This window comes from Tenrec ecaudatus, chromosome 4 (assembly GCF_050624435.1).
Source record: "Tenrec ecaudatus isolate mTenEca1 chromosome 4, mTenEca1.hap1, whole genome shotgun sequence".
NCBI classification, from domain to species: domain Eukaryota; kingdom Metazoa; phylum Chordata; class Mammalia; order Afrosoricida; family Tenrecidae; genus Tenrec; species Tenrec ecaudatus.
Genome location: NC_134533.1, coordinates 118,855,060 through 118,996,642, shown reverse-complemented (window position 1 = coordinate 118,996,642; position 141,583 = coordinate 118,855,060). Strand labels below are relative to the sequence as shown.

At 56.0% G+C, this 141,583-nt stretch overlaps 1 protein-coding gene across 1 annotated transcript; it reads left to right on the top strand.

Annotated features, from left to right (window-relative positions):
- The first annotated feature begins 53,557 nt into the window (after positions 1 to 53,557).
- NECTIN1 (nectin cell adhesion molecule 1) lies at positions 53,558 to 122,172 on the top strand. The gene is made up of 6 exons (XM_075546715.1): positions 53,558 to 54,029; positions 104,952 to 105,302; positions 105,766 to 106,068; positions 106,372 to 106,489; positions 107,846 to 107,997; positions 117,837 to 122,172. The coding sequence occupies exons 1-6, from the start codon at positions 53,951 to 53,953 to the stop codon at positions 118,382 to 118,384; spliced, it is 1,551 nt and encodes a 516-aa protein (XP_075402830.1). The 5' UTR covers positions 53,558 to 53,950; the 3' UTR covers positions 118,385 to 122,172.
- The last annotated feature ends 19,411 nt before the right edge of the window (positions 122,173 to 141,583 follow it).

Below are 141,583 nucleotides of genomic sequence, written 5' to 3'. Positions count from 1 at the left end.
TGCTCACGCATGCCCTTGCCCCCCTCATTAAATGCATGAATGCACAAATGAATGAAATTGAATACCAAGTATCCTGCCCCCTCGTGTACACACCTGTATTATCTGTTCTCTTAAGTGTGGGAGGGACTCGTACAAATAATGGGGTAAGATCAATGAGGCTTCAAATCCTTTGATTTTGAGTTAGTTGAGACAGATGATCGGGGCAGGGTGTGGAAGGGGTACTTGACAACGCTGCTAGCCAAAAGGTTGATGGTTTGAAGCCTCCACGGGAGAAAGGTACAGCAGTCTGCAGCCACCACGCTTTCCCAGCCAAACTTACTGCCATCCAGTGAACTCCAGCTCACAGCGACCCTACAGGACAGGGCAGAACTGCCCCGGTGGGCTTCTGAGACTGGAACCCTCTTCCTGCCACAGAGTGGCTGCTGGTTATGAACTGCGGACCTTGTGGTGAGCAGCCTAATGTGCACCCACCACACCACCACGGCTCTCTTGAGGCGTACCACCTTAGACGCCCCGCTGGACAGCTCTGCTCTTCCCACAGATCCCCGTATGCGAGAATCCACTCCGCGGCATTGTTCAGGGTGGGCCTGACCTCATCAGGTAAAGTCCTTAACAGATGAACGGGGCTCCTTCCCCAGAAAGGAGACACTCTCCTAATAATGGTCTCACAGAAGCAAGCTGCTCAGTGATGACGATGCAAGGGTTCAGTGATGAGACACATGAGCCGCGTCCAGGAGCTGAAGGCAACGAGAGTGAGGAGGCCGGCCGTGCCACCACGGGCGAGCCGATTCTGCCGGCGACTTCGTGGGTTTGGGAGGCCCTACGCTCCAGGAAGGAAGGCCCACCCAATACCTAGGTAGTAGCTGTGGGAGACTCTGAGTGGAGAACCCAGCTAAACTACGTCTGCACCGCTGACCCACAGAGACTGTGAGGTATGAAGTGGGGGCTGTTTTAACACACACACACACGCACAGTGGTCATTTGTTACTCAACAATAAACAATAGGAATCTGTGTGCAAATATCTAACCACCGCCAATAAATGAAGCACCACATAGGCAGCTGCTTCCAGCTAGGGTTCATCCATCACCCTCTTCCCCTCCCTCGTTGTTTGGGGACTGGCCAAGAGCAACCCTCAGACCTCACCACTGAGACTAGGTCATAAGACAAGCAGCCCCGCTCCCAGGAGCTCTGTCTTTTCCCCACATGTAACACCGACATCTGTCCAGCCCAGTGCCAACATAGGAGGGCAGAGCCCACCCCAGGGGCCGAGTGTCCTTCCATTCCTCCCAGCCAATCTGGTAACGCTATGTAAATGTCTCTATTAGCTTCCAGGCCAATTGACAGCCAAAGCCTGCATTATGTCAATTGCCTCCAGGAGGGTGTCTGCTCCCACCTTCCACAGCAAAGCGCCACGGCACCCAGTCCACATGCTTGTCCTCCTGGCCTCCCTTCGGCCTCCCTCTGGGGCACCAGTCCTCACTGCCACTGCCCCAATCCAGCCTGGCTGCAGCCCAAGTCTCACCTGGCATATACCAACGCTAAGAATGCCGCTCGGCCCCCTGATCTGAGTACCTCGCCCATGACCCTCCCTCCCATCCAGCTCTTCCCTCCTGGACCCAGCTTGAGGGTGAGTGAAGGCACACTCACATCAGAGAGCCACCTGGCACCGTGCCCACGGCCTCAGATCTCCATCCGCCCCACCCCCTTCCCCTGAATATGTCAAGAGGGCAGCTACCCACAAGCCCCTGAAAGAGCCTCCGATCATTAACCTTTTCCCCAGTGAGCAGCTCAGACCTCTTCTGCTTCCCTGCGTCCCTTCTCCCCACACCCTGGCCCCCACTTCCCCGTGGAGCCAGGCACAGAGTAAGGAGGAGAGCAATGAGGTTTCTGGGGCCTTATCCAAAGCTGGAAAGGTCTCTACTGTTTACCCTTTTATTAAAAGCAGAGAGACAGCGGGGCCCCCTCTCTGGACACTTGAGGTACACAGGATTAGAGAAGAAAATAATTGGCTCATAAGCCACTGACCCTGCAAAAGGACTTGCTGGGGTTGATTGAGCACTCTCGGGACATGTTTGTATCTGTCTGAAAACGCCTGACCAGCCCAAGCGGGGGCCCTGAGCACTTGGCGTCCGCAGCCATCCCTGCCAGGCTTCACAAACATCCTCTCCTTACCTAAACCAAAACCCTCTCCAACCCACACCTGCTGCCAGGGAGCCGCCTGTGACTCAGAGCAGCGACGGAGGGAGCATTCTTGAGCGGATCAGACAGCCTCATCTTGCTCCCTCAGAGCAGCCGGTGGGCTGGAACCTCAGACTGTGCAGTCAGCAATCCAACATGACCTGACCATGCCACCTGGGCTCCCGCTTCCTAAACAAAGCAGGCTCTTTCACCTCCCTGCCTCTCCACAAGGGGCCCTGGCGGCATAGTGGCTACACACTGGGCGCCAGTGTTAGTCTGGGTTGAGGAGAGAAACAAATCCACACACACTCACATGTGTCCAGGAAAGACCTTTATATACAAGAGCAATTGAATATTGAGAAAACATTCCAGCCCAGTCCAGATCAAGTCCATAAGTCCGATATTAGACCCTATGTCCAATACCTATCTATAAAGTCCTCTCCAGACTCACGAAACACATGCAATGATGATGAATGCAGGAAGATCACAGGACAGTGGGTGGGAAGTCTTGTGGATCCAGTGCATTGTAAACATCTCAGTGCTGGCAGGGGTCTCCACGTGGCTCCTCCAGCTCAGGGCACTAGCGTAGGTCCATGTGTCTTCTCAGCTGCAACGTCTCCCAGGAAGAGAGCCAAGAGAGAGCGTGTCTCTTGCCTCCAAGGAAGACAGGAGTTCCCAGAATCCTCAGGAGAAGGCCATGGCCACACAGAGGCTTCATTGGCTATGACCTACTGACAGGCTAGACTCCACCCCTTCACTGTTAATCATCTCAAATTGACAAATGATGACATAACTACCACAGCTGCTAACTGCAGGGTCACCAGTTTACAACCACCAGCTGCTCCATAGGAGTAAGACGGGATTTTCTATTCCCCTTAAGAGTTACAGTCTCTACCTTTCTCTATAGGGTTGTTGTAAGTCATCATCTCCTAGATGGCGGTGAGAGAGAAAGAGAGCATCCACACAAGGTGGGCCAGAGCGCTCAGTGTGGTCTCTTGATGACGGGCATCAGTACGCCTGAGCATCTGGTGAAAGGTGAAGGTCCCTGGACCATTTAGTCTAGGCTCCGGAGAATCTTAAGGTGCCTTGGTGGCACCTGGTTAAGTTCAAGGCTGCGAACTGAAAAGTCCGTGGTTCAGACTCAACAGTGGTGCTGCGTGGGAGAGACCTGGTGATCTATTCCTGTAAAAGACTAGAGCCTAGGAAACCCTGCGGAGTCGTTCTGCTCTGTCCTGTGGGATCCAGCATTGACCAAGAGGGTCTTGTGTATTCTGCAGCCAGAGACCCACTGCCTAATGCCAGCGGTAGGGAACCTTTTGTCTGCCAAGGGCCACTGGATTTTTATCGCATCGTTCATGGGCTGTACATTCATGGACCAAATATGTCTCACGCATAGCGTGATGGCTGGGCCCGCTTCCCCTGGTGGGGCCCATGATGTGAGTGGGTGCAGATGCTCTCCCGGCCATTTTTGCCTGTTGGGCTGGATGTTGCCCATCCATGGGCTCGTTTCTCTGCAGATACCACTTTTACACGTTAATATTAAATGATATGGCCCTGAGTAATCTGGTTCACCTCCCTAAGCCTCTGTTCTGTTTCTCTCTAGTATAAAATGAGAATGCAAATGCGGCAGCGTCTTTGTGAAAGTGAAAATAACATCTCTTGGTTCCTGGGGAAGTGGTGCTTCAATGATAGGACTCTCATCTGCCACCCAGCCAGTGAGCCAAATACACAACCACTGCCTGCGTGACACTGGAGGCTGCTGCACTCCTGTGATGCCAGACAGGTTTCAGCAGCGCTTCCAGGCTCAGCTAGACTAGAAGAAACATGTGACAACTACAGGCAAAGCTCAGCTAGGAGAGCCCCTGTGGATCACAGTGGGCCGACCCAGGACTGATTATGCAGAGGGCAAAGGAGCAGGCAGGCCGTCCTTCTACTCTTCACGGCGTCACCACGAGCAGGCGCCAACTTTATGAGCGCGAGCAACACCCATCCCACACTTATTCCTGCAGCTCCGTGTCAGGTGCAAAGGTCCGAATGGTCGCCTCTGCCCCCCAGGAGCTCAGTCTTGTGGAGGGTGGGAAAACATACCCGCAATACTGAGAAAATAAATAGGGATTTGTCAGCTAATGTAAAGGACTGTCTAAATAATTCAAAATAAAGTGATGACAAGCTACCAAGGTGCACTCAAGGAGAAATCGATAAGCTGATTTCCTCATGTCTGTCAGAGAATCGGGGATGGGAGTTAAAAATATGTTTCCACCAAGAAGACTCCAGGTTGATATGGCTTCCATGGTGATTTCAACCAAACATTGGATTTTTTTTTCTAATGTCAAATCTGCAGTACCTCTTCCAGAAAATACAAGAGAAAGAAATGCTTCAAAGCTCATCCAGGAGGCCAGCGTGACTCTGGCATTAAAACCAGAAAAGGACATTCCAGGGTCAAATTTTTAGAGACCAAGACCCCTCATAAGCAACCCACTGCCATAGAGTTGATTCTGATTCACAGCAAATGGGCTTCTCAGCATTTCCAAGGCTGTCGGTCTTGACGGCCTCAACTTTCCCCTGTGGCGTGTTGATGGGTTTGGTTGTCCGTGTTGGGTTTACCAGTCTAGCATTTCACCAACATCAAAAAATTCTAAATCAAATCTTAGCTAGAGAACCCAGCAATACATTATAATTATAATGCATGGTGACCAAGTGGGGTATATACAGGACATGAAGTGAGTTAACACTAAAAAAGAAAATCAGCCAGTGTAACTTACCCTATCAGTGGACCACAAAAAGAAACCCCTACTAGATGATAGTAATAGCACTTAACAATAATAACAGAGCTGGTAAATGAAAACAGAAATAGTAAAAGTATCTGACAAGATCCATTTGTGATTTTTAAAAATGATCAGCAAACTAGAGAGAGAAGGAAGCGTCCTCAAGCCGATAAAGCGTGTACAGTTAGCATCACAATGGTGATGGGAGACTTTCTTCCCATGAGACCCAGACTAGGCCAGGAGGCCTGCTCTCACCACCTGGATTCAACACTGCACCAAGCAGAGCAGTGGGAGGCATGGGGGAGAAGGGCATCCAGACTGGAAAAGAGGAAAACAAAATATTTTCTATGGAGTCATTTATGCATTTATGCATTTATGTAGAAAATCAAATAGAATCTTACACAAAAGCTATTAAAATGAATAAGCAAGTTTTTCAAGGTGGCAGGATACAAGCTCAATACATAAAAATCTATTTTATTTCCCAATAAATAACATAACCAATCAATTTAAAGTTAAAATTTTGTTCTAAAATGTAAATTTTAAAATTGTTTACATTGGCATCAAAAATATGCAGTATTCAGGGATGAATTAAATGAAATATTTACAAGGTCTGTATACTGGAAATTATAAAATATTGATGATGTATTAAAGAAACCCTAAATAAATAGAGATATGGCCCATATTGGTAGGATAAAAAGCTTAATATTTGTAAAGATATCATTCTATCTATATGGATTCATATATTTAATTTCTATATTGCATTCCAATCAACATCCCAGCAAGCATTTTTGAAGAATTGGATAAGATGATTTTGTAATCCATGTGGAAATGCAAAGGACCTCAAATAGCCAAAACAACTTTTTAACAGAACAACAAGATCCCCGAGTTGAAGGGCTCACATCCTTCCCTTGAGGACTGGCCGGGCTGCAGCAGTGCAGTACAGTCAGACCACACTGTGGCACTGCCGTCGAGATGGACAAACAGACCATGGCACAGACTGGAGAGACACAGAAACAGACCAATATAAGTCTGGTCAACGGACATTTGACAGAGGTTCAGACAGCTTGTTGGAGAAAGGAGAGTTTTAACAAAAGGTGTTGGAGAAGTCAGAAATCCATCTGACAAGTAAGTGAATAAACATTGATCATATATCAAATGAGGCATAGACCTAAATGTAAAACCTGAAACTACCAGAACTTCTGGGATAAAATATAGGACAACATTGTCATGACCTTGAGCTACAGCATGAGACAGAAAAAAGAAAAATTGACCAATTGGACTTCAGTAAAATTAAGAACTTCTCTTCAAAACACAAGTGGGGGGAGAATATAGATAAAACTTAGAGATAAACATGTGTATTCATAAATAGCTGAGAGTTGGGACCAACTCAACAGCAGTGAGTTTTATAGTATATGTGTACATGTGTACCTTTCTGCAAATGTGCCCGTGAATATGGTAACGCAGATGGGACCACAGTTAGAAAATCTTCTTACCAAGCACCTTTAGAGAAAGAGCCGCTGAGTCAGGGGAGCAGGACCTTAGTCTTGAAGGCCACCAAGGTCAATTAACACAACGTAGTTCAAGAAGACAGCAGTCTATGTCCTACTTTGGTGAGTAGTGACTAAGGTCTTTTTTTTCCAATGGGACTAAGATCTTGAAAGCTCAGGCGTGTCTATCTATGGTACAACTTTTGGTCCCCATCTGGAAGAAAGAAGAGTGGTGACAATCGAAAGGCTCATGGAAACAGATCGTCCCATGGACTCATGGACCAAGCAAACATCAAACTTCGCAAACCTAAAACCCCAAACCAAAAAACCGAGATGGTGCCCAGCTAGCACGAGTGTGGTAGTCGGATGATATGTCAACCAGGCACTCCTGGCTAGCTGTGGGATCAAACCTGTCAATCACGTGGTAGCTTCATGACATCCCTTGGGGGTATGGCCTTGTGTAGGAGAGTGAGGGACTCTGGGAATGGAACCCCTCTCTCTGTCACCTTGCCTTCCTGCTTGCTGGAACTCTGCTGCGGGCCCTGAAAGCTGTCAGTGCTCTGCTGCGCCACCACCTTGAGTCCACAAGACTCGGCACCCATCAGTCAGCCTGTGATCTTCCTGCTTCCCGGTCACCATTTCTTGGCATGGGCATGTGGTAGTTACACAGTTTCATGTCAACTTGAAGATATAAAAGTGTCAGGGTGGAGTCTAGCCGTTCAATCACCTGCCAGAGCTTTATGATGCTTTCACCGCCATTGGATCCACAAGACTCTGCACCCGCTGGCCAGCAATGTTCTTGCATTCTGCATCATTGCATGTGGCTACACGAGTCTAAAGAGGGATTTATGGACTAGCATTGAACTTATGGACTTAATTTGGACATTTTCTTGATATCCATTTACTCCTTGATATAAAGTTCTCTCCTACACAGCGTCAATGCATTTGTTTCTCTCATCAGCCCCTGGCCTTGTTTTAGCAGATGATACACTGCCTTTGTATCTCTCACACAGGGCACATCAGCACTGCATCAGTGAGTTGAAACATTCTTATCATTGCTCTGGCCAGTCCTGAAGCCCTGTTTTCGCTGATGGTGTCAGGACAGCTTGGGCTTCTTTATGAAGTACCATTCATTTGTGATCCTATGCTGCCTCTTGAAACAGTTGAGCGTTGACCAATTATTTTGTGTACAGTGTTTCTGGCATTTCTTCCACCTTCTTCTGATGCTTCCTGTCCCATTCACTATTTTGCCCTTCAAATAGTGCGACTCGGGGCTTACATTTTACCTGTAGTTCTTCCAGCTTGGGATATGTCGGATATGTTCTTCCCTTTGGGTTTTCCAATTCCAGGTCTTTGCATGTTCCTTTATAATGTTTACTTTGCTTTCTCCAGCTGCTTTTTAACAGTTTCTGTTCTGCTCTCTTGCATCATCGTTTCTTTAGCTACTTACTCTACACTTAGCTACATCATCCATTTGCTTTAGCTACTTACACTTCATTTAAGAGCAAGGTTCAAAGTCTCTTCTCGTGTGTTAGTTAGGGTAGACTAGAGAAACAAATTCATAGACACTCTAGTGTGTAAAAGAAAACTTTAGGTCAAAGAGCAATTGTACACTAAGAAAACATCCCATCCCAGTCCAGATCAAATCCATAAGTCCAATTTTAGCCCACGTGTCGATACTAGCCCATAATTCCTCTTTAGACTCATGCGGCCATGCAATGATGCTGAATGCAGGAAGACCACAGGCAAGTGGGTGGAAAGTCTTGTGGATCCAGTGGTGGTGGAAGCATCTTAGAACCGGCGTGGGTCTCCAAGTGGCTCCTCCAGCTCCAGGACTCTGGCTCCATCGGCACAGCTCCATATGGCTGTCAACAGGAAGACAAGAAGAGCATCTGCCTGTATCTGGGCTCCAGTGAGCTATTTATCTCCATGGCGCCTCCAAATGAGGCCATCAAGCTGTGACCTGATTGACAGGCTAGACTCCACCCCTTTGCAAGTTGCTAGGAGATTAAGTAACTGCTACACCTGGCATCCACTTTGATCTTTTTCTTTTTTCCCGTCTTTTCGTAACTTTTTGCTTTCCTCACGCATGATGTCATGTTCCTGCTCTTCGTGTCCTTGATGTCATCCCACATCTTGTCAGCTATAATATGCCAAGTCGGTTCTTGAGATGGTCCCTACATTCAGATAGGATGTGTTCCAGGTGATATTTTGGCAACTGTCGACTTGGTCTACTTTTCTTCAGCTTTAAGCCGAACTTACATATGAACAATTGGTGGTCTAATTCCATAGTTGTCAGCCCCTGGCCTTGTTTTAGCAGATGATACACTGAGCTTCTCCATCACCTCACCCCACCCGTGTAGTCAATTTGATCCTTGTGTATTCCATGGGGCAAAGTCCAAGCGTAGAGTTGCCGTGTGTGTTGCTGAAAGGAGTTATTCGCAATGAAGAAGTCATTGCTCGTGCAGAATTATATCAGATGAGCTCCAGCTTTGTTTCCGTCACCACGGTTTGACTGATCCTGCCTCGCTGGTTCCAACTTCCCCATTCCAATCATCAGTAACTATCCGTACATCTTGATGTCACGTTGGATGCATTTCAGAATGAATAATTCGGAATGAAAGCATGGGTCCTAAAAGACTTACCCAGTAATGTTCACAGCCCTTTATTTCTAATAGCCCAAACATCCCCAACAACCCAAAGGCCCATCAACAGGCTAAGTGAGTGCTGGTGTTGCTATGTAATGGTGTGGATTAATGAGTGAATTACACATCAAATGTAGATAAGTCTCTAAGCAATTACGCAGAGTGGTAAAAAAATTCAAACTAAAGAAGAGAGTACATAATATGGAAATCTATAAAATTAAAATAAATCTACAGTGGCCAAAAGTGGAACCATGAGTGCTGGGGAATGCGGGGCAGGAATTCCAGGTGGAAAGAGGATGCTCTGGGGGTAATGGACCCATTTGCTACCTTGATTGTGTTGTAATGGTCTCACAGTTACATACAGATATCAACACTTAGCAAACTGTCTAATTTTAATACGTGCAGGGCATTGTATGCCAACTACCTTACAGCTTTTCTTATTTTCTAGAAATAAAGTAACAGGAAAAAGAGCACCCAGCAGAGACTGTGGGTTGGCGATCAGAGAAGGCCTCTCTGAGCAGGTGGCATGACACTGAGAGCTGATTGACCGGGCGGTGGAGCAAGCAGCCCTAGGGAGAAGAGTGACCTTGGAAGAGGGGCAGCACATACGAAGGCCTGAGGAGGTGCGAAGGAGACCAGTCCACGGTCAGGGGGGCACATGGAGGAGGGTGCGCTCAGAGAGGCAGGCTGGTCCCAGGGAGCGAGGGCTCCGTAGACCAGGCTGGGAGCTTGGCTTTCATTCTAAGTAGATGAGAAGTCACGGGCTGGGTCTTAAATAAAGGAGTGACATGATCTGACTCCTGGGGGTTGCGTTAGTTTTCCCCCTTCTATTTTGTACCATGGGCATGTACCATCTACTCAGAAGATAAATTCATATTTCAAGCAAGATCATTGTAGGCGCTGTGTGGAGAATAAATTGTAAAGGGAAACACCAAAGCTGGTGGACCTCGTAAAAGTCACCGGTCACAGCGGTCGGTGAGAGGATGGAAAGACAGATCTTGGTGCACACAGGGCGATGCCTTTGGGGTCTGATTTGGAGATAAGGTCTAGGGCACACACTGTAGGGAGGGGCCTGAAGGGGAGTGGCGCTTGATTCTGCAGATGTGCAGGCAGCTGGCACACAGCGTGGCTACCTGGTTCCCACAAGTCACTTCCAACCCAGTTGCCATCGAGCTAATACCAACACATGCAACCCCAAAGACGTCAGAGTAGAGTCAGGGTCCCAGGGTTTTCAAGGCCTGGTTCTTCGGGGAGTAGGCCACCAGACCTTCCGAGATGCCTCAGGGTAATCTCAAACCTCCAACCTTGTTGTCCAAGGCCGAGTAAGTGAACCATCTGTGCCACCCTGACCTCCACCACAGCCAAACCAGACTCACTGTCAGTAAGCCCAGGGGACTTACGGACACCCTATAGGACAGGGCAGATCTTCCCCCAAGGTTTGTGGGAGTGTAAGAAAGCCCCATCCTTCTCCCTCCGTAGACCCTCTCAATTGCCGTTGACTCTGCAGGCCCCGAGCGTCCAGCACGCGCCTTAGGGTCACTCCGTCCCACTTCGCTGCTGTTGGTCATGTTGCCCTCCTTCTCTGGACAAAGAGCTTTTCTTCCTCCCGCAGCACTTCATACATCACCTGGCACCAGGCGAGCGTGCAGTAAGTGCTTGCTGAAGCAAGAAGAGAAAGAACGAACGGGTTCGTTAGCTAATTAATTGGTGGGACTGGAACCAGGGAGACATTTAACCTTGCCTTGGCCTCCGTGTCAGCCCTCCTCCACCCCTGGCCCCAGCTTCACCCCCAGGCACTCCCCCGTCTACCTCAGCAGCTTCCCTGCTGGCACACCCACAAGCTGCAGCCACGTGGCCCAAGTCACTGGGCAGTGCGTGCTGGCCGATTCCCGTTGGCCCTGGCAGCGAGGCCTGACCTAGTTTGGAGCCGGATGGCGTGGATGATGTCACAACGGATGTAGCTCCTCTGGCTGGGGCTTCTCTGTGAGCGCTGGGCAGAGGCAGATCAGGATGAGGGCAGGGGCTGGGGAGTGCATGGGACACCACTCTTCCTAGGGGCCCCTTTGTGGGTGGGCTCCGAGGCCTGTCTCCCCAAGGCCTGCAGGGGCCGCAGAGAAGGAACGGGGGGTGGTAAGGGCTCTTTGAGTGACTCTCCGCTGGCCTCAGCCATTCATTAGTTTATTAACTTCAGACTTCCCAACTTCATTACCTAGCAGCAGGACCAGCCGAACATAGGGCTATTGCGGGGCCTACAGGGGTGAGGAGGCATGAACGGAGATGAGCCTGGTTCAGTGGGGGTGGAGGAACCGGGTAGGGGAGCACAGAGGGGGGCTTCCTAGGGGAGGTGTCACTTGAGTCAAGACGCCATAGGTGAGCAGACTCACTCCAGGAGGAGCGGTGAGCATGCATGATGGAGAAGGCAGGCATGTTCGGGGCTGCCCGCTCTGAGCGCCGACACAGAAACACAAGGGCTGAAGCAGTATGGTCATGCCTGTGTGTCACCTTGAGGACCTGGAGCAGGGAGGGGAGAGACTGTAATTCCGGGTGGCAGCAGCCTGCTGGCAGTCGTGGGGAGAGGAGGATGAGGCTGGAGGCAGGAGGCCGCCGGAAAGTCGAGAGCACACAATGGTTAAGATGCAGTTAGGGAGCTGGAGAGAAAGACTCAGGTGGGGCCCTGCCCAGGTGGTTCGGAGGTTTGTGAAAGGGCTGCCCCCAGGATCTGGGGTTCAGGTTAAGCCCCCTTTCCCCTCCACTCCTCCCTTTTCATGCTATGTACCTCACAGAGTCATGTGCCCCCAACTTCCTCCCATTCGGGGGGCTGTGGACATGTGGCCCTCTGCCACCCTTTGCTGGCGCCCCTAACACCCTCAACCTGATGATGTTCCAGAATACACAGGAGAAGGTGTTCTCAGAGGTGCTGCTGAGGGTGAGCGAGGTGGAAAGGAAGCCTGTGTGATGGGTGGGGCTGCTGGGTCCCCATAACCCCCACGGTCATCTCCTGCAGACCTTCTCAAGTGCAGCCCCCCAGCACCCAGGTTTTCGCTGGGCATCACGGCTGAGCCGAGTCTACAGAGAGGGATGGATGGGTCCTGGGTCTCTGGACTCTCCCATCACCTAAAAGGTGCCTGGCCATGGAATAGGAGCTTTGCCCCTGGGAGGAGGGAGGACAGAGCTGTCCAGAGATCCAGAGATCAAGCCTTCATGCTCCCAATGGTATACTCCAAAACCCAAGCCAAACTCAGGCCATTGGGTCTATGCTAAGCCAGGTACCCAGCAGGACAGGGTGGCACTGCCCCTGTGAGTGTCTGAGACTGTAACTCTCTATGGGAGTAGAAAGCCCTGTCTTTCTCCAAGGAGTGGTTGTTGGTTTAGAACTGCTGACCTTGTGGTTATCAGCTCAACACATAACCATTACAGACCCCTCCCCCAGGGTTCCTGCTAAAGTGGTACCTCCCAAAGGTGGGGTCCTCAGGAGACCCTGACTACATCCACAGGAGCCAGAGATGCCATGGAGGGTGGCATCAGGCAGGGGCTAGGGTGGGAGGGGCAGGCAGGCAGCTGGAGAGAGTGGGCCCAGAAGTGTCCACTTAATGCAGTATGACACCCACACCCCCGGCAGCATCCGGATTCCACCTCACAGTAAACGAGTCTGACATTCCCTCCTTAGTGCCCCTGGGATGTGCCTTCCCAGCAATCTGGGTCCCTGGATCCAGAAGCTCAGGGCCAGACAGGGGCGCGCAGAAAGCCCCCTTGTCGACTGGAATTATACGACAGGAACAGGCTGGCAGCTAGTTCTGCTCAGTGATGGCAGAAGGTGATTCTCCTCAGCCTAGGGGCCAGCGGGGGCAAAGGGACGGGCAAGCCAGAGGGTGGCAATGCCGTGGGGTGGGCAGAGCAGCAGGGAGAACGCCAACACGTTGGTCCAACTAAGGCAGAGGAAGAAAGGCCATGTGTGGAAGGAGCTGGGGAGGGAGGATGGCAGTGGGCTCCCTGCAAGCAAGACGCCCTCAGGAGAGGAGGGGCTGCCTGCCCAGGCTGCCAGCTGCCCCTGCTGCTCTGCAGGGGTGGGGGTGGGGTCTGGGTGCTGCAGACAAGAGGCAGATAAAGCCCGACTCTCAAGAGCCAACCGGGAAGTACAGGTGCAGGGTCATGTGACTTCACACCAAGGAGGCAGCTTTGTGGTGTCTAGCTCAGGACCCTTACTTGACAGGTGAGGAAGCTGAGGTCCAGAGAGGGCTGCTACAGCAGGGACTGGCAGGATGTCTTCTGAAGAAGGACCAGGAGCCTAGCCATCAGGTCGATGCTGATTCACAGCGGCCCCATAGGGCAGACCAGAACTGCCCCTGTGGGTTTCCAAGACTGTTGCTGTTTGTGGGAATCGAAAGCCTAAGCTTTATCCCACAGAGCAGCTGGGGGTTTTGAACTGCCGACCTTGAGGTTAGCAGCCCTGCTCATAACCCACTACACCACCAAGGCTCCTTTGTACGAGGACGGAGAATACTAATTTCAGCTCTGTGGGCCATATATGTCTCGGTCGCATATTCTTCTTTGATTCCTGCCCCACCCCCACCCCCACAATGAGAACTCTTTAAAAAGTGAAAACCATTCTGAGCTTGAGACTCACTGCCTGTGGGTTTGTGAGACTCTGTTGACACAAGTGGAAAACCTCGTCTTTCACCCACACAGAGACTGGTGGTTTTGAACTGCTAACCTTGTCATTAGCAGCTCAATATGAAACCACTACACTCACTGCCATGGAGTCAGTGCTGACTCATAGAGAGCCCTCTGGGTCTCCAGCACGGTAACTGTGAGAATAGAAAGCTCAGCCTTTCTCCCACAGAGCTGCTGGTGGCTTTTGAACTGCCGACCATGTAGATCGCAGCCCAACACTTAACCACTCTACCACTGAGGGCTGGCTGTAGCCAGATCTGATCCACAAGTTGTGGTTTGTCAATCATTGTTCTAAAGGGTCACGTGGCTTCCTGAACTAGGATTCAACCAACAAACCATTTTTTAGCATCTGCCTGCGCCAATCACTCAACTGAGAATAGAATCACAGAATCCCTGCCCTCAGGCTGCCTACAGCTTGGTATCAGGAGACAGACCAGCAAAGAAACAATGGCATAGACATGCATAGAAAAGGCTGGGGGGGGGGCAGGGCACAAGGAGGAGGGAGACTATAATGTTGGACTATGGGCTTGGGCAGCACTGGGTTGGGATGTTTTCTTGATGTGCACTTAACCTTTATATAAAACTCTCTCTTATACATGAGTTTCTGTGGATTTGTTTCTCTACAGCACCCAGACGAACACAGAGTCATTCTTGGCACTTGGGTGGCTGGGCCATGAGAGCAAGCTACTAGAGAACTGACGTGTCTGAGGGACTGTCAGCCTAGCGCCCTCAATTGTTGAATCAAATGGTTTCCTGAGCCTAGGAAATGCAGCCCCCTGTGCCCCAGAGCCTCTGCCCATTCTCTCTCCATCGCCATCCATCCTCTCCCGCCCTCCTGGGCCCTCTCTGCCCACTCACACAGCAGCCGCTAATCACACCCCAGCCAAGCCTGCTTAATGAAGCTCCACTCACCATGGCTTCTGCACAGGAAGGGAGGCCACGCCGGGCAGGGTCTGGTGGGGGACCCATGGGGAGGACAATGAAACCCCCACTGGGCGACCTGTCGTTGGGGTGACAAGGCTCAGGAAGGACTTGCAGAGCTCCAGCTCAAGGCCAGGATGGAAGACTTCTTCGGACCGCGTCCTCTGGACCGGTTTGCAGGAGAGGCCAGTCGGTGGGGAGGGCTTCGTGCTTGGTGAAGAGGGTCAGCATTAACAGAGGAAGGCCCGCAGCAAGATGGGTCAACCCAGGGGCTGCGATGATGAGCTCACTCGGAACCATTGTGGGGACGGAGCAGGTCAGGCCGGGTTCTGTTCTCTTCTCCGCAGGGCGGTTATGGGTTGGGCATGACTCACTCGGTGGGTACCTGAGGACAACAAGCTCCAGGTCAATTCATAGCAACCCTGTGGGACAGAGTAGAACTGCTCCTTTGGGCTTCCCAAGACTGCACATCTTTACAGGAGAGCCAGCCTCATCTTTCCCTCTCAGAGGGGCTGGTGAGTTTGAACAGCCCACCACACGATCTGCAGCCGCCCAGGGTTGCTATGCGTTGGAATCAGTTAATGGCACTGGGTTTCTTCTGGTTTGCTGTTTAGGGATTTTGTTTTGTTTCGTTTCCTCTATGCCAGGCATTGCTCCCCAAGTTGTGTGTGGCGGCTTGAGTATCTTGCATACAGACCTGAGGCACATTGTTAAGCTCTGACTCACGGCGACCCCTGTACAATAGTGTGCAGCCCCGCCTGGTCCTGTGCCGTCCTCACAATCACTGTGTGAGCCCCTTGTGGCAGTCACCGTGTCAGTGTCCCTGTGAGGGGCTTCCTATTGTGCACTGACCCTCCGCTTCGCCAGCCACAATGTCCTTCTCCAAGTCTTCTCTTCATTGGAAGGAGGAGATCCCTGAGGCTCAGAGAGGCTGCCTGGCTTGTTCAAAGCCACACCGCTGGCAAGTGAAAGAGTTGCGAGAGAAGGTTGAGAGAGGGGGAGACAGCCCTCTCCAGAGTCTGACTCCCAATGCCCAGCGACCGGGGCCTTTGCAGACAGCAAAGCTCATCCCAGCTCACTCCCAGGGATGCGATTCCACGTTTCATTAGGTTCACATTTATCACACGCACAGCATGCTGGCCCCAGAGCTCACAGAGCAGTGAGGAGCCAGCGTGGCCCCAAGGATGACAGTGGGCATTCAGGACCCAGTGGTGCCCGGGACTGGGAAAAGGGTCATAGACCAGCCTGCAAGCTGCTCACAGCAAGGTCGGCAATTCAAAACCACCAGCCGCTCCTCTGGAGACAGACAGGGCTTTCTGCCCCCATAAAGACTCACAGTCTCAGAAACTCACAGGGGCCGGCCCTTCCACCCCAGCTTACGGGGTTGCTCTGCGTTGGCATCGACCAGATGGCAGTGAGCTTGGTTTGGGGTTTCCCCAGGGACCTCACACCCTTTACTTTGCCTTCACGCGCTGTCACTGTGTCTTCAGGATGTGACATTTCTTTCCAGCCGCTCTGTCATGCCGCCTGGTATGAAGTTAGTGCTCGGGAGGCACTTTAAGATAAAGGACCGGCACCGTGAGACTCCTGCCATCCAGTTGGTCCCATCTCAAGGCGTCTCTGGTGCTTCGGTGAAGTGAAGTGTTGGGCGGCTGGCTGCGAGGTCTGCGGTTGAAGCCTACCAGAGCTCCTCCGGAGAAGGACGAAGCGCTCTGTCCCCATGCTGGTAGGGAACCAGGGTCAGGTCAGCAGCAGCAGCTGGGGAATCCAGGTGGGCGAGACGAGGCCTACATGGGAGCGAGAATGGACAAAGCGTGCCGGTTTGTCCGGAAGAGAGAAAAGAGGTTACCTGAGCAATTGGAGGCTCGTCATCTCCTGCATAAACGAGGATAAGATGACCGACCCGGCAGGGTCACTGTCACCACTGACCGAGATAAAGGGCAGAAAGGCCCAAATAGTTTCTGGCCGGCAGCAGGTCACTTTTCCACCTGCGCCTTGCTGTGCCTTGACCCCCCCAACCCCCATCTTACACCTTTGCACCAGGCTGCAGAACCAAACGCAGTGGACTGCATGTGCTGGGGGGAAGGGAGACAGCCTCAGGGTGCTAGCAGCACCCACAGACCAGAGGCATGTGCCCTAGCTGAGGGTTAAGATGTGCTGCCAGGCGGTAAGGGAGCTTGGGAAATGGAGTTCCCTGTGACACAAGACAAGGCAGAGAAAGGTAGGAAGTGGAGCTGCCCCCACCCCCAGCCCACCCCAGGTCACACACTCCCTCGTCCAGGAGATCATGACCATGAGAAATCCCAGGCTCTGCCCTCACCAGGCTCAACAATGCCTGCCCCACAGCTCATCGCCCACCCCCAGCTGTTCACAGGCACCTGCTCGCTGAGTCTGGGGGTGCAGAGCTTCTGGGGGCCCCTGGGAAGCTTTCCAGTGTGCAGAGAAGATGAAGCATGGGGTCTGCCCCCTCTCCGACTGAGAGCTCAGCGCTCACAATGAAGCGGCTCCAAAAAGGGAAGAAAGCCCTCAGATCCCACTGTTTGTCTTTGGAGCCTGGGAAGCGAGGATCCAATGGGCATGAAACGTAGGGCCGCTCAGAAGTCTTCTTAGAAATCTCCCAGGCCTGCGTTGTCAAGAAGCGGCTTTCAAAGCTGCTGCTTCCAAAGGCCCCTCTCCTCCCTCCCTGGTAGCAGGCAGCAGCGGCTAATTAGCCCAAGATGTTAAACACTCCCGATTCTGTCAGGAAGTCACCAGGCTTGCCGGGAACTGATGGCAAGGCTGGGGAACTGCCCACTCCCCCTCCTCCCACTCCCCCCATGCCCGTGCCCTCTTCCTGCCAGCGTGGGCCCTCAATACCACATCTCCTCCTCCTCCCAAATTTGCCGTCTCCAGCCTCACCACCCACTGGTCTTGATTCAAACACAGCCTCCAAGCCAGTGGTTCTCAGCCTTCCTAATTGCCGCGACCCTTTAATACAGCTCCTCTTGTTGTGGTGACCCCCAAGCATAAAATTGTTCTCGTTGCTACTTCGTAACTGTAATTTTGCAACTCTTATGAATCTGGCGACCCCTGTGAAAGGGTCGTTAGACCCCCCGAAGGGGTCATGACCCACAGGTTGAGAACCACTGCTGTATGCCTTGCCTGCTCCTGGAAGTCCACTTCTTCCAAGAAGACTTCCGAGATCTCCCAGGGCCCCTTGGACACATGCCTCCTCAGATGTTCAGTCCCCACTCAGCGTAGCCTTCCCAAAGGACAAGGCCTTCAGCCAAGCCTATCCCTGCCCGAGACCCAAACAAGTCAGCCCCGCTGACACTGAGCTGAAGGCAGGCCCCAGCCCCAGCTCCACAGAGGCTTTGGTGGTTGCTGGTGGGATCCTGGCCTTCCACCCAGGAGAGCCAGGTTCGATTCCCAGCCAGCCAACGGTCCCCATGGGCAGCCACCACCAGCCTGTCAGGGGAGGCCTGTGTCATGCTGAACTGGTTTCAGCCGAGCTTCCAGACTGACCGGCTAGGAAGAAAGGCCTGGGGATCTACTTCTGACCATCAGCCATCAAAAACCCCTCTGGAGCACCAAAGTCCACCACCCTTATACTTGGGGTGCCACGAGCCAGGGTCCATTCAAAGGCAGCTGAGAACAGTCTGGCCTGTGGTCACAGTCCGATGTCATGTTGTTATTAGGTGCCATCGAGTCAGTTCCCACGCATACGCCCGTGTGCACAACGGAATGAACCACCGCATGGCCCTGCACCCTCCTCGCCACCGTTCCTGCGCCTGAGCCCTTTGTCACGGCCGCTGTGTCAGCCATCTCCTCGAGGGCCCTCCTCTCCTCCCCTGCCCCTGCCCCTCAGCTTCACCAGGCAGGATGGCCTTCTCCAGGGACTGGTCTCGCCTAGCAACAGATCCAAAGTATGTCAGACGAAGTCTTGCCAAGTTTGCCTCCCAGGAGCAGTCTGGCTGTTCTTCTTCCAAGACAGCGTGGTTTGGCAGCCCTGGATACTTTCAATCTTCTTCACCAGCAGCCACAGTTCAAATGTATCAATTCTGCTTCTGCCTTCCTAAGCCAATGGCCAACTTTCGCATGCTGTGTTAGTTTGCGTAGACCAGAGAAACAAATCCATAGACCCTTAAATGTGTGTAAGAAAGAGCTTTACATACCACATCAATTGAATACTGAGAAAACATCCCAACCCAGTCCAGATCAAGTCCATAGTCACTTTTAGCCCTTATGTCTGATACCAGTCTAAAAATTCCTCCTCAGACTCATGAAACACATGCAATGACGCCGATTACAGGAAGATCACAGGCCACTGGGCAGAAGGTCTTGTGGATCCAGTGGTGATGGAAGCATCTCAGTGCTGGCAGGGGTCTCCACATGGCTCCTCCAGCTCCAGAGCTCTAGCGTAGCTCCATTTGTCTTGTCAACAGTAATGTCTTGCAGGGAGTGAGCATGTGTCCCTCCTCCAGCAAACTGTTTATTTCCATAGCCCCTCCAAATGAGGTCATCAAGCTGCGGCCTGACTGATGAGCTAAACTCTACACCTTCACTCTTAAGTCTCAAATTGACAACAGATTGTGTTGCATATGAGGCAAATGAAAACTCCATGACTTGGGTCAGGTGCACCTTAGTCCTCAAAGTAACATCTTTGCTTTTCAACACATCTTTGCAACAGATGTACCCAATGCAATGTGTCATTTTCTCTCTTGACTTCTGCTTCTATGCATATTGATAGTGGATCCAAGCAAGACAAATACCCTAGACAACTTCAATCTTTCTCCATTCATCATGATGCCACCTCTTGGTCCAGTTGTGAGGATTTGGGTCTTCTTTCCATTGAATTGCAATCCGTGCTGAGCACTTAAATCCTTGATCTTCATCAACAAATGCTCCAAGTCCTCCTCACTTTCAGCAAGCAGGGTGGTGTCATGTGCACACTGCAGGCTGTGGATGAGCCTTCCTCCATCCTGAGGCTGCATTCTTCTCTAATGTCATAGCCTGTTGGTAATGCCACCATCCATGACCCTGAGTAAGACACATCTCTCCCTGGGCTTCATTCTCTTCAGCTGGAAAGCAAAGGGACTGTCCTCAACCAGGGCTCTGACAGAGATCAGCATTACTGTGAGCAGGGCCAGGGAATGTCCTCCCGTACGCTGCATATGGACCACGAGATCATCCCGAGCAGCGCGCATCGCACACCTCACCTCTGGGACAAGTTAATTAAATGTCTGACCAAATACAGCAGGCTAATTTTAAAGTTGATAATCTCGTAGGGCCCACAATTTATAGTATAAATATCCTAATGGCCTTTGGCAGAAGAAAAAAAAATAGACGTTCCCCACTCTCAACCCAGCAGGTCTGTTAACAGTGTGAAGCCTTCCCCAGGATGAGCGGAGTCTGAGCTGCACTTGTCTGGGCTCCCGGGGTTCGGGAAACCCCTCACTAGGGACCATGCTGAGCGGTGCTGAGCGAGGGGCTAGTGCGCAGCAGGCCGACCAGAGCAGCCTGGTGTTCACGTGTCTGGTCTCCTCATTGATGTCCAAGGACGAGGTGGCTAGAACCAAGGTTCTCTGCTTTCACGAAACTGGAAAGCTGTCACTCACTGAATTCCTCAGGATGGTCCCTTGCAGCTCTGACTACCCTCCTCCTAGGGCCACCCCCCCCCCCCAACACACACACGTCTCAGGACTAGGCCTTTGTGCTCAGGCAAGGTGGGGTGGGCACGTGGAACAACCAGCAAGAGTGGATAGGCAGGGCACACCCAGGGACACTTACCCACAGGCAACATGCACCGCCCTGTGCATGTGGCTAGAGATGCCCTGCAAAGGGTCCTGGTGCCCAGCTGAGCTCAGGAAGTTCCTAGAAAACAGAGCAGCTAAGCTGCCCTTGGATGCAGTGAATACACGTGTGTGCATGTGTGGGCTCGTGTGTACACATGTGTCTGCAGTTTGCATGTATGACAGCTCTCTTACAACTAGTCACAGGGAGCGCGACAGAGACTAATCCAGGAACAAACAGATTCCGAATAAAGTAAAGGTTCCCCTAGAGCTAAAACCAGCGTTCCTGGCTCCTGGGTCATGTGCTGCCCACCGAGGAATGTGAAGTCACTCTGGCCCACCCACCACCATGACATCAGCTAAACCCAATGGAGCATCATGGCAAATGGACAAACATTTTCACACAAAGAATTCAAGACAGATGAATCCCTTCCTGGCCCTGCCTGTCCCCACCCACATAGGAAGGGGCCCTCTGCTCAGCACTGAGGGAGGCTGGGGAGCCTGCAGGGAGGCAGAGCTCTGGGGCTTGCATGGGCAGAGAGCTCCTGTCAGGTGTGGCGGAGCCCCCTCCACAGTCCCAGTCCCCAGGTGGAAGAGAAGCAGTGGGTGGTGGAAAGAGAGAAACAAGGGTGGGATTGTCAGGGCCTTTTAAAGATTAATAGGGTTCTCTAGGACCCAGAGAGAAAGAAAGACCAGCAGACCTGAATTTGAGAAGCCAAGGAATAGAGTAAGGTGTGTGTGTGTGTGTGTGTGTGTGTGTGTGTGTGTGTGTACATTCGCATGCACAAACAAGCATGCATGTGCAAGTGTATGCACACACCCCTCTGGGACATACCGCAGAGGCTGTCAGACAGTGAGTATGTGTTTGGACAAGCCCCAAAGCCAAAGAGGCCACAGGCAGCAGAGCAATGCACAGGCCAAGGAGGGACACCACAGCTCACACACACACACATGTGCACGTACACACACACACACACACACACACACAGAAGGTAGGACTGGGAACTGGGGAGCCAGGGTGAGTGCCAGGGGGGTGAAGTGCTATCAGAGAGAGCCAGAGTAGGGTGCAGGCAGTCTGTGTCTGCAGAGAGCAGAGTGCATCTGCGCATGCATGTGTATCTGTGTGTAGGTCTGGTCCCCACAGTCTGGGGAGAGATGCCCAAGACAAGCGCCTTCCTGCAGTGAGCAGTGCACAGAGCTGGACACTCCTGTCACGCCTGCTCTCACTTCACCCCCTGACCCGAGTCCTGCTGAAGCCCCTCCGCTGCTGCTCAGGTTCTCACCTGCCTTGGACGCCCTTGTAGCCGCACTGCCCCTGGACTGTTAACAACCACAGTCGGGGAGACCACAGGGGCAGGTCCACTCTGTCCCATTGGCTCGCCAGAGTCAGAACGGACTGGGTGGCCATGAGGGTCTTTGACCCCTTTGCTCAGGGACAGAGGATGGCATCCCAGTGGAGACAGCAACTGCCTCAACCGGCCCCAGCACCCCCTGCTCCACCATCTGGAACCACACAGCCCTGGGTCAGCCTGCGTCCGCCTCCTCCTCTTGGGTGACCTCCAGTGCATGGCTTCAGGTCCGTCCTTGGTAGAAGGATGAAAGGGGGGAGGGAAGCACGAAGCAGAGGAGGAAGGAGGAAGGAGGAAGGAATCTGGTAGGAATTAAAAGAGATAGCATGTGGCAACACGGGCACTGTACCAGCCGCCTGTGACCTGGGTCCCTTTCCGCTGCCCCTGCCTGCCACATAGAAGGCCCCACAGTCATGTGCTGTGCATGCCCTTAAAGAGAGACTCTGCATCCCGCGGGCCTCTCCGCCTCGTATTTCTGTAGCACGGATGAGAGCCAGGCTCCCAGAGCCTCTGACCTTAAACCCACCCAAACCAACAGCTGTGAAGTCAATTCCGTTTCAGTGCAACCCTATTAAAGGTTTCTCAAACTGTGAATCTTTCCACGACCAGCCAGCCTCCTCTTTCTCCCGAGGAGCTGCTGGTAGATCTGAACCACCAAACTTATGGTTAGCAGTCCGTGCATAATCCACTGTGCCACCAGGATCCTCGGCTCTGCTCTTCTCAGGCCACATCCATCCCCAACCATGCTGACAGCTGGCCCTCCCTGGAGTACAGGCATGGGGGTTACAAGGCAGGCGGGAAGGACAGATGCCTGGAGGACAGGCAGATTGGGAACTGCTTCTGGTCGCCTATGGGATTATAAAGCAGACTTTTCCCCAGCTTTGTCTTCCCCAAAGACATGCCAAATATTAGGGTCTTTTTGCCAGCATATGGTGGGAGGCCAGATGCTTAGAGACATCCTCCCTGAAGCAGTCAGTTGCCAGACAACTGTCTGGTCCCATCAAAGTAGGGCCTGCTCCCTGCTATTAAGGACAATGGGCTACTTCTTCCTAAAGGCTTGAGAACATTAGTCTGGTCCCTGTAGGTGGGGTTTACACCCTACTGATAATGGTTTCTATGGAGATCCAGAGAACAGGTCAAACCTGCTCAGTGACATCCAAAGTTAGGCTGCCATCCTGGATCTAGGATCCGCCCTTCTTGTCACATGTGTGCCCCCAATCCCTCCTCTTCCTATTGCGTGTATGTCCCTAGATTGCCCCCCCTCTCATTGCTGTATAGCCTATAGTACAACCCCTTCCTGTGAGGTATGTCTTTACCTGTAATTAGGGGGCTTGCATGCCCCCTAAAAGGCATATAGGCCTGGGCTAGCAATAAAGAGCTTGCTCAGGCTCCTCCCTTGGCTTCTCATCAGCTCCCTCTCCTCCCCTGTTCCCTTTCCCCTTATCCTCCCGCCCCCCCCCGCCCACCACCCTCTTTCTCCATGTGCACCACCAAGTGAGGCTGAGGTAAGCATGCTACCATAAAATGTGTCTGACTCCATTAGTCCTATCGCTCATGCTCTCTATGACTTTACTATAGTCTTTACTTATTATCGCTGTACAATTGCGCCCACAGGACCCATGAGGATGTGTTAGGGGCTGGATTTCCCTGACAGTCGCCCTTCCTCACACCTGGTGGAAAGGCTTCTGGGAGAGGCCGGTGCAAAACAAGGAATTCACAGGAGCCTGTGCCTGGTCTCCTGACTCCTTCTTAATCTGAGAACCCAGGAAGCAGGAGCCACCCCCAAGCTAGAGACACAGAGTGTGCAATCACCCCCTAGCCATCAGCATCTGAGAGTGGGGTAGACTGCCCCTGTGGGCTTCTGAGATTGCAACTCTTCACAAGAGCAGAAAGCCTCCTCTTCCTCCCAAGGAGGGGCAGGTGGTTTCGAAAAGGTGACCTTGCAGTTTGCAACCAAGCACATACCTGCTGAGCCACGAGGGGCCCCTATCTGATGGGAAGGGGGAGGGAATGGAAAAGAGATGCCTCCCAATGGTTTGTCTTGGTTCCCTGACCTCCAAGCGACCTGTTCATCAACCTAACCTAGAGGAAGCATATCTCTCTCTCTCTCTCTCTCTCTCTCTCTCTCTCTCTCTCTCTCTCTCTCTCTCTCTCTCTCTTTCTCCCTCTCCCAAATCTCCCTTGTCCAAAGACAGTCTACATGATTAATAGCTAATGCGAGTTAGTTACTCCTTTTGAGAGGCCGGGGACCATGGTGGTTAAAAGCATGGCCTGAGAGCCAAACCGCTTGGCTGAGATGTCAGGCCCACCAGCTGATGCCGGTGTGGCCTTGGGCAAGTGACTTAACCCCTCCAGCCCTCCATTTCCTTGTCTGTAAAGCGGTGGCGATATTAAGGGCTACCTCAAAGAGTCTTGTAAGGCTAACGTAGATTCATTTACATCAAGTGTTTATATTCCTGACTGGCACATCATAAAATTAAATGAGCATTAGCTCTGGTTATGACTTATTCGGTCGCTGAAAACGACTGAGCATTGAGCACCTGCCCTATGCTGTCAGAGCCTGGGACCCCACGGTGAGTCACCCAACATGACCCTTCTTTTCTCAGTGTCCACGTCAGTGTGAGAGATGAACAGCCCACGATCACACTGAAAAATACAAATCACACCCTGTCCCGAGGGCCACTAGTTGTTGCTGCTAGGTGAGACTGAGTACCTTCCACCCCGAGGCGACCCTGGGCACAGCAGACGGAAACACTCCCGGGCCTGCCCCACCCCACTATTGTTAGGTTTGAGTCCATCGTTGCAGCCTCGGTGCCCATCCATCTTGTTGGACGGGCTTTCTCTTTTTCGGTGACCCGCTATTTGACCAACCACGATGTCCTTCTCCAGGGACTGAGTGAACTCTTCTGATAAAGTGTCCCAAGTATGAGGGGGTACCCCAAAAGAAACCTATGCTCATTTATTTGTTTGTTTTTTATGTGGAGGATAGTGCATCTAGAGTTTGTTCCACCAGATCAGACTATTAATCAAGCTTTTTACTTAGAGGATCTGAAAAGATTGCTCAACAGTGTGTGACAAGAAAGGCCTGATTTGCGGCAGACAGGGACTGGTTCTGCCACCATGACAATGCACTTGCTCATCCAGCCATCTCAGTGCACCAATTTTTGGCCAAAAACTCCAGCATGCCTCCCTTGCTCCACACACCTGACTCACCTGACCTCATTCTGTGCAGCTTCTTTTTGTTTCTGTGAATGAAGAGGGACATGAAAGGACAGCAATTTGATGATATAGAAGAGGTGAAGAAAAAGCCACGGAGGTGCTGTCAGCCATCCAAACAGATGAGTTTGGAAAATGTTTCCAAGAATGGAATTGCAGATTTGACAAATGCATTTAGTGTAACGGAGAGTACTTTGGAGGTGATAAGGTTGTTTTGTTATAAAAATTAAATACATAGCTTTGAACAAAAATTCCAGTTTTTAGGGGGGGTATACGAGACAAAATCTCCACCCTGGCTTCTAAGAAGCATCCTGGCTGTACTTCTTCTCAGACAGACTTGCTTGTTCTTCGCCCCCCCTCCCCCCCGTTGTGTTGTCATTATTTTTGCCAGCACTGTAATTCAAACGCTGGATCTTTTCCAGTCTTCTTTACTCGATACTCAGCTTTCACGTGCACAGGAGGTGATTGGACATACTGTGGCTCAGGCCAAGTTCACTTTTAGTCCTCAAAGGCACTCTCTGCCCTGCAAGACTGTAAAGGGGTCCTTGTACCGCAGAGTTACCCAGTGCAGTGTGTCATTTGATCTCTCGGCTGCTGCTTACTGAGCATTGATTATGGATCCAAGAGGATGAAATCCTTGACAACGCCCACTTTTCCTCCATTGATCATGATGGTATCTATTGGTCCCGCTGTGAGAACTTCGGGTTTCTTGACATTGAGCTGTAGTCCATCCTGAAGGCTGCCATCCTTGATCTTCATCGGCAAGTACTTCAAGTCCTCCTCACTCCCAGCAAGCAGGGCTGTGTCACCTGCATACTGCAGGTTGTTAATAAGCCTGCCTCCACTCCTGATGCCACGTTCTTCTCGATAAAATCCAGCCTCTTGGATGATGTGCGCAGCAGACAGATTGAATGGATAGGATGAACTGACACAACCCTGACTCACACCTTTCCTGATTTCAAACCAATATCACAGGTGGGTGGCTTTATGGAACAGAAGATTATTTTCTCACAGTCCTGGAGGCTACAAAATCAAATTGGAGTCTCGCCATGTGGATACCATCCCTGTAGAAAGCCCCATGCATTTCCTGGTTCTTGGAAATCCTCACAAGGTGTCTGTCTTTCCCCGTGTGTGTGTGCGCATGCGCGAGTGTGGCGCTGTGTGGGGGTGGTCAGTGTATGTGTGGAGGTATGGGGGTGTTGGAGTATGTGGGGGTATATGTAGGGTGGAGTTGTGCACACTGCTCTTTTTGTAACTTAGAAGTGATTAGGTTTAGAACCCACCCTATATAGATATAATCTAACATAACAAAAATACCCATTGTCTTGTCCACAGGTAGAAGGGTTAATACTTCCACACACACGGTTGGGGGACAGTTTAGTCCAAAGCACTGATGACGCATGAGCAGCTCTGAGAGCATACGATAAGGGGGACCTGCATGGGCAGGCAGGGGAGGCTCTTTGGGGTGTGGTGTTTCTGCACTGGACCCTGAGGGGTACCAGGTCTTACTGGGTCCGTGCCCTGCATGTACGTCCACAGCAGTGTGTCAGCAACACCTTCAGGCAGGGCTGAGTGTGCATCACCTGGCCCACCACCAACACCTCCCCCTTCTGGGTCCTTCTCCCACAGGGGCCTGGAGGCCAAGGACCCAGGCAGTGGCATAGGGCCTGACGGTGCAAACTTGAGAGTTGGGGAAGTGACTTTTGCTTGTGTCCTTCAGCCTTGGGCACCCTCCGGCCACCACCAGCAGGGAGGCATGGTGTCTGCACATCTCTTCCCAGGGGAAAAGCAAGGGGACAGGCTTTGGTCACAAGTAGAAGGAGGGCAGGGAGGGGTACTGATCAAAAGGCCACTGAGCCTCTGCCCGCCCCCTGGGCCTTGAGTCCACCCGACAGAAGGGACTCTCGATGGCCGAGTTGTCAGCAGCTGCGTGCCTGAGCCGTTCACCCCCTCAGGGACGTGGGGTTTCTGTTAAGGGAGATGGAAATATTTGGAAAGAGACACCATGCTGGTTACACAGCAGCGGGGACATAATGAAAGTTACTGACTTGAACGTGTAAAAATGGTCGAAATGGCAACTGTTTAGTTCTACCATGGAAGTGTCAAAAAGTTCCAAGAAAAATGGAATTGAAAGATCAGGGTATGTATCCACAAGCTTTGTGAAGTCCCTGAATACATATTTTACCACATTTGAAAAATCATCAAGAGAGAGCGTTGTCCCTGGTGGGGGCGTGGAAAGCCCCTTTCTACTGACCTGTGGGAGGTGTAGGAGTCGGGGAGGGGAGAGGGTAGCCGAAGCCCAGCTGATGCTCACCGCCTGTCAAGGGCAGGCACCTGAGCTGCTCTCCTCTCCTCTGCCTGGTCTCAGCCCTCCATCCAGGGGAGAGTGCCAGCTTTTACAGGAAAGGGGCAGCCGTGTGAGGCAGAGAAGAAAGGGGACTTGGGGCTGGCTGAGTGGTCACCTGGATGGGAAAGCAGGACCAGACACCGGCTGGGGAGGGGCTGAGGACGCTGTTGAGGAGGTACCCCCATACAAACACCATTGCCCAGGCTGCTGCAAAGCATCTTGCAGGACCTTGTGCTGAGCTTACATGTTCCTGCCTCCCTGCTGGACCGCAGAGAGCGAAGGAGCATCCATAAAGTTGCCAGGACCTGCCGGCTCCCCCTCTAATTGGTCTAATTTCCATGATTTGCAGGTGCAAGACCTGCAGAGGGCCCATTCACCACCATGTTGGACGGGCAGGGGTGGGCAGCCCGTGATGGGATCCAAGGCTGCCAGCTGGCACCTCTTTCCCCAGGGCTAACGCAGCCCGGGGACCTGGAACATCTGCAGAGCACGGTCCACCTCTGGCTTCACGCTGCACGTGAGACACAGCCACACACATCCCTCCCCGACACACACACCACCCGTATCACAATGCAATAGCACCTGGGTTCAGATTCAACTTGTCACATCCTTCTCGGTCTCCCCTCCCAGGGCCTGAGAAGCACTTAGTAGGTGCTCACTAAATACGTGCTGCTCCACTGAGCTAGCAGTACTGAGCCAAACACCAGGTGAAACCTATCATCTGCCTGCCCTACTAAACACCAGGTGAAACCTATCATCTGCCTGCCCTACTAAACACCAGGTAAAACCTGTCATCTGCCTGCCCTGCTCGTTCTGGTTCTGCTTGCGTCGCAGTGGTTCAGGGTTCAACTCCGGCTGCTTCCCTTTGAATCCCAAACAGTGTTCCTACTGGCCTGGAAATCTCAAACAAATTACTGAACTTCTCTGTGCCTCCGCTTCCTTCTCTTTAAGCTGGGGTAATACTAATACCTACCTCATTGGTGCATTCTAAGTATGTATGGGAAGCAGGATCATCATCCCACCCCCACCCCCACTCCCTGGCAAAGATGCGCCTGAGGAATCCGGTGGCCCAGTGGTTAGGAGCTCACCTGCTGGTTAAAAGAAAAGCCCTTTGAACCCACCAGATGTCCCATGGGGGGACAGGTGTCAGGATTACAGCCAAGGAAACCCTATGGGGGCAGTTCTGCTCTGTCCTATAGGATCGCCGTGAGTCGGGATTGATTCAAACAACAACAAAATATGCCCATGCCCGAATTCCCAGAGCCCCTGAATACATTACCTTACCTGGCAAACTTATTGCTGCCGATGTGTTGAATGCACTGCTCTTGTGACGAGGACATGATGCTGGATGATGTGGTTAGAAGACATGGGTCCTTAGGAGTGGAGAGCCTTTGCTGTCTGGGTTAGAGAGAGATACAACAGAAGCTCCAGAGAAATGCAACATTGTGGCTTGGATGACTCGGGAAGGGCCCACAAGCCAACAAGTGCAGGCTGCTTCTAAAAGCAAGCAAGAAACCCTGCTGCTGTGGAGTCAGCTCTGACTCATGGCAACCCACGTGAGCCTGCAGAGGACTGCTCCCCAAGGTTCTCTTGGCTGTGATCTTGATGAAAGCAGACCACCAGGCCTTTCTCCCGTGGTGCTCCGGCGTGCTTTGGAACCGCCCGCTTCAGGTGAGTTGCTGCCGTTGCTTGTTAAGTGCCATCGCATACATTCCAACTCATCGAGACCGCTTGTACGGCCGAAGGAAACACCCCATGGCGGGTCCTGAGCCAGTGACCCCATTGCTGCTTTGTTTGCATCCACGGGGCAGCCCCGAGTCAGTCCACCTCACCGAGGACTTCCCTCTCTTGTTCGCTGACTTTACCAAGCATGAGTCCTTCCTAAGGGTGTGTCCAACACTCATGAGATGAAGTCCCACCATCCTTATTTCTATGAAACGCTCTCACTATACTTCTTTCAACACAACTTTGTCCAGTCCTCTGGCTCTCGAAGACAGCGTAGAACTGCCCTTGCGGGTTTCCGAGACTAGTTGTTTGGGGGAGTAGACAACCTCATCTTTCTCTCAAGGAGCAGGTGGAGGTTTCAAACTGCAGACCTCGTGCTGAACAGCCCAATGTGCAACCACTACATCACCAGAGCACCTGGCGGTCCGCAGGCTGCTCACAGCTCTTCACCAACACCTAATGCCAAGGCGTCACGTTGCTCCAGTCTCCCGTAGTCGCTCTCCAGTTTGCACTGCTGTGGCTGGTGCTGTTGTGAGGGCCCATCGGGTCGGTTCTGACGCACAGCAGCCCTGTGTACCACAGACCAGAACTCCGCCGGGCCCGCACAGCCCCCGCTGTTCTTCTGTTGGAGCCCGTGGTGGCAGCCACTGTGTCCATCCATCGTATCACGGGTCCCCCTCTGCTTGACTGAGCATGATGTCCTTTTTAGGGACTGGTCTCTCCTGACAACACGTCCACAGTACGAGAGACAAAATCTCTCCGTCTTTGCCTCTGAGGAGGGCTCTGGCTGTACTTCTTCCAAGACAGCTCTGCTTGTCCCTTTGGCAGCCCGTGGCGGTTTCAGTGTTCCTTCCCAGCACCATGATTCAAGTGTATTCACTCCCCTTCCGTCTCCCGTATCCACTGTCCAACGTTCACATGCATATGAGGCGATTGAAATGACCGTGGCTTGGGTCAGGCACATCTTAGTCTTCAAAGTAATGGCTTTGCTTTTTAACACTCTAGAGATCTTTTGCAGACTTGCCCAATATGATGCACTGCCCGATTTCTTGGCTGCTGCTTCCATGAGCGTTGATGGCACATTCAAGTCAAGTGAAGTCGTGTTCCATGACTGCGATGTTGCTCACTGTGAGCGCTTTTGTGTTCTTTGTGCTGAGGCGCCAGCCATGGCGAGGGCCTTTGATCGCCACCCCTCGAGCCTCCAAGTCCTCTCTGATTTCATCAGGCAGCCTCGGGCCATCGGAGACCATTGTCGGCCAGTCTTTCTCCAGCGCTGTCCATTGTTCACTGAGTCCAGCTTCTCGGGTCATTTGCTCAGCGCACAGATTGGAAAAGGATGGGGGAAGGATACAACCCTAACACACACCTTCCCTGATTTTAAACCGCACACTATCCTTCCTTGCGGCTCAAGCAATGGCCTCTTGGACAGGTTCTGCATCAGCACAGCGAAGGGCTCTGGAATTCTCCTTCTTCTCCGCCTTTCCCAGAATTTGGCATGATCCACACGGTGAGATGCCTTTGTATCTACAGTCAATGAAACACAAGTAAATATCTTTCCAGTATTCTCCCTTCGGCCAAGAGCTATGTGATGTCAACACTGATAGCTCTCATTCTATGTCCCCTTCTAATCAGGCTTGATTAACAGTCGAGGTGAGTAGGATAGGGTCAGAGTCCAGTGCAAACCAGGGCCACCCAGGGCCCTTGGGAAGGCCCGGGAAGCTGGAAAAAGCAAGAAAAGAATTCCCCCCGGAATCTCCGGCAACATAGCCCTGCCCACACTTGACCTCAGCCCAGGGAGGCCTGGGTTGGGTTTCTTATCTGCAGAATAACTGTAAAATAATTTAGGCATGTTGTTTTTCAATCACTACAGTTGCGTTAACCTGTTACGGTGGCAATAGGAAAGTAATACATCTCATACACATGCTTACAACAAGGCCTGGCATTTGGCTGAAAGTCAATCAATGTGAGTTCTCCTTGCTGTTTCCGCTGTCGTTTTCCAGGGCAGAAGGCACTTAGTGGCCCGCACACTGGGACAGCTGCTTCTCCGGTGTGAACCCACACCTCACTTCAATGGGCAGTGAGCCCAAATGCTAGGCTGCCAGAGACAGGGAGCATCCCTGAAGGACAGCATCATCCACTGAACCCAGAGAGCCTGAGGGGCGGGAGCAGCCACCCCAATACCAACACCACCCCCAGCCCCATTCTTAAAAGGAAACACTACACTAGCTGTGCAGTGATTCATGTTGGGCTGCAACCCATGTGGTGGGAAGTTCAAAACCACCAGTAGCTCCTCAAGAGAAAGACCGGGCTTTCTACTTCTGTCAACATTTTCCGTGTCAGAAACTCACAGGGGGTCGCTGTGAGTCGATGGCAGTGAAGGGGTGACCTGTTCCGTCCAGCCTGGCACTCCCGTAGTCCCTGCAGAGATGGCTGTCCTGGGGCTTCCCCATACCCATCCACCCCCACGTCCCAGGATGGCTGAGGGTCCAAGGCAGGTGTGCCCCTCCCACTGTCTGGCCTCTGCGGTGTGGAGCTGCCGTCATGTGAGGAAAGAGCAGGGCTGGCCGTGGTCAGGGGCACTTCGAGCAGGCCAGAAGGGAAGCTTCCCCATGGGGCTGGTGGTGCAAAGTCAATCAGAAGAGTCCCAGGGACCAGAAGGGCTGCATGTCCTTCCAAACAGCTGTTTGTTGAGGCTTAGAAAGGGTAAAGAGGGCAGAATGGTCCCCAGAGGCCCCTTCCAAGCTCATCAGTTACAAGTTACCCTCCCCAAAGATACCCTCTCTCAATGCCCACTGCACCATGAGCTCCTCATCCTCCACGCCTGCCTGGTCCTCACAGACCCACTGCCTCTGCTCACATGCCCCCTGGACACTTGGGGGAAGGGGCACTCAGACGCTGTGGATCTTCTGCTTGTCGGGAGCCAAGGAGGTCCAAAGCGGTCGGCTCTCCTGGTCCTCAGTGGGACCTGGAGTATGACGCTGGTCCCCACAGTGTCCACAGATCTCCCTGACCAGGGGACAAGGGCATGTCCTCCTAGACCCACGGACAGGAGCAGACCCCCAGAATGACTTGTTGAAGAAGAGATGCCCTCTCAGAGCCAACACCCCCCTGTGAGCGGAAAGTTCAGCCTCTTCCCGACTCTCCAAAGAAGACGTGCGGTAAGAGCAGTCACAGAGACCAGCGTGTTGAGGAAACTGGAGACAGGGCTGGGGGCTCCATGCTCCATGAAGCTCCTTAGCCTCCGTCACAGGACCTCTCCCATGCGGGTCACTAGCTCTAAGCTTGGGTTTGCCTCCCTACTGCCCCCCCCCCCAGCTCCCTTTCTACCCAAAGCTTGACCCCACGCTGGCGTTTTTTGCACAATGCGCTCATCAACGTTCTTGTCTTCTTTGACACCCCCTCTTCTTCTATCCACAGCCTTTTTTTTCTCCACCACCGCCCCAACCTACAGTCTGACCCCTTCTATAGAAACCCCCCTCGCCCTTCAGCAAGACCCCTTCCAAGAAGATATTCCTTCTCCAGGCAGATGCAGGCCACACCAGGTGTCCAGCGAGAGTGAGGCGCCTGGGCTGGGTGCAAGCTGCCCATGTCTGCCCTTCTGGAGGCTGGACCCACTGTAGACACATGACAGACCCCCAGCATTAACATCTCATTCTCAGATGGGCCAACGAAAACCCAGAAAGGGTCGCAGAGCAAGCCAGGGAAGGCCCCAGGCCCAGGTGTCCTGACTCCCAACACAACAGTCTCACTCTCGGATTCCAACGGCAAAGCCGCAGCACAGGGAGCGCTCCCGGAAGCAGTGTCTAGGGAATCCCTGTGCACTAATTACAGGAACAGCAGCCCCAACTCTGTCTAGACATAAAATTGAACATAAAGCTCTCTGAACTGTGTACCACCTAACCCTGGGCTGGCACGGAATATGCATGCAGGTCTTTCCCAGTGACCAGCAGTGCCGATCCCGTGCTGCTTTGCCGGAAGCAGGTCCCCGACACATCTGACCAGGCCAGCATGTCCAGAGGGAGTTTCCTGCCTCCACAGAACCCCTGACCACACCGATGGGAGATGCAGCAGGTGAGGCAACGGTGAGGAAGAAGATGGAGGAGGAAGAGGAGGAGGAGGAGGAGGAGGAGGAGGAGGAGGAGGAGGAGGAGAGGAGGTGGAGAAGAAAGAGGAAGAAAAAATTCCAATTCCAAACGTTTCCATTTCTAGTCCAGGGTTCCTAGTTACTCATAACACACACACACACACACACACACACACACACAAGCACACTCTTTCTATTCTCAGAGTGATGCCTGCTTCCCAATACTCCCTGGGCACCACAGCATGGCTTCATGACCTAGCTCGCCCTAGCCACAGGCTTGCTTGCTTGCTATGCTCTGCCTGTGGGACTTCAGGTAAGAGCCTCCGCTTCCTCTTCACGATCCTGCAGGTAACCACGAACCTGACGTCACAGGGTTGTATGACACTCGGAAGAGAATGCACCTGTGCAGCTTCACTCTGCTGGCCGGACTCATGCAGGGTGTCTCTTGGCTCCATGCCCTGGCCTGTGTTCCTGCCATCACTGTCTCAGGAGAGGCCGTTGTCAGGCCTGCCTGGTACTGTTGTGGGACAGTGGAAATTGGCCAAACACACCCTCTTTGGAAGCCGCCAGCATGCCAGGAACTGGTGATTTGCAGCTGTCTCCCCGCTTCTGCCCTTGTCTCCTTCTGTGTAATTCCCAGCCAGCGGCCAGAGCAAGCCCGCGCAACTCTGCGTCCCGTCCTGTCACTCCACCACGCCGCACCCTGCACTGGCTCCTGCTCAGCTTGGCTGAGCTCACCGAGGTCCTACACAGCCTGTCCGCAGGGGTTCCTGACCCCGACACCGAATGCATGTCCCCACTCATCCCTTCCAGTCACTCCGGCCTCCTGGTGGTGCCACACTTCCAGTCAGGAGGGTCTGCAAAGGCTGTCCTCTCCGGATTGGCTCTTCTTCCCCGCACACAGCTCCCGGGCTCACGTCTACTCGCATGCCTCTCCACCCAGACTTTCCTGGGGATCTAGAATTGCAACGCTGACCTCCTCCACTCGCAAGTCTCCCCTCCCTGGTTTGGGTTCCCTGCTTAGCTCTCGCAGCTCCTGACATTTGCTGATCTTGTCATTTGTCTCCCCTGGCTGGCTTGGAAAGGCCCCGAGTGAGCACGGAGATATCTGTCTGTTTTGTTCCCAGCTGTATCCTTGGTGCCTGGAATAACGCTTGACCCATAGTATGTGCTCAAGACATAGTTGTTGACAGAGTCGGTGCATAAATGAGCAGACTTCTCTTTGTATCTATTGTGGATCAGAGAGAAAGCTAGAGGGAGGGGGGCTCTGGGCGGGGGGCAAATAGAAAATCCAGAGAGATCCAAAAGAGGAAGACTAAAGGAAACGAGACAAGTATGATCAATGAAGACTCGGGGGGCGCTGGGGAGAAAGAACAAGGTGAGTCACTACTATAGAAAGAGAGGCGAACCGATCTTGGGGATCTATGTGTAACCTCCTCTCTGGGAGATGGGCAATGGCAAGGTGGGTGAGGGGAGACGCCGGGCAGTGTAAGATAAGATAAAATAATTATTTATAAATTATTAAGGGTGCAGGGGAAGGGGAGGGAGGGGGAGGGAAAAAAGGAAAACGAGCTGATTCCAGGAACCCAAGTCGAAGGCGAATTTTGAGAATGACGAGGGCAACGAATGTATAAGGGTGCTTTACTCAACTGATGCATGAATGGATTGTGACAAGAGTTGTATGAGTCCCAATAAAAAGATTTACTAAATTTTAAAAAAAGAAAGAAAGAAAGAGAGACTCGGGGGGAGAGCAGAAGCCAAGAATGGACCAAGAAGGTGCTAGACTCAGCTTGTGCCTCGCCCAAGCCTCTGATTCCCCATCTCTCCATTTTAAAGAAAACCAGCCCCTCCACTGCCCAGCAGAGGAGTTCTCAGCACCCACAGAGCAACGCTGGCCTGGACGTGGTGCCACCCGTAACTGGGAGGAATCGAGCGGACCTCCGATGAGCATCTGACGTGGTAGGGCAGGGAGAGGGGGCTCTCTCAAAGGTCTCTTCCACCTGGAGAGAGTCCACACCCCCAGGTACACACAAGGGCACAACCTTGTCCACAAACAGGGACATACAGGTGCATACTCTGCACTGGCTTTGGGGACCAGCAAGGAGCCCTTACAATCAGGCAGCCAGTATCCCCACCCAGCCAAGCCCAGTGCACACACATGCCTCCAGATGGCAAGCAGAAGCAGAGGGCAGCACCAGGCAGGCTTCAAGGAGCCTCTCTGCTGTCACTCCCATTTCTCATTTTACAGGAGGCCAGGCACCAGCTGCCAGCACCCCAGCCCCGCCCCACCCCATCACAGGCCCTGCTCTGAGAAGGTGGGGGCAGGACCAGCCATGGGGTGAGGTATTTGTTCTCTCTTTGATGTCATTGGACTGATAGGGACCCTGAGTCCCTGCTGGCAGTCAGAGCCCCTGGTCAGGATGAGAAGCCAGATGCCACCAGAGGGAAGGGATCCCCTAGCACAGAGGGAATCAAGCAAACATTGTAGAAGGACCAGAAGACCCACCTCCTGCCAAGGCTCAAAGCAAGTTTCCCGACGAGATCCAGGCAGCTGCAGTGGGGGATACCTGCTATTCTTGGTGCCCAAGCTCTTCCTGTCCGGCTTTCCCCAGAGCAGCTCCCCTTCCTCTGGCCGCACCTGTGCGCAGGCACCTGGCCCCGTCCGTGGAGGGCAGAGTGCCCACATCCACAGCAGCAGCGTCTCCCAGTCCACCCCTGGGCCAGAGCAGTGCTGCACATTGTTCATGTGTGCACCCGCCGTCGATCTTCCTCCCAAGGGATACCAGCTTCTCCAGGCATTAAGGGGGGTCCCTCTCTGTGGGGAGGAAGGGGAGCTCACACATCGGGGCCTGGGGAGGCAGACCGCCTAGGGATTCATCCAAAGGTGTAAACATTTGTCCAGAGGGTAAACACAGACCAGAGTGGGGGGTGGGGTACGTGGGAAGAAAAGCAGGAACTGAGAAAAGGGTGAAGAGCCAGCATGGTGCCCAACCCCACTGGCACCCCTCTCCCACCTCTACACCCACCCCACCCCCATCCCCACCCTTACACACACACACACACACACACACACACGCACACACACCCCACCCTACCCTGTCCCACACTGTGGAGAGATATGGCAGGGAGGGGTGTGTGTGTGTGTGTTTCCCGAGCAGCTTCCTGGCTACAACCTGCCTTCTCCTCTCTATCAATGATCCTTTTGTGACCGAGCAGGGGCGGGAACAAGGACATGGAGCACACAGCCAGTGGAAGGTGCCTCCCAGGTCCCCAAGCCCTGATCAGGTTCCCCGGGGCCTGGACACAGTGAGCCTCAGGTGTCTCCACTCTGGACGTATCAGAAGGGCTGACAGGCACAGTGGCATGCACCTCTCAGAATGCACTGTGGATCAGCGTGACGCCCGCCTAGCACTGGGAGGAGCCTTCGGCTGCACGCTCCTCATTGCTCCACAGGTGGCTGTACTGCTCGTCCCACCTGACCTGGGGCCACGGCACTAGGGGCCCAGTGCACCTGGAGGTGGGAGGGCTCAGGTGGGCAGAGGCTCAGTCAGTGACCTAAGGACCAGGACCAGGCATGTGAGAGCAAGGTAGGAACAACATCCACTCCCTCCCACACCTGCTCCCTCATTCCTGGCTGTGCGTTGCTGGAGGTCTCTGACACTCTGAGCATGCTCTTTGTGAAGGGTGGTGGGCCTCAAGAAGCCCAGCACCGCAGACACGGGGCTGCATGCCAGAGAACATGCCCAAGGTTGTCAGCTGGGCAGGCCATGTGTGGGGCACAGCCCCTTCCGGCTCATGGCGACCCCATACCAGGGCAGAAAGCCCCATCTTTCTCCCAAGGAGAGTCTGGTGGTTGAACTGCCGGCCTTGTGAGTCGCAGCCCGTGTGTGACCACTGTGAGCAGGGTACAGTCCCTGCTCTACGTTCAGGAACAAGGGGCTCCGAGAAGGCTGCCTTGGGCCACTGTGATGGGGGAGGGTCACGCACCCACCCTGGCCAGGGCAGATGTGGGCTCGGTCACTGGAGGAGGGGTCACTGTTGACTAGTGAACAAGCAGGGCACAGGGCAGATAACCTCACCTGCAGGGGCGGTGAGCACATTGGCATCTAAAGGTGTCAGAGGAGAATCCTGCAGGTGGAAGTGGGGACCTTTCCGATATGAAGGACACAGGCCACTTCCTCTTGAGTTCAAACAGAAATAAGCGACAGCTGTCGAGGGTCAAATGGAGAAAGACAGGGAGTCCAACTCCTGTAAAGAGCTTCCGTCTTGGAAGCCCACAGGGGCAGTCCTGCCCTGGCCTGCGGTGTCGCTATGCATCAGCCTGGCTCTATGGCAGGAGCTTGGTGAAATACGCCAAGCAAGTCTCAGGACGGAAGGGGGATCCATGATTCCGGGCGCTCACTGCTCCGCGCAGTGGTGGTTGGCGTGGTCTCATTTGCTCTCACTGCATCCTGTGAAGTAGATGGTGACTCCACTCCCCGGGGGAGGAGACCGAGGTTCAGGGAGCTAAGGGACTAGCCTTAGTCAGTTCTGGGACAGAGGTAGGGTTGGGACCCAGAACTGCCAGAATCCAACACCCGCACCTGTCTGATCTAGCACGCTGTCTCTGGGGTCAGGTCTGGATGTCCTGAGGAGGGGGCGGCACAGCAAAGAGCCTAGGGGCCAGAGAGAAAGCTGGAAGAGTGGGGGACATGGCAGGCCAAGAGGATGGCGGATTGAGCGCCCCGCGCCTCCACATCCAGCTCCAGTCCCCACAGCCACCCTTCCTCAGCAGCTCCGGACCAAGCCACCGCCGCTTAACATTCCGCTCAGTTTCTCCCTGCTCCGAATCCAAATGTTTATCAACACGTGCTGTAATGTAATCAGCTCCTGGGGAAACACACACCAGGTAACGGATGCTGACAAGAGTGCCAAACAGATGTCCTCTCCCTGCCTCTCCTCTCCTCCCTCCCAGGCACCCCCCACCCCCGGAGGCCAGGAAGACTTCTTCTCACCATCCCTGTAGCAACACCAGTGGGGGCTGAGTAGAGGAAGCTGCCTGGACAGCGATGTGCATGGGACACCTTGCCTGGGACTCATCAGCCTGGCACACCAGAGACCAGGTGGCCTCTGTCCCCACTTCCAGATGCAAAACCACGGCGCACTGTGGGTAAAACTGGGGGAAGCAGCAGCAGTCTCCTCGGCAGAGCGAGCCCTGGAAGCCCCATGGGCTTCCAGAGGCCATCGGATCCAGCTGCCTCACCTCCTGCGGGCTGGCACTCAGAGGAGGCTGCCCGCATCACCTGCCAAAGCTGACCGCGCTAAAGGACACGCATCCGAAAGACCTAGTCCCTGTGGATTTGAGAGGCCAGGGGTAGGGGGACTTCCAGCCTGCTCCCCACTTTCTGCTCCACCCAGATAAGAGACAAGGTACCGAGTGTATGCGCAAAGGGGGCGCCTTCTTAGACCTCTTATCCCTCTCTTCTTCTCGGTGCCAAGGTCAAGGCATCACGTGCAAGGCTAAGAACAGAGTGACCAAGAGTCAAGATGGGACAGGACTACCACCATGTCCCCATGCCCAGCACCTTCCGAGTTCTCCCAGCATCAGGTCCCCTTCCACGTAGTCAGTTGCTCTTCTGCCGGGCAGCGAGTTGTAAATGAGACTTTGTGGGGTTTCCAATGATGGCAGGTTCCCTTAATCAGGCTCCAATTCCCCCCTCAGCCCATGAGCCTCCTTCGGTCCACAAGTCAAGAACCTGCCCTGGTGGCTGCTTCTCGCAGGCAGCAAGCACTGGGAGCTCTTAACCGAGCATCCCAGAGCCACAGGAGCTCACAGCCCACTTGATGTCGCTTCTCCTGGTATTTTGTGATTATGGTGTATGGGTGCAGGTGGGAACGCTGACTGTGGTCGCCGGTGCGGGTCTGAGCGTGAGCTTGGTTCTGTACATGGGAGCCTATGGGCCGGTTCTGTGGAAGGACGGGCGGTTCACGGGCCTGCCTTTACAAAGGATGGAGAAGCCCTGGTGGCGTAGTGGCTAGGCATTGGGCTGTTAACCACAAGGTCAGCAGTTCAAATCCACCAGCCTCTCTGTGGGAGAAAGAGGAGGCCTTCTACTCCTATAAAGGGTTATAGTGCTAGAAACCCACAGGGGCAGTTCTACCCCGTTCTATAGGGTCACTCTGAGCTGGCATCGATTCGATGGCTGGGAATTTGGTCTGATTTGGAGTTACAAAAGTATACAGGGGCAATGTATGTGGATCTGTTAGTATACAGGGACACAGGTACACATTTGAGTGCCTTAGTATATCACTATGTTAATATCACATTAAACAGTAACAATACAAAAAACCTTCACTGCCATCAGTTCCGAGGCGCAGTGACCCTATAGGACAGTAAAGCTGGCCCTGTGGGTTTCCAAGGCTAGGAATCTTTGGAGGCCAGAAAGCCTCATCTCGCTCCCACAGAGCAGCTGGTGGGGAGAAACCACCGGCCTCGTGCCTGCAGCCTAACTCCGCTAGCCCAGCGGAGCTCCTTAGACAGCAGCAGCATGCCCCGAGCCATAGTAAGCATCACCGTGTGTGGGAGCGAGCATTCTACACTTGACGAGCGTTCTACTCTGTGTTCGTCTTCTGGGCACATAGTAGGACACGAGAAGTGGGGTGGGCCCACGGAGGTGCCTCCATGAGGCTGTGCAGAGAGCAGTGCTGGAGGGCGTGGGTCTCGGGCGCACGCAATGGGGGCCTGCTCCTCACCTCCCAGGAGCAGGAGCCTCTCAGTGTGCAGAAGTGCCGATGGAAGTGTGGGTATAAATGAGCGTGTGTACATGTCTATGTGCTCGTGTGTGCCCACATATGCATATGGGGGTGCTCCCACCTCCTGTGCCCGAGCCCATTAGTCTAATTGTTCGTTATTTATCAGCTGCCTGAGCCGCGGGAACCCTCGGCATGCCCTGAGCGCCACTGCCACGCAGCCATCAAGCCACACAGACACACGGCGGTGACAGCAGCGTGCCTGGGCGGAGAGTACTGCTCACTCTCTGGAGGCCCGTCTGTGTCTGGCGGAAACCCCCTGCCAGAGGAAGGTACAGATTGATGACACCAGGCTTGGAGCCATGGGAGCACACAGCAGATGGGCCCAACTCGGGGCCTTCAGAGCAGGACAGACAGAGCTGGCACCTGCTGGCCAGGGGACCTGAACGGAACTGGCTCTACCGGGGCCTGGCCCAGAAGCCCCATCTTAGCACAATATGGATAGTGGCTACAAAGTGGCCAGGTATGAATCACCCCTGCTCTGCTGACACCTGGTCCCCATGGCACTCAGGATGAGGCTGAACACCACAGAGTCATATTCAAGGCCCCACTCCCGCCCTCCAGCCTCCTCTCCCCCTCCTCCGGCGTCACACAGGCTGAGCTAGTCTCACCCTTCCACATACTCTGCCCACCTCGCGTTCTCACCGCCCTTCCCACCGCCTCACTGCCCACTTCTCTGGTGCCGACTGACAGCTTCCTGACACAGTCTCTGAAACTGCGTCTTTCTTCCTCCAAGTGGTTAGAGCAGTGGTTCCTCGCGCTGTGGTGAACCCCCCCTCCCAACCATAAAATTATTTTTGTTGCTACTTAATAACTGTGATGTTGCTACTGTTATGATTCCAGCGACCCCTGTAAAAGGGTCGTTCAACCCCCAAAGGGTCGCAACCCACAGGTTGAGAACCGCTGGGCTAGCGGAATTGCACCGCGCAGCATCTGGCTCACAGTGCCGCCACTGTGAGAGGCTTGTGGATAGAAACCATCTCTTGGATATCCAGCCTGGGGAATCACCTTTCCTGCCTCCCACATTCTTTCAGCCCACTCTGTGTGCAAAAGTAAATCACCATCCCCGACACGTGTGTACCTGGCTCAGGTACTGTGGGTCAGCACTCTTCTGCACATTAGGAAACGGAGGCTCATTGAGGTCACATGGCTCATTAATGGAGGAGCCTGGTGGCACACACAGTGGTTAAGCACTCAACTGCTAACCACAAGGTTGGTGGTTCTAACCCACCAGCTAAAGAAGGATTTGACAGCTGGCTTCAATAAAAACTGACAGCCTAGGGACAAGGGAACAAGTGACCTAAAATCAATGGTGAAGAGGGTGTAGGAGGCCTGGTAGGGCTTGATCAAGGACAATGTAACCCAGGGGAATTACTGAAACCCAAATGAAGTCTGAACATGATGGTGGGACAAGAAGAAAGTCAAAGGAAATAGAGGAAAGAACTAGGAGGCAAAGGGCATTTATAGAGGTCTAAATAAAGGTGTGTACATATATAAATATATTTATATATGACAATGGGGAAATAGATCCATGTGCAAATATTTGTAAGTTTAGTATTAAGGTAGCAGATGGACATTGGGCCTCTATTTAAGTACTCCCTCAATGCAAGAACACTTTTTTCTATTAACCTGGCATTCCATGATGCTCACCTTCCCGACACAATTGCTGAAGACAAAGTGGGTACATAAGCAAATGTGGTAAGAAAAAAAAAACTGATGATGCCCAGCTATCAAAAGATATAGCAACTGGAGTCTTAAAGGCTTGAAGGTAAACAAGCAGCTATCTAGCTGAAGGTAAACAAAGCCCAATGGAAGAAGCATACCGGCCTGAGTGATCATGAGGTGTTGAAGGGATCAGAGATCAGTCATCAAAGAACAAAACATCATGTCATTGTGAATGAGGGGTCATGCAGGGTGGAGACCCAAAGCCCATCTGTAGCAACTGGACATCCCTTTACCAGAAGGGACACAAGGAAGAGGTGAGCCAGTCAGGGTACACTATATCACCAATGAAACATACAACTTTCCTGTAGCTCTTTAATACCCCCCCCCCCACTATCATGACCCCAATTCTACCTTACAAATCTGGCTAGACTAGAGCATGTGCACAGGTATAGACAAGAGCTGGAAACACAGGGAATCCAGGAAGATAAACCCCTCAGAACCAATATTGAGAGTAGCGATACCAGTAGGGGAAGGGGAAGGTGGAGCAGGGGGAGATAAGGGGAACCAATCACAATGATCTATCTAGAATCCCCTCCCAGGGGGATGGACAACAGAAAAATGAGTGATGGGAGACATCTGTCAGTGTAAGACATGAAAAAATAATAATAATTTATAAATTATCAAGGGGGACGGAGGGATGAAAGGAGGGAGGGAGGGAGAGTGGAGAGGGAAGGGCAGAAATGAGGAGCTGATACCAAGGGCTCAAGTAGAAAGAAAATGTTTTGAAAATGATGATGGCAACAAATGTACAAATGTGCTTGACACAATGGATGGGTGTATGGATTGTGGTAAAGGTTGTATGGGCCCCCAATAAAATGTTGTTTGTTTGTTTTTTAATGGACAGCCTTGGAAATCCTAAGGGGTAGTTCTACTCTGTCCTATCGGGAACTGTGAGTGGGAATCTACCCGATGGCGATGGGTGACGACTTTCTACTCCTGTAAACAGTTACCGTCTCAGAAGCCCAGAGGAGCAGTCCTATCCTGTCCTATAGGGTCACTGTTAGTAGGAATAGATTCAAAGGCAGTGAGTCTGGTTTTTTTGGTCCCAGGCAAGCCAGACAGTGGCCATCCTTCATCCCAGCCCTCCTAGCACATGAAAGCTCGAACCGACTCCAGGTCACAGGCCCTCTTCCTGCTCGGCTGCCTCCTGAACAGCACGTCCCCCTTTTTCACTTACCTACATGGGGTTGTCTACCCTTCATATGTCACCTTCAGGCCACCTGGCACCTGCCTGGTTCATCTCTCTACAGAAGCATGTGCTCAGCGGCAGGCAGGGTGTGTGTGTGTGTGTGTGTGTGTGTGTGTGTGTGTGTGTGTGCGCGTGTGCACAGAACTTTACTATTAACCTAAATCAGACACATATCTGAAGCTCTTTTCTAAAGGAAAAGAACATGATGTAAAATAGAAAACATTGAATCTATTACTAAAGTAACTATCATGATGGTAAAATGGATTTAAATTTTTTTTCAAAAAAAAAAAAAAACAACCCTTCACCCACAAATTGTTTTCATTGTTCCGGGTGAGATCCCATTTCCCTCTTACAGGTGTATCATTTTGCAGAATTGAAATGCAGCGTGTTTATAATCCTAGCTCATCTCTTCACTCTGCATGATAGAAATCTAGGATGCATTTCCCTCACTTGGGATTCTCCATCTTTCTAGCATCCCTCGGTATCTCAGATCACATGTAGGCTCAGGGCTGCTTCTTCCCCAAAGGACTTCCCCAGCAGGGGGTTCCTTACCCAGGGCCCTGGCCAGGCTTCTGTGGGTTGCCACACAAACACTGCCATGGGCCAATGTGTGGTTTTCAGGGCAGAGACATAACTTCCACCAGATGCTCAAAAGGCCTGAGGACCCAGGAGGTTAAGACGTGCAGCTGCACAGCCCCCACAGAGAAGAGAGCCTCTCACCCTATGCTCCCAGGGCAGGTGTCCACCAGGCATTTCCCCGCTGGGTTTGGGCTGAGCGGGGCACTTTGCTCTTATCGTAGTCAATTCCCCTTTTGGGCCTCCATCCAGCTCTCAAAAATCCCCTCACTCCCCCTGATGGGCCATCCACCCTATTGATTATCCTGACCCCACCGCCCACCGCTGAGCTAAGGACACCTTTTAAGGAAAAGGAGTGTGGGCGAGGGGCTGTGTTTCCCCTCTCACCTGAGGCTCCGTTCCCTCTGCCTTTTCTCAGTAGTGCTGCTACGTTTTAAGGACCTCCTCAACAGAGTGTCCGGACTATCTGGACTAGGGAGACAGGCCTGGAAATCCTCTACTGAAAACCAGCCAATGCAAATCCTGTGGGTCCCAGGACTCTGATTCCTGGCCACGGGGATGGCTGGGGGACTAGGCAGTACCCCACTGTGTCGTGTACAGGGTCACCGTGAATTGGGGGCCAACTAGGGTGAGGGATTCCTGGGCCTATGTCAAGGGCCTTTGCGTCAGAGGCGGGGTGTAGAGTAATCTACTTTCCGGGTCCCTTCGGTCTGGAGAGTTGAGTGGTCCCCATCCCTCAGAGCTCCAGTCCCAACATCCCTGGAGACCCCTGGGACCTGATGGCCACGCGGCGGCAGCTGGACGCCTGTCCTCCCTCTGGGTACCACTTTGACACGCAGAGCATTTAGCAGGAGGGGTGGGGGCAGCTGTGTTCAGCCGATCCTTCCCCAAGAGCAATGGCAGCTATGGCAGTCATGAGACTCTGCGGTGGTCTCGGTAAGAATTAGCAATAATTAAGTGTTGCTAAGCACTGTGGGAGACAGGGCCCATCATCATCACCGCAGCTACCAGGGTGACGATCACAGTAATTAGGGACTGTGGTTTCCCAGTTACCCCCCCAGGAGCACTGCCTGGGGCGAGGTTGGTCTGTCAGATGAAGGAAAGGGGCACCCGTGCCAACTGAGTCTTGGCCGATGGGTTCAGGCTTTTACGGTACGACAGCAAGTCTTCCACGCGGTTCTTCTTCACCCCTTCCCGCTCGGGGTCAGCATCAACTGGCTGCAGAGCATGGATTGGATAGACAGGAGGGAGCAAGCCCCTGCCATCGTGCCACTCCTAACAGGGGTTCCAGTCTACCTTCTCCTGTCAACAGATGCCAGGGGACTGGGGCTTCTTGGGGACTTCTTAATGGAGTTCTTCTTACATCCAAGTGAGCTTTGTTAGCTAATTGCTCACTGACACCGAGGGGCCTGGGACATAGCTGGGAGGGGAAGTCATTACTGTATTGACTTTGGGTTTTGTCCAAGCCCATCGGCTGCCTCTCTAAAAGAGCTGCTCAAGCCGAGGGAGGACTTGGGGAGCATTTCCTGGGGAAGGTGCCTCCCCCGGGGTGGAGCTCTGTCTGGGCGCCCTCCTTGCTATCCCCAGCATTGTAGTAAGTGAGGAAAAGAGCCCAAGGGCCTGTCTTGAGAGTGGGCCGCCCTCCCTGCAGCCTCATCTCAGAGCTCTGTGGTCCAATCTCCACGCCAGAGCAAGCAGCCCAGGGACAGCATCAGTGCTTCCTCCCCCTGGCACTCATAAACAACAGCTTCTGGGACGGAACTGTTGAGGAGCTAACGTTTGAAACCTAGGAGGTGGTATCACTATTTGAAAACTCCCAAGGCCATGGTCCCACCCTCTGCGACCCCAGAAGTCATAGGCCTCCTTTGAGACCAAGGCACCTCTGCTTCCTGCCTGCTTGGTCGCTTAGCCCCTTGGGCCTTGTGGGCTGGCCCGGCTAGCAGCTGCAGCTCTGGGGCAAATGTTACAAAACTCTTTGGCTTTACCAATCAGTGCTCAGAGGCCCCACATGCCACCAGGAAGCCTCCTGCCCAAAGGCGCTCGGTTCCATTGCTCTCTGGGCCAGCCTGCACACTGCCTCTTGCCAGCCTCCTGGTTGTGCTGTTTCATATCGCCGCCTCTGCTCTTGACACCTGGGCCATCTCTGGTGTTAAGGCTCTCCTCATTGCTTCTGAGCCCCCCTGCCCAGGTGCTTTTGATGCCTACCATTCTACCCAGTGTCCCTTCAAAGCAACGTGGGCTCTTACTATTAAATTCAAAACCAAGCCCATGGCCATTGAGCCCATTCTGACTCTCAGGACAGAGTAGAACTACTCCCCAGAATCTCATCTTTCTCCCTCAGAGCGTTTGGTGGGTTCGCCCTGCTGGCCTTGCCAACATGGACCCCTCTGTTGTCCCGGGGACCCTGCTTTTCACAATGGGCACCTTCACGTCCTTCCAGCCTCTCTCATGACTGAATTCCAGACTGCTCTGCATCTAGGTCCTTGTCTGAGTGGCACCCACTCTCAGCCCTGAATCTGTCTCAGCTCTCCAGCGCTGCTGTAACACAGAGACCACAGGTGGCCTGTTTGAACAAGCAAATGCGTATCTTCTCACAGTGTAGGAGGCTGGAAGTCTAAAGTCAGGGCAGCAGCTCTATGGGGAGGCTTTTTCTCTGTGGTGACTTGGGAGGGAGATCCTGTGGGCCCACTCTTCCCTGGAAAGCGCCATATATCCTGGCATCCATCTTCCCCTGGGTCAGGAGGCTGTCACCATAGTGACCCTGGGTCCAAAGAACACGCTCCACTCCCCTTCTTTCTGAGCCCTCTTTGTTCATGTCTCTGTCCTTTGATCTCTTGGAAGGTGGAAAGTGATGCCGCCGCACCCCACACCTTGACGCGCGCGAGGTCAGGCCTGTGATCTGAGTAAGGGAATTGAGTTCTATCCTAATCCTGAAATCGGATCCAGGCTGATCACATCAGATCCCATCGTGGGTGATGATCACATTGTTCAATAATTGCTAAATTACATCGTTAGGAGCTGCCCAATCACTGAGCATCGTGGGCCAGGCAAGCTGGCATTTATCTGGGCCGGTGGAGTATAATTCAATCCATGACAACCACCGACATCACTCTTTGAAAGGTCACTGGTGTTTCCACCGCTGCTCTGGAAGACCCTTTCTCATCCTCACCTATTTCTGCAGCTACAGACACTGTTGGCAGCCTCCTTCTCCATTCAGTCCTCTGCTCACTTGGCTTCCATGACAACCCTCTCTCCCAGTTCCCTCCTCCCTCATCGACCAATCCTCATCTCTCCATCCTCCCCACGTTGCTGCCAGATGCATCTCCTGAAAGCGCAGCTCCAAGGGCTCCCAAAAAGTACTTCTCTGTTCAGAAACCTTCAACGATTCCCCACGGCTGGCAAACAGGAATAAATAAGTAAATCGTGACATTATCCAAGCCTGCAACTGTCTGCAGCATCGGCTGTACCATGCAGTCACGCGTCAGGCCCCTTCAAACTTCTCCCTACAACTTTTTTTTAAGCTGTAGAAGACTCTTTCTCAAAAGGCCAATGTTGCAAGAGGGGAAACAAATAAATAAAAATATAACCATGCCCCCCCCCCTGACAGTAGGAGTAGAGACCCCAGGAAATCCTAGGGCTCTCAGAACCCAACTGGAAAAACATAGGCGAGCTAAACTCCTCAGTCCGTCTGCAGACAAGAAAACGGGCACCTGGAGAGGAAGTGAACTGGCAGGAAGTGGTACAGGATGTGAGTTAGCTCAGCAACACATTTTCTTTGGTGCCGTCCATGTGCCAGGCACGTGCCAGGCGCCAAGACTACGGAGAAGAACTAGGTGGGTGAGGCAAGGCTCCTCGAGCTGCCAGTCCAGACTCCAAACAGTTACTGAAGTGGTTGCAAGTGTGCACAGCACGCAAGCACACCAGAGGGGCCTCGTGGGCCTGGAGAGCAGCGTGGGGTGCCTGAGGAAGCGACTGGTGGAACGTGAAGCCTCAAGTGTAAATAACCGGCCAAGGGAAGGAGAAGAGCTTTGGAGCAGATGGGACGGCGTGAGTGAGGAAGTGAGTCTGGTGACTGGGACCCTGAGAAAGCCCCAGAGGCTCCCACTGAACCCTGGGTGAGAGAAGGTGGGGCTGCAGAAGCCAGCAAGGGCCCTGCTAGGCTTGTTGAGGGTTTGACACTGGCCACAGAGCCAGGAAGGCCAAGGAAGGCCGCTCAGGTGTGGGGAACTGATTATTTGCATTATAAAAATACTCAGTGCAATGTAGTGCCCTAGGTAGGATCTTGGAATAGAAAAGGGACATGAGTAGAAACATGGAGAACATCTAAATCAAGTCTGTACTTAAGTTAATAGTACACCAAGGTAAAGTTCATTGCTCAGTGTCTATCAGTTGCGTAAGATGCTGATGTTCAGGGCATAGGGAACACTGCCATCTTCGCAGTTCTTCTGGAAACCCAAAATTACTTCAAAAGGAAACATTTTAAAATTACACCTATCCCCCTGGCACTTTGGTAGAGCAAAACAAAACTAGATGTGGAGCCAAGCAGACAGCAAAATGCTAACGAAGCCTCCAGGCATCTTTCTGCACACCAGGAACAAGTACTTCACCTGCTTAACTCCTCTGGTCCTCACGACTCCATGGGGTGAGCTCTTTCCCCTTCACCCCATTTTATAGATGAGGATCCTGAACACAGAAAGGTTAAGCCACTTGCCCAAGGACACACAGCTACCAAGTGGCAGAGCTGAAATGTAGAGAGTCAAACCTTGGCAGCCTGGCACCCGTGGGCTTGACCTCGGCCTTCTACTCGTCCCCCTCAGTTGTACCGTCTATCCTGCTAGAGAATATTGTAACTGATCACCGGGGAGTATGAAAGCAAACTAGGGAGTAGGCCACTTGGTTTAAGGGGAGGCAGCATGGATTGAGGGTTTGGGGGATCAAGAACCTCATTCACGAAGGAAGCAAACAGTCACCAAAAAGACAAGAAGGCCTAAAGCGGTGTCAGAAGCAACTCTGAAACTTAAATGGAGAGTAGTTAACGCAAAGGGAGGAAATGATGAAGTAAAGGAGCAGAACAGAAAACGTCAAGAGGCAGCTTAAGAAGACACAAGAAAGGATTATAATAAACTACGTAAAGACCCGGAGTCAGAAAACCATAAGGGAAGAGCGTGCTCAACATTTCTCAAGCTGAAAGAACTGAAGAAAAAAAGTCAAGCTTCGAACTGCAATGTTGAAGGATTCTCTAAGCAAAATATTGAATGATGCAAGAAGCAGCTAAAAGTAAATGGACGGAATACAGAGTCACTGTACCAAAAAGAATCAGGCGATGTTCAACTATAGCAAGAGGTGGCATATGATAAAGAGCCAATCGTACTGAAGAAAGGAGGCCAAGGTGCTGTGACGGCATTAGTGAGCAACAAGGCTGCGGGAATCGATGGAATGCCCATCGAAGTGTTTCAACAAATGGATGCAAGGCTGTAAGCACCCATTTGTGTATGCCAAGAAATTTGGAAGAGCCGACCAGCCTACTGGAAGAGATCCGTATGTGTGCTTGTTCCAAAGAAAGGTGACCTAACAGAGTGTGGAAATTGAACAATCTCATTAATGTCACATGCAAGTAAAATTTTGCTGATAATGGTCCCAACAATACACTAACCGGGAACTTCCAGAAATTCAAGCCTGATTCAGAAGAGGATGTGGACAAAAGGGATATCATTACTGAGACCAGACAAAAGAGATACCATTGCTGACATCAGATCGATCTTGATTGGAAGCACAGAATACCTGTGTTTTATTGAGTATGCAAAGCCATTTCACTGTATAGATCATGACGAACTATGGACGGCATTGAGAAGAATGAGGATTTCAGAACCCTTGACTCTATGCCTGGGCCTTCAAACAAAGCAAGGGATACTAGATGGTTTAAAACAAGGAAAGGTATGTGTCAAGGTTGTATCCTTTCACACTATAGTTATTTCATCTATATGTCGAGAAAACAGTCTGAGAAAATGGACGATATGGAGAAGAAGAACTCGGAATTAGGATTGGAGGAAGGCTCATTAACAACCTGAACCATGTAGATGACACACCGTTGCTTGCAAGGACTTGAGCAGGACGTGAAGCACTTGCTGGTATCAATGGAAAACGACAGCCTTCAGCATCGACTGCAACTCAATGTGACCAGTAAACAACCTGATCATAAATGACGAAAAACTTGAAGTTGTCAAGGATTTCTTCTTCCTCGGATCCACAGTCAATGCTGATGGAAGCCGCAGTGGAGAGATCAAAGGACAGGTGGCACCGGGCAAATCTGCAAAAGCTCCTTTTAAAGTCTGAAGAAGCAAAGATGTCACTTTGAAGATTAAGACAGGCCTCCTCTAAGTCCAGGTGTTTTCAATCCCCTCCTATGCGTGTGAAAGCCGGACAGTGAGTGCGTGTGACTGAAGAAGAATCGACACCCGTGAACTAGGATGTCGTTGAAGAATATGGACTATAACATCGACTAGCAGAACAAACGAGTGTGCTCAGGAAGAAAAGTACAGCCAGAATGTGCCATAGAAGGGAGGAAGGCGAGATTTCGTCTCACATAGGTTGAGCGTGTTACCAAGAGAGACTGGTCCCTGGAAAGGGGTACCAGGCTTGGTAAAGTGGAGGATCAGCCAATCAGAGCATGGCCCTCAGGGAGCTGGATTAACACAATGGCAGCAACAATGTAACAGTAACTGAGCCTGGGACCAGACAGTGTTTCATTCTGTTGTACACAGGGTCTCTCACTATGGGCTATGGGTTAGAGCAGGCTTGATGGCACCTGATAACACCGATGAAGGCCTAATCGACAGGATGTGTTTTTGAATCGGAATATGGCTGAAGAAGAGGAAAGTGGCAAGAATTCCACCTGAGTTTTCAGCATAAGAGTACCGGCCAGATTCCAGTTTCCTGGTGCGTAGTCCTGTGCCTTAAAGAAACCTTTAAGATCGTTTGTGACCTGGCTACACCTTCCTGTCACTTTCTTTTAAACATAACCAGAATGCCTTGCAAACTGGTCCACCTGCTGTTCCCACACAGGCTCGAATCTTTCCCACCTCCATGACCTTGCACTAGAGTTTCCTGTGCAAGGTGAAGTTCTCTTTTTCCACCAACTTCGGTCCAAAAGTCATCCGTCCTTCAGGGCCTTGGCCAGCCCCGTACGGCCCCTCCCAGAAGCCGTCCTTGTGCTCCACATTGAGAAAGATGTCTTCGCTCTCCCCTCTGGATGGCGGCTTGTTTGGTAGGGTGCCCTCTTAGCCAGCTCCCTGCTTGTAATATGGTTACTTGAGTGCCCTGGGGGCATCGAGGTTACGTGTCAGGAGTTCAAAACCACCCAGGGCTCCTTGGAAGAAAGACAGGAACGTTGGACTCCGGTAGACAGTGACACTCTCAGAAACCCACGGGGGCAGTCCTGCCCTGTGCTATATGACAGTCGGCATCGACACGATGGCAGTGCATTTGGAGTTTAACATAGTGGGCACTCCAAAAAGCATTTATTGCATGAGCAGGCTCTCAGGAGGCATGAGCTATCTATTTCTCTTGGCTCCCTCCCTTGGTCCCCTGAAAGCCACCTCACAGACACCCCCACAAACACACGTACCATGCTCAGGTGGTTTGCATGCTCTGGGGCCTTGCTTCTAGATGCTGTGTGAAGGACCACACTACCCAGTCTACTTGTTTCCCTGTCCACCTTTTCCGCCTTACCGTGTGGCCATGCCCACCCTCAAGACACCCTTCCTGAAGCCCAATGTAAGAGCAGATCAGAGGCTGCATGACCAAGGGCACCAGAGTGCCTGGGGTTGTCCTCTTAGATCCTGCCAGCTGGCCCCTCCAATGGACCCGGTTCAGACTGGTCTAGGGCCACAGCAATGAACTCAAAGCAGCCTTAGTCTGTACTCCATTCAAGTATTAGCAGCCAGTGGGGGGAGGTGTGGCTGCGCGACTGACCTACAAACTATGTTTGATAGGACGTCCATCCCCTTAGCATGCTCCCAAGGGTCTGCCCTGGACTCAAGCTCAGGTCTGATGCTCCACCCACAGTCATTTTGTATCTCCCGCCTTACCCAGCAAGGTGCTATGGAGCCTGGGGTGAAGCATTCAACTGCTAATGGGAAGGTTGGGGGTTCAACCCCCAGCCAGCCACTACATGGGAGAAAGTGGCAATTTGTCTCCCTAGAGATTGCAGCCTTGGGAACCCAATGGAAGAGTTCTACTCAACTCTATAGGTTCCTATGGGTCGTTACTAGTCCAAACGGACTTGTCAACAATGGGTTTTTGGTTTTTCCGCATACATGCCCACCCTTCTACTTCAAATCCAGTCCCCTAAATGCCTCACCAACAGAAGACTCGCTGCTCCTGTGTCCCCTGCCCCTGACACCTTTACTGACCCCTAAGGCATTCCCAGGCGGAACTTTGCACTTTGCTGGGCACACACTCCAGTCTGTGCGGACATCTCGGGAATCCACCACATGGAAAGCTCATACCACCAGCGCCCCACACACTTCATGCCCTCAGGCCACGGGAGATGCCTGCGTCCCCAGCCGGGCACAGAGTATGGTCGGAGGCCCCGATTGCGTTTGTTAAATGCAGGAGGTGTACGGTGCTGGTCCGTGAGAATGCAGTGGGCCGAACGAGACCGCCAGCTGCAGCGGGAAACCCAGGGACTGGGGGAGGGGAGATCCCAGCTAGTGGGAAAGCGGCGCCTTCTCTGTCTCTGCTCCGGCAGCTCTTGCTCTTCCCGGGAACTTGAATTTACATTTTATCAGAAACAGACCACGCCCCCTCTGCTCCGGGCCGCTCAGAGGGTGGGCAAAGTAGGGGGGGAGGGTGAGAAGGCGCCCTGCCGGGAGAGAGGGAAGGGGGGTGCGAAGCTGGTGAGAACTTCTGGCGCAGCCCTGGTGGTGTGGTCGTCGCCTCGCGGACCCCGGCCAGGGGGCGTGGTGGGAGGGCCGCAGAGGCAGAGGAGAGGGCAGGGTTCCGGCTGCCCAGGGCCTGGCCCCCATCCGCTGGGCAAGAAGCCCGCCCCGCCAAGACGCACGGAGGCCCCGGCGGCGAATGGGCGGGCCGCGGGAGTGGGGGTGCCCCGCAGGGAATGCAGACGCCGGAGGGACGCTTTCTCAGGACTCTAGTCCATCGCGAACAAGCAAAATGCCAGCCAGTCATGCTTCCTGGGGGGCGGGGGCGGGCGATCCTTTGAGCAGGCACTCCTGCAAAAAGGGGGGTGCGGTGTGGGGATGAGACCAGAACCCCTATGTGACGCCCCGTCTTGCTCAGTGCTTTCCCGCAGCGCTGGTCCGGGGGCGTCCACGAGGTGCGGGGCAGCCCACGCAGGCGACGGGGCCCCAGCCTGGGGTGCGCGTGTGCCGGTGGGCTAGCCGCCTCCCTGCCTTTGTTTCCCCGTCTGTAAAATGGGGCCATTGTGGAAAGAGGCCCGGAGAAAGCGCCCGGCCTCGGACACCTCTGCGCGCGGCCATGCTCCGCGCCGCGCGGGCCCCCCGCCTCCCGTAGCCCCACCCCGCCGGCCCGGTCCCCGGGCGCTGGCCGCTAGGGGTCACTGCCTCTCTTTGTCAGCGACGAGCGGGGCTGCCCGCTCCCGCCCTCCCCCCGGCCCAAGGCGGCTGGGGGCGCAGCGCCCACGCGCAGGGGCCCGAGCGTGACCCCCGCGGCCCTCGCTCGGGACCCGAGTCCCGCCTCCGGCCCGGAAGGCGTGCGGAGCCGGCCGGCCGGCGGGCGGCGGGGCCCGGGCGGGCGCGCCGGGCGGGCGGGCGGGCGGGCGGGAGCGGGTTAAGACCAGCCCCTCCCTCGGCCTGACGTCACGGCTCCGGCGGGCCAGAGGCTGAGCGCGGCGAGTGGGAGAAAGAGCGAGCGGAGCGAGCGCGGCGGAGTCGGCGGGCGCCCGAGCTCCACGGTGTGGCGGATCGCGGGCCCAGCCCAGCTAGCGCGGCGGTGCGGGCGCGGACGCGCGGCGCCCCGGGCTCGCTCTCCTCCCGCGGCCGCGCCGGCCGCACCGCGGGCGCAGCTCTCCGCGCGCCCGCCGCCTGGGCCCCGAGCCCACCGCAGCGCCCGCCAGCCAGCGGGCCCCGGAGCCCGGCCGGCCTTGGACGCCTGCAAGTTGGAGCCGGGCGGCAGCGTTTGAGCGCGCCGCGCTGCCCGGCGCGCCGGGGGTGGGTCCCTGCTCCCAGCCCCGCTCTGCGTGGAAGACAGGGCGGGGACCGGCGCGGGGCGGAGGGCCGAGGAGGGGGCCAGGGTATGACTCGCGCAAGTCGCGGCGGGCATCTGCGGAGCCTCTGAGCCGCCGCCGGCCCGGGCCCGAGTGCGGCCGCGCGGAGCCCAGCCCAGCCCACCCGCCTCGGCCGACGGCTGCGGGCTGACCTGGATCCTCGAAGCCGCCGCCGGCCGCCAGTGTTGCGCCCTCGGCTTCCGGGCTGCTTTCTGGAGAGCCCGGAGCGCCCTCCTCGCGGGCCCTCTCGCCGGACCCCCGGACCCCGATGGCTTGGACGGGGCTTGCAGGCGCCGTTGGACGCTGGTGGGGACTCGCGCTCGGCCTGACCGCATTCTTTCTCCCAGGTAAGCGTGTTCCGCCTCTACCTGGTCTTTTCCCTCCAGTGCCTCCTCCGGGGTGGAAGCCGGATGGCGGGGACGATGGGGTTGTCGGGAGTGAAAAGAGCCAGAAAAGTTGGGTCACGGCTTGCGGTGGGGGGGGGGGGAGGGGGGACAGCGGAGAAAGAGAAGTGAACCAGCCTACCCTACTGGGAAGCAGTTGGATGCACGTCTCCGTGTAGAAAGAAACCACTTTATCGGCTCAATTTTCCGCACAAATAATACTATGTAATAGCTTTCTATTTATTTAATAACCGACTCTCAGCTTGGGAAGCAGTTTGGAAACACTGTATGTTACATAAATGCAAAATAATCACCGTAATCACCGTCTCGGGCTATGTAGACAACAGCCCCAGGGGGAGGGCGTCATTCGCAGAGCTGGGGGGCTGTGGGACTGAAGGATGGCAGGGGGCTGCGAGTCCGGCCGAGTCGCTCCCGGGTCCCTGGCTCAGACGATTTGGGCCGCTCGCCCGGCCGCGCCGGCCCCAGCAGCCCGCTCCTGCGGCACCGGCGGCTTCCAGCTCACCTGCGATTCCTTTCCATTCCCGGAGGGTGAGGCCGCGGCCGCGGGCATGGACAACAGCCGGCCCCTGGCCTTCGCGAGGCTGGACTCCGGCTCGGACGCTGTTGGCAGTGCGGGGGGCACCTCTCCCCCCAGGAAAGGACGCGGGCCCCGTGCCGTGCCGGCCAGGTGGTTGCATGACCCACTTGCCCGAGGGGCGCCAAGTGCCCCGCGTGTCCTTCCTTAAGATGCTGCGGCCCGGCAGGTTAACTGGGCGCCAGACGTGGGGCGGCCCCCAAAGGCGGTTCTCTATGGCCCACTTTGACCGGCGGCTGGTGGGGGTGGGGGGAAGGGGGAGAGGCTGTGACCCGCCTGCGCGCATTGTGCTGGGGAATGAACTGGAAAATGCGTTTAGGAGACAAATCCTACTGATTACTCGAGACCGGATTTAACCCTTTGTGTTCCCGGGGAAGCTCTGGGCCTCCTGCATTGGCTAGGAATACCTTGCGGGTTCAGGGTTCAGGATTCAGGATGGGGTGCTTGCCCCATCCAGGCTCCTGGAAAGAAACCCCGAGAAGACCTCCCGCCCTGGAAGATGGGTTTTTTTCCCCCGGAAATGAGGGATTGGCTGGAGCATATGGCCCTTGGGGTGGCAGAATAAGGAGTCGGAACACCTAGACCAGCGAAAACATGGGTATTAGGTTGACAGTGCCGCTGGCAGCGAGCTGCAGGCATACCCACCGAGTCACAGGCTTGCCGGGCAGCGAGAAAGAGAGAGCGAGAGAGTGTGTGTGTGTGACCAGTGGACTGCTGCTGTGTACCCACCGTGGGTCCTGGAAGGCAGGGGCCTCAACTCATTATATATCCCACCCCTTGCCCCCTAGCCCTCTGTGAGGGCTCCCTAAGTGGTGGTGGTAGCATGACATCAGCTTATGGAAACCAGTCAGGGCACAGGGTGCTGTCCTGATTGGTGTGTGTGTGGGGGGTGGGGGGTAGATCCCATGATGGCCAAGAAAACCCCATGGGTGCATGCAGGTGGAACTGCTCGTGTTAAGGGGTTTGGCCCCATGCCCGTGCTGGTGGTGTACAGGATTAGTCCCTTCTTTGGGGTAAGGAGGCTGGCTCTCCTCCTTTTAGGAAGTAGGGGCTGGGAAGTGACATTCTCACCTGGCTCCCCCTCTCTAGGCTCAGATGAGAGGGTGGGGTGCATTGAGGGGAACCATAGCTCGGACAAGCACTTAATGAGTGCTCTTCAATAGATTGTAATTGATGGATGGGTGGCAGTAGCAGCAGCCAGAGTTCCCGGACTTGCCAGTGCCCGTGGTCCTGGCAGCTCCTATGCCTGTTCTCACCCATCTGCTGAGCGGGCAGGTAGGTGGGCATGGCTGTGCCCTGGCCAACACTTAGACAGAGGGTGGTAGGCCCGAAGTTGTCAGCCCACACCCCCCTGGTTACCTCCCCACAGCCTTAGCCATGGCTTCTCTCTGGGAACCTAGCAGCCTGGTGTTCTTTTCTGGGTTCTCTTTGGGCCGTGGCCAGGAGCATGGAGGTGGGGGGAGCATGGAGAGGAGAACCCCCAGCATGCCTGATAGCCTCCCAACTTTGAAATGCTTCCAATCTGGTGCCCAAAGTATGAACACGGCACCATGTTTTCAGCCACACAGACTTTCTCAGGCAGGATGGCAGAGCCCCAGGAACCTCCGTCCGTTTCCTGAGATGACAGGCTGCTGTGCTTCCTTCCCAGGAACTCAGAGGCCAGGGCCAGTGGGGCGCGGGGAGGGAGGCCCACAACCATCCTGAGCGGCAGGTGCACTGCACTGTGTCCCATGTACACCGCACCCTTCCTAATTGGCTTCCCCAAACCTTTTGTCTGGAAAGAGAACACACCCCAGGTGTCAGGCACACCCTCCCAGAATTGGTTTGAAGACCTGTCGGGCCACCACACACCCCTCCTCTACAGCCTGCCCAGAACTCCCTCCCCAGTGCCAGCCTCAGGACTGGGGGCTTATATCCCTAGCTCCCGGTTCACACTGCCTTGCCGGCACCGGGAACAGTGGCTATGCCAATCCTGCTGGCAATGGATTTGCAGTTCAGGCAGCCCAGGAATCTTGGGGCCTGCTGAGAGACCAAATAGTCAAGTGTGTCCCTAGGCCTGAGAGTCAGAGTTGAGGGGGAAAGGGGCGATGGCAGGGCCCAGGCCCAGCGGCCTACCAGTGGAGGTGGGGGAGGGGGAGCGCCTAAATGAGGTCTCAGAGCCAGAACCACTGGCTGTATATGTGGGACAGGTGGCCCCCTGGAGCCCAGTGCTGGCTGAAACCAAGTCCTTGCCAGCCATTGCCTCTCAAACCACTCAGGGTTGCCCAGTGCCTCCCCTCCCAGACCACTGCTGACTCCTACGCCCGGACCTCTAGCAGAGGGCTGTGCTGGTGGGCCAGGCAGCCATTGTTCAGCAGCTGACTAATGTTCATTGTTCAGCACAAACAGAAAACACCCAAGGGAGGTGTGAATTGTACCTTTTGATTGGATCTTCCCTCTTAACCTGGTAATGGAATGGCTCCTCCATGAAGGAGGGGAGGGGAGCTTTACCTTTACCTTTTGGATGCTGTTTTGTTTGTTTGTTTTTAAACTTTCTTTGACTGTCAGCCAGGGTGCCAGGCTGGGATCGCCATTAGCCAGAGGTAGAACTTGGGCATCGGGGTCTCTGACACACTGCATCTGGTCTCACAGTCTGTATGGAGTGGCTGTAAGCCCCTTAGGGCTGTGTTTCGCTCTGAGTCACTGCACAACCAGATCCAGGGGGAACTGGGACAAGGTGTGGGCGCCAGCACTGGTGGGTCACCCTGGGACTGTGTCTGTAAAGTCACACATAACTGGTCTCTGATGGCTCCCCCGAGTAGGGTCCTGTGCCTGGCGAACGGGGTGACTTTGGGGGTAGAGTCCCAGGCGGGCTCTCTGAGATACAAGGAGCTGCACCCAGTCGTTTGGGGATAGGAAGCCCAGATGCTGCCTTCTTTTCCACTCTGCCCTTGGCTTTAGGCTGGCCCGGGCATCCTTGCAGGGAGGGACTGGGATCTTGACAACACCTGGATAGATGTTCTCCTCCTGTCAGCCGTCTGGTTCCGGGCTGCAGCCTGGCTTGCCCCACAAGTCCTCGTGATTCCAGAATGACTGGGAGGACCCACAGGAGATAGGGTTTCAGCTAGGAATGTAGCATCTTTGCTTCCTGCGCGAATAGCTGAGGGTGAAAACGGAGGGGAGGTGATCTGGGGCAGGGGTGGCATGCTCTGGGCCTACATGTGGGCTTTGGTCTCCTGCGAGCAGCTCCGCAGAGGCACATGTGGGTTCAGGTCGGCACATATGGGTGTGTCTAGAAACACCGGCTCTTTCTTGCTGCAGAAAGTGAGAGCGGAGCCCCTTTGTTGGGGTGGCAGGTGGGAGTGAGGGGCAGAAAGTGAGGAAAGAGGTTGCTTCCAGGCACCCAGCCCCCTGTGCCCAAGACCAGCTGGGGAGTGTTCTCCCCATGATGCCCACCCCCTCCATGGTGACAGGAGCCGCAGCACCAACAGCAGGTGTACCGGCTGGGCTGGAGGTAACTTAAGATCTGGGTAGGGATCACCTTGCAAAGGGAATGCCCTGCTTGGGGAGATAGCATCCCTTGGTCCAGTTAACTCCTGAAGCCCTGGATTTGCTTGTTCCATTTGGGGTTGGGAGATGGGGAGAAGGGAGACACCATAGAAAATGCACCAGACCCATGAGGTGAACTCTGGCCCATTCTGCAAGCAAGGTACCTGCACCCCGTGTTGCCAGAAAGACCCAAGAGGGACACAAAGAGAGGCTTCCTGATAGGTTGACCTTGGGGAGTGGGGAGCAGGGGCAGCCAGGCAAGAGGTATGCATAAGAGGACTTCAACATTTTCATGGAAAATGTCCATTATCTTTTCATTCCATTTCTCCACGAACATTGTGATGCTCCCTCATATTCTTGGGGAGCGTCACAGTCTTCCAGGGAGACAGGACAGCAGATGTCCCAGGTGCTCTCTGGGGAAGGCCAGGCCTTAGCATACAAAGCAGGGCCAAAGGGACTTGGTTTAAATCCTAGCACCACCAACCGCTAGCTGAGTGGATTTGGGTACTTCAAATGGGAGGCCTCAGTCTTGCCATCTGTAAGATGGGCTTCTCTTAGCGCAGATGTCAAAGGAGATTTGTGGCCATTAGCTGGACAGTCATAAGAGATGCCCAGCGCCTCGCTGAACATGTGGATATGGTCCCTCCTCCTGTTCCCTCTGCCTGTCCTCCCAATGGTTCCTCCCTTTCACTCTACTTGTGCTGTGGCGACTTTGTCCTCCCTGCCTGTCTGTCTGCTAGCCTCCCTGTCTCCATGCAGGCACCCTGTCCCACACTGAGACTGCAGCAGCCCGGGAGGCTCAGGTGGCTGGGCTGGCCTCCTGGCACCTGCTCTGGTGGTCGTGCACCACCCAGGCAGCAGGTGTTACATGCCCTTTGTTCAGTAGCTGGTCGCCAAGGGCTTTCCCGACACCTGCCCCTCGCTCCTTGCCTCCCTGGCTGCGGCCCAGTCCGTCTGGAGCCCTTGCTGAGACACAGCCTGACCGGGAAGACAGGGCCTGGGCTTCAGCCCTGCCTTCTTTCAGACTCCCAAGCTGAGCATCAAGGCCCTCCCTAGGGGGTCCACTCAGCCAGAGAGATGACACAAGCCAGATGCGGGAGAATTCCCCCCACCCCCGGGTCACCCCCTTCTTACTGGCAAACAATCCTTTCTGTTTCTCCTGCTGTAGATGGACCGCTTCCCTCTGTGATCATGCTGTTGATCACTGTCCTTACTGCTCACGGCGCCCTCTCACCACACCATCCATGGGGTGACTCTGATCCTGGCTGTCGGTGTACAGATGAAGCAACCGAGGCTTAAGCCGCGTGGTTTGCTGACTGGCTTATGCCAAGTATAGCCTAATTTGATGCCTCCTGACCCCCAAATCCAGGAGGGCAGGATGTGATACTCAATGGGGAAGGTGGTTGGCCAGCCCCAGCTCACACTTCCCCCACAGCAAGCTCTGAAGCCAGGTGGCCCCTTCCGAGAGCTTGGTTTCTCCCTGAGGAAGCGAGGGAAGCCTTGGGGATACAGCCAGCTAGAGCTGACTGTGCAGCAAGGTTGGTACAACACATGGGGCCCTGAACTCTGGCACAGGTGGTGGGTCGGGGGAGTGGCATCACTCCCAGGGATCTGAGCAGAGATGTGCGCAGAGCCCCGAGGTGTGGGATGGGAGCCCCGCAGGGCATCGGCCTGCCTGAGCCCAGGTGTGGCCTGGCCCAGGGACAGAGTAGGTGCTCAGAAAAGACTAGGAACTCAAGTGTCAGCAGAACGGCGAAAGGGGGAAGACTTGACGCTCAGAACCCCCACCTTCTCCCCGGCTATCCCCCGGCCCCTCTGCTCAGACCCCAATTTCATTCCCATTTTTATCAGGACTCTTATTGCCAAGCCACAAACAATAAAATTCACCTGGCCACTGACCCCAGAGCTCATTAGAGGACATTAGTTCCTCTGGCTGGTGGCTCCATCGGGACACAGATGTAGGCATGGCCCAGACTGCAGAACAGGCCAGTGGTCATAGGTCCAAGAATGTACCAGGGGACGGGGGCAGGGAGGGGGGGGAGTTGAGGCCCATCTCTGGGCTTCAGTGGAGCCCCTAAGCCTGGCATGTGTGTCCTCAAAGCTGGGGATGTGGGGTCCTTCCTACACATATAGACACTTAGCTCCACCCTATGCCTGAGTGGGGAGGATGCTCGCCTCCCAAGAGCTACTTAGAAGCATCTGCCTTCTCTCGGGGAGATGCTGAGAGGCTCTGCCATCATCTCATCCTGTGGAGATGGGGACCATAGGGAGGGCTGCCTGAGCTCGGAGAGATCAGTCCCAGCAGCAGAGAGGGAGCAACAAGTTCTCACGTTGCCCATGACCTGCATCGTGACCCACCCTCCAGTCCAAACGACAGGGCCCAGGGGCTGGTGGCTCCCATGGTGGAACATTTCCCTCGCCCGCAGACAGCCAGGCCGCCGGAACCTGCTGTAAACCCTGGTAAGGGGTTCCTTGTCCCACCACTTCCCCAAGCCAGCCCCCACTGCAAAAGTAGCTCGGAGTCCTTGCACCCCTCACCCAGCCGGGTTCTCTGGAAGGACTCTTCCCACCACCGATGGGATCCTTTTTCCCTCGCACATTGAAGTGCTTGCTGACACATCCCAGAGTTCTCTGCCCAGCCTCTTGAGTCTGCCTGTGCCTTACCCCCTCTCTGCACCATTCAATCTTCCTTTGCAGTCTCGCCTCCCTGCTGGTCCCCGCAGGAGATTGCAGTGCCCCATGGATTGTGTCCCAGAAAAGAAACTGAGGGCAGCCTTCCCACAACCAGACAAACCACTGCCACCATGTTGGGCCAACTCGTAGGGACCCTTTGGGACAGGGTAGGACTGCCCCTGTGAGTTCTGTAGAAAGCCCATTGCTCTCCCTGGGAGCAGCTGCTGGTTTCAAACTGCTGCCCTTGTGGATGGAAGCCAATCTCATAGCCACTCTGCCACCGGGGCACCTTAGCCTTTCCATAAAAGGGTTCAGATGGCATCGTTCTGGGTTCCCACTGTAACTTAACCAGAAGCTTTCCCAGCGCCTGGAGCCCTTGATGGCCAGCTCCAATTCCATGAAGTTGGCACCAATCTTGACCATCAAGGGGACAGTGCATCTACAAAGGGAGGGGGGTGGCATCCACATCAGAAACCTGAGGAGACCCTGGGAGAAGCTCCTGCTGTAGGCTCAGGCCGTCATTGCCATTGGAAACCCAGCTGAGGGCAGTGCCATGCCCTCCAGGAATGCCAGCCAGCAATGCCACCTCTCGTGCTGGGCACTTCACTCCTTGGACCCTTCTTCACCAGAGGCAGACAGCCTTCTGGGAGCCATGCCACCTGGTGGTGACTGAGCCCAGCCTCCCAGGGACGTCTTCTCTTGACCAGCTGCCCCTGCCCGGCCTCACACGGCTCCTCCCGCGCTGCGGAGCCACCCCGTAACCAGGTGGAAGGCTGACCCAGGAAGGTTTGTGCGTGTGTAGCACCTGTAAGAGAGCATGCCTCACCTTTGCTTCCAGAAAGATCCAGAAAAAATTAAAATGGAAGAGCAGACCGCTACTGTCAAGGTTGCGACCAAGGAAGGATTTACGGGTGAATGGACTTCAGTTCCTAAATTCATTGCTGCCCAGCCCGAGGTTGGTGGCAACCTGGTGGGAAGGCATACAGGTGCCTCTGGGCCTACCCCCCTCCTTAACCCCAAAGTCCCCCCTCTCAAGCTCAGCCGGCACCTGAAGACATGCCTGCAGCCCCCACTGCTCAGGCCACTGTGTCGGGGTCAGGACAGCCCCTGAGCAGTCTTACGCTGTTCGTCCACCGTGTCTTAGAGAGTGGGGACAGGAGTGACAGACAGTAGACATCCTGATTCTAGACCAGAGTCAAAGAAAACGAAGCTACCGCACTTCTGCTGCCTCCTCTGCCCGCTTCGCAGTGCAGCGCACACAGGTGCCAGCGGGGAGGGTCACGCGGGTCAGCCCACGCGCTGGCACGTCACCAGGTGCTCCTGCCAAGTGAGTCAATGCAGATGGGAGTGCCTTTCTGTTCGGACAGACGTAAGACATGGGTGTTGGGGAACCGTGTGGGCCCAGGTCACTCCCCGGAAGACCCTTGCCTGCAAGCAAGCGTGAGCGGGGACCCTGCGCTGCAGCCTCAGTGTTCTGGTGGTGCCCGTAAGCCCTGCTCCCCCAATTCCGATATGTTGGGTGTGAACATTGTCAGCTGCCGGGACAAGGGAGTGGAGGAGGTGCTCACCGGCCAAGCCAGCCCTGCCGTCGTTTCATGAGGGCCCCACTGCGGAGGGGAGCCCCGGGATTACCTCATGCCCAGCCGGGTAGCTCCACCTGGCCTCTTGGCTGAGTGGTGCCTATAGAACACATGGGAAGCACAGCAGAAGCCCAGGGCACTTGATGCCTTCCCACCCCCGCCACCTGTCCCTGTGTGCCAGGCCCACCGACGCAGCCACGCACTCGAGGTGCATGCCCGGGCCTTCCCCACTCCCACCGCTGCTGGCTGTCCCCATGCTTCTGCCATGCTTCCCAGGTCCAGGGAGAATCTCCGGTGGCATAATGTACAAGCCGGGCTACTAACCTCAAGGTCAGTGGTTCAAAACCGCCAGCTGTGCCTTGAGGGAAAGAAGAACTTTGCATTCCTGTAAAGAGTTCCGGTCTGAGCAGTTTCTGCTCTGTCCCTCAGGGTCCCCACCAGTCAGAATGGACTTATAGGCATGCGTTGCCAAATCTGAAGCCAAGAGCCACGGCTTACCACATGGAACCTTCATGAACCGCCCATTGCAAATAACCTGTCTGACCTCCAAAGCCCAGCCGCTGCGCTGGCTCTTGCTCACCTCACTGTCTGGGGAGTACAGGCTTGGGGGTTCTATGTGCTGGCAGACTGAGAGGTCCCTTGCGATGGGGTGAGTATCCCAGACCTGGAGCAGGTCCACCACTAGGGAGCCTGTCGTGCCCGTCGCGCGAGTAGATGGGGGCTGGTTTGAGCAAGTAATGATGCGACAACCTTTGATTGAGAATTCCAGTGCGCCAGGCATGGCTGTAAACTGCTCACACGTCTCAATGCCCCTATTCTTCACAACGCATTTACATGGAAGGAGCTTGCATTGCACACAGAAAATCAAGGGTAGGAGACTTGTCCTGGGAGGTGGCAGAGCCAGGGATCAGGTCGAGGGTTCGGCCCCCGGGTCTGTGTACATAGCGCTGCTCTTACTACTCCTCTCCTGGGTGCCTGGCTGGATGTCAGGGCGCACAGCCCATCAAACCTAGAGTAACTCACACAATTCCTGCTGGAATCGCCTGCTGCCCCCATGTAGGGCTGTGTGTGTCTCTTCCATTCCCGCTCCCGCTGATGGTGCTGGAGCAACCAGGTGCATCTGGGAATTGTTAGCGCTGTCTACAGGGTGTCTTGGTGGCACTACTACAGTCTCCTTTGGAGACCTGGGTAGAGGTAGGATCATTAGATCCCGCCTTGGTCACTGTTGTGTCTTGGCAGCATCAGGTGTGGATGTTCTGCCTTGATGTTATCTTTCCTTATCTGCTGAGTCTTTGGGGATGGCTGGTGCCATTGTGGTGGTCTCTGGCTTGGTTTTGTTACTAGACTAGAGGCAGGTGTGACTGCATCTCCCAGGGTATCCGCAGGAAAGGTCCTTCAGAGAGATGTTCCCAGGCTAGTCCAGGGCTCGGCAAGCTGATCCTATGCCAGGGCTTTCCCTAAGCCTCTGGAAGGTTCTAGTCTCTCTAAGGCTCACCCTGAGATCCCAAAACTTGACTTGTGAGGGGGCCCTGTCTAGGGAGGGGGGTGGTGGAGGATTTGGGGTGTTCACCTGTGCTGACTGCTTTGATGCCCGGGATGAAAGGACTGGTGCTGCCTCAGGGCAGGGGACTGGGGACAGAGGCTGCCAGGCTGGCTTTGCACACCTCAGTCCCGAGATGGGCAGGGTTGAGAGCTGCCCCAGGATCAAGGGGGACAAGAGCAGAATCAAACAAACAAACTCCATCCCAGGGCTGCAGTTTAGGATCCACCTGGATCCTACAAGGATCCTCTTGGGGGCCCACAGCAAAGCTTCCTAGCACACCCTCCAGTCCTCATGTAGACTCAAGCCTTGCAAACTGGCTCGCTCCCTTAATTAGGAAGGCAACTCAGCCACAAAACAGTCATCTGATAGGTTTCGACGCCAACAAGAAATTCCTCCCAGACCCTCTGTGGTTCTAGATTATCCATGCTCCGTTAGCTTGAATTATCGCTGCCTCGGCGGCCCAGACACCAGCCAGAGCTGGGTGATCGGCTCCTGGGCCTGGAACCTGCCCTGCACGCAGGCCTTGCTTGAAAGAGATCGGACTCCCTCTCCACTCCCATCCAGAGCTGGGCATCGCCTGGCCAAGACAAAGGGAACAGCTCTGCTCCGGCTCTTGAGCGAAGGTGCTTTGTCCAGAGTGAAAGGACCGGCACCTGGTCTCTGCTCTCTGGGCAAGCCTCCGGGGAGTGTCTGAGGCAGCCTGGGTATGAATTGGCCAGGATTCCCCGGTGTAAATGAGATCGGGAGCGGTGCTACAGTAAATGAGATCGGGAGCAGCGCAGCACACACTGACTGCAGTGGATGGTTTTATTACCTTTCCCCACCTCCCCCGTCCTCCGAACGATCCTGATCCCATTGGTCTAGATAGCTGCATCTCTCAGGATGATGGATGGGCCCGGCAGGGTGGCCAGCCCTGCTCGAGACTCACACGCTCCTGCTGCGCTGGCCAGGTTTACCCCGCCTGTGTGGACGGTGCCCAGAGAGGCACGGGTGCCCTGGAGCAGCGGAGCACACAGATTCTTTCTGCCAGGTTGATTGATGGGCTTCTGGGGGTGCTGGTGAGACAGCCCCTTCCCCTGCGCCTGCTTCTATCCCAAGCAGCACCCACCTAACCTCACCATCTCCTAGGAGTCAGAGCTTCAGGGGCCGGTGGTGGCGGAGGGGCAGCAGCAGGCTTCAGTGCTGCCCCCAACCACCCGCACCCCCCCCCCCCACCACAGCTCTGCTGGCAATGCCTCCGGGATCGATGGGAAGGGGTTCAGGGATCCTGAGGCAGGGGGGTTGGTAGTGCCACCACGGCTTCTCTGGAGACCCCTTCTTTTAGCTCCACCGTAAACACCCGCCCCAGCTTCCAGCCACACCATGACTCCTACCCGCTTGGTGCCTGTGTACCCAGTTTGCACTGTAATGATAATTCGTGCTGGTTTATGTGTTTCTTTACAAGTGTTTTTATGTCCTCTCTGTGTGTATGTGGGAGGTTTATGGTTTGTGTGAGTGTGTGATGCTGAGGTCACTGTCCTATGAGTGTGTGTGCGTGCTCGTGTGCATACACACACCCCTGAGTAGACCCTGCTCATCAGCATCTTCTTTCACACGAGGGGGCTCTCGCCTAGCCCCGGGCGTGGGGGCAGCGCCTGGATACTGGGCACAGCAGGAAAGGGTGGGAGGCAGACAGTCAACACTGTCCCCCAGCCGCCAGGTGGAGAATGGGAGGTTCGTTTCCAAGGACTGTCTTGCCCACGGTTCACGACCAACCGGTCTGGCTACGGGCACACCTTGAGCAATGGCTGCGGGTTCATCCCCAGCCACCCCAGTCACGCAGCCGCTCACACGCGCAGAAGAGGTGTGTCCGCACTCTATCGTCCGTTACGTTTGCAGTGGCATTTTGAAAACGTTTAAAACACTAACGTGACCAAGATAAGAAGTGAGGCTGGCTGACATGCTCTGTCCCAAGTCCATGTCTTGGGGTGCATTGAAGCAAAGCGTGATATGGCGGGGAGGGTGCCTGGATCATCTATCTTTCTGACTCAGGGTGAGACCCAAAGTGTAAAAGCTTTTATGAATGAAAATATCCACATGTGAAGCTATTGTTTGTCAGCATGATCCCATCTAGACCTCTCCTCCGCCATCTCCCCTCTGACCCTTCCCCGGAGAATCCTGCGCAATCCAACACACATACAGCAAACGGTAAGTGTCATGGCGGGAGGGACTCCGGGTGCCTGTCTTTAAAATGGTCTTTGAGTTTGGGGAACAACAAACCCCTCAAAGTACAAGACCAGGACTGTGGGGTGGACGGGGCCGGGTTCTCAATGAAAGTCCTATGGGACAGCCCTTCCAGCCTAAAGAATGACCAAGGGTGTTGTCCTGATGAGAAGCAAGCCTTGGCGGACCTTTCCGGAACCTCTTCTCCCCCGGGCCACTGTTGTGAGTGGGCTTTTTGAAGTGTAGGCCTGAGAGAACTTGTCTGCAGCCATCCACTGATCGCAAAGACATGTTTAAGCACGTTTATTTGGGAAAATTCATGCGTGAATGAACTGGCCTCTGGTGGGATATGAATTGGGCTGTGATCCGAATGATCAGCAGTTCAAAACCACCAGCGGCTTGTCAGGAGAAAGACTGGGCTTTCTACCGTAAGCAGTTACAGCCTTGGAGTCCCCAGGAGGTCGCTATGAGTCAGCACTGACTCGATGGCAGTGAGTTTGACTTGGGTTTGGAATGGACTGGAACATGACTTGCGCTTACCTTTGTCCTCACTGGATGGACTGAGCCCAGTGGTTTACCTCGGAGCCACCTGGTTGCAGCCTGGGACGACTGACATGTCGGCTTGTGCGCGAGAGCAATTTCCCATGTCTGGCTCCGCTCAACGGCTCCCACGGCTATCAAGTGGGGAAGAGATAATGGGCCATCTTGGAGTGGTAAACATGGGCTGTGGCGAGGTTAGCCGGGTGCCTGGTACAGAGCACGTCTTCCCAGCACAGGGTTATCATTAGCTGATCCCAGGACCTCCTTGCAGGACTTGGCCCCCTCCACCAGGCCCCTGTGACCTCTCCAAGGCAGTCAGTGCAGGCGAGGAAGAAGAGGGTGCTGGATCACTGGGCTCCTGGGGAATGTCTTTGCTGTCCGATGTTCCCCTGGGACCGTATCTGGTGGCTCTCTGAAGCTATCCTGTGCTTCAGTCTTAAAAAGATGGTTGGAAGCAAGAACTATATTCCCTCTACTGAGGATCTCGGAGCCCTGGTGGTGTAGTGGCTACACGCTGGGGCTGCTAACTGCAAGGTCAGCAGTTTGAAGCCACCAGTTGCGCCTTGGGAGAAAGGCAGGACTTTCTACTCCTGTAAGGAGTTACCGCCTCAGAATCCCGCAGGGGCAGCTCGGTCCTGCCTTAGAGGATCACTGTGGGTCAGCAGCAACTCAATGGCAGTGAGACTTAAGGGCATCAAGGTTCTAGGGTGTGACTCCCCCAGGGAGAGGCCCCCATTCCGTCTGCCAGCAGCATGGCCCACGGCCACCCTGGGGGGTGTGTCCTGGGTGTATGTGGGAGACAAAGCTGTCAGCTTCATTGGTGCCTTGGCTCAACAGTTGTGGATTGCGAGTTCCTTTGTTGCCCAGCACTGGGGTGGGAGCTGGGGGTAAGAGGGCATAGCAGTGAACACCATGCCCCCAGCCCCCTAGAGCTTCCTCTACTGGGTGGTACCAACCCTCTGATCTCACACACAGCCACTGACGTGGCCTGGCTGGCAAATGAAGAGAAGGAGGCCTAGTGGGGATGACACCGGTGACCCCATCACTCTGCCTGAGCCCTTCACACATGGGCAGGGGCATTTGGGGTGGCTAGATAGAGCATTCACCTCCCTCCCAGGATGGATTAAATGACTGTACCCACTTTTCGCCTCCCAGGCCCAGGGGTGCCTCCCAGTGGGGCCCCCAGCTGAGGGTACCTCCCTTCCCTTCAGGAGAGGATGGAGAGGATGAGGAGGGCAAGCCAGAAAATCTCAGAATCTCATCTTTGGAAGGGAGGTCAAAAGTAACCCCATTCACTTTCTAAAATTCCTTCACCACACCCCTGCCAGCTGATCAATCACTCATCCGGCGGCAGCATGAATACCCCCAACAACAGGAGCCTCATTGCCCTCCACGGAGGCCCGGACAGCTCTGGCTGCCCTAGTCGGTGTCTTGTACCCAACAGAAATCGTGTCCCTGAAGCTTCCACTCATCAAACCAAAAGATCAAGCCAGTTGCTTTCGGCTCAATCCCGGCCCCTGTGCTGCAGAGCAGAGCAGCTCTCCTTCCTGCCAGCAGGGACTGCGAACCACCAACCCTTCGGTTGGCAGTTGAGCACTAAGCCATTGAAGCACCAAGTTGCCTGCAGACACCTTGAATAAATCACGGGGAGCAGACAAGCTTGCGCCTCTCCCTGCAGGCATTGGAGGGAGGGTTTGGTTTCCCAGGCTTCTAAGAGATCCTTCCAGCAGTCTCTCACGCCTCACCCACTCCACCAGCTTCTCTCCCCAATAGTAGGTTAAACAAACAAACATAAAAACCTCTCAAACTCACTGCCATGGCAATGTTCTGATCATAGCAACCTTAGAGGACAGGGTCTAAGTACCCCTGTGGGTTTCTAAGACTGCAACTCTCTATGGAAGTAGAAAGCCTCATCTGTCTTCCAAGGAGTGGCCAGTGGTTTCGAACTGCTGACCTAGCAGTTGCAGCCCACCATGTAATCCACTAGGCCACTAGGGCTCCTGCCCAGCACCAGATAGCAGGCTCAAAATCCAACGCCGTGTCCTAAATGGAGACTGGACAGCCCCGAATTGGTGGTGGTGGGGGCAGGGGGTCGACTAGAAGGGCCCAGAGGCCACAGCTGTCAGAGCTGAGCTGGCTGTGTGCATGCTTCCCCGCCTCCACCTGGCTCCTTCCCTGCCCTGTTTTCCTTTGGATTAATGACAAATTGCAGTGAAAGATCTGCTTATCTCCAGTGGGAATTAAGGCATTACATTGGCAGCGGGGCAAGATGGGCCTGGAGAAGGGAGCATATTGCAGAGGGTCAGGGCACAAAGAGGGGGAGAGGGTGGGAGGGGTGGGGGTGGCAGGCAGACATCCTCTGCCTGCAACAAGCCCACCTCCCGCCTCTCTGGGCCCCCAGGGGCTGGGTTTTGGGTGACATGCTGACTTGGTGGAAGGTGGTCCCTCTGGCTGGCTCTCACGTCACCCACCAGGGCTTCCTGACGTGCTGCAGCGACTCCGTGGCATGCTACAGGCCTGCAAGAGCCAGCTAGAGCATGTGGCAGGGTGGGGTGACGTGTGTGTGACAAAACCTTGTTGTCTAAAGTATACAATTCAGCGATATCAATGGCATTCACCACCATGGGCTGTTATCACAATCTGTTTCCCCCACCTTCAAAGAGAAGCCCAGTGTCCCTTCAGCATGAACTCCTGTCCCCACCGGCCCCTACCTCCAGCCCCTGGTAACCACTGATCTGCTTTTGTCTCTGTGCACGTCCTAATCTAGATGTTTCTATACGGAGGATCATGAACTATCTGTCCTTCTGTGGCTTGTTGCCTTCGCGATACTGTTTCAGGATCATCCGTGTTCTGGCATGTATCGGAGTTCCCTTCTCTTTGCGGCTGAGTAATACTTCATTGTTTGCATGTACCACACTTCGTTGGCTCATCTGTCGGTGGGCACTTGGGTGGTTTCTGCCTTTTAGCTATTGTGGATCATGCTGCAGTGAACATTGGTGTGCTCAGAGCTGCTTGCATTCCACCTTTTAAGTCTTGGGCATATACCTAGGAGTAGAATTGCTGAATTACTGGGTCATACGGGAATTTAACGTTGAATATTTTGAGACACCAATTAACTTGACCACAGTGACTGACCGTTTTATGTTTTCACCAGCAGTGGACAGAGGGCCCAATTTCTCCCTACCCTGAGCACTCACTTTTTTTCGTTTTTCTGACAAGCACCATCCTAGTGTGTATGAGGTTTTGATCAGCATTTTCCTAGTAGCCAGTGGAAGCACCCTGGTGACACCACGGGGCAAGCTTTGGGCTGCTGACTGCAAGGGTGGCAGTTCGAGCCCACCAGCTCCTGCGCGAGAAAAAGATGAGGCTCTCTGCTCTTGTAAAGATGGACAGCCCCTGTGGGCGGTGGCTACGACTTGGAACTGACCCGGTGGAGGTGGGTTTGGAATGCACAACGAACTTCAGCTTCTCGTGGGCGATCGGCCATTTGTTTCTTTTTCCCAGTCCTTTGGTTGGCATCTTGGACTTAAATTAAGGAGTTCTTTATCTATTGTGGGTATTGAACTTACCAAACACGAGTCTCAACTTTGCCTCCCATTCTGTAGATTGTCTCGTCACTATTTTGATAAGGGTGCACAGAATAAAGTGCAATTTGTTCTTTTTTACCTCTTATTTTGCTCAAGCCTTTAATGTCACATCTAAGAATTCATCATCAAAAAACAAAGACGTGAAGGCTTGCCCTATGCGTTCTTCTCAGGGTTTTATGGTTTAGCTTCTCGTATTTGGGTCATAATTAGTTTTGTCTTGTCTCCCGTCAAGATAAGTGGGTGAGATGGAGGTCTGATTTCATTCCTTTGTCTCGGCACCATGTACCGCAGATCATTTCCCTTCCCAATTGAATGGACACTTGGCGCCCTACATGAAAAATCCATTGGCCATAGATGTATTGGTTTATTTTTGAGCTCTATATTCTATTGCTCTGGTCTATAGATCTATTTTTACACCAGTGCCTCTGTGTCTTGGTTACAGCAGCTCTGTAATGTTGGGAACGATGAGTCCTCCTGCGTTGTCCTTCTCAAGATGATTTTGACTCCGTAGAGACCCGTTCATTTCTATTTGAACTTGAGTAGTGGCTTTTCTGTGTGTGAGAGAGCCCTGGGAGTTTGACAGTGTTTGCATTGACTGGGGGAGGTCACTGTGGGGGGACTCGCATCCCAACCACACTCGGTTTTGCAATCCAGGAACATGGTACGTCTTTCCGCTCATCCAGAGCGCCTGTCTTTTCTTTCAGTGATGTCTGTGCCTTTGGTTGTACAGGTCCCTCCCCTCCCTGGTTCAGTATAATCCTGGGTATTTCAGTCTTTCCAGGGGTATAGTTAATGGAGTTTTTCCCCAGATTTTCGTTGGAGAGCTCAGACGATTAGGTATACAGAAGCGCAGCTGCCTTTTGTGTGTTGGTCTTGTGTGCACTCCGTGACGGCGGAACTCATGGATGAGCTCTTGTGCAGTCTCTGGGTGTTTCTGTACATGGGATCATGGCGTCTGCATGTAGTTCACTTCTTCCTTTCCGATTGGGGTCCCCTTTGTTTCTGTTTCTGCCTGATGGTTCTGTCTAGCACTTCCAGTACCGTGGTTCATAGCACCTGAGACGTTCCGCTTTGGGGCATATGACCAAAAAATGCGAACGGCTCAAAAACAAACCTGCCGCTGTTGAGTAAGTTCTGACATGTGCAGTAGCCCCACGGGACAAGGTAGAGCTTCTCCTGTGGAGCAGCCGCTGAGCTAGAACTGCCCACCTTTGGGTTAGCAACCAGGCCCTTGCCCGCGGCCACACCAGAGTTCCTCTGGCGTCATGAGATGAACCCTGCAGTCTGAAATCTAGGGGCTGTCACCCCAGGGAGAGTTCCTCCGCACTCTCGCTAACTTGGCAGTCCTCGCCGGCCCTCGGAGAGTCCTTGCAGAGATGCCCCTCTCCAGCGTTGTGTCTGGTCAGGCCCACTGGGTCGCAACTGAACACTGGTAAGCCTGCTGTGTGTGGGCAGTGACTGGGCCTGCGCTCTCCCTTTTTTGGAAGAGGAGTCTGAACCCCAAGAAAGGGAGTGAGGGGATTTGACCCCTAATAACAACCCCTGACCCCCCATATACCCTGCCTTTCTTCCCTGCCCAGCTCCGGTGTCCCCCATCCCCAAAGTCAGGAGGCCTGGGCTTGGCATGCTCCCCTCCTCCCCAGCCTGACTGCCTCCTGACACCCTCTGTACAACCCGTTCTGACACCAGGCTCTTTCCAAGCAGTGAGTGTTGGCAGCACCCTCAGTGCCTCCTGCTTCCTCCCCCAGGCACTCCCCCTGCCCCCCAGGCCAAGCCCTGAGGGTGACCTAAGTCCTGACCGATAAGGAGTGGGGCGACCCTGGGGAGTGTGTGTGTTGGGGCAGGGCATGAAAGGCAGCAGAGGTCATGGGCTGCCTCCCAGGCCACCAGGACAGAACAAACACCCAGGACATGCCTCAAATAAATCCCAATCAGTGCCACCCAGTTCTTTCCTGAAAGGATGTGTGTGGGGAGGGGGGAGGAGTGCTGTGGTTCGGGGTTGGGCAGCCGCTGAGGCAGAAGATAAGAAGCAGGGCCAGGCAGGAGATATTCTTCTGAGGAGGAGGAGGGGAGAAAGGGGGCCCGAAGGGGTGGGGAGGGGAGTTTAAGAGGCGCTTGGTGAAGAGGTGAAACCAGACTTGGGCCCTCAAGTTCAGGAACTTAGCTGGTTAATAATTAGTAGCTCTGGTTAAAAATCATTAACCAGATCTAATGTATGCATTGGGGTGGGGGTGTCCCCAATTTCAGCTTCCCTTCCCACCAACCCTGTAGATCAATGGTTCTCAACCTGTGGGTCACAACCCCTTTGGGGGTTGACCGACCCTTTCACAGGGGTCACCCAATTCATAACAGTAGCAAAATGACAGCTATGAGATAGCAATGGAAATAATGTTATGGTTGGGGGGGGCACCACCACATGAGGAACTGTATGAAAGGGTCGCCGCCTGAGGAAGGTTGAGAACCACTGCCGTAGATCCTTCTCAGGCTTTGCCTGGGCCTCAGATAAGAACCCCACCCCCCAATGTCCCACCCCTGTTGCTGGATCCTCTGTCCACCCCCCAGCCAGTTTCTGCACTCCAGAGCCAGGGTGGTGTTTAATCTTCGAGAGAGATTAGTGGCCTGCTTTCTCTGTCCACCCCCACAGCCTCTGTGCGTCCCCAGATGCTTCCTGCTGGAAGACCAGCACTCTGGCCACCCAGAGAGCATCTCCAGGGCCCCCTCCTTATCAGTGATGCTTCATTCACGCCCCCCCCAATGGCTCGTACCTAGTGGCCAGCCCTGTCACGGGCCACTGTGTGGGAGCGTTGCCAATTCTCTAGGTGAGAGCCACTAGTCAGCACAGGTTCTCTGAGCAGCGACCGTGTCCTGGGGGCTGTCTGTCGTCAGAAACAAACCGTTCAAGTGACTCCAACTGAAATTAAACGTTTTATTTGGCGGATGTTGGCCGATGTCCACGGGGCGCACCTGATGGCCAGGTAACCCCCACACGGAAGCAGGAATGGAGGGATGAGACAAGGGGTGCACGCTGTGCTTGTTAGGCAGCTTGCTACCATTTCTTCTAACTGCTGTGAATTCTGGCTGGAGGCTGCCAGGTGTCCAGGCCTCTTACTCAGGGCCCCTTAGTGGGACCCCATCCAGATAACACCACTTTCTAGATCCTCCGGCCAGGCGAGGGGCCTGGGCCAGGAAAGGGGGCAGGGAAAGGCACAAGAGTTGGAGCCCCTCCTGCCTGCTTCTACCCTTCATCCATGCTGGGGGACTATGTACAGCCGTGATGCACCGGCCTCCGAACCCGCAGGGTGCCTGCTCTCGTGGGTGACCACACAGAGCAATAGTTGCGTGGCTGAGGGGTGAACAGGACTGTGTGGGAGATGCCAGGGGACCAAGGGCGTGGACTCAGCCCGAGAGCTGGCACTTGCACAGCCGGCTGGAGGAAGGCGCCCTGGAACACAGTGTGTATTATGCACAGTGTCAGTGGTTTGATCCCTTCAGACGCCCCCCAGGAGAAAGGTGAGGCTGTCTGTTCCCATGAAGATTTAGTCTCAGAAGCCCACGGGGACAGTTGTGTCCTGCCCTGCCCTATGGGGTCGCTGTGAGTCCAAATGGAGGCTTGGCAGTGGATTGGTTTGGGGCTGGAACAAGCTGCAGAGGAGAGGGACCAGGGCCAGCCTGAGGGAGAAAGAGGGGACCAGGTGGACAGAATACCTGGGGGTGGGGAGAGCATAGCATGGCTGTGGAACACTGTGAGGCTTGGGGATCTAAGAGAGCAGTCCCCGTCCCCGCCCTCACCTCCCACCCCTGTCTCCCAATCAGCTTCTCTCTACTTTCAGCCTGACCTGTGTCCCAGGCCAGCTTCCCAGGCTGCCAGCTGGGTGCTCCCCCTGTATGCCCCACCTACACTCTGAGCCCCCAAACCACCCTCTTCCTCTTCCTCCTGCAATGCTGTCCTCCCCTGCTGCCCCCTGTCTCTGTGATGGGGACTCCATCACATGGGGCCTCCGGAGCTGGGGCTCCTTCCTTCCTCCCTGCGTCTGACTCTGCCTAATGTCAAAGTCCCTGCTGATGCTTTCTGGTGTCATTTCTGCAGGGCTACCAGCCCCAACCCCTGCCACCACCGCCTTCTGAGCCCAGGGCCCCGAAGTGCCCCCAGAGCCCACACACATCTGGGAGAACAATCCTCCGGAGGAGCTGGGAGCATGTCACTCTCCCCTAGTGCCACTGACTCCATGGTGGAGACCGGCCTTTCTCACTCCGAGCGCCGTGGACATTTGGGGCCAGGTAGCACTATCGATGAGCCTGCACCATGGGCGTAGACTGTTTAACAGCATCCCTGACCTTAAACCCCGAGATACCAGTAGCCCTTCCACCCTGTGTGACAATAATAATAATTTTAAAAGTCTTCAGACATTGCCAAATGTGCCCTAGTGGGCACAGGGACCACCCACTCTCAGTTAAGAACCTGGTCTAGACTTATCCCGCGACCAGAAGCTACTTTTCCAAAGCTGTCTCCCACGCTTAAGTCTGGGTCTCTTCTTTGGTGGGCATTCAGATCCACCCTGGGGTGCCTTAGAAGGAAGACCTGGCAGTCTGCTTCCCAAAGAGCCTCCATGCAAACCCTGTGGGGCAGAGTTCTGCTCTGACACGTGGGGTCACTGTGGCTGCCATCCACTCAAACGCTGAAGGTCACGTTGGTGTTTGCTTGCTTGCTTATTCGAGGTGCCAGGACAATTACCTATGCCCACTCCCCGCTCCCCCTTGCAGGGCTTGGCTCCTGCTGATCTTCCGAGCCTGCCCTCCCCCTCCTCCAGGCCCACCTCCAAGTTCTCAGACCTACCTCCTGCCACTGTTCAGTATTTTCTCCTCCCTCCCCCCATCCCGGGCTCCATGCGAAGGCCCCTTGGGCTTCAACTCGGGGCCCAGTACATAGTAAGTGCTCATTACTGGATGATGCTAGCCGGCCTCCCACCCTGCCCCTCCTCTGTCCACTCCCTCTGTGTCCCACCCCAGGCCCAGGATGCAAACTCCCTGCACTTCCTTTATCCTGACACCTCCCGCCCTCCCCATTGTGTTTGCAGCAAACACCGCCATCTCTTTCCCCCCATTTATTCAGCATTCATTAAGCCTCCCCCATGCGTGGGGCCCTGGGGACCAGGAGCCAGTAGATGTGGCTGTTATGAAGTGGGGCGTGGATGTGTGGGTTTACAGGCAGGGGTGCTGGGCTGAGTGGGGGCAGGCAGGTTGGAGTCAGCAGTTATGCCACCCAGCCAGGAGTTGTTCAAGTGTCTGCCCTCCCAGACACACCCTTCTTTCTGCCTGGGGCAGCCACTTCCCTGCCTGGCTGACTCCCGCTCATCCTGCCAGGTCCAGAGAATGTTACCCTCCTGAGGGCCCTTCCTCCTCTACTCCAACCCCCTCCCCTAACTCATCCTGGCCACCTGGCCACAGTGGAGCACTTTGCTACCACAGCAAATGATACTGCCATTAGTTGACTTATCCTGTGTCCTTGACTTGTGTGTGTGTGTGCGCGCGCGTGCGTGTGTGCGTGTGTGTGTGTGCGTGTGTGTGTATGGCAGGCATGGGACAGGCTCCTCATACATGTTTACTAAATACATGGGAACCGGTTGCTTCTCCGAGGCAATTCTCTGTGCTGCCCTCAGCGTGACGTGCCACTGTCTTGCGTTCCCAGCTGCATCACGCATTCCTGTGCGTGGGGATTACACATACACACGGGTCGTGTGCCTGGGTCTGCTTACGTGGAGTCCCCTCCCCAAGCTGGCATTCCCTGGTCGGCCACCACCACCCACCTTTGTGCACCGAGAGGGTGAGGGTGGCCTGACTGGGTGGTGACGACAGCTTCTCCAGCCCTGTGGAATCCCCTCCAAGAGTTTCCTGAGAGCTGGGGTCCGCTAGGGGGACTGGCATCTCCTGTCCAGCCTGAGCTGGTCCTCGGTGGGCTGGTTGAACTGGGAGGCCGAACCCTCAGTGCCCCAGCCACCTCGCACCGCATCCCCATCTATCTCTGCCCTGCTTAATTGGAGTTTGGCTAGTGGGGACCATCTGTTCTATTCCGGCCTGTTGTCATGACAACCAAGTGGCTTGAGACTGAGGTTTGTGGAGAGAGAAGTGGCCTGGGGGATGCTGGGAAAAAGCAGCTAGTCCTTCCCCCTCAAACCTGCCTGCCTCGCTTTCTCTCTGCCTGGGCCGTACCCAACTCAAAGCTCCCCTCAAAGGGAACCAGGGAGTGGCCCAGCATCACCCACCACCCGGCTTCAAGATCCATCGTTCCCAGGTGCTTACCGCTTCACACACCGCCCTGTCCACCCTCAGGGCAGCACAAGACCAGCCCTGCCTTCCCTTCCACCACCCACATGGCATAAGAGGGACCTTAGATAGTAAAAGCACTTCCTCCCCTGCCCAGGGATCTCCAACCCCCTCCAACAGCAGGTCTCGCCACCATCCCCGACGTTCAAGCCCCAGAAAGTTCATCCTGTGCCTGTAAATCCACTTAGGATGAGGGATACATTGAACCCCATCCCCACCCCACCAGTATCCGGGGTGCCCCCATCCCCACCCCATCAGTTTCCAGGGTGCCCCTATCCCCACCCCACCGGTATCCAGGGTGCCCCCATCCCCACCCCATCAGTATCCAGGGTGCCCCTACCCCCACCCCCACAAGTATTCAGGGTGCCCCCATCCCCACCCCACTAGTACCAGTATCCAGGGTGCCCCTGTCCCCACCCCATCAGTATCCAGGGTGCCCCTATCCCCACCCCACTAGTATTCAGGGTGCCCCCATCCCCACCCCACTATTACCAGTATCCAGGATGCCCCTGTCCCCACCAACTGTGCTGCAGGGCAGAGTAGGTCAGAGTGGGAAAGTGCTGTTGGCTCCGTCCTGGTTGTGATAAATAATTATATATAGCTACAAAGCCTTAGAAGTTTTGGCTATCTTTCTCCACCCCCTCCATCCAGACCTGTACACCTCAGCAAGCAGGGCTTCCATCTCTAGTCTCCCCAGAACTCTGCACGCACTGCCACCAACACCACATCCAAACAGCAGTTTGGGGGTCCTCGAGGGTCTCCAGTAGGGTTCCTTTTCAGTGACCGTCGAGTCTAGGGAACAAAACACGCCTGAAGAGGCAGAACCCGGCTGTAGGGGGGTGAGGTCAGAGGTCCTGGGGACCTTCTAACACAGCAGTTCTCAGGCTGTGGGTCTCAACCCCTTTGGGGGTCGAACGACCCTTTCCCAGGGGTCACCTGATTCATAACAGTAGCAAAATGACAGTGATGAAGTAGCAACGAAAATAATGGAATGGTTGGGGGATCACCATCGCATGGGGAACTGTGTGAAAGGGTCGCGGCATCAGGAAGTTTGAGAACCACTGCCCACGTGGGACGGCCCTCGCTGCCCTCCCGGCTTCAGCAGGTGCTTCCTGCGAAGGAAATCACTGGGGCCGACTCCCCTGGCCTTCGGCTCAGCGGAAGAGTTTGCATTTTCTTAACACTTTTCGCTTATGACCCCCCCAGGATCTCCCTGTGCCCTCTGAGTCCCTCCAAATGGCCGCCTTCCCCCTCTGAGCTGGCCTCTGTGCTTTGAATCTGCCTCGCTCCCTCCTCCCCTGGGGCCGATATCTTGATCGGGCTGTCTTGATTCTAAGGCGAGCATTTGACGGAGGGAAATTGTTTTGCCCTGCGGCACCACCTTTGGACTGACCTTGATTTCTGTGTGACCCCATGAGCCTTTGCAGCATGGGCGCCCCCACCCCACAGGCTTCCCAGAGTAGAGAGCTCTGAGCGAGGGGCCCGCCAGAAGTCCCCTGTCTGTGGACGGTGGTCACCGCGACCACTTCTCCATGAGCCCCGCCACACCAGGGCTCGCACCACCCCCTGCCCAGGAAATGGGGGGCACAAGCCAGCCTGTGGCAGGGGAGAGCTATGGAGCCTGCAGCCCGATGATCCTGGCTCCCCAGAGCTCAGGCTTGCCACTCGGACATGTGAGGGAGCTTTGCACTCTCTTTTCTAGACAGACAGTTCTGTTTTCACAGGGTTATTTTCTGCCCTAATTTCCTCATCGATGGCAAAGCCTCTTCCGTGCCTCCTCTGTTACCAGGGGACCGACTGCCTTCAGAAATGAGCGGTGTGGCTTGTCAGGTGATGTCTGTCGCTCTACCCGGCATGACATGCCTGCTGCCACACAGCCTGTATGTGCAGGCTGCAGAGCGAGAGAGAGAGAAGTGGGGCAGGCAGGAGGAGAGAGAAAGTGTGTGTGTGAGTGTAGTGGGGCAGGCAGGAGGAGTCCGGCCTAGAAATGGGAATCTCAGGACCCCACAGGTGCCTGCCCTGCCAGCAGAATCAATTGTGGGAGCAAGAAGGCAGTCCCGGGCCTCGCAGAGGACTGTGAATGGTGCCCTGCTTGCTGCCTAGCTCCCACCCTCCGTCTTCCTCCTCTGCCTCCTTTTTTCACTGAGATCGGATTCATGTCCCCATAAAACCCACCCTTTAAAGCACGTGAGCCCGTGCATCTGAGTGTGTGCAGCGTCGAACAAGCCTCACCACGGCTGACTTCCGGAACGTGTCCACCACCCCAGACACAGGCCCTCCCGCAGCCTCGGGCAACTGCCCACCTGCTTCCCTGCCGATGGCTTCGCATCTTCCGGCCGTGTCGTATCAATGGGCTCGTGCAACTCGGGGGTTTGTACCCGGTGTCTTCCTCTTGGCATGCCGCGTGCCTCGGCCCCCAGCGCAAGTGGGGCCACATGTCCTCGCTGCTTGAGTTCCAGGGGCTCCCCGTTGCCGCCACGATGGAGTTCAGTCTCTGTCTCATACAAAGGAAGCCCTGGTCAAATTGGCCCTAACCCCCCTTCTCATTGCCCCTCCGAATGCGTGTTTGCCCTACGTCTTGCTCCTGAAGACCCTCCCTGGGCTCTTTTCTCTCTCTGTGGGAAGCCCACCGGGTCTGTGGTCTCCCCAGACAGATTGACTCACTCCACCTGTGGACAGACGCCCCACAGCTTTCCCTTCCTACATTCTAAAACCAACCAACCCAAACTAGCTCCTACCACTCAATCACTATTTGTTCCACGTCCAAGCCCCTGGCCAGACGAAGCTTCTAAAGAGAAGGGTGCTATTCCCTTCTCTCTCTCCCCTCCCCTTCCCACCGCTTCCCACTACCGCCGTGGACCCGGCCCCAAAAGATGCTAGTCGGGCCTTAACACAGAGCTCCACAAACACTGCCTGCCGTCGAGTCAAGTCCGACTCGCCACAGCCCAACTGGGCAGGGAGAACTGCCCCAGTGGGTTTCTGAGACTCACTCTATACGGGAGTAGAAAGCCTCCTCTTTCTCCCATGGAGCCGCCGGCGGTTCCAAACCGCCAACCTTATGGTTAGCCGCTCACCTTGTCACCACTGCGCCCTCAGGGCTCCTCTGGATACAAAGGGGGATGATGAGACGCCTGGCACAGGGCTCTCAGGAAGACTGAAGGAGACGGGGGTCGGGTGGGGGGGGGGGACAAGTGCTTCAGGCGGGCTGTCCCGGCACATGTTCTCAGGGTGCACTGATAGAACTCATGAAGTAGGTGACGGAGGTGGAGACCCGGCTCTTGACCTGGAAGGGCCTACGCTCTTCTTGCCTCCTGTGCTGTTGTTAAGGGGCAGGAAGCCCCAAACAGCCGCGCCTCGCTGTGTGTTCGAACCAGGCTTGAAAAGAACGGTGTCTATGGTGCAGTCGAGCCAGTCCTGAGTCTGAGAGACCCTGCACGTGGCAGGGACACTCCACCATCGCCTGTGCCAGCCTCACCACCGTCCTCATGCTTGAGGCCGTTGTCCCAGCCGCTGGCTCAGCCCTCCTCCCGTTTGTCCTGGCCCTGGTGTTATAGAGGTGACGGGTCAGGCTCTAACCACCAGGCAGGCAGTTTGAAGCCACAGGTTACTCTGTGGGAGAAAGACGAGGCTGACAGTTAGTCATGCCCTTTGCTCCAAGAGTGTGCCCAAGAATGATATGGGGGTGCCGCGTGGGGTTCCCTCCATTCTCAGGGCTGCTGGTGGGGTGGCCGGGGATTGTGATGCTGAGAGGGCACTGGGCAGCGAGCCAGCAGCCTTCCCCACTGGGTCCTGGAGCCCTCGGCCCGGCCCACAGTGGAGTCTGGTTCCCAAGGAGAGTACCAAGCGACCTCCTGCCCCTACCAAACAAAGCCGTCTTAATTGCCTTTTAATCTGGGGGTGTCTGTCCGTCTGCCGGGTTGGTGCTGAATAGTGAGGGGAGATGCTATCTTTCCCTTTGAGTGAAAAGTTACTTGATCTCAGTGTGTCCAAGGAGAGCCACGGGGTGGAGAGGGGGAGGCGGGGGGGGGGGGCGGGGCCGGGGGGAGAATGAAGGAAAGAAGCCAGGTGTGGCTCCCAGCCTGAGAGGAGGCCTGCACTTTCCCGGTCCCAGTCATGGACAGAGGAGTAAGCATCACCTGTGCCCTGGCTCAAGGCCATGGTGTTTTTGTGCAGGGTTCTCCCCCCCCCCTCAACGCCTGCCCCCCTCCCCATCTGGCCAAGATGGGGAAGACACTTTCTGCGGGAGGAGGAAAGAGCTACCAGCTGTCTCACCTGGGCCAAGCCTGAAAGGGGGCTCCAAATGGGCTCCCCACCCCTGCTCTGGCCTTCGTACCCCCTCCCAGACAGCAGAGGCCACCCAGCTGCCCTCTCCTGCCCGCGAGTCCCTGCCCCCACCTTTACCCCTATGCTGTATTCTCCGCCATGGTCAGCATCACGTCTCACCCTTGCTCATCCCTTTTAAGGCTCCCACCTGACTCAGAGGCAGAGCCTGGGACCCTGCTGTGCCCGAGAGACCCTCTGGTCCCATCATCAGCCCCTGTACTTCCCCGGCTCCCGCAACACAGGCCTAACTGTCCAGGCACACTGCACCTTCAGCCCCCCCTGCCGAGAATGTCCTCTAAAGAGCCTGGCGGTGTGGCAGCTAGCCACAGTCACTGCAGGAGAAAGATGCGCCTGTCTGCTCTATAGATTCATCTCGGAGACCCCAAAGGGCAATTCTACCCCGACCTATAGGAGTCAGGATCGACTCGAGGTCAGTAAGCTTGGAGTTAGGCACGCACACACATGCAAATGTGTGCATACATGGTCTCCACTCAGAGGCCACCCCTGACCAGCAGAGCCCCAGGCTCCTTCCTGCCTGAGGGTGCCCACATGTCAGGCTCCCCACCGTCCACGGAGTACTCGGTTCAAACTCACTGCTGCCTCTGAGGCCAGGGGTCTCCCTGCTGCCCGTGTTGGGAAGAAGGACCAGGCGATAGTCTGACTTGTGGAGAACACTGGGACGCAAGCTCAACTCGAACCCCATGCCTGGTTCAAGCCGAGAAGTAGAGGCAGCAGGCCAGGCAGCCCTCCTACCTTGGCTGTGGGGAGATGTTGGGGAGATAGGTCCCCTCTGGGAGCTGGGGCTGCCTGGCTTCAGCTAACTCCTGCAGCCACAAGTTCCAGCTCCTCTGGTGTCTTCCTATGCTGCCACTGTGTCCTACAGGCCCCAGCGAGGCTGACCCTAAGGCCCTTATCTGCAGCTGTTTGCCTGGTGGGGTGTGGGAGGACCTCCTGGGGTGCAGCAGAGACTAGAGCTCAGTCCTCCCAAGGCTCAGTAAATCAGTGGGCAGGCAGGAGCCGACTCTTGCAGGACTCAAGTCCCAGACTCTGGCCCCTGTGGGTCCCCTTCTTGGAGCCCTTCTCCCCAGCACCAAAACACTTCTCCCTCCCACTCTGAAACACCAGACTAGCCCCCAAGCCAAGTGCAGACCCAGCTGTGGGGTCCTAAGTCCCAGGATCCATGCTCGGGGGCTCCTGGAGGAGCTAAGCAGGGAGATCCTGCAGGAGGGGCATCTTGGAGAAGAGGTGGCAGAATGGGACACTTGGAGAGAGTCTTGGTGAACAAGTGGCACACTAAGGGACACCAAGGGACACTGAGCATGTGCTCCAGGCCAGTATGGAAGGAAGGACAGGCATGGCGAGGGCCACCCATTCCCTTGGAAGGCGCTCCCTGGGCTGGGTGGGTGGTGCAGTGGAGCTGGCAGTCTGGAAGCACTGACCCCTGGCAATGAGCCATTGACATGACTGCTCCTTTTGGGATCTCACTTAGAACATTATTGGGGGGAAGGATCTGTGACCCAGGGGGACAAGAATCCTGTGTGACAGTCGGGCAGGACATCGGTTTACCGCTGTGTGCCCCACAAGTCACCGTGGAAAGAGCATCCTGTTCAGAGGTAGGCCATTGCCAGCTGAGCCCTCCTAGGTGCTCGCTGGATCTGGGCAGCAAGAGGGTTGGGCTGGCTGCACCCATGGAGACACCTGGAGCCAGTCTGTCCCCCACACACACACCCCAGGCTGGCCCATCCAGGTATGCCGTGAGCATCCTGGAGATCAATGACTATGCGCCCACTGGCTGGTTTCCAAGTCACCCAGAAACCAAGAAGGACCACAGACAGAGTGGTCCATGAGCGGTATGCTGATTTCCACAGAGAGATGGCCTGACCACTCTCTGTGACACTGACCTGTCCCTCTGGTGCCCAGCTTCAGGGCCTTCCCACCAGCATATGAGACACGGGTGAAGACTGACAGAAAGCTTTTGGCCAGAAGTGGCCTCTTACCTCCCAAACCCACTTGAGTCCCAGACACTTCCCACTGGGGCAGGGGGAGCCTTGGGAGACCTTGGCCTCGACCTAGTTGCTGACCCCCAATCAGCCCCCTGAGCAAGTCAGATGCCCCACCCTCGGCGCTTCGCTGGTTTGAACTCACTTCCTCTTCCCAATGACCTGAGAGGCAGTCGCTGTTGTTGGTCCCTTGGTAGAGGTGGGGACAGAGAGAGACCCTGGACATTGATAGGCACACAGCTTGCAGGTGCTAGAACCCAGGAACCTGGCTTCTGGTGTGACGTCCGTAGCCAGTCAGTGACGTCTGCACTGTAGCCAGAAGGAGAAAGAAGAGGCGGGTCTAGCCGGGGCCCGGGTCAGGAGCCAGCATGGCTGGCCAGAGTGGTGTCTGGCAGTGGCTTATTGACCCTCTCCCTGGATCTGCATCCAAAGGCCTGAGGGAATGGGCTTCCTCTTCAGCAAATGGGATCGAGAGGAAGCAGCAGGAAGAATTCACCAGCTCTGGAGAGCATGCACCATGAACGTAGGCAGCAGGGGAAGCGCAGGCCCTTGTGGAAAGAGCGAACAGTGCCTGCCGCTGCAGGTGTGGAGGCAGGCAGGCACACCGTGGCCTCCGCTCCCACCCACCCCCCAGCCCCCCTGAGTCTCTTAGTGGGCGCTGGAGGTGAGATCATGTCAAACAGACCAGACACTGGCCTCCACAAGGGGAGACCATCAGCTGTCGCCAGGCTGGTGCCACCCTCTTCCTGGGACCCTGTCTGCCCTGGCCCTGCCACGGGACCTCATCAGATTGCCTTTCCCAGAGCAGGACAGGCTGGTGACAGAGTGAGCCAACACCCGCACGCTGCAACTGTCACCCCTGGAGCCGGCTGGCGTAGAGGGAGATAATTGGGAGTGGTTTGACAGCTTCATGTCTGGGGCTGGATTCCTGGCGGGGCGGCGCTGTGGGCAGGCAGCCGGAGGAGGCTGCTTACTGGGCCTGTCTGTCTTCAGGCTGACCCCCACCCTCCACCCCACCCCAGCACAAGCGACGACACCCACCCCACCCAACACCCCCCCCCCCCCGCATGTTCCTAGTGGCAGCTTGTCAGGGCAGGACAATAAAGCACAGCACAGGAAAGTAGACTGGAGAATAATGAGGCTTTCTTTATTAATTTGTCGTAACTAATTAGCATCTCCCCGAGATTCCTCCTCATCAAAGACCCCCTTGAGGTAGGGGGAAAGGAGTGGCCAGGTTTGGGCCTCAAGGTCCCTGTCCCCAGGATGGGGATGGACAGAAGAAAGGGACTCAAAGAGGGATACCAAGGAGTCATCTTGTCCACGGGCTTGGTTGAGCCGACCAGGGGGACGCTATGTCCATGCCCAGAGAACGCACACACAGCTCCTCGTCTGGTTCTGGCCCTCTCCGCGTCAGAGCGCAGCCTCGGCACTGTGCTGCCTCGAGGGTGGTCAGCAGCGAGAGCTACTCAGGGGACAGTGCACGGCCACAGTGAAGGGAGAATTCAGGAACCAGGGCCGGGGCGGCCGAGCAACAGGTGAACATACTAGCATCCCTGAGCCGGATCTGAGGGGATCGGTGCGAGGTGCCATGTTCTGTTTCATGTGTGTTGACCACAAGAGAGACCACGCCAAGGTGACCCACGAAACCCCAAACCAAGCTCACTGCCATGGGTGAACCTGACCCTCAAGGAAAGTGTAGAATTGCCTTTGTGGGTTTCCAAGACTGCAACTCTTGACAGGAGTAGAAAGTCTCTTTCTTCTCGGAGTGACTGGTGGTTTCAAACTGCTGACCTTGCAGTTAGCAGCCCAGTCTGTGTAGGCCCAGCAAAGCACTGGACAGTTGTTGTTCCTACCCTCCCCCCCCCCCCCCACCAAGGTGGCTTTGGTGCAATGCCGGCAGCCCTCTAGAGAGATACAAGGGTGCCAGCGCACAGGTGAGCAAACGGGAACATGGGTGGTGCCACCCAGGCCACGCAGCAAGCCACTGGCAGAAAGAGGCAAGAGTAGAACTGGGCAGGGCCAGCCCACTGCCCTCACCCACCCTCCCCTGCTCCTGGGCCCTGGCAGAGGCCTGACTCACTGCTGGGCATCTTCGCTGGCTAACAGGAGCCTCACTTCCTGGATGTGAGTTCAAGGTCTGCTAGTCAGCCCTCGCCGCTATGGAAGCGCTTTCGCAGGCTGCCCCTGGTGTTGGGCAAGAGCCTGGGTTTGTCCTATATGACGCCTCTCCTCCACCTTGTCCCAGAACCGTCAGCTCCCCGCAGCCAGGCGCACCTTGTTCCCCACCCTCGAGGGTTACAAAACCTCCAGTTACTTCTGGGATCTGTCCCGGAGGTTACTTCTCTGCCCTCCGGCAGCCCTGGTGCCAGGGAGCACATCAAGTGGACACCCCCACCCCAGCAGCCCTCTCTGAAGCCTCCGGGGCTGCCAACAGAGCAGGGATGCCTAGACTAGCTGCACCGGAGGGAGCCTTCAATGAGGACCGGCTGGCCGGCTGCCCTCTCCTTTAGAAGAGGAAACCGAGGCCTAGGGGACGTGGGACATGTGCCCCCTGGGGCCATGCAAAGCCATGCCCTGGGGCTCAGTGTCCACCCACCTCCTTCCTGCCCCCCCGTGAAATGCCAGGACAGCTTCTCCCATAACAGCCTCTCCAGAGCGGCCTCACTCCCACCGCAGGGGCTGTCTGAGCCCGCTCCGTGCGCTCACGTAATGGAAACACCCTCACACAGCGCCTCTTCTCCAGCACAAAGCTCCCTGTTGAGAGTTCATCTCAGCCGCTGCCCTAGCAAACCTGCAAGGCAGGCAGACAGGTGAAGAGCAGGGCCCGAGGAGGCTGTGCGTCCCGGCCTGCAGTGGCTGGAGGCCTGCAGACCTCCAGGCCTGGGCAGCAGTCTGAAAATGCTGGAGGCCTTGCAGAGAGGGCACGCGATGGACAGTCTCGGAAGCCCTATATCACCTCGCTAAGAGGAGGGTTCGGCTCTGGCTAGGGAGGAGACACAGGCTTGGAGGTGGTATCCTGGCCGGCCACTAGTGTGCCTGCCCCAAGGGCCCTGGCTGTAGTGTCCCAAGCATGCGTCCTTGGGATGGCTGTGACTAGGGTCTCAGCCAGGTATGTCCAGTGTCAGCACTCGGAGCTCGGCATCCGAGCTGACATCCCCAGGGGCCTTCTCCCTCCCTCACACACCTGTGCTGCAGGGAGGGGACAGTAGAGGTTGCTAGGATGTCCTCCCCCGAGGCTGGCCATCCCTGCCCCACGTGAAGTGCCGAGGGCGGAGATGTGGTAGGCCATAGGGATGGGGGCCTGCGCTCTCTGGGAACTCAGGGGTGTGGCCAGCCAAGGGGAGGTGAGGGGTCAAAAGACACAGTGAGGGGAAGACGTGACATCTCTGGTGTCTGCTGGCTGGATGTGGAAAGAGTCCCAGAGTTCCCATGAGGCCCCTCAGGACTCTCAGATGCCAAGAATGGGAGATGGAATTTGGGGAAGACCCATCAAGCCCCCGGTATCCCTGCCCTTCCTTGACCCTCCTCCTTGGGGTCAAGTGCCTGCCACTCGAGCACAGGCCTTCAGCCCCCCAGGGTGGGCAGAAACACACCGTCATCGTCACTTGACCCTGAGGAGGATGACGTCCCCAGTGCTTGCCATGGGCTCTGCTGCCAAGCCAGGGACCACGGGCCAGAGTGAGGGGGCAGATGTTTCTGGAAAGGCATGGGACTGGCTGAGCCCTGTGTGGAGCTCAGAGGGGGCCATTCTGCAGGAGGCAGCTTAGAGAATCCCAACAAGTGAAGCCACTTTGGTCGTTGGGGGGCCACTTTGGGGTGCTGGTCCAGTCTCTCCCGTGACCCCAAAGCCCCGACCTACCAGCCGGCATCTCAGTAACCGTGTACACACAGTATGTCACTAACTTGTCACAGTACCTTTCTGACCAAACAAATTCATTCTGTACTGAGTACACTCAGCACGCAGTAAGCGCCAGAGCCCAGGCCCCGGTCTGCCGGGTGCCCAAGCTCCTCCCTCCCTTTCCCCACTCTTCTCTCCTGTCGCGGGGCTGGAGGAGGCGGGCATGGCTAACTGCCTGATGTCCAGCTCTGATCCAACAAGCCCACCACAGCATGGGCAGAGCATGCCTCTAGAGCACCGGTTCGCAACCTGTGGGTCGAGACCACTTTGGGGGGCAAATGACCCTTTCCAGGAGTCACCGATTCATGACAGTAGCAAAATGACAGTTAGGAAGTAGCAACAAAAATAATTTGATGGTTGGGGGTCACCACCACATGAGGAACTGTATACAAGGGTCTCGGCGTGAGGAAGGTGGAGAGCCACTGCTCCAGAGCCTCAGAGGGGCTGAGGACAGAGATCAGATAGAGCCCTCTGGCCAAGGGTGAAGTTCATGTTAGCAGTTTCCCAGGGAGGAGGGTCAGATCCCCTGCTGCGAAACCTTAGAAAAAAGGAAGAGGTTGATTTAATCACTGAGGTGGAGTTGTTTGGGGTGCAACCTTGCCAGAGGCAGAATGTCTTGTATAACAACCCTTCTCCCCAAAACCTCTCATTTGAAACTTCCAAAGGATCAGGCAACCGCCCCCTAAATCGAGGCGGGCATGTCTGCCATAGGCTGCCTGGCCAAGAGAGTCAGGCCATGTGTCGCCTAGCCAAGATCAGGCTTCCTTTCCCTGGTCCACTTCAGAGCCCACTGGTGCCTGGGGTAGCATGCCAGACAGGGCAGGGTATGGGCACTAACTCTGCCCTGGAACCAGCTGGCACCACACGGATCGCTCAGCCCTCCAAAAGCGTAGCCTTTGCTCCTTCGGTATATTGGTTACGTGCTGGGCTGCAGTCCTCATGGTCAGCAGTTCAAAACCTCCAGCAGCTCTGTGGGAGAAAGACTGGGCTTTCTACTCCCGTCAACAGTTACAGTCTTGGAAGCCCACAGGGGTCGCTATGAGTCAGCATTCACTGATGGCAGTGAGTTTGGTTCGGTTTGGCCCCTGTAAGGAGACCTGGCAGGGCCTATCACCGGGATGGCTGCACCCACTCTGGGAAATTCCGCCCCATGGCTTTGCAAGGCTGGCGAGAGGGTTCTGAGAACAAGCCGCTGAGGTAGGGGCTGCCAGTCTAGAACTTGTGAATCTCATCCTAGGAGTGTTCCCACTGAGCACACTGCCCGGGGTCCTGAAGGCCTGGCGCGCGTTCTAGGTTGTCTCCGCATCCCAGCGGTTAGCATGACACTCCTCAATCCTCTCTCTGTAAAGTGGGGGTGCCCATGCTCGCTCCAGCAGATTGGTGTGAAAGGGGGGCCCCAGTGCTCGGGGCAGAGAAGATGCCCAGCCAGCACTGCAGGGGAAGACACCCTGGCTGCTAGAATCGGGAGGCGGCCAGCAGAAAGGCTATCTACCACGACCTCTGTTTCGGGAGGGGCCAGCACCTTCTAAGAGCCCAGGCACCCACACTTTGAAGACGAGAACTTGCTGTGAGATGCCCGCCGTTCTGACGAAGCGGGGCTGGCGCGGGAGGAAGAGGCACAACAGGGCAGACGTGTAAAGCAAAATGCAGATTTTTAATTGCTGAAGTTCACATCCCATAAAAGAAAAGAAAAATAATAAATTAAGGTGCAGGTCCTTCCCAGCCACCCCTCCCCCACCCCTCTTCCATGAGTCAAGAACCAGTTCCCACCAGTCCTCCTTGGGTTCAAAGCTTCTCCCCACCCTAATCCTCACCCCAGCCTCCCCTCTCACAACCCCCACATCCCCCAGGGCCTTCCCTGGAGCAGCGTAGGTACTGCCACTCTGGGCCAGCTCTGCCCTCAGCTGTGGACAGCCCCAGAGTGCTGAGCCTGCTGGGAGGCCCCGAAAGGGCCTCAGCCTCCAGGTGACCACGGCCCTGCTCTTCTCCACGATGACCAGGCCTGAGAGCAGGCTCTGCCCGAACAACAGAGGCAGACGCTGCGTCCCACTGGGCCCTGTCTGCAGCCAGCAGCCCTGCTGCCCGGGCCTGCCCAAGCCTGTCACCAGGACCTGGGATAGAGGCTCACTGAGCTATGCCAGGGTGCCCCAATTCTGGGAGCCACCCTGTCCCCGGTTCCCCCTGCCTGCCCGGGTCCCCATGTTATATGAGGCGGGCCAGGATCCCACCATCACCACCACCACCCTGCCTGCCCTCTCTCCACCCCCACGTCCCAGCCCTGACTCACTTCCCCTCCAGCAGGGCCTCTGGGACGGGTCCAGACAGGGCCCAGGATCTGGTCCTACTGCTCCCTCCCTCCCTCCCTCGGAGCTCTCAGTGGGGGTGGGGTAGGTGGGGAGGATTTGCTTTGACCTGCTTCTTTCTGGCTCCCTCCCCTCTCCCCACTACCCCACAGGGCAGGCCGGGGTGAACTCCACAGCACCTCCAGATCGCGCCTAGGAGAGGCTGCTGCACTGACCTGGGACACCCACCTGCCTTCCGGCAACTCCTCCCCAGAAGCCCTCACTCAGCCAGGGGCTTCACAGCCAGGGTCTGCTCGACCCAGCTCCTCTTCCTCGTTCACTTAGGACGCAGAGCGTGAGCATCCACAGGCTCGGGTTCTCGCCTTGGCTTTTCAGTTCAGTTGTTGACGCGCACAGAGTGAGCCCCCTTGCCTTTCTGCATATCAGCATCAGCCTCTACAATATGGGCCAGGGGCACCTTCCTCTTGACCATTCCAGAATCACGGGGCTCCTTGAGGCAGGGCAGGTGGGAGAGTTACGGGGCCTCGACCTTGGCGGGCTTGACTGGGGAGCCAAGGGAGGGGTGTCTCCCACCCCCCAGGAGAGTTTAAGTTGAATACACCCTGCACCTAGGGCCCTTAGGCTCTACTGCAGATAGCCCTTCCTTCAGTTAGCTTCTTAAGAAGTCTTGCTTGCGGGCTCTCAGTGACCCAAGAAGCCCACAGTCCCCAAGCCTGCTCTGGGGTTGGACTCAGCCTGCCTCGCTGGGCTCTGGGCAACACATCTGGGCCACTGCCACGTGCCGGGTGTCTCAGAGTCACTAGCCCTATGGGGCCCACCAGCCATGCTCCAGGGAGCACCGTGGGAGCCACCAGCCAAGTGCTGCTATGTGTTGGGGGATAAGTAGGAGTTTTCCTCGCAAAGGAGAGAAGACAAGGGGGCCCACGTCAGAAGTTAGGTATGGCTGGTGGGGGGGAAGAGCAGGCATGTGGGGGGGCAGGGGGCCCACCTGACTCAGAAGGGGGTTAGGGACCTTATCTAGAGGCAGGGGAGGGCTAAAGACCGGCAGGGGGACAAGACACAAGAGTGACCAGACCTGGTTTGTATTCAGATGCACTCACAAGCAGTGTAGCTTGGACAGATCCCCTCCCCCTGTAAACGGGTTAGCAGCAGGCCTTTCCCCACAGGGATCTTGGGGAGAAGGCCTGCCTGAGCATGAGTGCTTACTTAGTGAAGATTCAAACTCACGACTCACAGCAACCCTGCAGGACAGGGTAGAATGGCTCCTGGGGGTTTCGGAGATGGTTACATTTTCATGGAAGTAGAAAGCCTCATCTTTTCCCCTCGGAAGGGCTGGCAGTTTCAAACTGCTGACCTTGTAGTTGGCAGACGAATGCATAACCACCACGCCATCGGGATCAGCTCTGTTGTCGGGAGCTGAAGAGTTGCAGGGGGGGGTCATGAGGAGAGCAGCAATGGTCTACATGCCCAGATAGGTCATCCAGGGGCTGCTATGGCTGTACCCTGGGAGAGAGGGGAGTGAGGGAAGTATTGAGGGAGAGGAGGGATTGGGGGGGGGCAATGGAGGGGAGGGGTCCAGGTCCCTCTGAAGTGGGGGCTGCCAGCGTACCCTGGAGTAGACCGCACATCCAGTCCTGTCTCACCTCATACTCCTTTTACCTCCGAAAAGTACAAAACCTGCCTCACAGATTTGATTCTGACTCGCAGGGCAGGGCAGGATTGCCCCTGTGGGTTTTCAAGACTGTAACTGTTTGCAGAGTGGAGAGCGGAGCAGCTGACGGTTTCGAACTGCTGACCTTGCAGTTAGCAACCCAACTCATAACTCCCTATGCCACCGGGGCTCTGTGCAGAAGTTCACCCTAACATTCAAGGAGCACAAGTCTGTTCTTCCTACCTCCTCATGCTGCAGCCGGTGGGTGTGAGACAAGCAGGAAAAACTCAGGCCAGGCAACTTAAATGGCTCACCCAGCCAGCCCCTTTGCTGTAGACCAGGAAAGGGGGGTGCCCACCCGCTAGGAGAGGTGGCATGGAGGTGGGGCTTCTAGAGGTCCCAGGCTCTCTCTGACACCTGGCCGCTGCCTCCTGATCTGCTGAGCTATTTGCTTATCTACTGGCCCAGTGGCAGGGCCTTTGTAACCACAGTAAGAGGAACAACTGCAGTACATTTCTACGGCTGGTGTCTGGCTGGTAACTGTTCCCCAGGTGTTACCAGCCCATTGTCGCAGCATTGAGCCGTCACCAGTATAGTCACACCTGTGCACCCCTATTCTTCCAGGGCCCACCTGTGCCGGCTCCTCCTACCCCTGGTTCCCACCAGCTTACTGGGCAACCGTAGGAAAATGGTTTCTGTCGGCCCCTCGGTTTTCTCATCTATAAAATGGGGAGCTCAGCCCATCTGGTCTCCCATTAAGGACCCAGCCAGCTGAAGGATCCTCTCCCCCTCTCCACCCACCCCCAGACAGATCCCTAGTCCCCAGTCCCTTCCCGGGTCGCAGCCGGGGTTCTCCGGCCCAGTGACTTTCCTGGCTATTTGTACCCAAAGCACCCACAACATTTCAGTTTTCCAATCTAATCATTAATTACCCCGGTCATTACATACAATTAGCAGTTGCCGGGGACTTTCTGAGAGGAGCCATTATTAGTCAGGGTGAAAATGAGCGGGAGCAGGGGGAACGCCACCCTTTCCCAGCATTAGAAATGAAAGTAGGAGCCAGTGCAGCGAATCAGAAGGCCCCAATTAAAGCGGGGCTCTCTCATTAAGCTAATTTGACAAGCTATCCCAGCAGCCTCTAGGGCGAACATGACTGGCGCTGGCTGGCATTTGCAGGTGGCCCGCAGAAGGGCTCCGGCCCACTGCCCACCTTGGAGGCGGGGCCAGGCCTCGAAGTACCCCTGCCTGGGGACAGGGGGGATATAAAGAGCCTGCCAGGGAGAAGGCCTGGCTGGAACCGGGGGACGGGAAGTGTCAGGTAGGAGGCACAGATGAAAAACTCGAAGAGAAAGAATTGCCGAAAATAAAAGTAAAATCATTTTAATTAGGACAGCAATTACTCTACAGCCTCACATTTCTGAGGCCTTGGGCAACTGAAGGGGGACTGCCTTCCCGATGGCCAGGAGATGAAATAAGATGGTGTGTGGAAGTGCCTGGCCCACTGCGGTAGTCGCTGCCCTTCGCCTCAGTCAGTTTCTAGAAGCTTCCACACACAGTTTTGCACCTCGTCCTCACAGCCAGGAGACAATGGAGGAAGATAGGATGAGCAGCATTGGGGAGGCAGCCGCCCCCCACCAGGCAGAGCATGGTAGTGTTTGGCCTGGAGATTGAGCCTCAGCCCCTAGATCTGGAGGTACAGGGAGTGGGGAGACAGAGCTCTCCTTTGTTGGGGACCCTGGCATGACCGGCCTTGGGCATGTTGGCCTGGTGGCCATGATGTGAGTGGCGGAGTGAGGAGGGGCTCGGCCTCACCCTAAAACCAAGGCTGAGAGGAGGGTGGGTGGCACCTCTGCCGGGAACCCTCCCCAGCCCCACCGTCAGATACAGACCAGACTGGCCAAGCAGCTCCCGGACCCTCCCCAGTGACTGGGCTCTGGGGTGGGAGGCGGTGGGGCCTCTGGAGCTGGCTGTGTGGAGCAGGAGCTGCTTCCTGGGCTGGGCTTGGGGACATGGGGCATGTTACGTGGCCTCTCTGAGCGTCCATGGCGCTCACCATGGCCCCGGCTCACAGGTGTGTTGTGAGGACAGTGAATGCCCCTGTGGAAGCCGTCCTACTAGGGCCCCGCCGGACAGCTGCTGCTCACGGGCTGCAGGGGACGGGGCCTCCTGTGCTTTCTCTCCTGTGGACAGAGGACAGGGAGCCCCAGAGACCTGCCGCTGCTGGCGGGGACGGGGCTCTGAACGCCCCCGAGCTCACAGCTCCCTGGGCAGTGTGGTGGCCAGGGTGAGGAAGGCCTGGGATGAGGAGGGTCAGGCTGTAGGCAGTGGAGGGGAGCAGATGGCCACAAGATTAGGGTGTTTCACTGCAGTGGGCGCCATGCCCTGCTGCCTACGTGCTGGCTCCCTCTGTAGCAGGATGAGAAGCAGGCCCCGGCATGCCGGGCCCCTACCCAAGGACTCCTGAAACCCGGGCAAGTTTGAGCTGGAAGCAGGCTGGGCGAGGCCCCTGAGAGATTCATGTTGGGCAAAGGGAGGTGGGAGGAGGGGGCGTGAGGGGGCAAGGAAAGACTCCGCTCAAAACGTGCCCTGCCAGTGATGGGAAAGCAGGCTGGGGGTCGGGGAGGGGGCATTGTGATGGCTGGGACTGGGGAGCGCCTGTTTCTCAGAGCCCCCGCTTCACATGCCCTTGCCTGGCAGGCCGGGAGCAGGACAGGCTGGGACTGCGGCTGGGACATGCCCTCTCAGCGTTTTGCCAGGGAGAGGAGGTGATTTCAGGGCTGCTGAGAAGAGGGTGACCTCACTTCATCCTCAGCACACAGACGGCAGCGGGCGGCTGGGGGCCCATTTTGCAGATGCAAAGGATGGGTTTCGGGAGATTTCGGGACTTGCCCGCGGGTCCCTCCTGCTAATCCCAGAGTCCTTCAGAAAGCTGATGGGGAAACCACATGGATATTCCGTTCCACTTCTTCCCCTGAGCTGGCACATCCTCATGAAGCTGAAGTTAGGACCCAGGACACGCTGGGAACTCGGGGCCATCGCCACACCCATCAGACCCAGGGTTCCTGGTAGAGGCACAGTCGGGGAGAACGTGGCCTGGCCCCAGGCCCTGCTGCAGTGGGGGAACAGAGCCAGTAAGGCGTGGGAGGCCTAACACACTCCCCTCCCCGTCCACAGCCAGGCAGACCCACCCTTCTAGTTTATCTAGGTTTTCCTGAAGAACTATTCTGAGGATCCTCTGAAGACCCTCCTTCCTCTGTCCACCCCACAAGTGGGAGGGGCACTCCCAGGAGAAAGAACCCTGCTCCGGCCCGCTCTCCTCCTGGGGCGCCGCCTGCATTGAGGTCCACACTGCTCTGCAAGGGCGACCCCACATAAGGTTCTGCTTCCGCAGCGACAGCCAGAAAGTTCACTTTAGGGGTGGGGTCATGACCCAGGTCTCGGTGGGGATTAACATCAAGTATCTGGGACCCATTGCCCCCAAGGCTGGGCTCATTGTGGTTGCACTGAAGATGGGGTGGGCACAGGAGGTTGGCGTATTCCAGGTGAGGCTGGTATCACAGACCAAAGGCCATCACCTATGGTCGGAGGTGAGACAGTCATTTCCACGTGATCCTTGGACCAGGAATGGAACTGGACTGGACTGATAGCTGGATCAGAGAGTGGGGTGAGTTTGAGGATGTGAAAAATAGGTGGTGTTTGGATGTGGTGGAGGGACCATGAAGCCACTGGGCTTGGGCATGGCCACATGGCAGCCCCACAAAGCTCTGCTAGCCTGTGGCTCCTCCCTGCTTCCCAACGGGCACAGGCTGAGCTAGACCCTCCTCGCCCCGTGGCTGAGTTGCCTGGGCACCGCTGTAGTCCCCAGGGAGCCCGCCGACTGCACAGGGTCCTTGGGGGTCTGCTCACTCAGCACAAAGATGCTGTCCCTGGCAGTGGGGCATCCACGGGGCTGTGGGCTGTGGGGCTCTGCTTTTGGGGACTTGGAGGAACATGCAATTTGTGCAAACAAACTAGAGGACTCCTTTCTAGAAACCCGGATGTCCCCTCACCCCCAGAGTTGCTGTGGGTGCCTCGGGGGCTGGCTGGGGAGACCAGGGGCTGCCTCCAGCTCTGGAGTTGGGAGCCAGTCCTGGTCCCAGTGCCACTTGGGCGATGGCCTCCAGCTCTGCACAGCCACGAGGCCTGAGTTCCCAGCCCTGCGGCCTTGTTGGCTGATGGCGCTGCGAGCACATTGCCCTCCCTGCGGCCTGCTAGGTCAGCAGGATCTGGCCAGAAAGCCTGGCCTGGGAGGCCACACCCTCAAGACAGGCAGCAGAACTCCTGAGCCACCAGGAGGTGGCTGGGGTGTGGACAAGAGGTGCCAGGAGCCACAGATGCCAGCCCAGGGTGGGACACAAGGACGGGTACTGGGAGATCTGTGTGCCACGGGGAGAGGGCGGTGTCTGTGATGCCACCCCAGACCACAAGGTGAGAATCACCCCCGTGTCTGCAGATCCTCCTGCTGGGATTGGGAGCAAGACGGGAGAGCCAGGCCCGGGGTGAGAAGAGCCAACGGTAAAACGTAATGACTTTAATATGAAAGACTTTGCCACTCTAATTAAGCACCAACACTCCACAATGCAGAGAACACAGGTTGCGGATTTCACTTAAGCGGGAACCAAATGAGGTGAGAACCCTTCCGAAATGATAGCAGTTCACCAGCCAAAGGAAGTGCCCCGGCCACGCTGCCCTGGGCTCCGTGGTCCTCCCAGACTGCGGGCCCTTCTTCCAGGAAGTCCTCTCTGCCAAGGGCATGTGACTTCTCTGCGACCCACCAAGGCTCCCCTCCCTCCCTCCTGCAGACACATCCCACTGCCCACCTGTCAGCGGGCCTTCTGTCCCAGGACCCAAACCAACAGCAAGCCAGTGGCCAAGCACAGCAACCCCATGTGGGTCAGAGTCAGACTGCTCCGTGGGGTCTCAGGAGTCGATTGCAGACCCTCCTTCCAAGGTGCCAGTGATGGCATAGTGGGCTAACGGCACAGAGTTCAAAACCGCCAGCCGCTCCACCGGAAGAACGTGGAGGCATTCTTGTCCCGTACAGAGTGATAGTCTGGGAAACCCACAGGGGCAGTTACCCTGCCCTGTAAGGTTGCTGCGATTCAGAATCGACTCTGGTGGGGAGTTTGGAGAGTTGTGGGAGACTGCATTTCCCTTAACTCCCTCCCTCTCTGGTTGGTCACCAACCCCTAGAGTACTCCTCAGCCCTCCCCTCTCAGGAGGGGCCTTCCCTGGAGGCTCACCCCTTGTACCCACTGAGCATTTCCCTCCACCGTCAGGCCAGCCTGACCCCGGCGCCCCAGCACCCCAAGCACTAGGCAGCAGCAGAGGTGGGTCTCGGGCGGCCCGCCAGGCCCCTCCTGGTGTAGGGGGAGCAGAGATGCTCGTGCTCAGAGTGCGCAGGGTAAGACCCTGTTCCTGTGGTTGCTCAGCTTTCACACCACCTCCTCTTCGAGAGACCCCGGGAACTCTCCTCGCACACCCGGCAGCCCTGCACCCAGCCTCTCCCTCCTCCACACCCACTTTCTGAAAAGGCTGCTGCCTACACTGTCCAAAACACGCCATTAAAATGCACTGAGACGGCGGGACCCCGGGCTGAAAGTCTGCTGGGAGACAGAGCAGAGAGGGGCCCGGGCAGCAGGGCCCAAGCTGGTCTTGGAAGGGTCCCTTGGGCTTTGCAGGGCTGTGATCTTGGAGCAGCCTCGGGACCATAGCGTGCTTGGGTGAGAAAAATAGTTTTCACCATCTGGCCTAGAGTAAGGGCTGGGGGCTACTGTGAGCAACAGGACCAAGGAGGAGCCTCGGGAGCTGGAGAGTCAGGGAGGCAATGGCGTTGAACATCAGGCAGGCCAGAGGTCAGGCCGGACACTGGCATGACCACCCCATCCCCCGGCCTGGTTCGGGTGCAGACAGTTGTCTGGTTCAAGCCAAGGAAGATGGTTCAGACCTGGCCCCTTCTGTGCAGGGCAGAGGCCTCACCTCTGTCTGTTCCCCAGCACCCTACCTGCCCACACTGCGGCACGCCACCTCGTATAAGCCCTGCCTCGGGGCTGATGGGAAATGTCCAGAAAGCCAGAACCGAGCAGCGGCTTACCCTGGCCCCCACTGCCTCGCACTGTTCTCCTGAAGCCACTGGGGCCTTTGTGCTTCCTCTCCTGCCCCGCCCTGGGCTGGGAGCCCACCTGCGAGGAGGGCTTGGCCTTTCCCCTCAATGGCAGCACGACCGCAGGCCCTGGACCGGCCCTGGGTCCACCAGGTGCAGGAGCACGTAATCCCCCGTGGGGTTGCACCAGGAAGCCTGCCTCCCAGAAGGCCAGGCTCTGGAACTCTCACAGCGCCTGTCGTGGTGTCGTGGTAGGAGTCCTAGCCTGGCTGGCTGGGGAAGCTGTCGCCTCTGGTCCTCGGTGGCAGCGGTCACCGTGAGTCTGCTGCCTCGCAGCGAGCAATAAGCCTGCGTGCTTGCTGAGGGAAGGACTCAGTCATTGGAGAACCAGGATGATGCGACCCCACGACAGTATAGGACAGAAATGAGAGGGTCTTATTGCCTCGGGGGCACTGAGCTCTAAGGGTAGCAGACAGAATGCAGAAAGGATCACTTGACACAACTGCACAGCCTGATGAACGCTATAACTACACACACACATATACGTACATCACCATCTAAAAGCAAGGCCTCAGCTCAGGGGACTGAGGACGGGGACGAGGCGTGAGGCAGCTAGCTAGCACAGGCTGTGTGTTCGCAGCAGGGAGACCGGAGAGGCAGGAGGTGCTGGAGGCCGGGACGTCTGGAGCAGGGGAGGACTTTGGCTGAATCTCTGGGCTGCAGGAAGCCTTTGGAGGGTTTCGAGTATAGAGATGTACGTGTTATGGGCTCACTGCATGCTGAGTGGAGTCTGAGAGACTGGGTAGCAGGACACCTGAGCTGGGGGTGGGGAGGGACAGGGAAGGTAGTGGCCTGGGCTGGGCAAGGCTTGGGCAGAAGCAGGGGAGCAGGTGGGAGAGGTGCTGAGGTTCAAAGGAAGACGGATGTGATTAACTTCCCTGCACAGAGTCACAGTCGAGGAGCGCCGGGAAAAGGAGGCAGTGAGACGGCTGGGGCTGGGGGGGGGGGGTGCGGAGGCAGGAGGGGCTGGGATGGAGGCCACTGGTGCGTGCAGCACCAAGAGGAAGAGTTGGATCACCTGGCCTGGATGCTGGCTCCGCTGTAGAAGAGCCCCGCATTGCCATGTGGAGCCTGGATTTCCTGCATGGCAGCAAGAGCAGGGAACCACATCACTCACACACACACTAGCTGCTCTTGTCCCTCAGGGAGACCCCCATCTGTGTCAGTAGACATGTGTTCTGTGGGGTTTTCAGTGATTGATTCTCTACCCACCCCCCAAGTCTATCTCCAGGCCTTTCTTCTGAGGTACCTCTGAGTAGACTTGAACTGACAGCCTTTCAGTACCACCTAGGGACTCCACACACTCCCCTAGATCCAAGAGGTCTTCCTGGAAGAGTACACAGAGGTGGAGTAGCCACTTGGTAGACAAGCTTCCAGAGGTCAGCCAGGGACGATTCAGAGCTGGAGTGGAGACAGATTAGCAGGTGCTGTCCCCAGTGCAATCCCCTGGGGTCGAGTGGAGTCCAGCAGGCTCCTTTTTGCAGAGAAGGCAAGTGAGGCCGGGGGGGTGGGGGTGGGGGCCTGCCCTACCCAAGGCCCTGAAGAACATAGGGAGCCAGTACCAGAGAGCCAAGCCTGCCACGGCCAGTCTTCAGATGAGTCCTTCCACGCCTCGTGCTGGCCAGAGTGAAGGTGTCCTGTGAAGGATGGGCAGGGAAAGGGGTACCGAGGCACAGGACCAAGAGAGAGCCTGTTCCTGGGGACTCGGGGCAGCCGTGGCCCTGTGCTGTGAGCAGCCTACAGGACGCAAGGCTGCAGGTGTTCTTGGCACCTTGTCCTTCAGTTAGAGAAGCAAAGCCAGCTCCCTGCTTCATGCCTGTCCCCAACTGCCCTTTAAGGTCTCAGGGAGTGATGGGTGCCCTCCCTGCCAGGAGAGTGGGGCGGCCCAGCTCGTCTGGACAGATGCTCCTCGGCTCCACTCCCGCTCCTCAGAGACTTTCCCAGGCTACCGCGCCCCCTCCTCTCCCACGCACTCTGCTCACCCGCACCCAAGGCGCCGGGCGCCAGCCCCACAGCCCATCATTAACCAGCTCCATGTGGGGCGGGGGGAGCACCAGCCCAGAGGAAAACATCGGCAGTTTCTGTGACCCCAAATGAGGGGCGGAGGCGGCTGAGCTTGGACACTAGCAATTAGCCCCTGCTGTGGGATCATGGGATGTTATCACTTTGGCTGGCAAGAAGGATGTGGAGGGGGCCCAGGGTCCCAAGACAACTGGCATTGGCCCAGCAGGCACTGAACCCACAGAGAGGGCCCAGGGCCCCCCTCCCACCAGCCCAACCAAGTCTGTGCCGCAGGGGCCAGGGCAACATGCTGTGACACTGGTCTCGAAGCCGCCCGTCCAGGGTATGCGTGGGCACAAACGCGGCCCTCTGGCCATCTGCCTGGGTCCTGGCCCTAGAGCCACAGCATGGCTGGGGCACTGGGGTAGAGGCGGCCAACCAGGGCGTCTCATCTGCCTGAGCAATCCAGATCCCCTCGTTGGGGTGGAGGGGCGTCTGAGACTGGCATTCGGGGAGCTCCTGGGGAGACGAGCCTGGGGCACAGAGACGAGACAGGACAAGTTCAAAGGACTTGAGTGAGAGCCCTGCCTGTGTGGGTGCTGGCTGGCAGGATGATTGGGTCCAGGGACACCAGTTGGCAAAACCTTCCCATAGTGGGGGACCCTGGTAAGGGGGTTCCCACCAGGTCTCACCCTCTTCCCCAGGGGCTCTGACCTTGGCACCAGAAAGTGAGGAGCCAGCCAGCCCTGGGAGGTGACATAGGGGAAGTGGTGCTGCCTGGAGGAGGGGGCCTCCAGCCCTTAGGTCACTGCACTGAGTCAGCCGGGTGTCAGCCGGAGGTGCCCCCCATCCCAACCCCGCATTGGGTGAGTCATGTCCACTTCGCGCTTAGCAGCTTTCTCTCCCGGACATCCTGTTCCTCTCTGCCAGTTCCTAGGTAACCTGGGGGTATCTCCCGCAAAGCCCTGGAGGTAGGCCCCAGAGATTGTTGGTTTCAGAGACCCTTGGGGAGCCCAGCACCCTCCTGCACATATGCACTCCCCCAAGCGTTCTCACTGTGCCCCAGCCCTGCCACTTCAGCCCCCTACCCGAGAGTGCCAGGCACGGTGCCAGGAGCTGGCCCCACCAGGAGAGAGGAAAAGGTGCCCACACCACATACACAGAGGCCACCCAGGAGCTCAGAACAAGGGCTGCCTGAGGTTACCTTGAGCATGCAGGAGCCCCTTACCAGAAATGCCCAGAACCCCTGCACCTCACCTGCTTGGCTGGGGCAAGGGGCTCTAAGGCTTAGAGGGGCAGGCAGAGGAACCTCAACAGGTGGGCCTGGGGGGAACAGCACCTGCACACGTGCCTCGCCCACTGCGTGGGAACCAGGACCCAGCTGGCGGATTAACTCGATGGCGGCCAGGCAGGTGGGCAGGGCCTGGGGAGCAGGTTTGTCGGCCACACTGAGCAGGCTTTGTGCTTTGTTGCTGAGCTTGGGCTTTTGCTGGGCTGTGACGTCTCGGGGGCCGGCCTGACGCCTGCATTGCTGGCTCAGCAGTCCTGGGAACGCAGGCCGCTTGACTACCCGGTCAAAGCTTTGGTGGGGAAACTGGGTCCGAGACCCTAGCGCTCTGAGGACAGTCAGGGAGGACATGGGTTGAACCCAGCCTCATGCTAAGCCCGAGTGCACCTGCCAAGCCCAGTGCAGGGTGGCCAACGTGGGGAGGGGTCACAGCAGTGTAACTGGGATCCGTGCCTCAGCAGGGACAGCAGGGACTTGCAATGACCTTCCAGGAGGGACTCACCAATGTGAGCCCTGAGGAGTTAGGTAGGCGAGCAGGTGGGAAGAGCTCTGGCCTCTGTTCTGTGTCCTGGGCAAGTGGGCCCACCCTTCTGGTCTGTGCTGGCCTCTTCTGTGAACGCGGACTGCTGTGTGCTCCCAGCTGAGTGTCAGAGGGACTTGGACAGGATGGTGTTGTCTGGGGACCAGCCCTAGACGCATGGATGGAAGTCAGTAGGACACTCTCCACACCTTGGGCTCTGCCAGCATCAGACGTGGAGGGATTCACCTCACAAGGCTAAGCCTGCTCTGTCCCACATCCCCAAGGGACTCTCCTCTACTAGGGATGGAAAGGTGCAGGTGAGTGTTGTGGGCTGTTGAGGCTGGGCGTCAGGAGGTTCGGCTTAGTGGAAAAAGGGTCAGAATCAGGAAGGGCTTCCTGGAAGAATGGGATGTGGCCCCTCCATGTCAACAGCAAGAAAGATCCACCCTGGCCGCCCTGATGGAGCTCTCAGGGGGTCAGAGTAGACCCATGGGGTTTAGGAAGGCTGGCTTTTTCAGAAAGAGATCACCAGGCCTTGCTTCCATGGAGCTCTTGGGTGGACTTGACCTGCCAACCTTTTGTTTAACAACCAAGACCTTAGCTGAGGGACAGCAAGGTTGAGTCATCAGGTACCAAGGGTATGCCCTTCCCCCTGCCCCACTGCACTCAGCCAGGCCAGCAGCCAGGGTTCCCAAGCCCTAAGCCTGCAAGTGGAGGGGTGAAGTATGTCTCCAGGCTTCAGACCCCCCTCCCAAGTTTCAGGTCTCAGATCTTCACCGTCAAGGACCCCCAAGTCCACAGTCTAAGAGCCTCTTCTGCTCACCCCCAGAGCCACCTGTCCTGGCCCTCCAGTGGGTGATAAAAAACAGCAGGAGGGCCCACTTCCTCTTTGGACATCTGCTCTATCCACCTGCCCTTCCCTGCCTGTGCCCATGGGAGGGAGCCAGGGAGCACCTGCCATCTGCAAAGTGAGGGTGGGTGCCAGCCACTCTCCTGGCTGTTGACCTTGGCTTGTTTGGGGGAGAGCACAGGTCGCCCTGCCCAGAGCAGCCTTGGAGTGCAGAGGGAGCCATTAGCCTATGGAGGGGGGTGGGGAGTGGGGGTGGGAGGGGCCTTCAGGGTGTCTCAGCCCTTGCAGCCTGGAAGGGCACCCTCCCAGCCCCCACCCTGCTGCTCCCAGCAATCTCCCCTCCTGGAACTCGTGCTTCGAGGGTCCCTGGGAAGAACAAGGCAGAGGATGAGCCGCCGTCTATGAGCACAGCCTGTCCCCCACCTGGGAGGGCATTCGGGGAAATGAGGGAGTCCCAGTGGCCTCAGTGGCCCAAGTCCCACTGCAAGTCCACCACACCCTGGCACCAATCCCAAATGGCTCCTGGGAAGCCACACCCTCCCCCACCCCACTCTCACCTGTAGCCCAAGCCCTTCAACCGGCTTTTCCTGTTCCTGGCTTTGTGTGTCGAAAGCTCCCCAATTAATTATGCCCACATTATCTCAGCCCTGGGCAGCCAGTGGCAGGTCTAAGGGTGGGGCAGAGAGCACCCACTATCCTGCTGGGGAGGATCTCCAGTCAGCTGCTCACTGCTGGCCAGGCAGCAGGAGTGCTGAGCTGTCTAGCCCACTGACCTCACCGCGGAGCTGTATCTGGGGTGGGGTGGGGCTGGGCTGGACTGCAGTTCAGGGACTTGGACAGTTAGGGCCAGAGGGACCGACTGACCGGCCAGCCTTCTTTGACAGATGAGGAGATGAGGTTCAGAAAGGGAAAGTGTTGGCTAAAGTCTCTCCCTGGAGCTGAGCGACCTAAAGACGAAGCCCCGCTTGAACCCAGCTCTGCTGACTCCTGGCAGGGGCTGCCCCCAACCCAGGCCAGCATTTGGTGATGCAGATGCAGCTCTGGCCAGGGGACCAGCTTGAAGGCTGTGTGGATGGGAATAGGTGGAAAGTTTTCAAGGCACACTCAGGGATTGGCCCAGCAGGGCTAGAGATCTATTTATTCAACACGCTTTGAGCTCCTGCTACATGCTGGGCTCAGGAGCTACCAGAAGAGGTCAGGCCTGCGGCCTCCTGGAGTGCTTACTTACCCAGGTTTGGGGGCTTCCCAGCAGTCCATGCTGCCCCCAGGCCTCCTTCACATAGAGGAGGTGAGTGTGGGCCCAAGGTCCACTCTGGAATCCCTTTGGAGACTGGGTAGGCTATTCCCTGACCTTGGGGTTAGTGCGGTTGATGTTACTGACTGGTGCAGCCGATGTTACTGACTGCGGGAAGTGAGGATGAGAAGGCAGGAAGTGTGCAGAGGCAGCCAAGGACACAGCTTGCAGGGGAGAGCTGTGGGGCAGAGGCACATGCCGGGGTGGCTGCCTCAAGTTAGGGGCAGAGTCAAGGTAAGGAACATTCAGGAAGCTCACAGCATTGGAAGCTCCAACTACAGACATCCTGGAGGGGACGAGACAATCGGTGGGAGGCCATCATTCGTTCGTTCCACGCCACTGATCACTCTTCCTCCTCCTGGCCAGTGTGCTCTTGCTCTTTCCATTGGGATCTGTGTGGCAGCAAAGCTGTCCGGAGCACCTACTGTGTGCCGGGCTATGCAGACACAGAGGTGGGAGGACAGGCCTTGATCGCTAGGAGTGTCAGACCTGGAAACAATGTCATCCAAGGCAGCAAAGAGCCATGAGCGAGGTGGCCGCATGGGAGGCTGGAGAGGTGGCTGGGAGGATTGGGGACGCTTCCCCAGGAGGGCCCCTCTGGGTGAACATCCGTAGGTGGATGAGGGAGGCTTCTGGGCCCAGGGTGCAGCAAGAACCTGGAAGTGCTGCCCCCACAGACTGTGCTCCCGGGGCTTAGGACTGAAGAGCTGCATGCTAAGACCCTGGGGTCTAGCCGCCCAGAGCAGTGGTCAGTGAGTCACTCCAGGGCTGGAATGACGACGTCCTGAGAGGCTGCTGCGGTCTGAAAATGGGGTGTGTGGGCAGACGTGTGCCAACAGGCAGGGCCTAGGTGGGCAAGACCATAAAAGGCCACGGGAAGACTGGCAGGGGTAGATGGGGCCCCCCCTCCCCAGGAGGGGCAGACAGCAGGGGGTGGCTTACCTGTCCCTGTGCTCACCTAGTTTCCTGTCACCCATTGTGCCCTTGGGTTCCCCTAGCAACTCTGGGAGGCGGAAAGGCACAACCCCCCACCCCATTTGTCCGATGAGGGGCTGCTGCCCTGGGAGGCAGAGCGGGCCCAGCACTCAATGTCCCCCCTTAAAAACGAGGCTGGGGGGGCAGAGGTGGGGGACACGTGCTGCATGGAGCCCTTTCCTCAGACTTATAGGACAGGGTGGAACCGCCCCCATAGGTTTCCAAGGCTGTAACTCTGCAGGGAAGTGGAGAGCCCCGTCTTTCTCCCTCAGCACCGATGGGGGTTTCAAACTGCAGTTAGCAGCCTGAGGCTAACCACTAGTCCGCCAGGTCGCCCGTTGCAGCACCAGCACTAGGGAAAGCAGCAGCTTGTGGAGCCCTGTGTACAGTGTGATTCTGAGTCTTTAATTTAAACAAACAGGCAGGGGGATATGTCTCTGTTGTTAGTTCCCATCAAGTTGGCTCCAACTAGTGGTAGCTGTATAGACAGCAGGACAGAATATCCCCTGTCCTATACCACCTTCGTCACCATCCCTGTCCCCGCGTGCTTTGCTGCAGCGAATGAATCGTGCTTCCAGCCCGTTCCCAGACAGTGTTCTCCAGTGACCCGTGGGCCTTTCCCTGGTCGGTTGCCATAGCAGGGCCCCACGGTCTCATCCTAGTTTGTCTTAATCTGGAAGCACCCCTGAAACCGGCCCAGCACAGGTGATCCTGCTGGTATTTGCAATCCCGTGTGGGCCAGAGAGAGAGAGAGCAGTTAGCAGCAAGGCGATGGCCTTGGCAGTGCGCGGTAGCTCTGAGCCTTGGGATCGTGAAGGCCGCGTCATTTCACCTCGGTGTTCTCCAGGACGGCCCAGTGTCGGCACTTTCCACAACCCGCAATTAGTGCTTTTACAAGTGGAATGAAACTACTAATGAGGGCTGTAAAAGGAAAATGGGCACGCTGAGAGCTGGGGGTGCGGGGAGTGTGACCTGTACCGGGGCTGACCACGCCCTCCTGTCGCCCGCGCAGGTGCGCACCCACAGATGGTCCAGGTGAATGACTCCATGTACGGATTCATCGGCACCGACGTGGTCCTGCACTGCAGCTTCGCCAACCTGCTGCCCAACGTGAAGATCACGCAGGTCACGTGGCAGAAGGCCACCAATGGCTCCAAGCAGAACGTGGCCATCTACAACCCCGCCCTGGGCATCTCGGTGCTGCCCCCCTACCAGAAGCGCGTGGAGTTCCTGCAGCCCTCCTTCACCGACGGCACCATCCGCCTGTCCCGCCTGGAGCTGGAGGACGAGGGCGTCTACATCTGCGAGTTCTCCACGTTCCCCAAGGGCAATCGTGAAAGCCAGCTCAACCTCACTGTCATGGGTAAGCTGGCCTTCGGACCACCCCCTGTTCTCTAGCAACACGGAGGGTTGGCCATCTTGGCCTTGGGGGCCTTTCCTGGCCCCAGACACTCTCGTTAGGCCACCTGGTTGCATCGTTCTCAGCTTGAGACCCTTCCAGGTCCTTCTAGCTGCAGTTCACTAGGGGTTTGGGCAGGGCACTTTGTGGGTGCCGGGGAGCTAGGCCCTGGCGTCGTGAATCTTGCACGAGAGGAGCCACAGCAAGTGATGGCATGAGCATCCCAAACTTCCGAAAGATCTGCCTGACACACGGTGGATCAGCAAGGACAGGTCGGATGTGCAGAATTTCCCAGGGGGGATAATTTCTGGGGAGCGGTGTTGGAGACGCCCAGCCGAGAGAAGGGCAAGATAGACGAGGGGGCCCGGAAGGCGGGGCCTGCGCGCCTCTGGCAAGTGGTCCCATGGCGCACCCTGGTTCCCCACAGCCAAACCCACCAACTGGATCGAGGGCACCCAGGCAGTACTTCGAGCCAAGAAGGGGCAGGAGCGCAAGGTCCTGGTGGCCACCTGCACCTCGGCCAATGGGAAGCCTCCCAGTTTGGTGACCTGGGAAACGCGCCTGAAGGGCGAGGCTGAGTACCAGGAGATCCGGAACCCCAACGGCACGGTGACTGTCATCAGCCGCTACCGCCTGGTGCCCAGCCGGGAGGCCCACCAGCAGTCGCTGGCCTGCATCGTCAACTACCACATGGACCGCTTCAAGGAGCGCCTCACTCTGGACGTGCAGTGTGAGTGGGTGGGGCCAGGGGCGGGCCCAGCTTGTCGGCCCCTCCCTGCATGGTCCCTGCCTCCGCCCTCCATGCCCGCTTCTTCCCTGGAACTCCCCTGCCTCTTCCGCACCACCTTCCCTTTCTCGTCCCCTCTCCTGCTTGCCTGCTGTTGCCTCTGCTCGGAGCTTCTGGGATGGCCCCTCTTCCTCAGCCTTCCCTCCTGCTTCCCGCCACACCCTCCCCCTCAGAGGCCCCCTCTCTTCATGTCCTGCACTCCCGACCCCCAGCCCTCTTCAAACAGCACCATCTCTTGCCTCACAGATGAGCCCGAGGTGAGCATCGAGGGCTTTGATGGAAACTGGTACCTGCAGCGAACGGACGTCAAGCTCACGTGCAGAGCAGATGCCAACCCCCCAGCCACAGAGTATCACTGGACCACGTGAGTACCCACCCACCCACCTCCGGAGCAATGGGCAGAGGCGGCCCAGAGTGCTCAGAAAAGGGGGAAGGGGTATGTGTGATCCACCCACACCCCCATTTATGACACTGCAGGGCCTGTGGAGACCAGAGGGGTTCCCTGGTGACCTGCCACCCTACCGGATAAGGAATTTCATCCTTTTCCTTCCATGATTCAGTCTGAGGGGATCCTATCAGCTCATAAGAGTCAGCTCTGATGGCCTGGGCCAAACTTCTTCCCAGAGAATAGTCGGGGGGTGAGGGGGAAACACAGGATGACCAGAGAGCAGCTTCCTTTTCCACGTCCTTTTCCAGCCTGCTCTCCCTCCCAGTCCGCACCTGCTTCCAAAGCTGAATGGCTAGGCTTGCTTGTCCATTTCAGCACCATGGACCAAGGGGCTGCTCTCACCCCAAACTCATGGCCATAGTCGATGCCCCACGGGACAGGGTAAAACTGGCTCTGTGATTTTCCCAGACTGTAACTCTGCATGGGAGTAGAGGTCCCGTCTTTCTCCTGCAGAGTGGCTGGTGGTTCCGAACTGCCGACCTTGCAGTTAGCAGCCCAACATGTAACCCCTATGCCACCAGATCCAGCAATATAATGGCTGTGTGGCATTGGGGATCAAGAGGAGAGAAAGTGGCACGCTGTCCCCAAGGATCTCTGGGGATATTCCCACATGAGAAAGTCCAAGTCAGCCCCAGCAAGAATCCCAGAGAGTGATGTGGAACACAACCATTGCTACACATAGCTTAGTGGCCCAAGTAGCTTGTTAAAATACAGGCTCCCAGGCCTTGGCCCAAAGGTTCTAGTTTGGGAGATCTGCTTTTGGGACCTGGGCCTGTGTATTTTTTACAAGCTCACAGGGACATTCTTTTGCAGCCAGCCCAATACCAGTCCCAAAAACCAACGGCCCAGGGACCCTGAGTCATAGAACAAGCCCTGTACCAGCAGTCTAGGGACATGGATGAAGCCCCAGTTCTGCCCTTTGCTTGCTAGCTAGCTGGTCTCCTGACCTTGAGCCCCAGCTTCTTCATGTGCTTAGAAAGGCCAGTCCCCACCTCTCCTACCCACTTCTCAGTGTCATGATGATCAGATGTGAACGCCCCGAATGATAGAAAGCCTCCAAATCTAAGAGACCATTCTGTTCTCGCTTACTGCTTCCACTCCTTCTGAGAGACCCTGCTTGCTACCTCAGCAAGGATGGTGGGCGTCGAACTGAATGCATGGCAGAGGGGAGGCTTCCTGGGGTTGGAGAGGATGGGGAATCCTCCCTGAGGGAGGTGGGCACATTGGTCCTGAGAGCTAATAACCCCCTGTCCTGTTCCCTGATCCCTACAGGCTGAATGGCTCGCTCCCCAAGGGCGTGGAGGCCCAGAACAGAACCCTCTTCTTCAGGGGACCCATCAACTACAGCCTGGCAGGGACCTACATCTGCGAGGCCACCAATCCCATCGGCACTCGCTCGGGCCAGGTGGAGGTCAACATCACAGGTAGGAGGCCGTGCCCTTCCCTGCCCCTTCCCACTCACCAAGGCCCTGCTGCCAGCTGTTGCCAAAGTTGGTTTCTCTTCTTCCTGCTTCCCCCCTCCTCCCTTGAGTGCTGGCCACTGGAAGGCCAGACTTTGCTTTTCTCTCTTTGCATCTCTCTTCAAGGCCCTGTGTGTTTCGGGCTATGGACATGGAAGTCAGGGTGACCACCAGCCAGGGGGAAGGTGGAAACGGCACTGCGTACAGCTGTGCCACCGGGGAGGGTGGGGCCTCGCCGTGGGTCATGGATCAGCCAGCACACAGCACTGTATGAGGCCAGTGGGTTTGCCTGGGGAGCCCAGATGGCCAAGCTTTCCCCAAGTAAAGCTGCTGGAGGGGAGAGGGGGACAAGGCTGTAGCCCCTGCCCACGATGGCGCTGTCTGCCGTGACTGAACTGCAGGGTTCCCGGAATCTCTCCATCAGTGTGGATACGAAAAGTTCCATCACTCGAGCTCTCAAGGCAGAGTGAGAACTGGGATGCCCCAGGAAGTGACTCCCCAAGGGCAGTGAAAGGGGCGTGGGTTTCCGGGTCACAGCAACCCTCCTCTGAAATGAGCCCAGTGTGACCGGTCAGATCCCACGCACTGGAGGCCAGGAACTGAGCACGTCAGTGGGTGACCCAATGGCCTGTTGTTATGACTACCATGGCCTCCAGCACTCATCTGTGCCAGGAAATTTGGAAGACAGCAACCTGGCCAACCAACTGGAGGAGAGGCTTTCCAGAGAAAGGTGAGCCAACAGAAGGCAGAGTTATCAAACTGTCATCAGGGAATCACACGCAAGCAAAATGCTGCTGCTGAAGAGAAGCCAGACGCGAATGCAGCAGTCCATGTGCGGGGGCTGCCATCAACGCCAGCGGAGTCAGGAGGGGACGGAGCATCAGGGTGCCGCTGCTGCTGTCAGATGGAACGTGCCTGGAAGCAGAGGGTACCCTGAAGATGTCTACCTGTGCTCTCTTGATTGTGCGAAGGCATTGAGCTGTGCGGACCACACCATCTGCAGATGGCACGGCCTGATTTGCTGACAGCAAAGAGGATTCGAAGCACTCATTGGTGAGGATCAGAGCCTCCAGTACGGATTACAACTCAGTGGGAAGAGAGCAAGAACGCCCACCACCGGACCAGTAAGCCACGTCAGGATAAATGGAGAAAAGACCGGTGCCAGGGATCGATCCACAGTCCACACCCATGGAAACAGCCATCGGGAAGCCGAATGAAGTATCGCACTGGGCACATCTGCAAAAGCTCCTCTTCCTGAAGTGTGCAGCAAAGGTGTCCCTTGGAGGACGCAGGTGTGATCGATCCCCCTTCTGTGTGTGTGGCAGCTGGACAGGGAATAAACACACCAGGGGAGCCTGGAGGCCTTTGAACTCCGGGGTTTGGTGAAGACTGCTGAATGTACCATGAACTACCAACAGACCTAACAAGCCTCTCTTGGAGGCAGTACAGCCAGAATGCTGCTTAGAAGCAAGGCAGGGAGATATCATCTCACGGACTCAGGCTTGTTATCAGAAGGGACTAGACCCTGGCGAGGGACATCCGTGTAAGGGAGAGGGTCACTGAAAAGGAGGAAGACCGTCAATGAGATGGGTGTCACGGCGGCTGCAACACTGGCTCACATGTAGCAGCGATCGTTGGGTTGGTGAGGACCAGGCCGTGCTGTGCCCTGTTGTACGTAACGTCACGAGGGGTTGGAACTGACTCTGAGCACAGCAACGACCATCATTGCATTAATGGAAGGATCAGACGAGTCCCTAGCGCTGTGATTGCCATCGCAACCGAAGAAGGAGCATCTTCAACACTGTAATGCTGAGTGAGTTGCAAAGAGGCAGGAAGAGCCTCTGACCATGGACCGGGCCTGACCTCAGGGAGGCAGTGGACCAGACTCAGGAGTTCGGGAACATAGGTGGTGGTTAGTTACCAGCCTCCAATCACAGGGCTTGGGCCAGCCTTGGGTATTCATTAGCTCTTAGCTATGTCTCATTTGTGGTTACATGTCAAGGCAGAGCTGCAAAAAGAGCAGCCCAAAGCCGTCCAGGGACTGAACTGACCTGTTTGAGGGCCACTCTGTCACCTCTCTGTCACCTGGGCTGAGGGGACTCACTCCCTGTTTGCTTCACCTCCCAGCCGTTAGCTCTGGGATCATTTAAGGAAATAGATGTGTCAGGCTTGGAAACTGGAAAAACTGAGGGGAAAGAGGCTGGGGCTTGGGGGTTCTCACACGTTGGCAAGCTGTAATTGGGGGTAGAATCACACACATCTCTCTCCTCCTAGAAAACTTGGGCAAAATTCAGCAAGCACCTCATGGGGGCCTGAGCCCCAACTCAGACGCCAGTGAGGCAGACAGTGCGCCATGGTGCTGTCTCGTCATGGGCAGCCAAACGAGACCATGACTGCCCACAGGGAAACAGTGTCCCAGGAAGGCCAGCTTAGACTAGGCCGGGACGTTCACACGCTGGCTGGTCCTGACTGTATGGCCTTGGGCAAGTCCTTACCTCAGTGAGCCTCCACTTCCACATCCGTGCTGTGTAATTAAGAAGGTAATTACACTTCTCTCAGGCTTCTTTGATCATACAAGGAGATGCTCAAAGTACGAGTGCATTGCTTGGCACACAGCAAGCACCACCACCACCACCACCACCCCATGCTGGTACCATCCCCAATGGTGGGCTACCAGCACCGTCACCACCCCCACCTCTGCCACCAGTCTCTCCAGGAAACTGGTGATTGGGAAATCTGGAAGGAGGCCAAGAAACCCAAGAACAACTTTCTCCCAAGGAACCTACTCAGCATGAGAGGCCAGGCCACTGGCCGAGCCAGACTTGGGAGGCCACGTGGTGCTGCCCAGCCCCAGGGCAGGGCTGGGACAGGCAAGCCAGGGCCTCCCTGCTCTGAGCTCAGGATATAGGGCAGGACTGCCCATCAGGATGACCCACCAGATCCAGGAGGAGATGGCCGAATAGAAAGCAAAGGGAGGGAGAGAAGCGAGCTGGGGGTGGAGGGGTGTCCTGTCTCCTTTGGGGTGGTCACTAGGCGGTGGGCTAGGTGGTGGGAGTGTGCTGTTGAAGTCGTGTAGGCTTGGTGACAGTGGTAGGTTGAAACCACCTTGGTGGCAGTGGTGTGAGCAGCAGGGCAGACGGCATTGAGCCACTGAAGGCTCAGCAGGGAAGGGGCCACAGATGCCCTCCCGGCCCCCCTGCAGGCACAGAGTAGAACAGCATGGCAGTCACTGACACGGACACTTGGGCTGGCTGGAAGGACCTCTTTTACAGGTGGCTGTTGGCAGTGCAGCCAAGAAGAGCCCTAGAAGGCTAGCCCCTACAGAGTCATTGAGGAGCCAGCACCATCAGCTGCCCCCGAGGGAGGGTCTCCCAGCTCCTGCAGGAGGACGTGGTCCGTCCGCCAAGTCTGCTTCAGGACTGTTGCTTCTTATGCTGGTGGCCATTTCTGAGTGGCAGCCAAGCTCACAAGCCTCCGTCCCACCCGGGCTAGTCCACTACCATGTTCCCGAGGGGGCTATCCCACAGGGCACAGCCATGCCCTGGATTTGAGCCCCGCGCATCCGCAGGAAATGCATGAACAAGAAGGATAAGTGGAAATTTAATATTTCATCTGGCCATCCGTTCGGGTAATAGCTTTGCCCTGGGCACATCTGTGGAAGTGGCGGGGGACAGGGTGGGTGTTGCAGAGAGGTGGGAGCTGAAGAAGCAGGCATTTCTGGGTGGGGACAGTGCGCAGGGCTGGCCACGTGCTGCCAATCCTGCACAGGCACCGAGGCACGCACACAGGTGGTCCAGGTGAGCCCCCAGAGCTGAGGTCCAAGCCTCCTGAGCCTCACTAGTACAGGGCAAGGGGAGCAGTGGGCTGTCCTCCGGCTGAGGGAACACAGGCCAGTTTGAAGAGGGGTGCCCAGAGGAGTGGGTGGGCAAGGGCCCCACATGGAGGGCAAACAGCTGTGGTGCAGCTGCAGCAACGAGACTGGCAGGTAGCCTTTGTTGTGTTAGCAAGGGGACCCCTAACAGAAGCGCCCAGGTGAGAGCGTGAGTACAGGCCCCCGGAGACCAGTGGATCCACACATGTGAGCGTGTCATGGGGTTTTCCCATGAACTTGTTGAAGCCCTTCCAGACATCCAAGGTGCCCCAAAACACCACCCCCCGCCAGTCAGCTCAACTCACCTTGACTCTACAGGACAGAAGAGAATTGTCTTTTGGGTAAGGGCTGTCGGTCGTTAGGGCGGCGGGCTGCCACATCTTTCAAATCCCATGCAGCAGCTGGTGAGTTCAAACCACCTCTCAGTCACTGCACTTGCCACCAGGGCGCCTTCCACAGCCCAGGGCCCTCCAGGAGCATGCAGCAGCGGCCTTCATACTGAGGAGCAATGGGGTGGGGGACACACACACACACAAAGCCTGTAGACCTCCTTCCCTTCTTGGAGTTGGGGTAGCCATGACCCGGCTGAAGAGGCCAAGTTAGGTGGCATCTCTCTCTGGGTCTAAAAATAGTGTCAAAAGATGAGTATCCCCCAGGGAATCCAGCCTCCCACTGCTCCCCAGACCCCCAGGAGCAGGGCAGGCAGCCACATAGGGTTCCTGTCCCATTTCTCAGTGAAGCTCCCCCAGAGGACAGAGTGTGCCCAGAAGGCCGGGAGTTCTGCCGACCATGGTGGCGGGCCTGCCACGGGGGGGCGGGGGGCCCTCTAACCCGGGCCTGGGTCAGCCTTCCAGTTTGCCCGTCGCTGTGCACGTGAAGCCAGACCAAGTGCGCGTGCACGGGAGGGCGGACAAACGCCAGTGTGTTGGCGAGCTGAGCGCACAGCTGCGGCCGTGCCTCGGGGAGGATGCCGTTTTCCTCCAGCTTGACGGGGCCCTGCCCTCCTCCCACGGCCTGCCGCCTGGAGCGCAGCTGCTGCAGCTGCCCAGGGCCAGGGAGAGGGCTGCCAGGACTGGACCCTGGGCCTCCGTGCTCTTCCTGCGGCCGGCCGCACTGCACGCTGGGAAATGTAGTCCTTGCACTCAGCGTTTCCCCTGGAAGAAGCACCAGGCAGTGGTTTGGGGAGCAAACCCTATTGATCTCTTGACCTCAAACTTGCTGCGCCTCCTAGGTTGAACTCTACCTCCAATTCCTACAAAGCCCTGTGCCAGCCCACCCTTTATCACACCCCCAACAGGGAGCGCCCCCCGCCCCAGAATGCAGAGCCTCAGCTACTCCGAGTGGAGGCCCACCTGGAATCCCAGAGGGGAGGCTCCCACCCTTCAGAAACAGGAGCCAGGCTGCCCCTCTGTGAGGGAGAGGCAGGCTGGGCCCTTCCAGCGGTGCCCCAGGGCCTGCTCTTGGCACAGAGTCAAGAACTGCTGGCTGAATGTGACAGCTGGTGGGGTAGGGGTGGAGGGAGGATGTGCCAGTCCCTTCTGTTTGTGGGTAAACTACGTGCCCACACCAACTCGCCTCTTCCAGGCACACGCTAAGCATCTTCACTCTGAGCTCTGCAAGGACACAAGGTCAGCATAGCCCTCCCTCTGCCCCTCAGCCAGGCTGACTCCAAGGTAGCCGAAGTATGCCAGGGGTCTCCTTGGTGCTGAGAAATCCCCGGGAAGAGTGAACCTCTGCGGGACTCTTCCTTTTGAAGTGAAGCAGTAGGAAGGAGACCAAGCCCCTGCCCAACCCTGCAACCAGCAGCCCCAGGGAAAGAAGGTGGTGGGGTAAAGCCTTACTGAGTGCTTCGTGAATATGTGCGTTTATAACAGGGTTCGCTTCTAAACAGATTCCTGTTCCCAATCTGTTTTTTCTACCAACAAATAGTTCTGAACTCTGCTCCTTTGGAATTTACATTTTAGCACACGGGCAGATACCCTACATAACACACTTTTTAAAAAATCACATCCTTTAGAAGATGGTAGGAATAATGGAGACGAGAAGAGCAGGGTAAGGGGGTGGGGTGTCAAGTGTGGGGGTGGAAAGGGGATCACTAGCTGGCGTTTTAAATTTGAATCAAGCCCTGAAGGAGGTAGGTGAGTGAGTGAGTGAGTGAGTGAGATGCAGGACACCTGAGGAAGCACCTTCCAGGCTGTGCAAAGACTCAGGTGGGAGTGTGCCTTGGGTGGAGGGAGCCAGGAGAAAAGCAAACAGTAAGTCAGATGAAGAGCAGGGGCCAAAGTCCTGTAGAGCCTTTTAAGGTCTCCAGACGCCGGCATTTACACTGAGTGAACCTGGGGGTGCCTGTGGAGGGCTCTGAGCAGAGAAGCAACATGATGTGACAACCATGTTCACAGGCTTTCTCTGGCTGCTGTGTTGAAATAAACTATAGCGGGAAAGAGGGGATTGTAATCATCCAGAAGGTGGCAGCTTGTGCTGTGGAGGTGGTCATAGAGATGGGTTCTAGATTTCCTTTGAACTGGAATTTACAGACTAGTTTGTAACACAAGCCATTCTCGTAAAACGGGTTATCAATAAACTCTGCCATCTTGTGATTGATGGGGGTCCACAACATCCAGTCCAGTGGCATCAAACGTAGGAGAGCTTTGTTTTGTCATTTGGTCTCTGCTACCACAAAAAGCACAGCAGTAAATTCAGTGGAATTCCTTGCCCATAACAGCAACACATGGAATGGAGTCGATCCCACGGTGTCCTGTGCCTCCAACGTCGAAACCCCTCTGGTTGTTCCTGCAGAAGGGACGAGCTTCAGCCCGAGCCCATCCGAGAACTGGCAGAAGGGGCACAGTCCAGGGTGGCAGATCCTGCTTCACAGGGTGTTTATGGCAGGGTGTTGTGATCACAAGAGCCATGTGGCATATGGCATACGTGTGGCTGCTCTCCACAAGGTCAACAGATAGAACCCACCAGCTGCTCCCCAGGAGAAAGAGGAGGCTGGGCACTCCTATAAAGATTTATAGTCTTAGAAACCTAAAGGGGCAGCGCTACTCTGCCCTGTAGGGTCTCTGAGTTGGAATGAACCTGGTGGCAGTGGGTGTTTGGTCTGGTTTGGTATATAATTGATGGAATGGTGTGGGCAATTGCTTAAACCAAAATTAGAGATGCAGGCCATTAGTATGAAAAAGATACATGGGCGCTAGACCCGAGAAGGCTGTGTGAGGAAGGGACTAAAGAATTGGAGAGGCAAGAGAGGACAAGCAGTGTCAGCAAAGGCAGTTAAGGAATCCACGTGGACAGGAAGAAAAGTGAGCTGGCCAAACCCACGCTACATTGTTTGATGGGAAGTGCTGAGGGCCAGACCAGCCTGGTCCATTGGGCAGTGAAGAGTCCTGACGGTCGGAGGGAGTGGCGGTGTCTGCATGGTGAAGACTAACCTGGTCGCTCTGGATGGGATGGCTAAAGGGAAGCCAGACCCAAATGAAATGGGAGATTCGGGAGTCTGTTACGACAGCCGAAAGAGGTGTAAAGTTATGAGATGTTGAAAAGGAAGCATCAACAAAACTTAAAGGCAAATTTAGACCCAAGAAATGAAGAAGGCAGGATCCAAGGGAGCTTTTGGGGTCTGGGCTGGAAGAGTCCACCAGCATTACGTCAGTGGCAGAAATGGGGGCTATGATGTTGAATGGGGAGGGTTTAAGAAGGAGATGGTTAGAACAGATGAGTTTCGAAGTGGGGGTGAGAATTCCAAAGGTGGGTGCACTAGAGAAGAATTTTTCAGAGTACCCCAGAATGTTAGTCCCACTAGGTCTGGAAGCAGTCGAGAGCACCGAGTTCACACTCAAGGCAGTTGGGGAACACTCTATCTTGCTCATCCCTTCCACGGGATCAGTGTGCACGAAGCCTGAATGCTCTCTGTTTAAACCAACAGTTCCCAAATGTGTCAGACCCTAGTGGTTTAGCTGATCCTCAGAACCAATGGATCAAGGTTCCATAGACCACAATTTGAAAAATAATATCCAAGAGACCTTTAAGGATAAAATCTCAGCGTTGGGTGGAAGTCCAGACCTGAGATGGTTTGGAGACTTGGGGTAAAGGTTAATTCATCCAACGAGACCAGATCTGCCAGTAGAAAAGACGGACGCAGGTAAATGCTGGAAACCTAGAGGCAGGGCCCCTCGTGAGGTGACGGGCACCGAGAAGATACAGCGATGTAGCCAAATACAAGGAACGCTAAGGAACAAGGAATTCTGGTCTTGGAATACAGGGGGAAACATTGAAGAAAAGCAAGGCTGGTTCCCTCAACCCAGGCAGTATTGTTGTTCCCTTGACCTTGCTAAGTTAAGTCCTGGCCATACTTCAAGGCTTGGCTCCATTCACCTCTCCTCCCACCAGCCTTTTGCAGCTCCAGGTCCCCCTGTTCTTCCTCTTCATTGTTGTCCATTCCCATGGTGTGTGCCTGGTGTTTGGTCTTTAACAGCAGCATCGGGCCCTCCGGGAGGCTCTGGTTAGCATGATAGATGCTCAGTACGTGTCTGTTGATTGGACAGGCAGACAGATGAACGGACGAAGGCAGGGGAAGAAAAGAGAGAATTCAGATTTGGAGCGAGGACTGAAGAGAGGTCAGGCCCACTGGAAGTGCCGAAGAAGTTAGCCTCCTGCCAGCTGCCTCTGGAACAGCCCTTGAGAGGGGGACTTCCACCTCGCGGGGAGCCGGTGTGCAGCCTGTTACGGGGAGCAGAGTGAGGAGGACCCGGTGAGCCCGAAGAGGCTTGTTTCCAGGGAGTTGTTCAGGACACAGGCATCCATTAGGAAGTATTTACCGGGCAGCTCCTCGGTGACCTGCATGAGGACACAGCGGTGGCAAGCGAGGAGCTGAGTCGGCAACTGTTGGACTGTTCTCTTGGCAACCCCCGCGTGTGGAGAGGCTAGGAACGCGCGTCTGGGTGGTCCCCACTGGGCCGCGTGACTTTGGGCAAACTGCCTCCCCTTCCCTGGGCCCCAGGGTTTTGGAAGCATTAGCACCGTCAGCCCAAGGAAGCAGAAGCTTTCTCTAGAATGTCCACCCCACCTCTGCATGCTGCCTATCACACATCCACGCACGCATGCGCTCCTCCAGGACAAGGGATGGGGCTCCGAGGAGGAGGAGGAGGAGTTCAGTCCGGGTGCCTGGTGCATGAGTGATCCTGAGTCAGAGATGAGCTGGCAAGAACAGGCTCCCAGGGACCAGAGCGTCTGCCCAAACTAACCCATTTCCGGCGACTTGAGAGAAAGGAGAGCCCAGAGCGGCCAGCACCAGCCTTCTGGGCTTGCCCTGGAGACCTGCTGACCTCAACTCCAAGGTCGGCGTGGTCTTCGATGCCACCCTGTGGTGGTGCTGGGAACCGGCGCTGCCCTTAAAGGGGGTGCCCTTGCTTTCATGCCCCTGCTCTGCCCGCTGTGGGCCTGTGCCCTGCTGGCAGCATTCCAGGGCCCTCCTCTCCCTGCAGGGCCACCTTGCAGGACAGTCGGCTCCCCCTCCCTGTTGGGGTGAATCTGGGCATGTACTTTAACCTCACTAAACCTCGCTTTCCTCATTCCGTGGAAGCTGCTGGTGGAACACCTACCTGCCAGGATGCAGGAAGATGGAGAGCTGTCCTGCTGGGCAGGCCCAGCGTCTAGGGAATGTTAGGTCAGGGCCACTCTGGCAGTGTCTCCTCTGGACCCCTGGTGGGCTGAGCCGGACTGGCACCGCCTCCCAGCAAAAATCTTGCTGGAAGCCTGCCTTTCTTCCTTCTTGGGCCCTTCTCTTCCCACCTGGTCTCACTCCAGCAGCCACTGTGGGGCGGCTGGGGTCAGGGCTGCTCAGATCTAGGGTGTGCACACATAGCCTACCCTCCCCCTGTCCCAGGTACAGCCACTGACACTGTCTCCTCCATTTCTTTTCCCAATCCAGAATTCCCCTACACCCCGTCTCCTCCTGAACATGGGCGGCGAGCCGGGCCTGTGCCCACGGCCATCATTGGGGGCGTGGTGGGGAGCGTCCTGCTGGTGCTGATAGTGGTCGGCGGGATCGTGGTTGCCCTGCGCAGGCGCCGCCACACCTTCAAGGGCGACTACAGCACCAAGAAGCACGTGTACGGCAATGGCTACAGCAAGGCGGGCATCCCCCAGCACCACCCCCCGATGGCCCAGAACCTGCAGTACCCCGATGACTCGGACGACGAGAAGAAGGCTGGCCCGCTCGGGGGGAGCAGTTATGAGGAGGAAGAGGAAGAGGAGGGTGGCGTTGGGGGCGAGCGCAAGGTGGGTGCCCCCCACCCGAAATATGAGGAGGACGCCAAACGGCCCTACTTCACGGTGGATGAGGCTGAGGCCCGCCAGGACGGCTATGGGGACCGGACTCTGGGCTACCAGTACGACCCCGAGCAGCTGGACTTGGCTGAGAACATGGTTTCTCAGAACGACGGGTCTTTCATTTCCAAGAAAGAGTGGTACGTGTAGCCCCCACCCCTGCCCCAACCCTCTGCAGAGCCTCTTGTCTGCACCCACCTCTCCCTGGCCACCACCCGCACGCCCCCTGCCCAGCCCCCACAGCCCCTCGTACAGAGCGCTACAGACGCACCGAGCTGCCCAGAGCCCGTCCGGACTCCCGGGGAGCAGGGGAGCTGGGCGGGCATCACCACTTGGCTGTTTTATTTCCCCGCCCCTGCCGCCCCGTGTTGTGTCACCCTTGGCCTTGGTGTTGCTGTGCCCTCTGCTGTACTGTCCCACCTGCCTGCCCGCCATGTAGGGAGCCCATCTTCGGCTTGTGTTCCTGGGCGTCCCTCCAGGGGTGGGGAGCCAGCCCTCCCCATCCCGCAACACTGGAATTTGTTTGTGTTCTCCTCACTGGGGTGGAGAGCAAAGGGGGGCAGGGTCCATGAGGAAGACCCCCCACGGCCCCACCTCCACATGCTGCTCCTCTTTCCCAGGACAAGAGAGCTCTCCCCCCAACACCTGCGGCCACCCCCACAGTGCACTGATGCACCTGGGACGTTGGACACCCCCAGTCCAGAAAGTGGTTGTTCCCCACAGGCAGGGCTACAGGGGCGTGGCTTCTCCAAAGCCCCCTGGGGAGTTTTGTTTGCTGAGTGAATCCCAGTTGAGGTCCCCAAGGGAGTGGGGGCCTTTAGTAGTGTGCTTGCTGATGAGGGTGGTTTGGGGTTTTTTTTCCCCTCATTGGCCTACAGAGAGCTCAGTTGGCCTAGATCTGTTATCTGTTATGTTCCTCCCATTCAACTTCCCCATCCACCCCACACACAGTGGGACTGCAGGGCCATCTGCCTGCACTTACCATCTGCCACCACCACCACACACGTAAGTGCATGCGCACACATAAACATGCACACTCCACTCAGCTGTTCTGCCCTCCCCTGAGTCAACATGCCTGACCCAGGCTAACCCTCCCAAGGTTCATCCTCTCTGCACCGCCTCTTCCCCTGTCCCAGCTGAGAACAGGGGCAGCCTTTAGAAGCTTCCAGGGCAGCTCAGACCAGGTGCCTCTGCCCAGGATCTCAGATCGGCCCACACTGCCTCTTAACAGCACAGAAGTTTCTCCAGTACCCTCCTTCTCTGCAGTGCTAGCAACTCTAGATTCTCATCTTACAAGGAAGAGTGAGGGCTGGGACTCACACAGGGAAGGAGTCAGTCCAGTGGGGTTTGGGAGAAACTCTCTGGCAGGCCCGCTGTGTTCCCAGCCTGACAGTCAGGCCCCAGCAGATGTCATGGACTCACCAGTAAATGCAGGGGTCGGGGAAGACCCCCCTGCTCACCCATAGCCCTTTTCCTGCTCAGATGTCCCTGGTCTTCATTCTGGGATGGAAGGAGGGCCTTGGAGAAGGCCTTCCCTTTGAGTGCCATGTCCCCTCCCTGGGTGGGACCCTGGGTGTCATCTGTACACTGGAGGAAGGCTCCCACCCAGCCCACTGCACCTCAGCTCAAAGTGCCTCAGTTCCTCCATCTGTCCACCAGGTCCCCCAGCACTCTCCACAGACATACTTGCAGGAAGAGTCCTGGGATGGGGAGGCGGGCTCCGAGAACCACTTGTACCTGCCTGCTAGGATTCGTTTACCCATCCTAGCATGTCAAGGGTTCTGTGGGTTGGCAGGTGTTTAGGGGGAGGGGGAGGAGACAGAACAATCTGTGCCCCACGGGCACTACCCTGCCCTGCCCTACTGCAGACTTCCCCAGGGAGTTTCTCATCCCCCAGCCTATCCCTCCCACCCTGGTGCTGCTACTTGAACCCCCAGCCAGCTCCAGCTCTGTCTTGGCAACCCTGGGCCCCTGCTGCCGTTACCCCAGCCCCAGCCACACCGCCCAGTAGCCATGTAGCAGAAGTCTGAAACCATGCCAGCCCTGGGGCGGCTCTGCCCTCTTGGCAGTGGAGGTACTGGGTAGGGTAGAGTTGGGGGAGAAAATTCTGGGGCAGAGAGACATGGGGGAGCTGGATCTAGAGAGCCCTGCTAGGCTGCTTCTTTTAGCAGTATAAATGTTCCCACCCAGAGAAGAGGACCCTTCTCATGTCACATGGCTGCCCCATACCACCTCATTGTCACCTCCTCTGGCCCCTGAACTTGGTCCCCTCATCCCCAGAGGCAATCCCAGAGGCCTGCCTGATGGCAGCATTCCCTTGCCCCCTGACAGCAAGACACTGAAAGGACACCCCTCCACCCCACCCCAACTGCGTCCCCTTCCTTTCCCTGTACTGCCACCTCAACTCATTATTCTGGTGGACTTAGGAGGCCTCTGGGCCCAGCCAAAGCATGGAGCCCCTCGTAAGACACCTCCACACTCTCCCTCCAAGCAAAGCACAAATTGTGGGGCACACACAGAGTAGGCCAGGCTGGCACCTTCTGCCTCCCCAGAGCCCTGGCAGCAGCATACCCACCCAAGACGGCTGCAACCAGGGTCAGGGTCAGATTGTCCAACGATCGAGGTAAGCATGTGCTGGCTTGTGCTTGCTTGCTAATCTGTAGTGGACAATGTCACAAGGGGCTCTCCACCTTGAAACTCATGTCAAAGTGCCCACTACAAATTAATATAGCACACTCAGCTCAGGCTTCCCTTGCTTTCTGGATGGCCAGACACTGCCCTGGGCTAAGGGTGGGCAAGGGGCAGGCTTGGCATATGGGCCTAGAGAGAGGAGGTTTTCTGGGCTCTGTGTTCACAGGACGTGAGAGGATGGGCCCTGCTGCAGAGGGCCTGGACAGCTGGCCTGGCAGAGCACTGAGGGGGCATGGCTTTTCTATGCCCACAATGAGAGCTTAGCTTCTACCTCTGCGGGAAAGGAGATCCACCTGGCACTATTGTGCCAAGACCTCCCAGCTCTCCTGCCTCTCCTCTCCCACCCCACTCCCTGCCTGCCTTGGCCCACATCCCTATTTCCCTACTGACTTTGATACTGTTGTAAAGTATAAAGGGACCAAGGGAGTCCGCATTGTTCCAGAAGGATCCGGGAAGCAGCAGCTTGGAGCCCACGCACGCACACCTGCGGAGGTGGCCGCGGGCACAGCTCTGCACACAGTGGCACACAGTGGGCGCATGCTCAGACAGACCAAGCACATTACCCCACACCGGTGCGGCGCACACAGATGGAGCACAGAGTGTGCACATGCGTGCACACAAAGGAGCGGGTTCGGTCCCGCTGAAAGCCAGTAGGGAGAGCCCTTGATGCCTGCTGCTCCGGCCGTGATGAGACTCACAGGGGCCCCTATTATGCCCGGGTCATGCACCCCCGTTGCCAACCACCCCCATGTGCCCAAGCCACTTGTGCAATAATCCTCAACGCGGAGCAGTCAGGAACTGTGTTAGGAGCAGGCAGGGTGGGGGGTGCTAACCTGAACTAACTGGGTGCGGGTGCCCTCCCTCTCGGGAGCAGGGGAAGGGTCCCAGACCTTTGAGGGTCCAGACAGATGTCCAGAACCCGACAGAGCCCCCTTCCCGACCCCTGACCGCAAGGGGAGAACTGCACTGGCCGCGTGGCTGCCGCCTCTCCGCAGCTGGGTTCTCTTTGTATAAATGGGAAATCCAGGAGACGCTGCCGCCCTCACCCGAGTGTGACCCTTCACTTCAGTTTCTATGTCGAGGTTTTGTCTTTGGTCCTGGGGACTACCTGCCCCGGCGGACCTCCTGGCTCTGACCCGGGGGGTGTTTGCCTCACCCACCCCCTTTTACTTGTATAAAAAAAATATGGGTTAAAAATGTACTAAGGAAAAAATGTACTTTTTTATAAATAAAGTGTTTAAAACAAACCCGCGTGTCCTGCCGCTGGATTCCCTGTGGCCCTTCTCCCAAGCGTGGCAGCTGGAGTGGGGAAAGGCTGGGAACCAAGCCCAGGACGACTGAGTGCATTGTGACTCACAGGGACCCTTACAGTGTTCCCCATAGTGGACAGTACCGCCCCGGGGGCACTGGAATGACAGCGGGGAGGGGGGGGGAGCTGCAGAAGCAGGTGGCTACACTTTATCTCTGGAGAAAGTGTAAGATCTCTCTCCCCGCTAGAGTTACACCTCGGTCCTTGGCTCCGCAGAGAAAGAATTCACGCGGAAGCCTGCCTCTTGATCCAAGTGGGTTTAATGAGAGTTAGAAGAAGTTTCAGGTTTTACGCGGCACCCATGATTCCTCCCGACTGTGCAGCCTGGCAGTGACTGCTCGGGGTCATGCAAAGATCTCTCTTCCAAGTTCTCCAAAAAGAAGACCTCCTCCAAGTTCCTTCCAAAGTTCTCTCCCCAGTTCTTTTTCTCTCTCTCCCTCTGGCTCCTGCCTTTTCAAGGATTCCAGGGGGAGGCGTGGTGGACGACCCTAGATCGACCCCATTGGCTGGATTGAATTCACCTGGCCCAGGTGGGCCGATCCAGGTTAACGCCCACCGCGGGAAAACCTAGGCCTTTGAGCATGTGCGGTGCACCGCCCTTTGTTCTCGTGCTGGGCTCTCTTGGGCATGCGTCAATGGACATCCCATCCCTGCCTATCTGCCTAACAAAAGATGGGGTGTTTTATTCCCTTAAAGAGTTACAGTCCAGGAAACCCAATGGGGCAGTTCCCACCCACCCCCGTCCTATCGGGTGTGTATGAATCACTTGATGTTGGGTGGGTGACGGGGGCTACAAGCAGCCCCTGGTAGGGAAACCCTGGGCCCCCTGCTCCCGTTGCCCCCCGTTGCCCCAGCCCCAGCAGAAGTCTGAAGCCATGCCTAACCTGAGGCACCTCTGCCCTCAGGGCAGTGGAGGCCCTGGGTGGGGTGGAGTTGGGGGAGGAAGTCTGGGGTCTTCCTAACCATGGGGCAGAGAGACATGGGGGAGCTGGACCCAGAGAGGCCCCTGGGCTGCTGCTCCTAGCAATAGTAATGTTCAACCCGATGGCAGTGAGACACTCTACCCTGGATTATGGCCTATAGTACAAAAGGTTTTCATTGCCAGCTGCGGAGTTTTTTGTCATTGTTGTTGTTTTGCTTTTTCCTGAGAAGGGGGCAGGAGGTGAACAAGTTTGGGAACCCCTGTTCTATAGGGTTTCTGAGACTATAGGTCTTTAGGGGACAAGGCAGTCTTGTCTTTCTCCAAAAAGCGGCTCGTGTGAACAGCCAGTCTGCTGCTAACAGCCCAACACCGCGCAAGCCCGGCTGGCCAACCGAGATGGTCAGAGCATTCAGCACAGCGAAGAAGAGCCCCGCACCCTGTGTCAGGATCCCCAAGCCACCATCTTGCATAAGCCTCACAGGAGACCAGGAGGGACCCACCTGAGACCACCCCTGGCCCCTTGCACAGCAGCAGGGGTTCTGGAAGGGGAGGGGTTTCATTGGTGTCTGCAGGCAGTCAGGGAGGGCTTCAAGGAGGAAGGCCCAGCAATGGAGTAAACATGGAGAGAGGGCACAGTCTGCGGGAAGGGCCCCTACTGTCCTGAGAGCCCTCTCAGTCTCTTCCCCTCTCCCCTTGTCCCCCTGGACCCTGCGGCCAGCCCCTGCTGTGGCTGTTTGGAGAGAGAAAGCACCACTTCACAACTGTTATCGAAGACACATCCCTGGAGAGAAACCGTGGGAGCATGGCCCTTTCATCTTCTATTTCCAGGACCCTTCATCCCTCTGAGACCCCTCCCCAGTCTCTCTCTGTGGGGCTAGTTAGAGGGAGGGTCTCCATGTCCCTCTGCTAGAACACCCTGTCCCATGCTAACACCATCTGCTTCTCATCTCCTGGGCTGGAATGCAGGACAAATTGATCCTGGGGGTTGGAGTGGCAGGGGCCTCAGTGGCTGCCCCCTCCCAGTCGCCCCCAGTAGCATCTCCTTTCACTGAAACCCATATCACAGACCCCTGAGAAAGGGGAAGGGAGTAGGGAAGCTGGGAGCTGCCAAAGTGGCTGCCTAGTAGAAAGCCCTCCTTCCCATGTGGGCCAAGGCCGGGCCCTGTACACCTAGGGCTGGGGCGGGCCCAGCCAGGCAGGGAGAAGGCCACAGCTGTTAGCAGCTGGCAGAGCTTGTCACTGGCAGGCCAAAGCAACCAGCACCCAAGACTAGTCAGGCCGTGTTTAGATGTTGGTATTCGAATGAGATGCAAATTGGTCGCTCAAGCGGTCACTTCCTCAGTTTTCCAGGCTGTCCGTTTAAGTTAATTTTTAATTTGCGCAGGCAATAAATGCTTAATTACATTATTAATATATTGGAAGAGAGCAGTGGACAGAGCGTTCTAATTGGCATTTAACTGGAGCGTTCCGGCAAATTAGCCAAGACGTTCCCGGGCAGGAGGAGGAGGGCAAGCCAATTAGTCCCAGCTGAAACCACTCTGGGAAGAGCTTTAGGTTGCTGGAGCTCCCCACCCACCCCACCCCACCCCAGACCCAGATGCCAGGATGGCCCTGCTCCCCTTGCAAACATCCTGGCCCCCGGGATGCCAGGAGCCCAGGGGACCAGGCACACAGACCTTCCTTAGGAAAAACTGGGCTGGGACTGGGCCAGGGCTCTTTCCACCCTAGCCTTAACTCTCCCCGCAGCAGAGTTCAGAACCAAGCATGAGCTGGCCCAGAAGTAGGTTCCCCTGGGTCACAGGCTCCCCTGCCCCACCTCAATTTGGCCGACCCAACACCACCTCCAAATTGGACATCAAGGCCAGTCCGTCATCTGACATGCAGATAGAGCAGGCCTGAGTATGGGATGGAAGGTTTTCAGCAGGAGCGGGTCTTGCAGGGCTATGTTGCTAAGATGGGATTGGGTCAACTGTGAGTCACAATACACTCTGAGGGCCACAGATTCGGGGAGCTGCTGACAGCTCCATGCTGGGAATGCTGAAGGCCTTTCTCTCCCACCCCCTTCTCCTGCCCGCCTCCTGCATGCGGAGGGCTAAGGGAGTGAACTTGATAAACTGAGGGGTTCATTTACTCATGTGCCCATTCCTTTAGGGCCCACTTTTAGCCACCTGGGGCTGGGAACTGCTCAGAGCTATCCATCTTGTGCTAGCCCCTCCAAGTGTCCCTGCCCTCCAAGCCCTCCGAGCTCCTGCCCCATCGAGTCCATGCTGACTCATCGCCACCCTCTGGGCATTTCCGAGACTCACCAGAAAGCCCGGTCTCTCTCCCTCAGAGCTGCGGGTGGGTTTGAACTGCCAACCATGTGGATCGCGTAACCACTACACCACCACGCTTCCTCAGAGCTCCTAGGATTCCCAGATTCCCACCGGATGTGGCTAGGGTGCGTGCGTGCGTGTGTGTGTGTGTGTGTGTGTGTGTGTGTGTGTGTGTGTCACTTTCAGGAGGGCCTCAGAGGAGATGATGGGCCGGGAGGGAGGTGCAGGTACTGTCCCAACAAGAGCGGGTTAAGTCTAGTACTGCAGACACCTCGCAAGCCCCTCCTATTTACCCAGAGACTTGAAAGCAGGGGCTCAAGCAAGCGTGTGTACCAGGCCCATTGCGCCACTGCTCACCACGGCCACATGCCCTCTGCAGCGGTATGGAGAAGCGGCCGTGGGAAACGGGGTACGGCTGGAAAGTGGGGGCCCTTAACAGTGTCGCAGTCTAACACCATTTCAAAGTCTTGACAGTAGTCTAGAATCCAGTGGACTTTTCAAGCTGCCTTTTCTAACAGCAGTTCCTCACACCTGATGCTGGCCCGTGATTTACCCTAAAGGGGACGTTCTCTCATCCCCCACTTCCAGGGGCCTGGCAGGTGCAGGATATCACAAAGCCCCGCAGAGGGGCTTTCCCCTGGCTGCAAAGACGAGATCCAGGACAGAGCCAGGCCCAAAGGCTCAGGATGCACCGCATGTGGGTCAGTCTCGGCCCTGGAGTTAGTGAGAGCGATATCTATCGCAGGCCACCTGGGTCTTGCCCTTGTTCTGTGAGCATCCGAAGAGCACATAAGCTTGCGGTCAGGGGCCCTTCGCCCATCATGCAGCCCCACAGACACATGATCCACTTCTCATATCCCACCTTTGACCCCACACCCTGGTCCTCTTTCAGCCGATTATGGTTATGTAATTTTCAGTTCCAGCTCCAAGGAGCCCTGGTGGCATAGTGGTTACAAGTCCGGCTGTTAACGGCAAGGTCAGCAGTTCGAAATTACCAGTGTCCCTGTGGATGGGAGAAAGACAAGGCTTTCTACTCCCATAAGGAGCTACAGTCTCGGAAACCCATCAGGGCAGGTCTACCTGGTTTGGTTTTGGAGTTTTAAGTTCCTGCTCCAACTGGGCACAGGAGTCATTTGGTCAGTCTGGGGGCAGCCTTCTTCCCTCGGTGCGTTTGGATGACTTGTGGGCCTGACTGCCTCTAGGCCTCAGGACACCTCTGCTGCTTTGACTTGACGCCATGACCTGCAATGGAGGGGGGGGGGGAGTCAGGTGCCATGGAGTCGGCTCTGATCCATTATTCACTCAGACACAGAAATGGAATTCTGATCCATGCTGCAGCATGGGGGGGCCTGGAAAACATCGTTCCGGGCAAACGTACGTGAACCATCGAGGACGGGTGGCTGCAGAGCGGCCGACGTGTGTGAGGTCTGCTAGATTCTGCGAGAAGAGGACATGGGCATGACCGCAGACTGGCATCTGTCTGGGCTTGAGCTTGGGAACAGGTAACAGTAACAGGTGCATGGACAGTGAAACTAACACCACTGCATTGTGCAGGCAGAAGTGCTGACATGGCAACTTTTTGTTACAGGTGTTTTACCACAATAAAGCCAAACTCTTTAAACGTATTCCAGGCAACTTTCACAGCAAGGCTGTGTCCTTTAGCTCCAGCACAAACTGTGTGGGGCCAGCACCCACACAGGGTCCCTTGGGCAGGGTCCCTTCTCTTGCACAGGTGGGTCCCTCTGAGTCGAAAGCGAGTTGATGGCATCTAACAACAACAAAGCAACGTTGACCAGTTAGCGTTCTAAGGTCGTTTGTTCTTACCAGGTCTATAGAGACCGAGCGCATCCAGTGTTGTGCCGCGAGAACTGAGTCCCAGGAGGGGAAGGAGGGTTTTGCCAATGGGAGCAATGAAAGCAGGTGGCAGACAGCTGAGAGGGCAGAGTCCTGGGAGAGCAGGAGAAGACTCGGGGGAGCGGTGGCACCAGCCTGGACATGTTGTTCGGTTCATCCACAAAGCCACAAAGCCACAAGAACCTGTCCAAAATCCAAACTCACTGCTGTCAGCTTGATGCTAGCTCATAGCAACCCTGTAGGACAGGGCGGATCTATCCCTGTGGGTATCCGAGATGATAATGCTTTTCCTTTTTTAATTAAAAGATCATTTTATTGGGGACTCTTAAAGCTCTAATAACAATCCATACATCAATTGTATCAAGCATATTTGTATATATGTTTTTTAAACATTTTATTAGGGACTCATACAACTCTTATCACAATCCATACATATATCAATTGTATAAAGCACATCTGATATTTGTATATATGTTGTCATCATTATTTTCTAAACATTTACTTTCTTTTTTTAATTGTTTTATTAGGGGCTGATACAACTCTTAGCACAATCCATACATATACATCAGTTGTGTAAAGCACAGCTGTACATTCATTGCCCTCATCATTCTCAAAACATTTGCTCTCCACGTAAGCCCTTGGCATCAGGTCCTCATTTTTCCCCTCCCTCTCCACGCCCCCCTCTCTCATGAGCCCTTGATAATTTATAAATTATGATTTTGTCACATCTTGCCCTGTCCGATGTCTCCCTTCACCCACTTTTCTGTTGGGAGGAGGTCGCATGTAGATCCTTGTAAACAATTACTTTCTATTGAGCTCTTGGTATCAGCGCCTCTTTTTTCCCTCCCCCCACTCATGACCCCTTGATAAATGATAAATTATTGTTATTTTCATATATTTTCATATAACATCTTACACTGACTGCTGTCTCCCTTCCCCCACAGTTTCTGTTGCTCATCTCCCTGGTGGGGTGAGGAGTCCTCAGGGACTGTCATTCTTTACAGGAGCAGAAAGCTTACAAAGTGGCTGGTGGTTTTGAACTGCCAACCTTGTGGTTAGTAGCCCAACACACACCACCACGAGGACTCTGGGCTATGAACTAGGGACACAGGGAGCCTTATTTACTTGGGTGGGGCCATCCCCTTCAGGGCTCACTGGAGAAAACTTACCGGAAAAGGTGGTGTCTGAGAGGGTTTTGAAGAGCAGGCAGGTCAGAGGGTGGAGGGCGGGAACAGGGGCTGCCTCTGAGAGCCCCAGAGCACAGTGAGAGCGGCTCCCAGGGTTCTCCCTCCTGACCCCGCTGCAGGCCTTCAGAGGAGCAGTCTTGGGCTCTGCCTCCATACTCATTTCTAGGCCCCGCAGACCCCATTCCCACCCTTGATCCCAGGCATGGTGGCAGAGCAGGCCCTGCCCTCCACCCCGCCCACCCTGTGCCCCCCCACCCACCCACCCAGCCGACACACTCAGACAAGCTGGGATCACAGAGCTGGCCCCGCCAATGGGTTTTATCCCGGCTGAACATCTTGGCGGTGCCAGGCTGGGAAAGACACAGGGGTAGCCAGGCTTGGTTTGAGAGCCAGCCTGGGGGCATCGTCAGAATACATCCCAGAGTTCATCTGGCTGGGGAATCTAACAACCTGGGTGCACGGCAGCATTACCTGGGAACTGAAAACTCAAATACGCAGCCTTGACTCCAGGTGCCTTGGATCTGAGGCTCTGGGGTTGTACCACCCAGGGAGTCCCAAAGGATATCGCTACTCAGAGCGTCCCACATGGAGGGAGAATCCTTTCCTGGGCTCCGTCTTGGAGAAGAAGTGAGTGCTGAGATAGGCAGCTGGGGCTGGAGGGTGAACACCTGGTGATTTGAAGAGCTGATGCTGTACATTGTCATTGTCTTTGTCATCTGTCACCACGCCATCATCCCCATCCCATCTGAGACAGGCATAGTAACCCAAATGGTGATAAGCACCCGCTACCCGGAGGCAAATGGGAGTGTAGGGTGGAGCTACTCCCACATCCCAGTAAAGCAGGTTCCCTGGGTGGAGACCATTCCTGGGGGCTTGGTCAGCACACATCTGCCAGGATAGAAAGTGGGATTCTGCATGAAAAGCCCTGGCCTGGGAGCCAGCAGGCCCTCCTTCAGTGACTGTCCGCGGTGTCATCAGACTCAGAGGGACGACTCCCTTAGGGCCGTGTCTGCGGAACGTGTTCTATTTCTCACAGGCCAAGAGGCTGAGGGCCCCTCAGTCGGACCCCCTCCCACCCACTCCGCCCTCAACCAGCCCCTTTCCCTTTCACAAGCCAGACTCTCCTGGGCCCGCAGCCCTGAGAGAGATACCCCTGGTCTCCAGGGCAGCAGGAACAGAGCCTCCCAAGCCACCTTCCCCTCTAGGCTATGAGCTCCCTGAGGGGCTGAGCACCCTCTTCTTCCCCAGAAAGTGAGAGTCAAAGGAAGCCTCTGGAGGGGGGGGGGTGGCCCAGCCTGCCCCGAGACAGGGGTCTCCCCCAACCACCTCAGGAGCTTCTGGTGATAAGGCCGCCCTTCTATTCAGACACAATGTCCCTCCTCAAGGTTTTACCCATTGGGCTAGACATTTCCTGAGACACGCCGAGACAAACACCCTCCCTAGGCAGTTGCCCCGGATTGAGACCACCCTCCTCACCAAACCTGGTGTTCATGTACTTCGTCCTGTGCGAGACCCCACTGGTGCTGCTGGGATTAGGTGCTCACCTGCTAACTGAAGGCCACCGGTTCAAAACCCACTGCCACGCTGAGGAAAACTGTGGCGGTCTGCTTTTGCGAGGAGTGCAGCCTCCAAGCCCCTCTGTCCTGTATTGTCTCGGTAATCTGGAGTCTGCTGGAAGGCAGTGGGTTGGGGTTGTTTTGGAACCTGGTGCTGGAGTCAGCACGGGACTTGGCATCAGATGCCCAGCAGCTGTGTGTAGGAAAGTATCATCCCAATGCCCAACATAGCACAGGCACTCCAACTGACACCCCAAATCCCCAGCCCCCTGAGTAGTTTCTGAAACTGGTCTGAGCAGCAGGAAGTGAGAAGAGGGTGTCTACTTGTCTTCCCCAAAACTGGCACTGCGTCTTGGCACAGCCAATCCAACTGATCTCCTGGTGGAGCATGAAACACAGAGGGCTCACTTCTGCTGGTTAAATTGGTGACAGGAGAGATGGGTGGATGGATGGATGGATGGATGGATGGATGGATGGATGGATGGATGGATGGATGGATGGATATATGGATGGACAGGCAATGGATGGATGGATGGATGGATGGATGATGGATGAGTGGGTGGATGGATGGTAGATGGATGGAAGATCTATGGATAAGTAAACCTTTGAGTTTTTCAAGTGTAAGTCTCTAAATAGGTCTCTAACTCTCCTTAGGAAAGAGCTATTTTTTCCCCTAAATGTGGTGCTTTTCGTATATCTCTGCTATGTTTCATCTTAATGATCAGGGTCAGCCACTGAGATGCCAATTCTATCACCAGATCAGTCCGCAGCAGGTATTTATTAAGAGCCTGGTGAGAAGAGAGAGGCAGGGCTTTGCAGTGAGGCAGACCATGATCCATTCCCCAGTTCCGTCTCTGGGCAGCCGTGTGAGTCTTGGGCAAGGTGCTTGCCTTCTCTGGGCTTTATTTCTTAATCTGTGTGGCTAGACTGCTGTGGCAGACAAAGACTGCTGGAATGCAGAGACCGCTGTTTGTAAACCACAGAGGGCTGTGTAAGGCTGAAAGGAGACTCAGCTCTCTGTTAAGTACTTCGCACAATGCCTGGAACCTAAAGGTGCTCAGTCAAGTTGAGAGAGCTTTATGTCTTACTAGTCTCACCATTAAGTCTCTGCCCAAAGCAGAAAACCACTGCACAGAAGTGAACCCCACCGTGGAAATGGTAGCAGGGACTAAGATGCTAACCAGGCTCTAGGTAGGACCCCAGAGTTGCAGTAACTGCCAACCCTTGAATTTCTTCCTTCCAGGTTGGCATCTCCCTGCAATGGCATGGGGGCATAGTCATAAAGGAAGGGTTGGGTTGCTCACCACAAGGTCAGCAGTTCGAAACCACCAGCCGCCCCCTGGGGAAGAGACAGGGCTCTCTACTCTTATAGAGTTACGATCTTGGAAACCGCAGGAGCAGATCTATCCTGCCCTGTAGAGTCACTGTGAGTTGGCATCCACTTGATGGCAGTGAGCTAGGTTTTGGGGTTTTGCCATTGAGTCAGTTCTGATTCATGGCGACCCTGTAGGACAGGGCAGGACTGCTCCTGTGGGGTGTCTGAGATTGCAACCTGGATGAAAAGAAAAATCCTTGTCTTTCTCCCTCGGAGCAACTAGGGGCTTCCAACTGTTGACCTTGAGGTGAACCGTGCCACATCTCACGACTATGCCACCAGGGCTCCCTCTAAGCACAGAAGCACTCATTTCTACACCCATGGATGGCAGTCGGGCTAGGAGCTACAGCCAGACAGCTGTCCCAAGTGGTTGTGCCCATCGTTTTCCCACCACCAGAGTCTGGGCATCCTGGCTAATCCCCAGTCTGGCCCACACGTGTTCGCATCTGTCATTCTGGCAGGAGTGCAGTGGGGAGCCATCTTCCTAGTATGATCAGAGGTTTGGGGTTCTTACAAGGGTCCCCCATTTTTAAGGGGTCCTCAGGTGTACAAATGTTCTCCATGCCTGGCTGCTAGCTGAAAGATTTGAGGTCCATGGTTACTTAGAAGGGCCTCGGAAGAAAGGCCCCGCTGTGTACTGTCCCCAAATTCAGCCATGGACAACTGCATGGAGCACCGCTCCCCTCTGTCCCGCAGGGTGGCCATGACCTCAGCACTGGGGATCAGCGTACTCACATGGAATCTAAGAAGTAAAATGTTCACAGGCACCACTGCCGTACAGGCCCCTGGGCTGAGAAGGCGGCAGAAGCCTGCGTGCCATTCACCAGTCTACCTGTGCTCCTGAGGCCCTGGGGCCGCCAGAGAGGCAGGGACAGGAAGGGCAGGGCTGGAGGAGGACGGTGTGGCATGTGCTTTCAGGGTAGGGGGTGGGGTGTGTGTGTCTCAGATGGACAGGAGGGAAGGACGTGAAATTAGGAAGCAGGAATCCTGATTCCCAACCCAGAATTTGTCCTAGCACAACACACCCCCTGAAGGGTTCACTTTGAGCTCCGCCTGCACTGACGATGGTGGTTGGTGTGCTGGAGAGGATGGGCAGGCTGCCAGGGCTGGGCAGCAGGTGGAGAGGCCGGTCAGTGTACCAGAAAGAGCCCTGGACTCCGTGTGAGCCTTGGGCAAGGTGCTTGCCTTCTCTGGGCTTTATTTCTTAATCTGTGTGGCTAGACTGCTGCGGAGTCCAGGGGCTGTGCTCAGCCTCCGGCTATGCCACTTTTTCACCGAGTAACCTTTAACATGCCCTTTGCCCCTTGACTCTGTGAGGGAGGGCCTGAGGCATGACCTCTCTATGCACAAGGAGCATGCTGCGACAGGGGGCCGGGGCCAGAGGGGGGTCAGTGCTGTGGAGACAAGGTGGGCAGACCTGGCTGAGGCCAGGTGGGGAGTCCTGATGGTGATAATCACCACAGCCCCTCCATCTCCTCTGCACACCACAGCTCGTCTTGGGGCAGGAGCCTGGGGCACGGAGGCTGGCCGCTGCCAGGGGAGTCTGGTGTGTAGCCACAACAGCGCCCCTCTGTCGGCTGCTCACCACCTCTCCCCAGGCAGGAGAGGACGCCCCGGTTGACCCTCGCCTGCAGAGAAGTGAAGGATCCACGCTATTAGCAAAACAAGATCTCTGAAGGAGAAGGGGCCCTCAGGAAGCTCAGGTGGGTGTGGGCTCTGCATTATTCCCTTCCAGCCCACTAAGGGGGGACGAGGGGGAACCCCAAAAGAGAGTGTGACTGTGGCTGGATTCCATAGTGCCCCCCAGAGAGATGTCTGCCCACCCTGCTCATGCTACATTTAGCGTTCTGAACCATGCCGGTGGGGACCTTAGCATGGGGCTCGCTGAGCCTCTCTCAAGAGGCCCTGGGACCGGAGCCCCAAGGCTGATGCTGCTCTTCCCGCAGGCTCTTGGGGGAAGATGGCGTCCAGGGCCTCCTGCCCTCACCAACCTCCACTCCTTCCCTGGCCTGTTCTCGGCCACCGCTGCCCAGAGACCAGTTCTCCCTTCTCAGGGCTGGATCGAGGGGCTCTGCGCATGTCTCATGCTTTGGCTCCTAGAGCTCAGCGCCTCCAAGCAAGAGCTCTCGCTCCCTCGCTCCGGATCACAGACCATTAGAAGCAGACAGGCCTCAGGCTCCAAGCTCTCCTTCCCCCGCTCTCCAACAGGACAACTGCATCCCAGGAGGCGAACGACGGAAAGAATTCTTTACATTGACCTAATATTTGCAAATGACTCAAGGTACTTTAATAATAGCTAAGACCTACAATGTCACAAAGTGCCAAGCACTGTTCTTCATCCGTCACAATAGTAAAGGCTCACCTCAACCCCAGGAAGGAGGAACTATTTTTACTATGCTCCCCCAAGCAGTGGGAAAAGCAAAGAGATTTGCACACGGTCCCAGAGTTAGTGGGTGGGGAGCTGGGCTGCAGACCCAGGCAGTCTGGCTGCAGAGACCAGGCCCACTGCCCCCAGTCACCATGCTGCCTCACACATGCTCTTGTTAGGTGCCATAAGCTGGCTCTGATGAATGGTGGCCCCAGTGCTGTGGCAGCCCTGGGACCATTCAGAGATCTCACTGTTGAGGGCCACCATTGTCCTTGGCTTTTCTGACTGCCACACCTTTATTCCTGGTCTGTCTTCAGTCCGGGAGCTCTGCTGAAACCTGCTCACGCCACACATAAGCCTCCACTGACAGGCGGGCGGTGGCTGTGCATGAGGTGTCTTGGCCCGTTGAGTCTCCAGACAGAAAGGCAAGAGTTCTGACGCTGAGTCACCGATGTCCCCTCCTCCCCTGGAGACTCTGAAGTGCAGGGCCAAGTCCTGCCGATGGGGGCAGATCCAGGAGAAGAGGGGTGCCCCAGCCAAAGCTCCAGGGGGACTTGGGCCACATACAAGTTCAGAACAACCACAGAGCAGCCAGTGCCCCCGGTGGATGCAAACTGAGCTGTGGGACCACACTGGAATCAGGTGAAATCATCAGAGGCAGGTGGGGCTCGTGGGAAAGACCTACTTCCTGGAAATGATGGTATTGCAGCTGGTTCTGTGACGCAGAAGGATCTGGAAGGGGAGGAGTGGAGGCCTCTGTGTCAGGTTTCAGGGAAGGACCGACTAGACCAGACCACTTGGACGTCCTGAGCATCCTAGGGTCTTCCTGGCTACCTGGCAGGTAATCCAGGGGGGTCTTCCCAAGCCCCCAGAGTGATCAGTAACCGACAGCTCAGAGATGGCGCGTCCCAAGTCACGCAGGTGTGGAGCTTCAGACTCTAAACCCAGGGCTCTTTGACCTGAACTTGCACTAAAGAGAAATAAACCAACCTCCACAGCTCCAATGTGTAGTGTGGCTTCAGATCATGAACTGCACTTAACAATTCCCGGTCCCAATTGAGACATAGAAAGAGCCACGCCAACCCCACTGCTGAGTCAGTCCTGAATCAGGGAGAGGCCACTGTGTCAGAGTGGAACCCAGTGTGCTGCTTGGGGTCTTCGTCTCCCTGGGTAAAGGTTTCCAGAGCAGATGGTGAGTTTTACATTCAGTAGGTTCATACCTAGGTTGTTTCAGAGGCGCCCTGGTGGCTGTGTTGGGCTGCTAACGGCAAGATCAGCCGTTCGAAACCACGGGAGAAATGAGTGACCGTCTCAGAAACCCACGGGCCCGTTCTACCCTGCGCTGTGGGGTCGAGCTGAGGTGGAATTGATTTGATGGCAGTGAAGTTTGGGGTTTTTCTTCTTCTCACTCAGTCAACACTGTTTACCCCCACCTCACCGCTTCTCCCTGGGTTTCCCACTTCCACTTCTCCATCTCACCGAACCCCTCTAAATGTCATTTTGGGGGAAACGCCTCCCCTTTTGATCTCAAATGGCTGCTTGGTGTAAGGAGCGCACCCTCACCAGGGTGATTGTGCCCCTGTCTGGGGCTGAGCTGAAAATTGAGCTACGTTGCTGAGTTCCAGACCTGAAGGGGGGCGACGGGCCGTAGACCTTGGGTTCTGCCAGTCTTTCTGCCACCTGCCGGCCTGCTTGCTCCCACGGCGTGGAGCTCCGCCTCGCGTTTTGCCTACGCTGTCCCCGACTTTCTAACGGGATCCCTGGCAGAAGAGGTGGCCGTGGTGGCCAGGCACCACCGTGGTGTTGGGGTCACGTTTGCATGGTCCAGGAGTGCCTGGAACTGATGGCTTGCACTTGTCTTCCCTTGTCGTCGCTCTTCTTTCTCTGGATGGGGAGAGAGCAATGTGACCCCTGGACAGCCGGCCACATGCTGTCCAGGCCCCAGCCACTGCTCACCAATGCAGGATGTCTCCCTGGACTGCGCATGCCAACCAGCAACTCGGGACATCCGGTTATGTCTGGCAAGTTCTCATAACTGCGGCCCGTGGATGTCCCTCCACATTCATTCCATCGGGTTTTCAGTGACTGATCTGGGAGGGAGGGGGCAGTAAACCATCAGGCCTTTCTTCCAAGGCACCCACATTCAGCTGGTAACAGAACTCTGCACTCAAGGACTCCCCATTTGTGACAGTGCTCAGGTCTCTGGAAGCAACCCTTGGTGGCGCCTGTTTTAGTGTCACGCAGGCCTGTATGGCCACCAAGCCTGTGTCTTATCCTCTTGGTGGCTTAAGGACACGTGGTTTAACTTCCCTGCCCTTCCACTTGTGCCACGGAGCCAATTCTGCGGGAGGCACTTTCCCTGGGACGCAGCCAGGGGGACAGAGCACTAGGAAGCACAAGGCCTGGGCAGTGAGACCATCCCCAGAGATACTCCGTCCCCACAAATCCCTGCGCCCACCTCCAACCCAGGATATACCCCCCCTCTTTTCCCAAGAAGAATCTGTAGCCAGCAGTGCCCACCTTTCCTCCAGAGACTGTTTCCAGGCAACTTGAGAGAGAAACGCAATTAATCAACCCCCCTCAGGCTTCCCATGGTGCTGCCCAGAGAACTTGCCAGACCCAAACACCTCACTTCTCAGTACCTCCCCTGGCCAACCAGGCCTCAAGGGCCTCCGTGCTGTCTCATAAACAAATCCCCGAGGTTTCTGATGCTCCCAGCCTTGAATTTTCAGCTCCCCACAGAGTGATGGCACGTGCGTGCACACACACACACGCACGCGTGCACACACGCACACGCACATACACGTGCGCGCACACGCACAGTCTTAGGATCAGAGCCCCATTGCATGGTTTGCCCCATATAGGGACCCCAGGAGCCTAGAACCTGGCTCCTGGGGTGATGCTGGTCCAAAGCCAGTCAGGTTCGGTTGCTGCAGACACAGAGCCCAGGCCCCAGTCTCCTGCTGGGTGCTAGGCAGTGGCTCAGGGAGGCAGCAGAAGGGAAGACAGAGGTGGACCAGACCCGACCTGGAAGAATCTGCAGATCACGTAGACATGGAGACTCCACCACCACTCAGGGAACTGAGAGAGAGAGAGAGAGAGAGAGAGAGACCTGCCCTCCTCCAATGACACGAATAATGCCCACATGGTTGAAGGGGCCACGCTGCCATGCCTCACAGACATGACCTCCTTTGTCGCTCTCCAATCCACCTTTCCACAGGAGAATGTGGAAGAGCCTCACTGCAAAAGAGTGGAGCGCCCGGACTGCCCTTTTTCCTACCACATCACACACCTTCTGGCCTTCAGTGCCTCTGTCCTGCCGCCCTACCCCACCCCCCTCGATGCAGCCCTGCGTGCAGAGATGCCGAGAAAAGAGCTAGAGCAGTGGTTCTCCACCTTGCTCATGCCGCAACCCTTCCATGCAGTTCCTCATGTGGTGGTGACCCCCAACCATAAAGTTATTTTTGTTGCTACTTCATCACTGTCATTTTGCTGCTGTTATGAATCGGGCGACCCCTGTGAAAGGGTCGTTTGATCCTCAAAGGGTTCACGACCCACAGGTTGAGAACCGCTGAGCTAGACAGAGCTGGAGGTGGAGGGGAGCGCCCTGCAGGAGAAGGCATGGTTGGCCCCCAGTGTGTGGGATAGATTAATGGTTTCCTCGTGCCCCCCTATGCCCCTTCAGCCCTACTACACATGGCTAGGCAGTTCCTGACTCCCCCATCACCCCCTCCCCTAGAGGTCTGGGGTCAGGTCCTTGCCTGGCAGGCTCCCCCACTGGATGACAGTCCTCCCCACTGCCAGGAATGTGCGTGAAATCCCAGTAAGTCTCTCCAGCTGGGCCTGACCCAGGCCTGTGGCGAGGGGGCTGGGTTTGGGAAAGTGAGACTCACCCCTTTCTTTGTTTCTCCTCATTACGTACAACCCAAGGTGTGAAGGCACTGGGAAGGGCATTCCAGGTAAGAAGGGACATCTGCACACAGCTGGAGGTGAAGACCCACAGCCCTCCCCAAGGGGTGTATAATCAGTCACACACCGGCCGACCATACCAGGACATCCTGCCCCTTGGCCTAGCTTTGCAGATGGTAACAAGAGACTAGGGGAATCCAAGGCAGGAACGAGAGGGGCTACGGGCTGCCGCCCAGCTGCCTCACAGAGAAGCTTAAGAAACAAGTCTTCCTGGAGCCGAGGCTGCCTAAGGCCTGCCATGCACCTGGAGCTGTGAACTAAGGGCTCTCACCTGCATCAGAAAGCTGTCTCACTTTGACCCTTATGTGAATTCTTTCGAAACCTCCAGGTACTCCTCTCTTACCAGAGGCAAAGGCAGGCAGGTGTCAAGTGGGATCATTTGAATAAAGGCACATGTCAGATATAATAGATATATTATTAGAATGTGGTCACAGAATGCTAGCTTTTGTGAAAGAGGCCAAGCTTCCAGGGAAGGAGTCACCAACATCATCACCATGATCACACCCACCGTCAACACCATCAATACCACCAGCACCACCAACACTATCAATACTACCATCAATACCATCAACACTATCAATACCACCAGCACTATCAACACCATCAATACCACCAACAACAACATCATCAACATCAATACCACCAACAACACCATCAAAACCACCAGCACTACCAACACCAACACCATCAATACCACCAACAATACCATCACTACCACCAACACTACCAACACCAATACCATCAAACCACCAACACCATCAATACTACCACCACCACCAATACCAATACCACCACCATCAACCCCATGGCCTCCCTCTTCATCATGAGCCCCATCACCGCTGCCATCCATGTCTGGCTATTGAACAGCTGGCAACAGCAATAAATAGCAACCATTCATTACATATTGATTATGTGCCACCTCCTGGATTAAACACTGTCTATAATTTATGTTTGCTCTAGGCAAATGAAATGGAAGCCAGGAGCAGGGGAGAAGAGAGCTATAGCTACAGCGCCCAGAGCCACCGCCTATGACCTCCAACCAAGAGGTCTGCAGAAGGGGACTGCAAAGTGACCTGCAGCTGAATTCAGAATAGAGCAAATTGTGCAGTCACAGTGCCGTCTTCAGGGGCCTACGGAGGCCGAGCAGGACAATCCAGCCCAGCCAAGCCAGAGGGACCAACCAGGAGTCCACACCAGGGAGAGGAGAGGCAGGCAAAGGGCTGGAAGAGACCTAGCTTGCTAGCAGCCCCAGCAGCACGATCAGCCCAGGTCCACCTACTGTGGTAGACCAGGGGTCTGGCCTCGGAGCCCTGCAGCCTGGGCAGAGGTTGTGTGTGTGTGGCGGGGGGGGGGGGGGAGGGTGCTGGCTGGGCAGGCATGGGCTGCAGCAGACCAAGGAAGGATCTGTGACCCGCTTCAGTTCCATCCTCTGGAAGCTCCCCTCCTGGTGATACTTCCCACAGCCCCTGCAGCGCCCCCTGGAGGTAGCTGGTCCTGAGAAGCCCAGAGCTAGGGAAACAGATTCGTCACAGTGAAACCAGAGGAGCTGGGGGCTTGGTGCCAGGGCTCCAGCTGGGACTAGCTCCAGCCGCCCCCCCCCCCCCCCCCCGCCTCCTCACAGCTGTCAAGTGGAGCCTTAGAGACAAAGCAACCAGGAGCCCCCAGCTCAGGGGGAGAGGGGAGAGCTCTGTCTGGTCCCAGATGAGAAGTGAGGACGGGGGCTCCAGGAGGGATGAGGGGCCCAGCACCATGGGGCAGGGCCACATACAGACACAGGCTCCCGCTAGCTGGGTGACCCAATGGCTCTGCACCAATCTGCTCACGGGAGTGGCGGTGCAACCCACACGCAGCCCCTCACTGTGCAGCCCGTGTGAGGGTCAAACGGGTCCCAAACAGAAGCACCCGGCCCAGTGGCGAGCCAGCCACAGACGCAGGACCAATTCCTCTGCCTCCTTGGAAACCCTGGTCGGACTGTAAGGCTCAGCACCAGCTCCATGGGGTGGGAGTGGGAGGTTGTTTGTGGGTGTTTCCTCCACTGGGGTGGGACACACACACACACACAACCAGGTAGAGTAGCAGGGCCCAGGGGCTTCAAGGGAACCCCCACTTTTATTTGTGCAGGGAAGGGGTGGGACGTGGAGAAAGGGGAGTTACCCACACTGGCCCTTGGTTTCCCTGCCGTCACCGGGGATTGTCCTCCAGCCCACAGGTCACCTGTCACCACGTTCATTGGGAAAATGACATAAAAGCCAATGTCCTGGTCTCAGTTCTGACCCCTGACAGCCCCAGAGGTGACAGGGGTGTTGGAGTAGGACCATTCGTGCGGTCAGTCTTTCAGTGGCTGGTTTGGGGCCAGGGGATCACCAGGCTTTTCTTCTGAGCTCCCACCGGGTGGGATGCTAACGTCAGCAGTCAAACACATGCATTTCTTTTTCTAATTTCAATCGTTGCCATTGAGTGGATGCCAACTCACAGTGAGCATGGGGGACTGAGGAGAACTGGCCCCATGGGATTTCTGAGACAGTACCATGTGTGGGCACAGACTGCCCCATCTGTCTTCAGGGTACAGCTGGTGGGTCCAACGACCAGCCTGTCAGCCGGCGGCCCTGTGCCTAACTCCCCTCTTCTACCCAAGTGCTGGGGAGAAGCCCCTAAGGGTTCACCTGGGGCTGGGAGTCTGGCAGCGCTGGATCCCGCTGAAAATTGACCCCCAAGAGCCAGAGGGGTCAGCGAGCTCTGCTTCCTGGTTCCTAACTCTTCTGTGCCCCTCCCCTGATCCTCAGAAATTGCCGGAGGAAACAAGGGTGTGGGGTTGGGTCATGTCCACGCCTTAGGGAGAAAGCCAATTCCTAGCTTCTACCTTGAGGGCCTGGGACTCACCCCTGGTAGAAGGGGAGGTTGCGGTGGGCTGGAGAGTCCGTGTGCGCCTGAGGACGGCAGTAAGTTGGAGTTTGGTGTGGAGAATCCTCTACAGGAACTGCCGCCTGCACCGTCACCCACTCACCGAGGACGAGGAGCCTGGAGAAAAGGCTTTAGTGGTGCTGGGGGGGAAGGCCATGGGCGCTCCCTGTAGGAAGCATGTCCAGCTTATCCCTGGAGGCCCAATAAAGAGGGTGTGGATGGCCCAATAAAGAGGGTGTGGGGAGGAAAGCTTCCTAACACCTGCACGTGAGCCAGGTGTGGTCCAGCTGGCTGAGGGCCAGTCTTGAGTCGCTGTCTCCAGAACCAGGAAAGGCCAGGTAGGGAAGAGTCTTGGAGCCCGGGCATGTCACTGAGGGCCACAGGAGGCTCTGGGGGGAAGTCACCTGATGCGATACATACTTTTGAAAGATCACGCAAGGGAGGAGAAGGGTTTGGAGAGGACAAGACTGGGGCCAGGGTGGTGGCACTGGGAAGAGGGGGCCTGGAGTCAGGAGCATGAGGGCCAGTGGGGTCAGAGACGGGGACTGTGCCCAGTGCACACAGCACATGTTCGGGGGTGTTTGCTGCATTCAAAGCAGGCTGTGGGGGGGGGGGGGCTGCAGGAGTAACAGCCGGAAGGCCTGAGAATACCGAGAGGAGAGAGGGCGAGGAGGCTGGAGCACGTGCTGAGGTTTAGAAGACAGAGATGGCATTTACTTAACTGCTCAGAGGCTCCCAGAGCAAGCGGTCCGTGAACGGCGGGAGGAACACTGTGGGGAGGAGGATCCAAGGAGGTGACCTCGGGGAAAGTGGTCATTCCATGCGGAGACCTGGTTTCCTGTCCTAGCTGGTTTCCTGGCTCAAGCTCAGCCCCCGGTGGAAGCTGGTGGCTTGGTCTGCTG

Excerpts from the sequence above, each read along its gene's own strand:
- NECTIN1 (XM_075546715.1), top strand. The coding sequence starts at position 53,951 with ATGGCTTGGACGGGGCTTGCAGGCGCCGTTGGACGCTGGTGGGGACTC. Across the intron at positions 54,030-104,951 it reads GACCGCATTCTTTCTCCCAG|GTGCGCACCCACAGATGGTC; the intron begins GTAAGCGTGTTC and ends TCGCCCGCGCAG. Across the intron at positions 106,069-106,371 it reads CCTCACTCTGGACGTGCAGT|ATGAGCCCGAGGTGAGCATC; the intron begins GTGAGTGGGTGG and ends CTTGCCTCACAG.